This window comes from Echiichthys vipera (assembly GCF_963691815.1).
Source record: "Echiichthys vipera genome assembly, chromosome: 1".
Taxonomy (NCBI): domain Eukaryota; kingdom Metazoa; phylum Chordata; class Actinopteri; order Perciformes; family Trachinidae; genus Echiichthys; species Echiichthys vipera.
The window spans coordinates 6,088,836-6,225,411 of NC_139826.1; the positions used below are offsets into that span (position 1 = coordinate 6,088,836).

Genomic DNA, 136,576 nt, shown 5'->3' on the forward strand with positions numbered 1-136,576 from the left:
AGGGGTGCCCAGGGTCAAGGGCAAGGGGAGAGGCTGACCCCTTGCTACGGGGAGAAGTGAACGAACGAAAAGTGAACTTTTTAGTCGATACAGGAGCAACACATTCGACTCTGATACAACCTCAGTTCGGTCAACAGCTCTCCAAATATTCCATAGACCTGGTGGGATTTGGAGGACAGCCAATGCCACTCCCTTTCACAGAACCCCTCCCCACTAAAATAGCTGGTTACCAGTTTCATCAAAGCTATGTATATTCGCCACAATGCCCAATCTCACTGCTAGGAAGAGACGTCCTAGTCAGATTAAAAGCATCTATCCTATGTGGCCCACAAGGGATGCAAGTTCATTTCCCTAATGGAGTAAAAATAGACTGTTCAGAGACAATTACTTCAAGATGTAACATTGGACAATGGATCCTAGGGGAAGATCCTGATCAGCAGCAACAGTCGTCCAACGTTTACTGGGCTCAATTGAAAGAGGACCCAGACCCTCAAATTACCAATGTTTTGAAACTGCATCAACAATGGACACCGTGGATTCACTCAGTGCACCCATATGAACCGGTCCCTGACGTTCCCCACTGTACTTTTCTCTATGACCGCACCCAAACTGAAGAAGTGTATGAGGAAAGAGTTAGGGAAGTAGAGGGTTCCCCTTGGACACTGACTTCGGACTGTATATATCAGAATCAGAAAACCTTTAATGTCCCGCAGACGAGGAAATTCTTTTGTCACAGCACCAACAGAATATTACAAAATAAGATAAAAAATAGCAAAAATAAGCAATAAAGTTAAATTTTAAAAAGGTAAGAAATAGAAATAGACATATATACATATTCACATGACATGGTGCAGTTGTTCTTGTTTTGTTTGTTTTGTAGTAATATAATATGGAGTGAATAAATAGAAGTAAATAAGACCAAATAGTGCAAAAACAGAAGTGACCAAAGTTCATAGTACATATGTATCAAAGAAAGGAGTAGTAGCACAAGTCCTGCTCACTGCAGAGCAGGCAGAGTGGTACAACATGGGTGACACTGCAGCACCCCATATTAGCTTAGCATTAGGAGCAGGATGTCAAGCTAAAGATTTAGGGCCCATGGTAAAAACAACATCTCAGTTACAGGACTGGGAACAAACCACAATCCCTGCAGTCACATACTCTAAAGAAGGACCGGTGTACAAGAACACTCATCACATCACCTCACAATCAGTATTAGAGAAAAAGGTAATCCAGGCATCCACTCAAAATTTTGACCAGGCATAGTGTAATAGCGTTAATCTCATCATCCGTTTTTACTCTTTCGGGCTCTCGACTGAGAAAAGTAGAGGACGGCTTAAATGCAAATATAATGTACACACACAAAGGAGTTAATGCAGCGAGCTGTTTAGCAGTTCCAGATGACGAAAACCCACATGACTGCATTCCACTGACAACGCAAGCCATTATAGTGAGACCCGACTTGCATGCAAAATCACAGGATCGACCAGACATTGACTTGTATGTATACGGCTGCTGTTTCAGAAAAGATAATGGAGGACTAAACGCAGCATGGGCAGTGGTTATCAAAGATCAGGGAAAGTTTGAGACACTAAGTACAGGAGAGGTGACAGAAAAACCGTCAGCTCAGCGAGAGGAAGTGATGGCAGTGACAGCAGCTTGTAAGCATGGTGAGGGAAAGAGAGTGAACATATACGATAGATAGATAGATAGATAGATAGATAGATAGATAGATAGATAGATAGATAGACAGATAGACAGATAGATAGATAGATAGATAGATAGATAGATAGATAGATAGACAGATAGATAGGTAGACAGATAGACAGATAGATAGATAGGTAGATAGATAGATAGGTAGATAGATAGATAGACAGATAGACAGACAGACAGATAGATAGATAGATAGATAACTTTATTTATCCCCGAGGGGAAATGAGGTCATCGTAGCAGCGGTACAAAGCAATCAGAAGTACTAAAAATAAGATAAAATATAAAATACAAAATATGAACAACAACAAAATAAAATAAAAGTACAGTATCGCAGATAAACACTATATTACAATGTGCTATGTGGATTTTAATGTGCAAGAGAGAAAAAAGGTGCATTTCAGTGATAGTTCACTTTGAGTAGTGCAAGTTTATTCCCTGAGCGTTGCTCAGCGTTGATGGCAACTACAGGTCTATCATGATTAGACTGCTTGCCTATGGCATGTTTACCCCTTACGAGTTGCTTACAGGTCGCACCATCCCCGGACCAAGACACCAGGAACCGCTGCAGTAAAAGTGCAGGACAGTGACAAGTGGATTCACCTTTCAAGGTGTAGACAGGGGGAGGAGCCCAAAAGGTCCTTAGATCAAGTCAGAACAGATCTAACCGAACAGGGTTAAGGGACTTCTGTAAATACATATAATCTATTATTGACTCACATACACCATTAGTAAAAACACCACAGTATATAGAGTGAAAAAAAAAAGAGAGAGCACAAAAACAAACATTGTGTGTGTGGACACTTAGTTTGTTTTTTGTAATATTCATTATTTTAGTGGCAATCTATCTCATATGTGCATGGTTTGATAATTGTTAGAGTTATGGAACTTGGCAGGCCACGTCCGTGGCATCACTTTAGACATCCAGGATTTTGCGGTCTCGGAGGAATGATCACTCTGGTGAGTGATCAACAGGGGGAATTGAAGAATTAAAAATCAATGTGTGAAGTATAGTAATCATGTGTTAGCATGTGTATTAGTAATGATTAATAAGAAGTGTGATAAGTGTGATTATTAGGTATGATCATTTAAAGTGTGATAGTGATTATAAGTTCAAGCTCAAACTTTTCTGTTCCTAGCATAGCACATAAACTTTTGATTCAATCTGTATCTGCTTTCTCTGCACAGGAACAAGTCAAGGTCACAAAGACAAAGAACTAGTCAGCGCTCGAACAGGAATCTGGCAGATAGCGGAAGAGTTAGGAGAATTGCTGTCCGTGTTTTGTATCCTTCACAGATAAAGAAGAAGACTCCTGTGGACACAGAGGGAACCCCTACGCCTGAGAGTCGAGATGGAGGTGTCCTGACGGCTGTTTCAAAAATACACACATTCACGCACAAGCGCACACATAACCACGCCTTTGTAACAAGTTTATATGCTGGAGTAGTTAGAATAGATATCAGAACTTCTTGCCTCTGATCACGGGTACTGTGTGCTCACAGTTACTCTAGATAGAGAATAGAACATTTCTCCAGACGTCTGTAGAATCTGATGTTCTTCTGCTAATAAATGCCTGCTGGCGCACTCAACTACCAACGACTCTGCTGACTCCAGAAAGCCTCCTGTAGAATTTGAATTACGCAATATATAACTCTGTTAGGTCCTTTTGATTTGTGTGAAATTCTGAAAAGTATTGTGTAAAATTCCTACACCATCCATGAATGATTTCACACTCATCAATTGCAAAAACTCGATAAATGTACAGGTGGTTTGTGATGCCAAGCTGTTGCTTTTAAACGTGGTGGCCAGGGGGGGGCGACGATACACGATTATTTTATATTTCAAAACAGCTCGGCTCCAGCCCCCCGCGACCCTGACATTGAATGAATAAATGAATGTGTTGGCGCGCGGCTGCAGCAAGATGCACTGCAGAGCCAAAGTCATCTCCTCGGTTGGTGGCTACCCTGGATAAATTGCATTAAATCAAACAACGTATCAGATGATTAACATCTTGGTATGGTTCTTCTAGGTGACAAAGGTATCCTCTAACGGTATACCTAATAACCCCGCTGGCAAACCCCGCTACAGAGCAAGAGCGCCGGTGTTGTGCCGTATTCAGCACCCCTGCCGTGAAATGCACCCCCTTTGATATTCTGGATCAGAAGGCTGTTGTTTCCACCTATAGGAGTAGTTTATATACAGCTAACCCACAACGGCCAGAACATTGGTTACTTACAGTCTTTAAACAATTTTTAAGAGTTTAAAATCACAAACTTGGATAATAGCGAACACAAAACAACACTTTGTTGTCTGTTCTGTGGAAATATACTGCAGCCATAATTACAAAATTAATGAAATTGATCTTTTAAGTAAGTTGAATGTATTTGACTAAGAGTTTCCTAAATATTATCCAAGCTTTTCTTGCAATTCATAGGTTCAAAAGTGTGTGCTTTTAATTGGGTTACCTGTATATAAGATACTCCTATAGGTGGAAACAACAGCCTTCTGATCCAGGATATCACCTATAATGCAAGGGGGTGCATTTCACGGCAGGGGTGCTGAGTACGGCACAACACCTGTCCAACACTGCGCACAAGCGTCTCAGTGGAGCGCTGCCTCGGGTTGACTGCCTCAGTTATTCTTTTGCACACAGCAGTTTTTATGGGCCCCTTTTATTCCACTCTTAAGACTGCCAAAAAGCAGATCTTTATTTTGCTCCATCCCGGATGTCAGGATGCCGATCTGTGTGTTGGAAAAGTTTATTTTCTAACAATGGTTTCGTCTCTCCATGTTTGACCTCAGTGGGCGAGGCCTCCGAACCAGGAATATGTAAGGGGCGTAACGTGTTAATGACGATCGAATTAAGCCGCAGCATTTATCAAGGCCCGCTCATTCGTACGCTGAGATTGGTCAGATACAAATGTTTCATAAATCACACGTGGGTCCTGTCATAAGACCAATTCTGCGCTCAGATCTGCACACGTTTTCCCGCAAGATTGATAAATGAGGCCCAATGTGTTCACTTCATTTACTATTTAATTGCAACAATATCACGTGAACATACCAGGTCAACTTAAAACTGTTAAAGTCCAAATGCAAAGAGGAGAGGAAGGGAGGGAGAAGAAAAGAGAAATCATATTTTTTAAAATAGATTAATAAAATGTATCTTGCTTTAAGATGAACTTTCATAATTAATCCATCAGTGGTTAACGCTGAGGCCTCAAACCAGCAAAGTCATTGACAAGTTCATCTGGGTCCAGTGATCTTACGACAGCAGGGTAAACAGCCATTAACATAAGGTGTGTTAGCCTGTCATCCCATAGTAGGGATGGGCGTATCGATCCTGTGGTATCGATATATCGATACTCACACGCTACTCATTTGGCATCGATCTCCTTAAACAAATATCAATATCAAATAACAAATAAGAATTGGGGGTGCATGCATCAATTTCAACTGTTTTGGATAGCTTACTTAAATTACTATGAACTGGGCACCCCCGTACCTGGCGGTGCATTGAGCTGGCCCGTGTCACATGACAAGGAAGCTCTATGAGCAGCCAGCCCGGCCGACGCACACACACACACACACACACACTGTTTGTCACACAGCCATCAGCCAGCATGAATACGGGGCTCGGGGAAACAAAATGAGAAGTGTCGGCTATGGCAGACAGAAAACGAATTGTGTGGTGTTATTTTTCGGCAGTTGACAAAGTTACGGCAAGGTGCCTAGTGTGTGACAAAAAAGTTTCACACAGCAGCAATACTACTAACTTATTCACATTTGAAGACCACACATCCTGAGAGCCACAGTGAGCTTGAGAAAAGCTAGCTGCAGAGAATGTCCAGTCTCCTGCACCACCCGCTCTCCGGCAAAAGACCCTGCGAGAGAGTTTGCAAAAAGGCAAAGTTTATCCAGGTACATACAGCACTGTTACCGTTGCCAGCGTAGTGATAAAGACAATGCTTGTGTTGTCTGTTCCCGAATCCTTAAATATTATGATCACAATCTAATTTTTACAGAACACACTTCAGGTGAAGAGGATAATTATATACAGTAAACAGTTGTTGATTAAGTAATTATGCAAAATGTATAGCCTATGAGTGAACATGCATATATTTTCATAAGTCTGAACACCTGATTAAGCCAGGTATATAATCCTTATTTTATTATGGTTATATATTATTATTAATGATTATTTTACAGTTTATTGTAAAGCCCTAATATCTAATCAAATCCTTAATATTGTATATAGAAAATACATTTAATCTTCCCTATTGTGATGTGAAAACTGTATCCTTTTCAGATGAGTCTCAAAGAGCCAGAGAGATCACAAGGAGCCTAGCCCAAATGATCGTGAAAGACTTGCAACCCATTTCAATGGTAGAGGATCAAGGTTTCCGTCATTTTATGAAGGTGGTGGATCCCCAATACCAGATCCCTAGTCGGAAATCCATGATCACAGGTGAAATTCCCAAACTGTATGAGGAAGCACAAAAAACACTGAAAGACTCCATACAGTCAGCAAGCAGTCTGGTTTTAACAAGCGATATGTGGACTCCAAGAACCACTGAAGCTTATTTGACTCTGTCAGGACATTTTATTGACAAGGACTGGCAGATGCAGTCTTGCAATCTTGCAACAATCCATGTAGCTGTGCAGCACACAGCAGACAATATATCTGAACTCCTCACAAAAATAACTGATGAATGGGGCATCACCAGTAAGGTTCATGCAGTTATTACTGACAATGGAGCCAATATGGTCTCTGCTGTGCGTAAAACTTGCTGGAAACATATTCCTTGTTTTTCTCACACACTGAACCTCATTGTGAAAGATTCCATTAAGGCAGACACAAGTCTTGAGTCCATCCTGGAGAAATGCGGTGCTATTGTTCGGTTCTTCCACCACAGCACCAGAGCAACTGACAAACTAAAAGAAGTACAAAGCCAGTTGCACTTGCCACAGCAAAGACTAATCCAAGCAGTGGATACTCGATGGAACTCAGCATTGTACATGCTTGACAGACTGTATGAGCAACAACAAGCTGTCACAACAGCACTTTGTCTTCTTGGGAGAAACAACATGTGCCTAAATGATGGAGAATGGTCCCACATTCGCCAGGCCACTGAAGTCCTCAGGCCTTTTGAAGAGGCCACTAAGGAGGTTTCAGCAGAGCAGTACGTAACTATTTCCAAAGTCATACCTCTGGTCTCTCTTCTTCAACAAGTAACCTCATCTGCTGGGCAGAGGAACAACACTCTGGCTTCACAGCTTGCAGCACAATGCAAGCGAGGTTTTCAAAACATTGAGCACAACCACACTCTTGCAGTCAGCACCTTTTTGGACATGAGGTTCAAAAACATTGTCTTCTGTGATCCTGGCAATGTGGAAACAATTAAATCACGGATCATCACTGAGATGCAAGCCCTGGCCTGCCCTGAAAGACCGGCAACCAGCCGTGAAGCCTCTGCTTCTCCATCAACTGACTCTATGAGAACAGCCTTGTCAGTGACACAAGGGCCACCTGCTGCAAACACTGAGAGGAGTGACACACAGTGTTCAACGTCCAAGGGATTATGGCAGGAGTTTGATAATCGGGTTGTGGCTTTAAAGAGCAATCGCACAGCAAACACAGATGCATATATCGAAATGCGAAGATACATGGAAGAAAAAGTGATCCCAAGGAGTGAGGACCCTTTGCTTTGGTGGAAAACAAATGAAAGCACATTTCCACTGCTGAGCAAAGTAGCAAAAAGATACCTTGGAACTGTTGCAACCTCTGTTCCAGCAGAGAGACTCTTTTCCAAGGCTGGAGAAACAATCAGCCAGAAGCGTAATCGGCTTAAAGCTGAAAATGTTAATATGATACTGTCGTGGAAATTTTCTGCTCTTGGTGAAGAATGAAATAACGAATTCTTGCCGGCCGACAAAGTTTATTTTCTTTGCAAAGAAAAGGTCAATCGACATGTGAGCAGTTCGAATGAGGAAAGACAAGTGAGCAAAAGAAACGTTGAACATTTATACCTGACGAAAGCCCACCCCTTGAATGTGTATTACATCCTTTGTCTTACTGTGGGGTTGACCAGCCCAGACATCCTGCCGTATAATTAACAGGTCTGATCAACACAGTTTCAGAATACACAAGGGTTGAATACATCATGAGACAGTGAGCTGTTGACTCTCTCTGAAACGTGAAATGCAATTACAAGGTCTAGTCTTTAAAATACACAAATGGGTAGAAAAGAAAAAGGGATCTGATATCTTGGGGCGAAAACCTTCTGTTCTGCTGTCTGAAAGGCTTCTCAAGGAAGAAGGAATATTCAAATTTACCATTACAGATACTTTTCCTTAACACCAATCTAAAACTTGAGTAAAGTATGGGTACCCATGTACTGAGGCTTAGTCATTGCTGCAGCGTTTTTTTTTTTTTTTTTACTAAGTGAGGATAAGTGCAAATGTACATGTTTTTGTTCATGTTTAATTTATGTTTATATTATTTATTTTACATTTTGTTTTATTATACTATTGCACATAATACATTGGGCAAAATGGCCAGTATTTTGACATGTGATTTGCTTTAAGTGTAAAAATGTTTTGACTCAAAGTGAGGAAAGTGCAAATGTACATGTTTTTGTTCATGTTTAATTTATTTTAATTTATGTTTATATTATTTATTTTACTTTTTGTTTTATTATACTATTGCACATAATACATTGGGCAAAATGGCCAGTATTTTGACATGTGATTTGCTTTAAGTGTAAAAATGTTTTGACTCAAAGTGAGGAAAGTGCAAATGTACATGTTTTTTGTTCATGTTTAATTTATTTTCATATATATTTATATTATTTATTTTACTTTTTGTTTTATTATGTATTGCACATAATAAATTTGGGTTAAATGGCCAGTATTTTGTCATGTGATTTGCTTTAAGTGTAATAATATTTTGACTGAAAGCAGCGCCGTAAGTATCGGTATCGATATCGGCAATACTGACTGGTATCGGATCGATAGCAATTTTTGCGGTATCGCCCACCACTACCCCATAGTGGTCCGCAGGTAGGGTTTGACTCGTTATGAAACAGAGAAGAATCTTCCTTTTATGCGGTGGAAACCGGAATTGTTGCTGCAGTTTTATGACCTCTGAAAAGCGACAGACATGGTGTTGAGTTGTCAGAGCCAACATGATGTTTTTCTGCTCCTCCACGTCCTTCATCTCAATTGTCCAAGTCTGATCCAGCTATTTCAATCTGAGAAATTGGTGGGGACTCAGACTCGGATTCAATTCGAGAAGTCGGTGTGGACGAGTTCTCAGCCTCCATGCATGTAGTCTCCGTCTTCCTGTTAGCATCTGCATCCCCGGCGCAGGTGCTAGAGTGGCTAACAGCCCCGTTAACAGCCTGAATCCCACCTTCACTACCTGGTCTTCCTCCCTCCAAAATATAACTGAATCTCTGTGAGCAAAAAAATCTGTTTTCTTTTCTTCAACTGACTACATTTACTATCAACATTTTTCAAGAATCAAGAAGCTTTATTTATCCCAAGTTTCAATACAAAGATGGGAAAGGATCAGAGTAATAATAAGCTAACATAAATCAAATCAAAATAAAGATAACATTGAATAAATCAAACAATTAACTAAATGTGAAAGAGTGCAACAGACATTGTGGTTAGACGTAGGTTTATACAATATACAACAATACGCAACGTTCAGTTTAGCAGCATATTGAAATGAAATAAGTACAAACTAAATAAGTGATAAGGAGCGATAAGTGATAACAGTGGTAAAAGTGTAGCAGCATTTCTTACTGAACTAAGTTACAGTAAAACTAAATAAAGTGATGCAGTGATGATAGAAAGTGACATTTGCTCAGGACACAGTGTCTCCACATTGATTGGACACAAAATGTGAAAAGGTAAAAAAAATCCCTTAAATTACCGTACTTGAGTAAATGTACTTAGCTCACTCCCATCACTGTTAAGTTGTTAAGTTAGCCTCATAGGTTAGCCTACATGCTACACTCACTCCCATCACTGTTAAGTTGTTAAGTTAGTCTCATAGGTTAGCCTACATGCTACACTCATTCCCATCACTGTTAAGTTGTTAAGTTAGCCTCATAGGTTAGCCTACATGCTACACTCATTCACATCACTGTTAAGTTGTTAAGTTAGCCTCATAGGTTAGCCTACATGCTACACTCATTCCCATCACTGTTAAGTTAAGTTAGCCTCATAGGTTAGCCTACATGCTACACTCATTCCCATCACTGTTGAGTTGTTAAGTTAGCCTCATAGGTTAGCCTACATGCTACACTCATTCACATCACTGTTAAGTTGTTAAGTTAGCCTCATAGGTTAGCCTACATGCTACACTCATTCACATCACTGTTAAGTTGTTAAGTTAGCCTCATAGGTTAGCCTACTTGCTACACTCATTCTCATCACTGTTAAGTTGTTAAGTTAGCCTCAAAGGTTAGCCTATATGCTACAGTTTGAATGAAGCCGACTGAAGTAATGCGTCTGTTATCCTGTGGAGGGCAGTAATGCGCTCAGAAGCGTTTAAACTGACACAGGGACAGAAGAAGAGGGTGTACACACTGTACTGTGCTCCAGAACAAGTTGAGTCAGGTCTGCACACGTAATGACAGCCAGGTAGACATAACTAAAGCTACAATATACAGCTCTTCCTGTACCCGCTGACCACTCGCATTGTCCGCCAGGTTCGTTCCTGCGTACTCACCGCTGTAGCAGCAAACTGCGGACCATGGGACGGAAAGTGACCCTCGCTACTTGCTCTTTGAATCAGTGGGCTTTGGACTTTGAAGGCAACCTGGAAAGAATACTGCAGAGTAAGTCGGAGTATTACTGCCCGACACTGGAGTCTGTGGAGCTATTCCCGCGGTAGCCGGTGGAGGTTTCTGGTTCTATTAATGTCAGAATGCAAAACCTACTGTTCAAAGACATAGCAGATACTCCAGGGCTGTTACCTTGGTGCAAAACGTCGTGATACAGTAGATGACTGCGGTGTAAAGTGTGTCAGGATATTTCAGCCACTCAGGAACAATAGGAAATGCTTTACACAAGTGTTTTTAATCAGAAAAAGATCCATTTTCTATCCAAAGTTCTCAGTTTGCATAGTCTCATGGTGAAACTTAAACCGATCCCCAGTGTTGATCATAGATCTTCTGTCCTGATATAGTAAGGTGACCAGATTTCGGAAAAGAAAATCGGGGGCATTTTCAGCGCGGTGGTCAAAATTAAAATGTTATCATTATGAAATAAATAACAGGGGCAATTTCATGTTAATGTAGTTTAATATCAGTGTGTATTTTTAATGTGTATTAAAGCAAATGAGCAGCAAATAAGAAGTTTCAGTAGTCCCAGTAGAAGTAGTTTGGTAGTAGTATAATTAAATAGCCACCTCTGTTAAGGCTGCATGAGTTGTTTATTCTAACATATGTCTGCAGCATTTGACAAAGCTGTAAAAAACCGAGATAAAACAAAAACAACAACAAAGCAGATTCTTAGCTCATTCAAATTTTTTTTATTGAAAAGCTCTTTAGTTTTTGGTCCTAAATGTCCAGATCCATGCAGGTCCAAGCAGGTCAACCACAGTCCTCTCCCGTAGCCTCAGCCTCCGAGACCTGGATGGAAAAACAGCAGAGGAGAACATGAGCAAAATTGAAGAACAGATGCAATAGTGAGAAGTTTATTTCTTAACAAAGCAATAACATCAGATTTGATAACATACTTTTATAATTTAGTCTCCTTTCTTTCCTTATCTGCTCAATGTAATTGCCTGTTTAAATTGCTATATCAGAGGTTCTTAAACCTTTCAGACCACATACCACTATGTGACAAACCAAATTTCCAAAGTGCCAATTTTTTAACCCAATTTTTTTAATGCCTTCATTTATTAAGTGCACTCACAAATGTCACTTCTTAAGGGGACAGACCGGATATTACATTTACAGTTCCAGTAATTATCAGTTCAATTAAATTAAATAGGCTTTATTGGCATGACATTTTACATGTGTTGCCAAAGCAAAATCAGAACAATAATAACAATAATACTATTCAACAGAACAAAATAACTAAATAGACGGCTGTGGCTTGGTGGAAGAGTGGGTCGTCCTCTGTTCGAGAGATTGGTGGTTCAATCCCCATCTCCCCCTGGTCCACATGTTGAAGTGTCCTTGGGCAAGACACTGAACCCCGAATTGCTCCCCGTGCTGCGCATGGGTGTGTAAATTTGGTGTGAATGGTTAGATCAGATTAGATGGTATGTAGATGTCCTCTGCCATCAGTGTGAATGTCTGTGTGAATGGGTGAATGTGACAGACACTGTGAAGCGCCTTGAGTAGTCAGAAGACTAGAAAGGTGCTATATACTGTAAGTACAAGTCCATTTACCATTAGTCCATTTACAAAAAAGATACAATACATACATACATAACATAGATATAACAATTATACAAGTTAATATAAATGTATAGGTAGCATAGCATTAACAGATTACAGAAGCAAACCTACTGAAGATACAATAAAATAAAGAGATGAAATACAATGATGAGATGTTAATAGTTGGTAAAACACAAATAGGGATAATAAAGATATATAGAAGTAAAATGAAAATAAATAAATAAAAGAAGATGGTGGCAGTAGAGTATTGTAAGTACAAGTATACTTATAAATGTCTATCTGACTCTTTATCTATGTCCCACTGGTTGTCTCTTTTGTTGTGGCAGGAAGGGACATATTTAGCGGCCAACACCCCACATTTTTCTTTTCCCCTAGAATGAGGTGTCATTTCTGTCAAACCCCTTTATCTCTGTCTCTCACTCTTGCTCATTCCCTTTTTCACTGTCTCATTTCCTCCATCTCTCTCTCTCTCTCTCTCTCTCTCTCTCTCTCTCTCTCTCTCTCTCTCTCTCTCTCTCTCTCCTTTGCCTCACCTGACTTGCATATTTCTCAGAAGAATGTATTTTCCTCTGGATAGCTCTGTCGTTGGCCAGGATCTCCATGAATTTCTCACAAGGGAGATTGATGTTTGTCTTCACAATAAGCATGGCCTTAATCGAAGGTACAGTGAATCTGTTTCTGCTGTCTGCCCATATGTCATTCATTTGGGAGAACACCCTCTCTACTGGTGCATTACTTCCAGGTAAGCACATGACAACGGACACTAAGGGCGCACTCACACTGTCCTTCCGTACCGGGCCCAAACAGGTTTTACGGGGAAAAGCCTAGTTCGTTTGACCAGTGTGAGTGCAACCGCTCCGCGCCTAGCTGCGGCCAGCTGGCTGACCCCGGCCCGTTTGAGAGAGGTGGGCTTTTGTAAAGCGTGTTTGAACATATACGAGCACGAGCTTGCGCACGTGTACGAGCACGAGAACAAGGCCTACGACGGCTCTGATGTCATTTTATGTGCGCCTGTTCGGACATAGAAAAAAAAAAGAAAGACGGACCATGCGCGGACATTTCACAACAACAATGGTGGCGAAAGGTTCCCGTCGATGTCATGTGGAGGTGGAGTGTTTACTGCAGATTTGGGTGGATGAAAATATATAAAAACAGTTGTACAAGACGCTCAAAAACTCTGGAAAGATTTGTAAACAAAGCGACGCATCGTGATGGCGTCATTTTATGTGCGCCTGTTTGGACATATAAAAAAAAAAAAAAAGACGGACCATGCGCGGACATTTAAAACAATGGCAAGTACCCTAAAGCCCGGGGCACGGTACGGGCGGACAGTAATAATAAAATAATAATTCATTTATTTTATATAGCGCTTTTCAGAGACCCAAAGTCGCTTACAGAGTAGGACATATAATATACAGACGATAAACAACAGGAGACAAGGATGACAAGGATGACAGGGAAGCAAGGCGAAGGGGGCATGGGGGAATGGTGATACAGACAAATAGCCAGAAACAGGTACAACAATAGGGGTGGGGGGATGGATTGAAGAGCAGTGGGGGGGGGGGGTCAAGGGGAGGGGCTGAATGGGTGAGGAGAGCGGAAGGAGGGTGGGGGGGGGGGGAGGCCGGGAGTGAATGTAGTTATGGGTAGGGGAGGTTGTAGGCTTGTGAGAAAAGGAAGGTTTTTAGACGGGATTTAAATGTTGTGAGTGATGGAGAGTCGCGGATGGGCTGGGGGAGAGAGTTCCAGAGTCGGGGTGCAGTTCTAGAGAAAGCTCTGTGTCCGAAGGTTTTGAGTTTGGAAGGTGGCATGGTCAGAGTTAGGGAGGAGGAGGATCGGAGGGCTCGGGAGGGGCGGTGGGGGTTAAGGAGGTCAGAGAGGTAGGGTGGTGCCGGATGGTGGAGAGCTTTGAAGGTGAGGAGGAGTATTTTGAAGTTGATGCGTTGTTTGATCGGGAGCCAGTGGAGGGTGTAGAGAATGGGGGTGATGTGTTCACGGGAGCGGGTGTGAGTGAGGAGGCGAGCAGCAGAGTTCTGGACCATTTGGAGTCTATGGAGGGAATGGGAGGTGATGCCAGTGAGGAGGGAATTGCAGTAGTCGAGACGTGAGGAGATGAAGGCGTGGATGAGGGATTCAGCGGCAGGGGGGGAGAGGCAGTGTCCGATTTTGGCGATGCAGCGGAGGTGGAAGTAGGAGGTCTTGACGATGGAGCGGACGTGGTGATCAAAGGAGAGCGTGGGGTCCAGGATAACACCAAGGTTGCGTGCAAGGGGGGAGGGAGAAATGATTGAGCTGTCAATGGTAAGTGAGATGGGTCCGGTTTTGTTTAAAGTGGATTTGGTGCCAATGAGGAGGAGTTCTGTTTTTTCGCTGTTGAGTTTGAGGAAGTTCTGGGACAGCCATGTTTTTATTGCAGAAATGCAGGTTTCAATGTGGTTGAGTGGAAGATTTTGGGTGGGTTTGGTGCGGATGTAGATCTGGGTGTCGTCAGCATAGCAGTGGAAATCGAGGTTGAATGAGCGGATGAGGTGACCAAGGGGGAATAGGTAGCAGATGAAGAGAAGGGGGCCAAGGACTGAGCCTTGAGGGACCCCCTGCGAAACAGGAGAGAGGGTGGATGTGTGGCCGGAGAGGGAGACGAACTGTTGCCTGTTGGTGAGGTAGGAGGTGAGCCAGTCGGGATGGGATGGAGTTGGTGGAGGAGTTGCCAACAGTGGCAGTCAGGGAGCTGTTGATTTGGGAGATTTTATTGTTAAAGGCGAGGAGGAAAGAGTTGCAGATGTCGGGTGACGAGGGAGGGTTGTGGTCTGGGGGTTGGAGCAGTTTGTTGACGGTGGAGAACAGGATGCGGGGGTTCCTGTTGGTGCTGTTGATGAGGGTGGAGAAGTGGGCGGATTTGGCAGCGTGGAGAGCATCACGGTAGGAGGAGATGTGGTGTTTGTAGGCTTCAGCGTGAACGGTGAGGTGGGTTCGTTTGAGGAGTCGTTCGATTTGTCGGCCGGTCTGTTTCATGGTGCGGAGTTCGGGGGTGTACCAGGGGGCAGAGCGGGTGAATGAGACAGAGGACGTTTTCCAGGGGGCAAGGGAGTCAAGTGAGTCAGAAAGGATGGAGTTGAGCATGGTGGCGTAGTCATCAGGGGAAGAGGGGGCAGAGTCGGGGGGGGAGGCAGAGGATATGAGCTGGGAGAGGGAGAGTGGATTGACTGATTTGATGTTACGGTAGTAGATGGCACGCTTTTTGGGATTGTGGGGGGAGGGTAGAGGGGCGGAGAAGATGATGCAAAGGTGATCAGAGAGGGGAAAGGGGAGGGGATGTGGGTTAGAGACGGGGAGGGAGGCAGAGCAGATGATGTCGAGGATGTGGCCTTTGGTGTGGGTGGGGAAGTCAACATGTTGGGTTAGGTGGAAACAGTCAAGAAGAGAGAGGAAGTCAGATGTCAGTGGGGCGTTGGGCTGATCGATGTGGATGTTCAGGTCACCGGTAAGTAGGAGGCGGGGAGAGAGGGAGGACGCAATAGTGAGGAGGTCGGACAGATCAGAGAGAAAAGATGGGTGTGGCTTCGGGGACGGTAGATTAGAACAGCAGTGATAGAGTTGGGAAGGGAGAAGGCAAGGTGTTCGAAGGATGAGATAGATGGGAGGTTGAGATTGAGTTCAGTGATGGTCAGGGATTGTTTATGGAGAACGGCAACGCCTCCCCCTCTGCCGGAAAGGCGGGGTTTGGCGATGTAGCTGTAGTTGGGAGGAGTGGCTTGGTTGAGAGCGTAGTAATCCAGCGGCTGTTGCCAGGTTTCACAGAGGAGGAGTAGATCGAGGTTATTGTCCAGTAACAGTTCAGATATAACAGGTGATTTGTTGGAGAGGGAGCGACAGTTCAGTAGCGCAAGGGAGATGGATGGAGGAGCGGGGGAGGGGGAGCGGAGGTTGTTGAGGTTGGCAGTTCGGGAAGTGTGAAGTAGCAGAGGTGAAGATCCAGGGTGTAGATGGGTCAGTAATGGTGAAAGGAGGCAGGTAGGATGTTGGCAGTGGCTAGCATCTGGGTAGCTAGAAGCTGGTAGGCAGTGAGTTGTGTGGGCGCAGCAGTAAACCAGGGGTTGAAGTCGGTGGAATGGGTGGTGTTGGTTGGCCCGGACCGTTCCCGGTCCGGGCATTGCCGTGTCAGCAGTTAGCCAGGCGAGCTGATGGAGAATGGGGATTCCCCCCAGGTTTGCCTGCTTGGTGGTGGTAAGCTAGGCAGACAGCTAGGCTACCGCTGACGAGCAGGAAGGGAGTGGGGGATCCCCCCCTGAACGCCGGCAAGATAGCTACACAGCTGAGCTAATGTTTTTAGCGGGGCACTCAGCTAGGCTGCGTCGGACGGACTGGCAGGGAGTTTGGCTAATGTTATTAGCAGCAGACGTAGCGGGACGGTCACAGGTTGCCACATACACCACCACAAGCACACGACTTACTCACCCCGGTCCAGAGCAGGCGGTCCACACAGACAGGGAGACACAGGCTGACGAAGTGAAGGCGAGACAGATAAATCCAGAGGCGGAGCTAGCTAGCCGGCTAGCACAGCTGATAGTCCGGGAGCGTAGGAGCGGGTGAGGGAAACGAGCGGAGCCAGGTCCAGGGTGAGCGAGCGAGCCGCACACTCGGAGACACGGGGAGATCCAGTGGAGGAGAAGCGGATAGGTCCAGTGGTGGAGGATGTTTAGCCGGCTGGCAGTTAGCTAGCTGGCTAACACAGCTGGTAGTCCGGGAGTGGGGGGAAGCAAGCAGAACTGCGGGGAGGCGAGATGAGGTGAGAGACGCTGGCGGTTGGACGGCTAAACTGACACTGAGACGAGGGGATAAAAATAAACCAAAGAAAGAAGAGACAGATAGACACGAAAAACATTGGACGGAGACAGGGATAGAAGCGGCAGTCAACAAGCCAGACGCCAGCAGTGCTCTAAACCGGACGAAACATCTTGCGAGAACGAGAACGAGGATCAGTGTGACTGAGCCCTAATCTAGCCAGGTTAGTGTGTGGGATGTCTGACTGACTGAGTGGTGTCTCAGATCCCTTCCATTCACTGAGTGATTCCCCTTTTAGGAATTCTTGCAGGGCAGAAACCTCATCAGACAAATCATCTTCGTTGATGGACAAATTGGGGCATTTTTCCTGCAGTGTGGCTGTTGCCCTCTGGATCTCTTCACGCTGAGGTTTCTTTTTTAGAAGGAGACAGTGTAAGTTATTCAAGTTGTCTGCATGCTTTCCCCAAGCTTGCAAGTAGCTCACAGCCGTTGTAAAAAAGAATTTGAAATTTTGAGAACGTTTTCTTGAGTGATTTCTGCATTTTCTACAAGTTCCCTCAAAAGTCCTCTGGCCAGCACTGGAATGAAGCCGTCATCACATCTTGCTGTCAGTTTTACCTCCAAATCTTTCAGGACTGCAGCTGACTCCACAGCACAACGGTCCTGGCCTTCAAGCTTCCTAATCGTGTCACTGAATATAGTCAGGTTTCCATGGGCAAAGGTCAGCAGCAGTTCAGTCAGTTGATATTCAAACATTCTTTTCAAGACAACAGGGCATTTTTCTTCAGAAAGGAAAAATGCTTTCAGCGGTGCATACATTTTCAGCACTCTCTCAAGAGCAGGCAGCAGAGCACATTGTTGTGTCCCAAGATATTGTGATACTCTTGGCCAACAAACTCACAAAAGCTATTCAGTCTTTCCTTTTCTCTAACAATGAAAATATGAAAATATTTTTGTGAGCAGGTACTCGACATCAATGGGAACAAGATCCAAAGCTGTTCTGGTTGCATTATGGATAATGTGAGCAGGACAACCAAGGCCAATCACCTCCCGGTGCAGACAAAAAGTAACACCCAGATTCCTTACTGTGGTGCTGGAGGACAACACAACATCATCCAGATTAACAATGTCTTTAGCTATTGAGTTTCGGAGGCCTTTGGGGCCAAGTACAATGACCTCAGTTTTATCTGAGTTTAACATCAGAAAATTGCAGGTCATCCAGATTTTTATTTCCTTAATGCACATTTGAAGTTTATCTAACTGATGGGTTTCATCTGGTTTGATCGGCAAATATAATTGGGTATCATCAGCATAACAATGAAAGTTTATGGAGTGCTTCCTTATAATATTTCCTAAGGGAAGCATATATAAGGTGAATAGAATAGGTCCAAGGACAGAACTCTGTGGGTATCCGTGGCTAACTTTAGTGTAAATGGAGGATTTGTCATTAACATGTACAAACTGAGATCTATCTGATAAATAAGACTTAAACAAGCTTAATGTACAAACAGACAAGTCTAGTTCAAGCTCACAAAATAAATGGGTTCATACTACACAACTTACCTTAACACGGTCGCCTTCCTCTGTCTTCTGCTCTTCACCCAGAAAAAGGAAACAATTTTGCCGCGTTGTCTGTTTCCGGGTACCGCGACGTAACGTCAGGACATTAGTTTAACTGGCTACCGTAATAACTGGAGTTTGCGTCTGCCCGCAAATTTTTTTTTCTCCCATTCAAATCGGGTAAATTTTTTTTGGGGACAGTTTTAACCGGGTACAGGACGGCCTAATCGGGGACTGTCCTCGGGGTTACCTTGAATTATGCTTTGTTCAAGCCCACTCCGAATATGGATACGAATAGTTCATATGGTAAACAGATACAGATAATGCTCCCTCATCCCTACTGTTTTGGCTCTTTAAAAACGCAGGAGGACTTACCGGGGGTAGAAATCTTTGTGTTCCCGAGTCCATGCCCGAGTGCAAAGCATGAAGCAACACGAAAAACTACAAAAAAACAATAGAAAAAAATATTTGACACAATGCACAAAAAGTGTAAGCAGAAGAGGTGTGTCGCTGCTGGAGCCTTACACTGGGCTCTACGGAGACGGGACCTAAGCTGCCAGAGATGTTTCTCTACAGCTCTTTTTAGCCGCGCACCCTCCTTCTCCTTCCCAACACTCGATTTTGGTAGGGTCGAAAATTATGCCAGCATACATTTTTTTTAGATAGTTATGAGCCCTTTGATTGGTATTCACAAAACATTTTTGAAGCTGGTCTCCTCTTCCCCGCACGTATAGGACTGAATGGGCGAATGCGCTTCTGGGCACAGGGCAGCTAACCTGACTATCACCAGAGCCGTTCTCTGGTGTTCTTTTAAAAAATAAATATTCTCTTGATTGGACAACACGGATGAAACAGCAGCATCCATGTTGACGCCTGCTTCCTCGATGTGAGCCACCACAGACGTTTCTCTGCTACATCACATCGATAAAACCCCGCCTGGCGGTGCTGATTGGCCTGACCATATTTTGCAGACCCTGAAGTCACTTTCCTATGGAGCGAATCCAGATGGTTGAGTGGAGCTAGGCGGAGCGAAATTCATCTGGCGAGAGTCAGGTTACAGGGCAGCCCCACAAGCGAGTGTTGCAGAACCGTGCTTGGCCACTAAGCCCATGCGGGGCACACACACACACAAACATACTCATACGATGTGGAAATAAAAAAATCAACACTTCATATTTAAAAATCCCTAGACTATCGTGATCAAAACTATTGATCTGAAGCTCTATGCTGACGCTGTCCTGTAAGTAGTTTGATGATAATGTAGATCTTAATACTGTCGGATAATCAGCCAACACCACATAAACACCTGTTACCTTGTGTGAGAGATTCTTAAAGGTTTTCATATTTCGAAATCATCAGAGTAGAGTAGAAGTGAAAGCTGACCTCCTCCCTCAATCTAGCCGTGAAAGGCTGTGGTCTAACCAAGCCCCCACTAGGCAGAGAGTCGTCCTCCAGTCGAGAGATCGGCGGTTCGATCCCCAGCTCCCCCGGTCCGCATGTAGAAGTGTCCTTGACACACTCACCAGATACTCACTCACCCAAATTGCTCCCTGTGCTGCGCATGGGTGTGTAAATAAGGTGTGCATGGTAAAATAGAATAGAATAGAATGACTTTAATGATCCCAGTGTGAATTGGAGAGGGTGGAGAGGATGATCCATGATGGATAACAGTTTTTTCAGTGTCCTCCTCTCCACCACAGCCCCCAGAGTGTCCTGTCTGCAGCCAATCACAGAGCCAGCCTTCCTGATCACTTTGTTGAGTCTGTTGGTGTCGCTGGCTCCAATGCTGCTTCCCCAACAAACCACAGCAAAGAAAAGTACACTGGCCACCACAGACTGATAAAAGATCTCCAACATCTTGCTGCACACGTTGAAGGATCTCAGCTTCCTCAGGAAGTAAAGTCTGCTCATCCCCTTCTTGTAAACCGCTTCAGTGTTAGATCTCCAGTCCAGTCTGTGGTTGATGGTAACACCCAGGTGTTTGTAATCCTCCACCGCCTCCACATCCTTTCCCAGAATGCACAGATGTTGAAAAGTCATGTTCCTCTTCTTCCTGAAATCTATCACCATCTCTCTGGTCTTGCTGATGTTCATCCGCAGGTGATTCTGTCCAGTCCACTTCACAAAGTTGTCTAGCAGTGCCCTGTACTCCTCCTCCTGTCCCTCACTTATACACCCAACAACAGCCGATTCGTCAGAAAACTTTTGCAGGTGACACGACTCAGTGTTGTATTGAAAGTCAGTGGTGTATAAGGTGAACAGGAAAGGACAGAACAGTACAGTCCCCTGTGGAGCTCCTGTATCACTAACCACCACATCAGACAGAACACTGCCCATACGGACAAACTGTGGCCTGCCTGTCAGGTAGTCAGTAATCCAGGAGATCATTGTGTCGTCTACTCCCATCACCCGCAGCTTCTCCCCCAGTAGCAGTGGCTGAATGGTGTTAAAAGCACTGGAGAAATCAAAGAATGTGATTCTCACAGTACCTCCTCCACCATCCAGGTGCAAATGGGCTCGTTGCAGCAGGTAGATGACAGTGTCATCAACTCCCAAGTGGGGCTGGTAAGCAAATTGCAGAGGGTCTAGCAGGGCTCTCACCTGCGGCATCAGGTTGACCAAAACTAGTCTCTCCAGCACCTTCATGACGTAAGATGTGAGGGCCACTGGTCGATAGTCATTGAGGTCTGATGGTGTCGACTTCTTTGGAACAGGAATTAGGCAGGAAGTCTTCCAGAGCACTGGTATTCTCTCCTGACCAAGGCTCAGGTTGTAGAGGTGTTGTAGTACAGGAGACAGCTGGCGGGCACATGTCTTCAGGATCCTGGGGCTGATACCGTCAGGGCCTGCAGCCTTATGCTGGTGGAGTCTCTCCAGCTGTCTCCTAACCTGGCCTGCAGTCACAGTCATGCAGGGGAGGCTGCTGGTGTCTTCAGTGGAGGACGTGGAGGAGGAGGTGAAGATGGAGGAGGAGGAGGCAGAGGAGGAGGTGGAGGAGGAGGAGAGGTGCTGTAAAGGAGAGCTCACAGCAGGGGATTGAGGGGGGAGGGGAGGAAGCATTTGGGGCAGTGAGGGTGTGTGGGGGTCTGGAGGTGTCATGGAGACGACAGAAGGCTGTGAGCTGAACCTATTGAAGAATCTGTTCAGCTCGTTTGCCCTCTCCAGGCTGCCTGATGACTGTCTGCCGCTCACCTTACACCCAGTGATCTGCTTCATACCAGTCCACACATCCCTCACATTGTTCTGCTGGAGTTGGGCCTCCAGCTTCCTCCTGTAGGCGTCTTTACAGGTCCTCAGCATACCCCTGAGTTCATGCTGCACTTTCCTCAGTTCTTCCCTGTCTCCAGACCTGAACGCCCTCTTCTTCTTGTTAAGAAGAGATTTCAGGTCATTGGTGATCCACAGCTTATTATTAGAGAAGCAGCTCACAGTCCGGGTTGGCATGGTGGTGTATTCACAGAACCTGATGTATTCTGTGATGCAGTCGGTCATGCTGTCCAGATCCTCTCCATGTGGCTCAACAAGTGCATCCCTGTCTGTCGACTCAAAGCAGTCCTGTAGTGCGACAGCGGCCTCCTGAGTCCACCTCCTAACGCTCCTAGTGTGGACAGGCTGCCACTGCACAAGGGGAATATACTTAGGGGTCAGCAGAACCAGGTTGTGGTCAGATCTTTCGAGAGGGGGGAGGGCTGTGGGACTGTCTCTGGTGGGGCAGGGAAAAGTGGTTGAAGATGAATGAATGAATGTTTGTGAGAGTGAGTAAGTGAGTAAGAGAAGGAGAGCCACCATGGGCTTAGGGATACTGCAGCACTCGCCTGTTTGTGTGGCTGTGCTGTGCCCAGAAGCACATTCGGCCATTCACTCCCATGCATGCGGGGAAGAGATTTTTTTCTGGGATACCCTTCTAATTATCTTGAGAATTGAGAAAATAGGGGAAAAATTTATATGGCCATAATTTTAGACCCTACCAAAATCAAGTGATGGGCAGAAGAGCGGTGGTGAAACACCTGGCAGCTTAGGTCCCGTCTCCGTAGAGCCCAGTGCAAGGCTTCGGCAGATACACAACTCTTCTGCTCACACACACTGCACATTAAACCATGCCATTATACCATGAAAATATAATTTTTCGAGATTTTCAATAGAACTCTATGGGTACATATTGGTGATATTTACTTGATTAACAATAAGTTTATTGAGAATACTTAATCTCATAATCTGAATGTGAGTCAATTGGTTCTCTGTGTAAGTTCTCTGTGTTTTTTAAATGAATTAAACATATTCATTTTTATAAATTTTTCTTTATTCATTTTCTTTATCAAATATTTCATTTGATAGTCACGCTTTTGATCCAATTACCCTAGAGTACCTACATAACTCATATGAATGATGCCATCACTGAAATATGTCAATTTCCCTGAACACTAACTAAAAAGTGGTAGTCATTTTCATCCACATCATACAGTCCTAATACCTTTTTTATTTTTATTTATTTATTTGTGTTTGATGTTTAATTTCTAGATTGTGGGAGGAAATCGGAGCGCCCGGAGTAAACCACAAAGGGGGAAAAGCGAACTCCACACAGAGAGTTCTGGCCAATCAGAACCTGCCTGTGAGTCATTAGTGTGCACCACTAATGATGTCCAGAAAAAAAAGAAATAAAAGAAGAAGAAGAATATGAAGATATAGAGGAAAAGAGGGAAATAGAGAAGGAATGTAGAGGAGTGATGTGTCGACATTGAAGGTCGGCCATTAAGGCCTCCTGGGCAGCAGCTTCATGCGCTCCTAGCGACGGATTTATATGCCTGGTGTGCGCAGGGGCATATTTGGGCTTGTTGCATTCCAAGTGCTGCTTGGTGGCCCTTGTGTGAGCTTTGCTGTATCTGGAGAATGATTGGGATGGGACAATGGGTGGGTAGGTTGGCTCCAGATGGCTCCATCATACTGGTTTCTTTGTGGCTCAGCTGCAGCTCGTTGAAATTCTTGGTTCCTCTGGAAAGTGCCGCCATCTTGTTCAGCCAATTCCTTTGATATTTTCACCTCTTCTCTCAGACTCATTGTGGCAGCCTGCTTCTTCTTACTGACTGCCAATCTGTCCGTCACAATTTCTTTTAGTAATATTCCCCTACTCCCCTTTGGTGTCTGGCGGGAAATTCATGTAGCCCTGCTCTGGTGGTTGGTTTGTGGAGGCAGGTGCTCGAAGGCCGCTCACCTTCACATGGCTAATTGGGTCCAGGATCTCCAGAGGGTCACACAAACCTGACGTTAGACATAGCGTAGATGTGTGCAGTAAGCCATCATGGAGACTTTCAAAAGGGAGCACTTTCTTGGCATTCTCCAGGATGTAGAATGACTTCACGTTCCTCAGGGCACGCTCTAAGGAACTGACTTGGTTGGAAAGCTTCAGGGTACGATCCTGAAGTTGTCTGTTTTCCACTTCTAAGACATTGACCTTGTGTTGGACAGTGGAGGCGGTCCTCATGCCTTTGCTGCCCATTTCCTCTGCCTCAAACATCTTCCTTAACAGTTCCCTCTTCTCCTCCAAAAGCTTCTCATTTTCCTCTGTCACTGTGTGGATTCGCCCCTTCTCCTTCTGTGAGAGGCAGGAGGCCAGCACCAGGTTGTTCTGCAGTTTCTGGATGATGCTGTCCCTCTGTGCAATTTCTTTGAGAAAGACCAGCTTGGCCTGACGGAGCTTGTTCTTGTGCTGACTCTGTTTTTCGTTGTACTTCCTGATGTGTGTGTCTAGTTGGAGGAGAACTTGCTGCAGTTCCCACTGCAGTCTGTCACACTCCTGCTGACTGGCCATCAAGTCCTTCTGCAGTTCATGGCTTGAATTCTGGCTGGCTCTCACCTCCTCTCTGGCCTTGCTTATCTCAGCCTCCAGGATGGCAAGACGCGTCTCCTGCTGTTGGACACGGTAACTGAGCTCTGCACTGAGGTCTACTTCCAGCTGTTTCCTCCAGTCCTTCTCCTCAATCAGACGAGCTTTTAGCAGAGCCAAGCTCTCCTGGTTGCTGTCCCTTAGGTGCAGTCTTAAGTAGTACTCAGTGTCATTGAACTCTTCTCCATTCTTTAACAATTTTTCTTGGACATCATGCTTCTTCAGCTCTGCCTCAAGGCCTTTGATCCTCCCTAGCAATACCTCCAGTTCACCCTCATGCCGATGCCTCTCCTCCTTGCTGGAATTCTGTGCCTCCCGTAGCAGTGCTTCCAGCTCCTTGTTCCTAATTTCCAGCTCTTCCTGTTCCTTGCGTAGTTGCCGTTGCAGCTCCCTCATCTGTACAAGCCCGTCTTCCATCACCTGATGACACCCTTCATGGATGTGATTCTTTTCTTGGGTTGACGAGTCAGACAGATTGTTTTGTGGTTCATTGCTAATGCTCTCGTCCTTTCCATCCTCTTTTATAACATATGGGTCTGCACTATTTATGGTCAGCTGGTCGAGGAGATTTTTCTTCTCAGATTCTATGACACGGCTTTGCTCCTCCCCCATCGCTAGCCGCATATGCTCCTGGTGGTGGACTTCTCTTAAGTTCCCATTAAGGCTCTGGCTTTCCAGTCTCCTCTCAGCAGCCTCCAGCCTTTTCAGTAGTGTGGCCCTCTCGACCAGCAAGTAAGCCACCTGCTCAATGGGACTGCTCAAGCCCATCTCCCCGAGGTCCTCCTGAGCCAACATCTCCGCCAGGTCCTTGCTCTGACTCTCTTGTTGTTGTCTGATATGGTGAAGCTCTTGTCGCAAGTGTTCATTGTCTTTCTCATAGTTTGAAGTCAGACTCTCACGCTCTTCCAGTAGCCCATGAATATGTGCTACATAGCTCTCCATCTCCTTCATCTCACTGGCTTGCTGGGTACGTAAAGTCTGCATCTCTTGGGTGGCTGACTGAAGCTTTGCCTCCCTGGTGAGGAGCTGCTGCCACAGGTGTTGCTGCCGTTCCTCCACACTGGCCCCTAAAGGCAAACCATCCTCCTGAAGCCGCATGGAAATCTGGTCCAACTCTGTCCGCACCTCTTTATGATCCATGTTCATACACGTGCTTGCAGCTAAAAGAGGCTTTCTTGTGTTATTATTCCACTATGAACTCTCCAGTTACAATAGAAGTCCCACACGTCCTAGAGGTAATCCCTGGTAAGATGAATTGTAGCTGTTTTGGTTTAAATGAATCCTGATATAGTTCCTGTATACAAACTTCTGTCTCAGTAGAGTTGACCCTTCAAATTGAGATGCATTGTCTGATTGTCGACTGATTGAGTGCTGAGGACAACCGTGCTTAAGAGAATTGGCTTCTATCGGAATTCTGATGAGTTGCACAAGATCAAGGCAGCTGATGACATCATGACATTCTATGTGACACACACACCCCAACATTCCACAGCACCCCGCCTCCTCCACCCCCCATGGTTACTGTTGCTAGGCCGTTCAAATTCTTTGTGCCCTGTTGGATTGATACTTTTAAACATAAACATCTTAATGTGCCCCAGTTGTGTTACATTGCAAAGAATATCAAGCCCAGTTCAGACCAAAGATTTGCAACAAGATGAGTTGAAACTCGCAACTACTTTTCAGGTCTGCCACGGCCACCCGGTTAAGTTAGCGTAAACGCCAAGTACTGTTTGATCAGACATGTGTTTAGATGATACAGACTGATTTCAAAGTTCATCATGTCAAATCTCTAGGAAGAGTTTGTTAAAGTATGACACGTGCAAAAGTTGAAAAATGGCCATACAATTCAAAATGGCCGACTTCCTGTTACGTTTAGGATATCGCTCCAACATTTTTCCAACATTTTACCAAACATCCAATGTTGACGTCCATGGGACCTCCGTGTAAGGGATATTTATGGATCAAATGTGGTCTTTCGTGGACGTCTTTTCAATATTAAATATGAACTAATTTTAGACTACTTCTAAAAAAATAATAATAATAACATGCCCTTAAGTGTCTTGGCCAAGGACACAATGATCATTATACAAGGCAGGGCAGGGATCGAACATGGAATTGCATTTCCAAATTTAAAAAAAACAGATAAATACAAAAATAAATTTATGTATAAATAAATAACTTGATTATTCAAAATAAACATGTTCAAGAAAAGTAGAATATGTCGTATGTTGTAGAATAACAAAAAAATGTACATTTCCCGCACCTGTCATAGAAGTCCAAATGATGTCCAAAAAATGTTCCCAGTTCAAAGGTCAAATGATGAACATCAATATGATGGACGTAATTTGGACGTCGAATAGATGACCAGAATTGGTCATGGATACTCGATGTCTGCGCCTGCAGCACAGTGCTTCCATCACATCCAATTGAAGCAGCTACATGGGCCACAGAGGCCGCGCACACCCGCACAGGCTACGCAGCGGACAAAGCTGAGTAAGAATGAGTACAATCTGTATATGATTAAGATACATACCTCATTGTACCAGTGTGCAATGAGAAGCAGCACAGTTTCAAAACCTGTTGAACTTACTGAACTTTGAAGTTTATTTCAGGCTGACTTTCAACAGCAAATCACACATGTCACAACAGTCTGAAAGAGGTGTAGGCTGAAGCTCTTGCTTATAATCATTTTTCAACAAATCATGTTTGAAAATAATAATAGGAAAATACATATAATATATAGGCACACATACATATACATCTTTTTTTAATAACTCTTACATAAGATTAAGACCATTTGTAAATAAAAATAAACACGTCTTACATAACGATCGCGTATACAAGTGAAGTTGCACAATTACAGTCAAAACAAACAGCTTATGCTTTACTTTTTTTTACTACTTACTTTCTGCTCAACCATTTTCATATTGTTTCAGTATATTATCTTTAAACAGTTTTAAAAGCTTACTAAGTGTACTACATGTCTTTTATTCCTCAGGACAGCTGTTCCATAGATTTACTCCTTTAACTGACATACAGGGATATTTTGCATTGGTCCTTACTAAACATTTATTGAACATACAATTTCCTCTTTATTCATGTGGGTATCCTCTTATCGAAAACAATTCTTGGATACTCTCTGGCAATAGGTTTTTTTTTGCCTTGTACATATTTGTAATGCTTTTAGTTGGACTAGGTCTTTAAATCTTAGAGCCTTTAAATCAATAAAAAGGCTTTGTTGCTTCTCTGTAGGTGGTTTTCTTTGGGATTCTTATGGCTCTCTTTTGAAGCATAAAGATTGAATGGGTATTTGTTTTGAATGTATTTCCCCATACTTCCACACAGTAAGTAATGTATGGGAGCACAAGGGAACAATGTGGCACCCTACTTCTCCATATATTTTAACTGTTAGAGACTAGATCTGGTGAACATATCGAACATTTAGCAACAAAAGAGTCAGATATTTCCCTCAGGAGCTGGGGGAGACCAAAAACAGAGCTAAAAGCAGAGTGAAAATTAGACGTACGGCACACGACAAATGATGTTGTTCCATCTTTGTTGTGTTTAAATAATAAACTGCTAACAGGTTTACTGAAACAACAATAAAAGCTAGAATATAGGCCTATCAGTGGCGTCAATTCAGCCGAAGCTAAGGTATGGCAAGTCTACTAGTCACATGATTTAACTGCAGTATCAATCAACAATGCAATACAATACATGCCCAGCAAATAATCATAAATAAGTGACAAGTCTGCTATGTAGCTTATCTGTGTGGTTAGGAAAATGTGAACCTTTTCAGATACAGTCTCACTCACATCCCACTTACTTAACTACGGACACAAACACTTAACTACGCACGTCAATCAATCAATTCAGTCATGGATAGCAAGTGGCAGGGTTAGAGAGCAGTAATAGCCTTTCTGACAAACACAAGTCACTCATTGTGTTCACTTCATTTACTATGTAATTGCAACAATATCACGTGAACAAACCAGGTCAACTTAAAACTGTTAAAGTCCAAATGCAAAGAGGAGAGGGAGGGAGGGAGAAGAAAAGAGAAATCATATTTTTTTTAATAGATTAATAAGATTTATCTTGCCTTAAGATGAACTTTCATAATTAATCCATCAGTGGTTAACGCTGAGGCCTCAAACCGGCAAAGTCATTGACAAGTTCATCTGGGTCCAGTGATCTTACGACAGCCATTAACATAAGGTGTGTTAGCCTGTCATCCTCATAGTGGTCTGCAGGTAGGGTTTGACTCGTTATGAAACAGAGAAGAATCTTTCGTTTTATGCGGTGGAAACCGGAATTGTTGCTGCAGTTTTATGACCTCTGAAAAGCGACAGACATGGTGTTGAGTTGTCAGAGCCAACATGATGTTTTTCTGCTCCTCCACGTCCTTCATCTCAATTGTCCAAGTCTGATCCAGCTATTTCAATCTGAGAAATTGGTGGGGACTCAGACTCAAAGATTCAATTCGAGAAGTCATTGTGGACGAGTTCTCAGCCTCGATGCATGTAGTCTCCGTCTTCCTGTTAGCATCTGCATCCCCGGCGCAGGTGCTGGAGTGGCTAACAGTCCCGTTAACAGCCTGAATCCCACCTTCACTACCTGGTCTTCCTCCCTCCAACATTGGACCCATCACATGCCTTTTTAATTGATAAAAAAAGATTCTAAAGTCCTTTGCTTCCTTTTCATTTTAGTTAATTAGCTTAGCAAATAAAAATCTGCTAATTGACAAAGAGTAATTCCATAATTTATTTATTTTTTTAAAGAAAATTTACATTTTCCCCTGGAGCCAAAGTGTGGCTGCTGCCATATCTTGCCATACCCGATTGACGCCCCAGAGGCCTATCAAAAAAATGAAATATAACTGAATCTCTGTGAGCAAGTTTTCTTTTCTTCAACTGACTACATTTACTATCAACATTTTTCAAGTTTTAAGATTCAAGAAGCTTTATTTATCCAGAGGGAAATGATTGTGCACCAGTTTCAATACAAAGATGGGAAAGGATCAGAGTAACAATAAGCTAACATAAATCAAATCAAAATAAAGATAACATTGAATAAATCAAACAATTAACTAAATGTGAAAGAGTGCAACAGACATTGTGGTTAGACGTAGGTTTATACAATATACAACAATACGCAGCGTTCAGTTTAGCAGCAGATTGAAATAAGATAAGTACAAACTGAATAAGTGATAAGGAGCGATAAGTGCTAACAGCGGTAAAAGTGTAGCAGCATTTCTGACTGAACTGAGTTACAGTACAACTAAATAAAGTGATGCAGTGATGATAGAAAGTGACATTTGCTCAGGACACAGTGGCCCTAATTTATCAAACAAACGTATGGCAGAAAAACGTGCGTACGGCCATTTTCTGGCGACGGCATTTATCAATTTGGAGGTGAGCGGGAGCTACGATCAAATCTCACGTCTGGTCTGAGGTCGTGTACGCAAATTTGAGCCTGTGTATTTGCGGTGCAGCACAGCAAAATCTGGCTGAAAATAATGAACAAACCTCAGCTGTCGTTAAGCATAAGCAGTCACATATTAAGAACAGATAAAAACGATTCTTAAAACGAATGAAAAAAATATAAAAATTGTGGTTGGAGCAATTGATTGTACTCATGTGCGTCTGAAGGCACCATCCATGAATGATTACGCATTCATCAACCGCCAAAACTACCACTCGATAAAAGAAATGTACAGGTGATTTGTGATGCCAAGCTGTCGCTTTTAAACGTGGTGGCCTGGTGGTCGGGCACACACACGATTCTTCTAAATATCAAAACAGCTCGGCTCCAGCCCTCCACGACCCCGACATTGAATGAATGAATGAATGTGTTGGCGCGAGGCTGCAGCAAGACGCACTGCAGAGCCAAAGTCATCTCCTCGGTTCGTGGCTACCTTCGATAAATTGCATTAAATCAAAAAAGGTATCAGATGATTAACATCTTGGTATGGTTCTTCTAGGTGACAAAGGTATTGTAGGAATTTTACACAATACTTTTCAGAATTTCACACAAATGAAAAGGACCTAACAGAGTTATATATTGCGTAATTCAAATTCTACAGGAGGCTTTCTGGAGTCAGCAGAGTCGTTGGTAGTTGAGTGCACCAGCAGGCATTTATTAGCAGAAGAACATCAGATTCTACAGACGTCTGGAGAAATGTTCTATTCTCTATCTAGAGTAACTGTGAGCACACAGTACCCGTGATCAGAGGCAAGAAGTTCTGATATCTATTCTAACTACTCCAGCATATAAACTTGTTACAAAGGCGTGGTTATGTGTCTGCTTGTGCGTGCATATGTGTATTTCAGAAGTAGCAGTCCTCCAGCCTCCATCTTCCTCCCTGCGCGTAGGAGTAGCCTCTGTATAGCAGGAGTCTTCTTCTTTATCTGTGAAGAAAGCACAACACGTACAGCAATTTCCCTAATCTCAACTAACTTTGCCAGGTGCATATTTGCAACATGGCTAGTTCATTGTCTGTGTGACCTTGACCGACTTACTGTTCCTGTGCTTTTGAAGAAAGCAGAAAAAGATTGAGTCAAAAGTTTGTATGCTTTTCTGTAAGAAGAAAAGCTTGAGCTTGGACTAATAATTAATAATCATTACTAATACACACGTTAACATATGATTATTAATTCTTCAATCATTGATTATCCCACTCTTAATCATCATTACTAGTACACATGCTGACACATGATTATTAATTGAATCATTACTAATACACACACTAACACATGATTTTAATTCTTCAGTATCCTCTAACGGTATACCTAATAACCCCGCTGGCAAACCCCGCTACAGAGCAAGAGCGCCGGTGTTGTGCCGTATTCAGCACCCCTGCCGTGAAATGCACCCCCTTGCATTATAGGTGATATTCTGGATCAGAAGGCTGTTGTTTCCACCTATAGGAGTAGTTTATATACAGGTAACCCACAACGGTCAGAACATTGGTTACTTACAGTCTTTAAACTATTCTAAAGAGGTTAAAATCACAAACTTGGATAATAGCGAACACAAAACAACACCTTCTGTATGTTCTGTGGAAATATACTGCAGCCATAATTACAAAATGAATGAAATGGATCTTTTGAGTAAGTTGAATGTATTTGACTTAGAGTTTCCTAAATATTATCCAAGCTTTTCTTGCAATTCATATGTTCAAAGGTGTGTGCTTTTAATTGGGTTACACCTGTCCATGTTATTCTTTTCCATACAGCGTTTTTATGGGCCCCTTTTATTCCACTCTTAAGACAAAAAGCACATCTTTATTTTGCTCCATCTCGGATGTCAGGATGTCGATCTGTGTGTGGGAAAAGTTTATTTTCTAACCTGCATTTCTCCTCACCGTGTTTGACCTCAGTGGGCGAGGCCTCCGAACCAGGAATATTTAAGGGCGTAACATGTTAATGATGAATTCAGCCGCCGCATTTATCAAGGCCCGCTCATTCGTACGCTGAGATTGGCCAGATAAGAATGTTTCATAAATCACACGTGGGTCCTTTCCTACGACCAATTCTACGCTCAGATCTGCGCCCATTTTCACGCAAGATTGATAAATGAGGCCCAGTGTCTCCACATTGATCGGACACTAAATGTGAAAAGGTAAAAAAAAAAGTTTCCCCTTAAAGTACCGTACTTGAGTAAATGTACTTAGCTCACTCCCATCACTGTTAAGTTGTTAAGCTAGCCTCATAGGTTAGCCTTCATGCTACACTCACTCCCATCACTGTTAAGTTGTTAAGTTAGCCTCATAGGTTAGCCTACATGCTACACTCATTCCCATCACTGTTGCGTTGTTAAGTTAGCCTCATTGGTTAGCCTACATGCTACACTCATTCCCATCACTGTTAATTTGTTAAGTTAGCCTCATAGGTTAGCCTACATGCTACACTCATTCCCATCACTGTTAATTTGTTAAGTTAGCCTCATAGGTTAGCCTACATGCTACACTCACTCCCATCAGTGTTGCGTTGTTAAGTTAGCCTCATTGGTTAGCCTACATGCTACACTCATTCCCATCACTGTTAAGTTGTTTAGTTGGCCTCATAGGTTAGCCTACATGCTACACTCATTCACATCACTGTTAAGTTGTTAAGTTAGCCTCATAGGTTAGCCTACATGCTACACTCACTCCCATCACTGTTAATTTGTTTAGTTAGCCTCATAGGTTAGCCTACATGCTACACTCATTCCCATCACTGTTGAGTTGTTAAGTTAGCCTAATAGGTTAGCCTACATGCTACACTCATTCACATCACTGTTAAGTTGTTAAGTTAGCCTCATAGGTTAGTCTACATGCTACACTCATTCCTATCACTGTTAAGTTGTTAAGTTAGCCTCATAGGTTAGCCTACATGCTACACTCATTCACATCACTGTTAAGTTGTTAAGTTAGCCTCATAGGTTAGCCTACTTGCTACACTCATTCTCATCACTGTTAAGTTGTTAAGTTAGCCTCATAGGTTAGCCTACTTGCTACACTCATTCTCATCACTGTTAAGTTGTTAAGTTAGCCTCATAGGTTAGCCTACACGCTACAGTTTGAATAAAGCCGAGTTAAGTAATGCGTCTGTTATCCTGTGGAGGGCAGTAATGCGCTCAGAAGCGTTTAAACTGACACAGGGACAGAAGAAGAGGGTGTACACACTGTACTGTGCTCCAGAACAAGTTGAGTCAGGTCTGCACACCTAATGACAGCCAGGTAGACATAACTAAAGCTACAATATACAGCTCTTCCTGTACCCGCTGACCACTCGCATTGTCCGCCAGGTTCGTTCCTGCGTACTCACCGCTGTAGCAGCAAACTGCGGACCATGGGACGGAAAGTGACCCTCGCTACTTGCTCTTTGAATCAGTGGGCTTTGGACTTTGAAGGCAACCTGGAAAGAATACTGCAGAGTAAGTCGGAGTATTACTGCCGGACACTGGAGTCTGTGGAGCTATTCCCGCGGTAACCGGTGGAGGTTTCTGGTTCTATTAATGTCAGAATGCAAAACCTACTGTTCAAAGACATAGCAGATACTCCAGGGCTGTTACCTTAGTGCAAAACGTTGTGATACAGTAGATGACTGCGGTGTAAAGTGTGTCAGGATATTTCAGCCACTCAGGAACATGAGGAAATGCTTTACACAAGTGTTTTTAATCAGAAAAAGATCCATTTTCTATCCAAAGTTCTCAGTTTGCATAGTCTCAAGATGAAACTTAAACCGATCCCCAGTGTTGATCATAGATCTTCTATCCTGATATAGGTGATCTTGTTATCGCCATACAGCATGTTTTCTAGTAATTCTATGAATAAAGATATAGGAAACTTTCTAAAGACTGTTTTCGTGCTCTCCTGTGGGAATTAAATACTTTACATACATTTAAATACTAAATACTTTTTTAGTGTAAAACTAGAGAGCATCTTGGGATGGATCACAGTATCTTAATATATAATTTATCATGATTCTATTCCATTGAAAGACGATAAATCATCATATCATCATTATTATTATTATTATCATCGCCCAGCCCTAATAGAACCTGACAACTGTTTACACATAATTCATTTAACAGCTATAGACACAGTGTCTGACCTCTGAACGAGCATGCCTTCCTCACCAGGTTCTGCAAACCTTCCAGTCCTTTACACCATACAATAATAATAATAATAATAATGCTCTATTTATATAGATAGGGGCAGGCACAGTAATGAGCACTGATATTTACATATCTCTGAAAACACGCCGGATTATAACAAAGCTGCTAATTAGCATCCGTAGTAAGTAGCTAAAGAAATAATAAAATATAAAAAATAAGAAGAAGCATCAAATGAATAGATAAAATACTAATAGAAGAGACACGACACAAAGCACAATACATTACATACTCAGTAGGACACCAGACTTTAAAGCAGACGCTCCGACTCAGTATGCAACTGTTGTACCTTTATTTGCCTGTCTGCAAAAACCCAATAAAGACATTTTGGGGGGACAAAAAGGACACCAGACCCAGACAGGATATAGCAATGGGGTAAAAAGTAACGTTGAATTAGTTCAAGTCCAGTTAGTGGTCGCACTTTTTTAGATTTGATTCTTGTAAAGGGGAAGACTATTCCCTACAATAAACACCACATTCATCTCAAACGCAGTGCGCCTGTGGGGGATCTCACAGTCTCCTCTGTCCCCTGGTGCTCATACCTCCCCGAGTCCTTTTCCTTATGAATTCATTTAGCGGTGGTGGAGCCAGACCATGAAGACTTTTATACACAAAACAAGCAAATCTAGAAATTTTGAAATTATGGAAACTTGTGTTTTTTAAGAGTTTTGCAGATATGGAAGGGGAAGGTTTTTTTTTGTAGAGAGAGTCTATTGGTTTGAGTGCTGTCGTACATGCCAGCGACCAGCTTGTTAAGCAGTAGTCAGTATAACAGAAGATCATACAATGTAAAAACGTCAAAGCTGCACCGCTGCTTAATGAATTCCTGATCTGTTTGTATTTGACAGAGTAAGACACTTTTTTGAGGTGTTTCCTGAATGAGGGTATCCAGTCTAGAATAACTCCCATGTATCTAAACTCGCTTACCACAGCGAGCTCCTCGCCTCCCCAGAAAGACATCAGAATTAATATATATATATATATATATTAATAATCAATATTTAGCAGGCTTTTAGTAAAACACATACAGACACTTTTTTTTTTAACATTTAAAGAAAGACATGGATCAGTGAGCCAGTCCTGAACATGAGCCTTTTGTCATTTGTGCTGTCGAACTCACAAAATCAGTCATGTCATGTTGATGCACCCATAAACTCGACTTCTCTACATACTCAGGATTAAACTTCAAGACATTTCTGCCTTTGCTGCTTCCATTGGGACCTATTTTCTTTCTGGATTATTTCACACATCCCCTGACTGTGGAAGGACATTAGCGAATCACTGAAAACAATATGTCAATACACACAAAACCAACAATAATCGATGCAAAGATAACAATAATCCTGCCTGTCGTCTGTCTGTTTGTCTGTGTGTGTGTTTCTTTGCAGGTATTGAGATTGCTAAAAGTCGTGGCGCCAAATACAGACTGGGCCCTGAGCTGGAGATATGGTATGATGGAAAAGGCATTCATTAGGTTTCACACTGACATGAGTGTATTCACATATTAAAATGTCAGAGTATAATTATCTTCATCCAAACTATAATCTTTAGAGCTTCTGGACTAAGCAATAAAAGCAGATGTTTTATAAGGTGCTAGCACTGCCAGAGGTTGACTTCACTGACGTCTCATCTCTAATTCACTGTATTTTGCAGTGGTTATGGCTGTGCAGACCACTTCTATGAGTCGGACACGTTGCTCCACAGCTTTCAGGTCCTGAGGAAGCTTCTAGAATCTCCTGTCACCCAGGACATCATCTGTGATGTGGGCATGTGAGTATCACCTTCAAACCGTCAGACCAGTCCAAAAGTCCTGTGGCGTTGAATTGTTGAGGAATTTTCACCTGCTGATGGCGTAATTGTCATTAGTACCAACTGTGCACAGTGTATGCAGCTTCAGGGCTCCAAGAACTGATATACATTAGTAAGAGATCTTATGGAAATGTGGTAAACACCAAAAGCCGAAGTGAAAATTGCACATGAATACCCCCTCATGTGGTAATTTCCACTAGGAAGCTCGTAGAATACTTTTTTCCAAGAGTTGCTGAGATGAGATAACCTTTGACCTTTTCAACTTGGCGGAGTGAAAGGGTCTACTTAACTACAACAACACTGTTTTTGAGCTGATGGGAAGAGTATGTGCTTCAGATAACTGTAGACCAAGCGTATGTAGCTAAAACAGAAATATGAGCTATTTTTCCTTTAAAAAGTCTTCTATTCATGATCTATAAAAAATACAGTATATTATTTACCGTTAATAAACCCTCTTCTTGCTGTAGCTGATGAATTAGGCAGTTTGAAATGGTTTTCTCCAAGTATGAGATCAGGATCTGTAGGTCTGCCATGTTTTATACAGCTACGACAACAAACGCACTTGTAGTTTCCAGTTCACAAGTGGAAAGGAACATCGTTTCCATAGCACGCAAAGGCAGCAATAGAATAAGTTACTTGCTCATTCATTCAAATGAAAGTCTAATTTTATCATCTTTGTTTTTATAGCTTATAATTTATCACACTCAGACATGCATATTTAATTACACTGGCCATCAAACTGTGAGTAACCTCCTGAATGAACATTACTTTAGTAAAACCAACCTTGTTGTGTACCTTTCTTGGTGATAGAAATAACTGCTTAATAGGCTTTAGAAGGAAGCCATAACACAGTCACTATTCGGGGCTGAGAGGATCGTTCCGAACGTTGGATGTCCTTCACATTTGCAGCCAAACAGGACAATTTTGTTTTAGCTGAGAAAGCTCAATTGTGTAGCTGGAAGTCTGTTTTGTGACACATTGTGTTCCCCTCAGGCCCATCATGCATCATAATGTACGCTACAACTGTCGGGTCCTGTTCCTCAACAGGTATGTCAGCACACAAGTCCAGTCACATATATGACATGTTTTTTTTCCTATCTATGCATTTATAAAACTTGACTGGCCAAGTCAAAATATACTGGACATGTACATATTTATCCCTGAGCATTTGTCATCCATTTTGTAGAACGATACTGCTGATCAGACCTAAAATGCAGATGGCCAACCACGGGAACTACCGAGAGATGCGATGGTTCTCTCCTTGGAACCAGTTAAGGTTGGTCATCTACTACAGACTGTGTGGCACAGATAATTGAATATCTGTCCCTCCTTTTTGAGAACACTTATTCTTGATATATGAAAAACATTAGCAAAGTATTATATTTTTTCATTACTTTCATTTGCAATGAACTTTATACTTGATGAGCAGATCTGTTCATGGGTGGTTAGACTGGTTACCCATAAACACATTTACCTCAAAGCTTTGGTCATGTTTAGCATGAGCATCCGGCTTTATAACAAGATATATATGACAGAAACTATGGAAAGAGGTCCCCTTTACTCTTTGAGGGTATAATGGGGGCAATAGTGATATGTTTGACAGGTAGTTGATGTGCAGGGACTACTATGTATAAACCACTATATGCTGTGAGTAGTTAGTGACATGAAGAGTAAGCTGTTTGTTTTTGATGTGTTAAAACAACTCTGTTCTTGTAAATAAGCTTACTCGGTATCGTTTCTAATATAGTACCTCAGTGTTAGCAGGATTCTCAGCTGATGATGGCAACACTGGATGAAACTGCCGTGACATCATCTTCAATGCAACACTCGCTGAATCCATTTATCGGAAACCAAACTGTGACGTCTGCACTTTTGTATGGCTCAGTGTACAGCGTAGTTTTGAGCGCTGCCATTGTAAAAAAATCTGCGTCATGTGTTATTTAAAAATTGTGTTTGCTATTGACACTAGTTGGGCTATTTAAAAATGGTGGGTTTTTGCAGGAAGTCACAGCTATATATAGGAGTTGCTGAAAGGTGTTTTTTTTTTTTCACTTGTGTAGAACCTAGAACAGTTTCCCCATTATGGTAGTCGTTAAGCTATGTTAGGTTAGGCCAAAACTTTGACTCAGTTTGGTTTACCACTGGTAGTGAGAGTACTTGTCTTTGTTTTTTCAAGGCACGTGGAAGAGTATTTCCTGCCCAGAATGATCCAGGAGGTAACAGGGCAGGTAAAAAACAAACCATCATTATCTGTGTTTAGCAAAGATTAGCCAAATCTTTGCAAAGAGAGGCCCAGTGTTTTTTAGGCCTCATTACAGAAAGTGATGTCTGAAATCCTATCTCATCTCAGGACAGGATGACATTTAGGACTTTCAGAATCAGAATCAGAAATACTTTAATAATTCCAGGGGGGGAAATTGTTTTTGTTTCACACTCCAGCTATGCAGTATAAACAACATATTTAACAACAACATGAATATAAACCAGTATATATATATATATATATATATATATATATAACTTTATATTACAATGGTAATGTATGTACAGATCAAAAGTACTGTAAACACGTGCAAAGTACCATACAATGTGCAAAGAACAGATTGTTTATGGTTGAGTCCAAATTACAGAGAGAAAATTACTTTTGGTATTACAGAAACTTGTTTCCTAATGCATTTAGGAAAATATCCCATTTTTAAATATTTATTATTTATAGAACTGTTGTTAGGACAGATCTGTAAAGGTGAATCATTTCTTTAGTTATAAATAACTACCAAAAATTGCAGCAGCACTGTTGTTAGGTCTGTATGCTAATGACAAGCTGGGTACCCAACATAACCTCAGTAAACTCTCTCCTTTACTCTTAGCTACTGTTATCAAAACGGTATGGTAATTAATATGTAGCTAAAAGCTTAATGTAAGACTACCAATGTTAGCCAGGTTTTCTTTCTCCTTATTTCTATTAAAGATGGAGATGACATGAATTATTGCCAGCCTCGGAAGATTGAGGCTAACTCTTCTTGATGTAGAATACGTTTGTTAGCTAGCTAGCTAACGTTTCACTAACTTTTGCTATCAGTAAAGTTGCTACATTCTTGCCAGGCAATGTGCATGATCAGCTGTTATTGGAGCACAGAGCAAAAATGAAGCGGGACTTAAGAAGGGTCTACGTGGAAGAAAACGCCCCAAAAGGTTCTCTTGTCATTACAGCTAGCTTGCTACGCTGTGACACGTAAGCGAGCAGCTGTTAGGATTTCTTAAGTTAAGTTAAAATAAGAGTTCTGAGATAAGATAGGACACAGCCATGAGTTTAGAACTGCTTCTCTAAAAGGAATATAAATGTTTCTGTAATGAGGCCCTTGTTTCTTTGTGTTCATCAGGATACCGTCCCATTCGGTGACTGCGTGCTGTCCACAAAGGACACCTGCATTGGCACCGAGTTATGCCATGAGCTGTGGAGCCCCAGAAGGTAGAACAACAGAGGATTGTAAAAGGATTGCATAGTCGCAGTTTTCCGTTTACCATCTGAAAAATTCCTTGACTGCTCCTTTTTTTTTTTCAGCCCTCATATACAGATGGGCCTGGATGGGGTTGAAATCTTTACTAATTCATCGGCCAGTCACCATGAGCTCCGCAAAGCTGAGCAAAGAGTTAACCTGGTCAAGTCAGCCACCACAAAGGTTGATTCATATAAAAACATGGACACTTTGTGATTATGCTGGGTAGAAACATACAGTGTATTGTACTAGACTATATGTATAGAACGCATATACTGCTATTGAAAAACTACCAGACAAATTAGCTCGGCACCTTAACAAGACACTTTATGTAGGTTTTTCTTTTAATTTGTCACCCACATTTACATACACAGACAATGCAAAGCAGAGGGCAGTGTTGTACCACAAAAGCAGAACATATTACCACCATAAAATCCTGTGCTATCAGCACTTTGAGTGTGGAATAGATTGACTAAAATCAGTACTGCATTCAGTGTATTGTTGGTGTTGTTCCAGAGTGGAGGTATCTACCTATATGCCAACCAGAGGGGCTGTGACGGGGACCGTGTCTACTATGATGGTTGTGCCATGGTGGCCATCAACGGAGACATCGTGGCTCAGGGAGCACAGTTCTCGCTTAATGATGTGGTATGTATGGACATGTAAAGAACCAGATCCGTCTCAAAACCAACCTGCAAATAAGTCTTTATGTAGTAGAAAATCATAAATGATAGGTGTGAGGTGACATTATTGTAGGTGTTTACAGGTATGTTGGGTAAGAGCAGCAGGGCAGGCAGACCGCATTCCTGAGTCACAAGAGAGAGCGCGGGTGTGTGTGCGCGGGTGTGCGTGCGTGCAAAATGCAGTTGTACAGACAGCAACATAAATAAATAAAAATGTCACAAACTGACCGGGAAAAGATTGAACATTGAGTGTGTGTGTGTGTGTGTTGTAGGACGTGATCACAGCCACTCTTGACCTTGAGGATGTGCGTAGCTACAGAGGAGAAGTGTGCCAGCCAGTCATGGTGAGACAACACCACACTCACATTTTTGTAATGTACACATATTTCCTACCATCCCCTCTAAAGCTCACTAATGACCAGGTTGTATCAGGTGAAAATATATACTGTGGTTTATTTCAAGATAGCTCCAAAACTACTCACAATTCCATCAGGCTCAGCTCGACTTTGTGTTAACTGCTGATTAGCAAACGTCAGCATGCTAAACAAAGGTATTGCACATGGCAAACATCTTACCTGCTGCTATATATTAGCATGTCAACATGCTGACATTAGCATGCAGCCTCACAGAGGTGCTGTGTGGCTGTATCAGGGAGAGTTAACTTCACTGAACAAAACACCATTTTCACAAGTTTAAATAAAAGATCTATGATGTTTTCTATGCACACAAAAGGCTTCACTCTCTCTCACACACACATTTAAAAAAAAAAATCTGTGTTAGTGAGCACTTCTTACCAAGATAATCCATCTACTTGACAGGTGTGGCAGATGCTGATTAAACACCATGAAAATTAGGTGTGCAGTTTTAATTTTAAAAAAATGAATGTAATAGGCACTCTGAGCAGTTGGAGTTCCTATGACAAGGGCAGTGGTTCTCAACCTTTTTCTGTCAAGGACCCCTTATTCAGGGGTGTCAAAGTGATCCAGTAAAGGGCCGCTGTGGCTGCAGGTTTTCATTCCAACCAAGCAAAAACACACCTGACTCGAGTCATGCAATCACCTGAATTGTCAAATGTTGATTTGTTGGATCAGGTGTGTTCTACATCACTCTTTACCAAAGTGCCAGACGCCATCAGAGGTGAACATTTTCTCACTCAAGTCAGTCACGATGCCAGGCTGCAGTCAGGTCAAGACCCCACTGAAGACGAGAAGCAGCAGATGAGCTCCCCTGAGACGGCTTTGCACAATTTGTGCAGAAATCAGTTGTGCAAACCAATCGTTGCATCAGCTGTCCGGGTGGCTGATCTCAGACGATCCTGCAGGTGCAGTGGTTGAGTGCTTACACATGGTCTGAGGTTATGAGGCCAGTTGAATGTGCTGTCTCCGAAATTAGGTTAGAGATGGCTTATGTTAGAGAAGTGAACATTCGATTCACAGGCAACAGCACTGGTGGACATTCCTGCAGTCAGCATGACAACTGCGCGCACCATCAAAACCTGTGACATCAGTGACATTGTGCTGCACATTTTAGAGTGGCCTTTTATTGTGAGCAGCCTAAAGCGTGTGCACTTATCATGCTGTGTTATCAGCATCTTGATATGCCACACCTGTAGGGCTACACAATAAATATTTTTTTTCAAGATATCAACTTGCACAATAAAAGTTGTGAGAGACATTCAGGGATCTTTTAGTTGAAAGAGAGTATCAGTATAAAACTGCACTTTAAAATGTAGCTTTTATTCTTTTTTTAAATCATGCTTCAGTTCAGTGTTTTTTTAATTCATCAAACAATTTGCTGTATTGTAGCAGTTTACTGAAAGCAGCCGGGAAGTGGAACGGAGTCAGTTTCAATATCTGTTTTATTTATCACAAGTAATATCGTCATTACAATATTTAACAACGTTATCACATATTTTCCTTCTAACCTGCAGCCCTACACACCTATCAGGTGGATGGATTATTTTATCCATCCATCCATTTTCATCATTTAGCAAAGGAGAAATACTTACTAAGAAAAGCCTTTAGTGTGCATAGAAAATGTCTTGGATCTTTTATTTTGACTCTTGAAAAAAGGGAGCAAAACCAAAAGTGTTGCTTTTCATATTTTTGTAATCTAAAATATAGCATTTAGCATAAACAATGCTACTATGGTTACCTTATTTTTTAACATACTTTAGGTTGCATACAGATTTAGAATAGTGGTTAAACTGGTGATAGATAGATATTTGCCCTCCAATCAGAAGCTTCATTTAACTGTGGTAGCTTGGTGTCTCATTGGTTAACTAAGTAACTAAATCGAAACAAACCCCTTTTTATATTTAGGTAGGAAGAAACCAATTTCAGTAGTAAGTAAGTGATTTACTGAATTTGTTCTGTGGCTCCATGATCTCCCATGTGAACATGTTTGAAGGTAATTGTAACATGCTGTATGTGAGGTGTGGCTGTGTTTACAGTTGAGTGCAAATACTGTATGTCTTTATTGACCTTGGGTGTATGTCACATATTAGAGCTAATGAGACTGGAACAGAGGCTGCTCTGGGGTATGCTCTCATAATGAGGTCCCTCTGTCTTTACAGACCTGTGAGCAAGTCTCCTTGTCTTGAGACACAAATCTCATTTCAAGTCCTGAAACACAATTTCGAAGGATAAGTTAGGGTCGTATCAACTACTCGACAAATCATCCAAATACTGCTCTAATGTACAAAATACTGCAAGCATTTCAATAGAATGAAGGACCAGTTTAACTATTCAAATGAACATTACAAACAATATTAACGTTAACGTTATCAGAACTGGCACTGAAACACTCGAACAAAGTCCACGGCCCATGATATAGCTAGTCACTAATCGCTAATACTAATCAATATGTTTATACTAACAAACTAGGTGAAAGGTGTCGTTCATAGTGACGAACCCACTGAGGATAATCACCCAACTCTGCAGTTTCCCTTAGCTCATGAGAGCCTTTAAGCATTGTTTTGGTTTTATGGTCTGCAACTGTAATGTTTTCAGTCTCACGGCTCTCATTAACCTGATTTCCAGCAGCCGGGAGCTGCTTTTAATGATAAACCCCCTGTACTCTACCTGCTCAGCAGTAAAAAGCAGACGGACAGAGTTAGAGACTACAGTATCTCTGTCAGGTACGTCCGGCCGTACTACTGTTCAGACCGATTTCCAGCGCGCCAGATCCTGGGCAGGCCAATCACAACTGTTTATTTAAAGTAAAATTCCAGCGTAAAATCATCCCATGATCTTTTCCGACACTTTCACACATCAAATAAGCCATTGGGAAAGTTTTTTTCGTGTATGAACTACTAATGGAGATATCCCGGAGTGTCGCCAACAGCCAGATGTGGCTAACACTGATTAGCTCAGGGCATTAAGGAGCCCATTGGTGCTTTGTTTTATGTTTCAGGACTCTTCTCATGCTGCTGTTGATCCGTATTAGTGGTTAAAAAAGACGTTTGAATGCCTTCACCGTACTGCCCTTATGTTACTGTATTGCCTATTTCTCACCTGAAAAATATTTTAGTGTACTCTGTAGCTGTAACTGGAGAAAGTTTGTAACTCAGCTGATATTTTTTTCCTGCTTCAAAATGGACATGGCACTATTTTAACTTGCATGTGTCACATGTGGCGTTTTTATCTGTTTCACCGTTGATTTCATTCATCATTGGTCTCACTGATGCTTTTATTGCTTTAAACTAAATGCTATTAACCAGTAGAGACCAAAAGCGAGCTAAACCAGAGTGAATATTGGACTTGTATTCATCAGGTGGACACAAACAACACTCCAAATGAGTGATCATGTTAGTCTGTGGATGGATGGCACCTGTTTGGTTTCACGTCACCACAAAAACGTTATAAGATAATAATACATCAGATGTCAAGGTACAGCCTGTTCTGCTTCTCCCAAGTGACAAAAAATAGATAAGAATGGTATTGAGGAATGGCATTTTAGTCCCTTTTAGCTCATTGTTCTGGTCTTCCAGCCCAAAAGAGAGTTAGTGTTGGGCGCTTGAAGCACAACTCCAAATTAACTATTGCTTTGTGTCTACTTGTCTACAACTGTTAACCAGAAAGTGTGTCCTTTATTGGACAGATGTCCTAACCCGTCGTCCGACAGTTTTAAGAGATTGCTGGGGATGAAAACACCCTCTCCATTTCCCCGATCACTGTTTGATAGTTTTGTTTGTTTCACTTTGTCTTTTCATGTCTCCTCACTCTTACACACTCTGTTGTAGGAAAGTGAACCCAAACCTTGCCACAGGGTCAAAGTTGACTTCTCTTTATCCAGTGGTGATGATATCTACCTCCCTACTCACCAACCAGTACCATGGCACTTTCATACACCAGAGGAAGAGATCAGGTACAAATACTTACGTTTCATGTACAATTTTTTTTTCTGACCCACTGTCATTTAACAGCTTGCTGTACTAGCAGTCCAGAAATCCATTGAAGAGCAGTTGTCACCAGATGTTCAGTCTCCCACCTTAACACACATCCTGGAATATTCTCTCTGATTACTTCCATAGACTGTATTAAAAATGGACGTAGCGTCTCTGTCGAGGTCCATTTTCTCAACTTGATCCAATCGTCATCGCCTACGGGAGTCTCCATCTTGTCAGGCTTTGACGCCACCTCATTTCCTCTTACCAAAAAAGGGCATGTATGTGACGTTGGGGGGAGGGAGATACATCCATCTGGCTGACGTTTACCTCAGAGGAGAAGTGAGGGCCAGAGGCTAGCTGTCACTCGAGAGGCCACGCCCCTAATTATTCATAAACTTTAAGCTCCATAAAATAAAAACTAGCCTGGTACAAAAAAACTTCACCCCCCTCAGTGTTGTTATGGAGATATGACCTAAACATACAGACTAGAATGTTCTTTTGTACCAGGTCTTAAACAGGTGTAATGATACTGTGAAAACGGCCTGTTTATCATGGGGGTTAATGAGAAACTGCTCTATTATGAAACCTGCCCCTAGTGGACATTCAGAGAACTGCAGTTTTTGGCACTTCCTGATTGGATCAACCAGGAAGTCTCTGTGGTGGGGGCTTGTTAATTTACATATTCTATATACTGTTAACAAAACTGCTTTCTACTTTTAAAACAGTTATATTTAACATATTTATTAAAGTGTTTTCATAGTATATTTTTACACATTTGTCATAGTATATTTTGCAGGTTTTTGTAATATTTCCAGTGTTGGGACTGTAACTGTAGGCTTGTACGGTTTGTACTGTATCATTAATTTTAAATGTTTACGTTTAACTAAATTCCGGTTACTGAAAGGCTTGTTACTTTACTATCTCTGCCATCCGTCAGTCATAAGCGAGGGGATCTTGCGTTCAGCCGTGTGTTTGTGTGTCAGTGTCTGCTGCTCTCTCACACTACTCAACCCATCAGCCTCCTTGTCTGGGCTGAACTCATCCAGCTACACTTGTTACCTATTGCAAGTGCAATAAAACCTTTGAAAGCAAAAAGTGAATATTTTATCAATGCACCTGTGTAACAAGCATACACATGTAGAAAACAATATTTCAGTCTGCTCTGTCCACAGTATTTTATTTACTACGGCTGTTTTACTCTGCAAATAGAGAACTGTGTAATGAGCAGAAATAAACACTGGCTATATGTAGTTCAACTGTTAATCTTAGTTTGACACGTACTGTTTCCTAAAATATGACAGACCAACCCCTCCTCCCTCTGTCACTGTGTATCTGCACACACACACACAGCTCTTCGGACCGCATTGTGTACCTGATTGAGGACACTGACTGTGTTATTCAGTTTTAATAAAACTTGACTTTGATGTCAGGTATATGATTTATTTTATTGACATTTTAGTTGAGTTTCCAGTGAGATATGAGAGTTTTTTAAAGTGACTTTTGTTGTAAACTTTACTGTTTACTGCTGCTTGGACATAGTTATACTTAAGCTTAAATAAAATGAATTCAAATCCTGTTTTAAATGTATTCTTTGCAAAAGTATTCTTATTTTAAAAAGCAATTATTTAGCATTTAAAAAGAAACAATAAGAATATTGATAAGGAGTTATCAATAAAATCTAAATAATTCCAGCTGAGATAAAACAACAGGACTGAAATGAAAACTAGGCACATTACCAATGACAGCATTTCAAAGCAGCATTTAAAAAGTTACTAAAAAGTTACTTATCACATTCATTCTTTTTGCTGGAAGTAATCAGTAAAGTAATTTAGTTACTTTTTTAATAATGTAACTAGTAACTAAATTACTGAATCTTTATATTCTGTTAGTTCTTGACTCTTGCGGTACTTTGCTTTCATGTTAATTGCATGCACCAAACATGAGGTCAAATCCTTTCTAAGTGAAAACCTTGGCAATAAAATGTGTTCTGTTTCTGTTGTTCAGTCTTGGGCCGGCCTGCTGGCTGTGGGACTACCTGAGGAGAAGTAGACAGGTGAGGAAGAACACACACACACACACACACACACACACACACACACACACACACACACACACACACACACACACACACACACACACACACACACACACACACACACACACACACACAAACACACAAAGAAAAGGATGCTTCTGTATGTAATTGTGTGTTTCCCATTTGGATTATGAGGCTATCTTAAGATTCTGACGTGTGTGCGATGGTTCTGATCCGTGTCCCAGGCTGGTTTTCTGTTGCCTCTGAGCGGAGGAGTCGACAGCTCCTCCACCGCCTGTATCGTCCACTCAATGTGTGTGCTGCTCTGCCAGGCTATAGAGGACGGCAGTGAGTATCATTCAGTTTGCTTTCGTTTCACTTTATTGTAAACACACAAAGATAAGGCTGGTAATATTCTAGATTTTCCATACTCTCAACAAATCTCACGTTCAGACCCAAACCAACTGTGTCGAGCCAGTATCATGTGTGTATCAAAGCCTGATATATATTGATCTTCTCGTACACACCGTCCTGCTATCACAAATACTCAATGGAGCACCACATGTGGATCAATCCGCTGGTGAAAATAGTCCCCAACAACTGCACTGTAAAACTAGTGTAAGCAGCTGTTTCAATTATATATATATGGTTGGTTGCATGCCGTCCTGCTCCTGTCTCCTCCTGTTCTTCCCTCTATAACAAACCAGAAGATTCAAAAAGTCTTCTTTTCTTTTGCCCTCCCTCTCTTCTGTCTCTCTATCTCTATCAGACAGCCAGGTGTTGGAGGATGTTCGCAGAGTGGTAGGGGATGACTCCTACCGTCCTCAGCACCCAAGGGAGCTGTGTGGTCACATTTTCACCACCTGCTACATGGCCAGTGAAAATTCCTCAGAGGACACATGCAGCAGGGCCAAACAACTGGCCAGTCAGATCGGCAGGTAGGCAGGATTCAACCTCAGGGGCTTCGGTTTCAATGGGAAATTTGCAGATGTGAATGTACAATCAGTGTTGATGGGAAATGTAGTTAATTGAAGAAATATTCATATCGTAAATACATTTGTAAAATGTCAAATTAAATGTTTAATAAATTGAGAAAGCTGATATTTCCTGCTCATGGTGCCATGCAGGCCATTTCTTAGCTTTTTTAGTCTAATAAATAAGCAAAACAAATTTACAAAACCTCCAGAAAATAAGTATTCTTTCTCCTAAACAGAAAATTAGAAAACACTTCATTCAACTTGATAGCATAACAAACCAATCAATCTTACCAGATGAAGGTAGTTTGTTCTCCTTTCTTAGTGACAAACGAGGATCGGGGCATCCGTCCGTACCGGCAAAAAGCCGAACGGCCTGTACTCACCGATCCTTCTCAAAGGAAAGCTTGTCGCAGCCTCTGGAGGGCGAACAATACGCAACTCTGATCTAGAGATCAAGAGGCTACAAGCGACGAGCCGAATGTATAGCTAAAGCTAATGATACCGCAATAAGCATTAACCTGCAAAGTGAGAAGATGAATAGGAAGTGAGCTCGTGGATGACACCGGAACTTATACCCGAGTCGGGGGTCATCCAAGGTCACAAGTGACTTTGTTGATATTAATACTCGACCTGCGCATGCGCGAGACAGAAGATATTCAGTGTTAAGCACTGCCTCAGGCGGTCAGTAAGGATGAAATAGAACTATGTTTTCCAAAGCTGTCTCTCTCTGTTGTGTCAGCTTTCAGCGAAGCAGCTGCAGCTCGTTAAGAGCTCTCACTCCATCGGAAAAAATCACAAAAAAATTCCCTGTTGGTCTTGGTTGTCTTTTGCAGTTTACAGTTCCTAAATAAAGGCATGATACCCTTTTGAAATAGTCACTTTCTTTTGTTTTCCAGCCTGAAATGATAATACATAAAAAATAAAAAAAATACAGTATGATTTACACATTTTGCCTTATAACATTCAAGTGATTTTTTTTTTTCAAATTTTCTGGAAATTAATAATAAAAGAAAAACTAGAAAAGCAGGGTTGGAAAAGTGACACACTGTACTGCAAGCGGGGTGACTGTCAACACACTTACAGCGCTTTAAATTTTTAAGGTGGAGTGTTTTCTTTAATGTTACTTGTACATACGCTGACATTGGGAATCATACGGCCACCTTAAATCAAACTGAAACTATTGGAGAGAGAGCCCATTCAGAGTGGTACGTTGTAATGGAAACACGGCGAGTGAACGGCCATTTGAGAGGGCGTGCCCTGAAACTTTCCGAGTGGCCACATTTTACCCTAATGGGTAAAAACATTATAGTGATGCTTTTTATGTTGCTGCCCCTTCTCTCTTTAGACCTCCTATCGGTGTGGAGCATATGAAGGCATCAGGCCGCTAACAACAACATATTTCAATTCTTACAGATTACAACTTCAAGTAAAGGGTCAGTGCTTTCACCAATGCAAGAGGCTTTGTGACTGAATTGACCTTTGAACCAGAGTTAACTTAGTCGGGAGATTAAACAAATAACAGCTACTACAGGAAATGTTCAGTTCAGAGTCGTGTGGATGAACATTGAATTATAATAGTAGAGTATATTGTTCTTTTCTGTAGAGCTCTTGTCCTTTTGAGTTGCTTTGAAATCAAAACCTTTTCATCTTTTGCCATGTATCTCTTGGTTTGCAGCACACACATGAATATAAACATAGATATGGCAGTGAAAGGCATTCTGGGTATCTTCTCAGCGGTTACTGGAAGGTGGCCTCAGTTTCGCGCCAACGGAGGAAGTCACAGAGAAAACCTGGCTCTGCAGAATGTACAGGTGAGACACAGTCACACTCTATCTGTGTCTCTGCTTGTGTCACCGTGACAGCCTCTCTGCCACTCCTCTCCTTTTGTCTTTATTCTTTTTCTTTATCACTTATTACTTGACATTTCACATGTGTGTTCCCAGGCTCGAGTCAGGATGGTCCTGGCCTACCTGTTTGCCCAGCTGAGTCTGTGGGCTCGGGGGAAGCCAGGTGGACTACTGGTGCTGGGCTCAGCCAACGTTGATGAGAGGTATTACTGGAGCTACTGCCTAAGACACAGACATTTGATATTTCATGTCCTTTTAAATTAAATTCCAGGGTTTTTTATTTCTTTATTTCACACCAGACCACAGCAATCACACAAAGCAAACTCCAAACACCAACATACCAATACAGCAACAGCACAGCTAGAAAAACATCAACACATCTAGCTGGTTAGCTTGGTTCCAGGCTTCAAACTCTTTATATAAGGATGTTCTGCGAATGAATGAAGAAAATCACTTCCAGAACTGCAGCCGTTTAAAAAGTGGGAGGTGTTGAGCTGTGTTCACTAAAAACAAAAACTGTATAATTCACTTGAAAAACAGCTGCCACATACAGTGCCTATAGAAAGTCTTGATACATTAAGTACATTTTTTTCAAAATTTCTGAAAATGAATAAAAAAATAAAAACTAGGATAGCAGTGTTGGTAAAGTGATGGGTCCCTTTAGAATAACCATTATAAACATTCTCAGGTTTAACCAATCACCTTCCAAATTACACACCAAGTTAATTTGCCTCCACCTGACATCAACTGTGGTGTTTTTGATTTTACATCAGAATAAAATCAACTGTTCCTTGAGGATTTCACTCCTAGTAGAGCATGGTAACAAATAATTCACCATGGTTGGAAAGATGCTTTCAAAAGAGCTCCAGGATAAAGTTGTGGATAGGCACAAGTTAGGAGAAGGATCTTAAAAGATTTCCAAGGCTTTAACTCTCCCTCTGAGGAACGTTCAGAGTATTGTCCAGAAGTGAAGGCATATGGATCCACCCAGACCTGGCCTAGATCGGGCCGCCCTACCAAACTGGATGACCGAGCCAGGAAAAGATTGATCAGGGAAGCTACCAAGAGGCCCATGGTGACCTTGAAGGAGTTACAAGTCTTAGAATAAATTCCTGTGTAAAATCATCCCAGGCTCTTTTTTCGGCGAATACACTCATCAAAGAAGCCTTCGAGACAATTTTTCATGCACGGAGAACAAACAGAGAAATCCGGGACAGACGCCAATTGTCGCTAACAGCCCATTGTGGCTAAAACTAATTAGCTCGGGGTAGTACGGTGAAGGCAATAAAACATCTTTTTTTAACCACTAATACTGCTGAAAATAACAGCAAACCTCTGCAGCAGCATGAGAAGAGTCCTTACACATAAAACAAAGCACCAATGGGCTCCTTCCTTTGGGATTGACTTTGGTAATCCACTTGAATGGACTTTACTATGAGAGGAGCTGGTACAGGGGCCAGTAGGTAAGTCTTTAAAACACTCTTAATAAACTCTGGGTTCTGGGTAGGGACTCTTCTCAGAGTTATTTTGAGAAGTATTAGTGGTTAAAAAAGATGTTTGAATGTGTTCACCTTAATGCCCCAAGCTAATCACTGTTAGCCGCATTTGTTTTTTCAGAAAATTTTGAAAAAAAATATTTCACATGAATGTTGAAAGGCAAAATGTGTAAATTACACTGGAAAAATACATATTTTTACATACTATCATTTCAGGCTGTAAAACAAAAAGTAACTATTTCAAAGGGGTATCATAACTTTCTATAAACACTGTACATTGTAAGTGTAGCTAATGCAGTGTAAATGTTCTTTTTCTTTGTGGAGAATAATTGCAGCCTAACCTTTCTCCCATGAAACAACATTTTCTCATCAGTCTGACGGGATATTTCACAAAGTATGACTGCTCCAGCGCTGACATCAATCCAATAGGAGGCATCAGCAAGACAGACCTGAAGAGCTTCCTGCTTTACTGTGTTGAGCAGTTCCAGCTCACCTCTCTAAAAGGGTAAGGTTGCATGACTGTCCCGTGATGTTAGCATTGAGATCCCAGACACCAAACAGGGGGACATTAAAAGGCTCAAGCTGAAATCCTTTCCTGATTTTAATCTTTATACTAAAGTCAAAACCTTCAGAGGTAGAAGTATCACTATAAGGATCACTATGGGAAATCTGTCAAAACACCATCAGCATCATTATGGGTCTTGGCTAGGATTTGTTTAAGTATATTTGACTTATAAACAATTGGTGTTGATACATGTTACACATTTAAGCTGACATTTATATAATATCTATATATATATATATATATATAAATAACATCTATGTACTGTATGTTTAGGTTTCTTGCACCAGTCATTGTTTCATAATAACTAGTATAGTCATACTCTATAAGACAACTACAAACAGCATCTTGTGTGGTTTTGGTTTCCTCTGCAGCATTCTGTCTGCTCCACCCACAGCTGAACTGGAGCCCCTGACAGATGGACAGGTGTCGCAAACAGACGAGGTATAGGACATATGTGTGTAGACTTTTTAAAAAGAATTGCAGTGAAAAAGAACCGATCATCTTAGCAGCTAGCCTCACTCGTGGGAAATATCAGTAACTTATTTCACATTTTCCTAAATCAGTTTGTGAGTTGGAATATTGTTTTAACTTAAACATTGACACTTAAAGTGTAATTCCGGCGTAAAATCATCCCATGGTCTTTTTTGGCCCTTACATACATCAAATAAGCCTGCGAGACTATTCTTTTCGGGTAGGATCTATTAACAGAGAAATCCTGGAGAGTCGCTAACAGCCAGATGTGGCTAACACTGAAACACTATGGTGAGGCCATTAAAAGGGCTTTTTGAACCACTGATACTGCTGACTAATGGGCTCCTTCTTTTAGGATTGACTTTGGTAATTGACTTGAATAAACATTACTATGAGAGGAGCTGGTACAGGGGCCAGTAGGTAAGTCTTTAAAACACTCTTTTAATAAACTCTGGGTTCACTAACTACGTTGTTGGTGCTTCAGTTAATGTGTCAGGTATCTTATAATGCTACTGCAGAAGTTTGGTGTTATTTTGAGCAGTATTAGTGGTTAAAAAAAAAAACGTTTTAATGCCTTCACCTTAATACCCCAAGCTAATCAGTGGTGGCAACGTCCGGCTGTTAGCAACTCTCTGTGATTTCGCCGTTAATAATTGTTACACAAAACAAAACTGTCTCGATGGCTTATCTAATGTATGTAATTGCCGAAAAATGACCATGGGATGATTTTACGGTGGAATTACACTTTAAGCACCACTTAAATCCTGGGTATCCCCTCAAATACTGAAGAATTTCTACCTCTGCATGCATGCATTATTGAGATCGCCCTGATGGGGAACTTCACTGCCTGGTACAGAAACAGTACTTCACTGGAATATGACTCAGTTACTCTTCACACTGGATCATAGGCCGGAATCTGTTTTATTTATTGTCTCCCTTTCCTTATTTTCTTCCATCTTTCTCTAACCAACACACCCCTCTCTCCTCAGGCAGACATGGGGATGACCTACGCTGAGTTATCTGTGATTGGAAGACTGAGGAAGATCTCCAAGTGCGGCCCCTTTAGCATGTTCTGTAAACTCATTCACATGTGGAAGGACGCACTCTCACCCACAGAGGTCAGTTAGCTCCTTTGCAGTGTGGCACATTATTGTGCTTGTATGCTAAGGAGAGTGTCAGCCTCTATTAGAGGATGATGTGTCTATTTTTGAAGCAAGTCAACCATAGAAAAATGCAGAGCAGGCACTTTGAGGCCAAGTGTGTTTGCCATATGTGTAACCTTCCTGAACTTTCTGATCTTAAGAGTTAGTAAAGCAGAAGAGACTCACTTGTACCAAGAATAATAATAAATAATAAATTCAACTTCTTTCTACATGAACAGGATTCAATCAAACAACACAGATTTTTCTCAAACCAGTCAGTCATAGAAAAGTCAGCTTAGTTGACTAATTTTCTATGGAGATATTAAAGAGTTTAGCCCATTTATAAAGGTATACTGGTATACTAAACATTGCTCAGTAGTTTTTTTAATGATACACCATTGTTATAAAATGGCTTAAAACAATATTTAAAAAGAATGACTACCGTACATAGTGGATCCATTATGTTAATATGGACAGACTGCTGGTTTTAAAACAGTGACCGTGTTCCTTATAAAGAGCTCTGCACTTTAGCTGCTTGAGCTAACCTTAACATTTCAAAGAGTACCAGGAGGAAAAATTCCAAATCAGTCGGTCCTACCAACAACTCACTGTAACATTTCGACTGTTAGACTCTATCATGGTGACATAATCTGGCCACAGACAGACATATACACCACTTCTGTGTATCACTGTCGTGGCTGGTGAATATTGTGCACTTAGCAGATACCACCAAGATATTTACCTAAAAATGACAGTGTATCACCATCTTTCTTCAGGTGGCCCAGAAGGTGAAGCACTTCTTTCGGATGTACTCAATGAATCGCCACAAGATGACCACGGTGACCCCATCTTACCATGCTGAGAGCTACAGCCCTGATGACAACCGCTTTGACCTCCGACCTTTCCTCTATAACACACGCTGGACCTGGCAGTTCAGGTGCATCGACAGCCAGGTAGAAATAAGACAAGAACTTCACTTCACTCATGTTAGAATTTGAGCTAAAAGCAGAAAAGGACGATAATGTCGACATGCAGGAATGAACTGTGTGTAAGGATAATAAGGACTTTTATCGTAGGCTAAAGAGTTAACATCTTTATGAAGTTGTTTCCGTGTTTCTTTTCAGTTCCCACAGGTGTCCCAGATGGCAGCAAACAACCCAAAGCAAGAACCTGAGGTCCTCAATGCCCAGTGAAAATCCATCACAACAATCAAAAAGATCAACTATTACAAAAACTTTATAGAACCTTTGTTCGACCTCAGCCCTTGTCACAAGTGTATTATTCCCAAACATTGCTAAGACGCTTGGGGTCATTTGAAGTCACTCCAAATGTGGACTGCTGTAATGGCAAAATATCAAACTTTAACCTGGTTGGTAACTTTCTGTTTCTATGTTTTTTTTTTTATATTTGCTGAAAACTGTCACAATATCCCGACAGAATATCTATGAAAAAGTCATGATTCTCTACCTCTCTGTGTGTGCTCCTAATGTCATGATTCTCTACCTCTCTGTGTGTGCTCCTAATGTCATCTGCTAGATCCACTGTAACTGACCATCAAACAATCAGAGCGGAGGAGTCCCTGATGCAGTGTCAGTGACTGCTCGTGAACTCTGATCAGACTGTGAAACAAGGTAACGCTGATCAAATATGAATCAATATTCCCTTATCGTATTGCATATTTCAACTGTAAAGTGTTTTCAGTAACATATTTAGTACAGCTATAAACTTATAATGTTTATCCAGCCTGTCGGCCGGTGAGCGGGGCTTGGTTTTGACTAGACCTGGTCACAAACATTCTCATGTTTCTTAAAACACGTTATGTGAGAGATATTCAATACAGTAACAGACTTTTGATTCATATTAGAACAGTGCTGCCTAGTTTTACAGTTTGATCGGAGGTCAAAGCAGTCATTGATGCTGCATCAGAGAGTGGTTGGAAATCCCTTCAATCTCAGGGTACATACAGTACATTTGAGTATAGTGTGGAACTATTGTTGTAGAAAACTATTCAAAGTGATTGGAACAGGCTCTTGGAGGAATAGATTGTTATCTATGACTCACTTCACATGACTTCTGACTCAACCACAAAGTCAGGTGTTTGTTTTATTCCTGGAAGATTCTTCAGTAATGCTCAGTTACTAGAACAATGGCAGATTAAATTAAATCTGTTAAAGACCCTTTCCACCAGTGCCTGGGACACTCATGTTATTGGATTACAGGCTTGTATTTGGAGTCTAATGTTAGTAGTTGGTTAGATAGACAATCTGTGGGAAACACATTTAATTGGTTTTCACGTGTTGTTTCTACATGTTGGACATTTAATGACAACATTAAATAGTCTGGGTGGAACATGTATTGGAGAAAGCAATCGCACCAATCATCAATCGAGTCGAGAAAACTAATATGCTAATTGAATCAGTGGTCAGCTGACAGCATAGTGTGACACGTGATGTACAGTAGGTGCCTTATTAAGATGTTTCATCCTTAGTTCTGTTTTTGGATATTTTCCACTTTCCACTTTCTACATACAAGTGTCTTTTTTATCTTATCCACGGCTCTTCAGTCTGTTTACTGCCAGGGGCCTGTAGGACTGCAGCGCCACACTGGAGGCATGTTGGGCTCCTGGCTGTGGAAGTAAATCCAAATTATGAATAGAAAATAGTAAGTCAAGCATATTACATTTAAAGTCAGAATTATGATAATGCATGTAAATGTTGATGTCAGATTTATGATGCTAAATACAAATAAAGGGGTGGGGAAAGTCAAAATGAATACTTTAATGGTGCAAAGAAGGTTATTGGATCATTCAATTAGACAATAACTTAAAAAAACAACTAATTTTGACGATTCATTGTTCATGTCATTAATTGAGGGGAACAAACAGTTCCTTGGTTTAACTAGATTTTACAGTCTGACAATGTAATTTTTTGGGGGTTGGACTGTTTGTCAGATTAAATCAGCAATTTGAAAATGTCTGGCAATTTGTGCTACACTTCATGGTTTTCTGACGATTTACGGAACAAACAGTGAATTGATATAAAACAGTTATTGGCAGTTAAATCAAATATCCACTGTCATTAGTTGTAGCTTTACTTCAAAGTTAAAATTCTGGGCCACCAAGTTTCAAAAATTAGGTTTTCTTAAATAAAATTATGAACTACTATGAAATAGGGCCTAATCGCCTAAAACAATGTTACCTTGGAGGTAAAGTTAAAGATAAGTATTGCCACATCACATCACCAGTACGGGAAAACTAAAAATAAATATGAAGACATTGTATTGCTGCAGAGATGACAGAAACTCATCTGATCGCTGTGTAGGAGGCGCAATGCATCATCTCGCCATTGTTAGACAATCTTTGCCCAGCAGGTTGAGCCTGTTCGGACCTGGTATTAAATCCGTCCTGAGATCAGATCACAGGTGGACAGCTCTCAGTGCGTCTGTTCACATCTGGCAGCAGAACGCGTCTTCAGTGTCCACTTGTGATCTGACTCCACTTCCCCGCTCTGTATGCAAATAAACACGTACATAATTCCCATTAACATATAGATAACCTACATATTTGAATTAAATATTGTTCTTTGTTTTTTTAATGTTGTGTGTGAATTTCCGTCGTTACCCTCACATAAATCACTATTATTCAAATGTGAGAGGACTTATGAAAAAGCCATTTCCTACAGTTTGTCTGTGTGCCAAACTTTTCTCTTACAGACGACGGTTTGTATGTAATATGTTTGGATTTTGGGGTAATGATGTCTACCTGCGGTGATTTGTGCAGGAGAGCAGAAAGAAAGACTTTTTTTAAAAGTCTTGTCAAGTTAAGTTACTGCAGATGAAGCCCTAACATTACCTGATTTTGCTGCTTACAATAAAAGCATTGGAAGAACAAAATTACAAGGGTCTTTTATTGTGAAGAATTTATACGAAATAAATGTGTCTATCCACTTTAAAACTGCTCCGTCTTGTCAAGAGAGCTGGATAAGTGCAGGCGAACAGACACATCGCCAACAGTCTGGTAATAACATCCAGAACACACGAGTCACTCTCAGTGGTTTCTGTCTCATCTCATCTTCAGCCTCTTATCAGGGGTCGGGTCGCGGGGGCAGCAGCTTTAGCAGGGACCCCAAACTTCCCTTTCCCGGGCCACATTGACCAGCTCTAACTGGGGGCTCCTGAGGCGTTCCCAGGCCAGTGTGGAGATATAATCTCTCCACCTGGTCCTGGGTCTTCCCCGAGGCCTCCTCCCAGCTGGACGTGCCTGGAACACCTCCCTAGGGAGGCGCCCAGGGTTCATCCTAACCAGATGATCCTGAACCACCTCAACTGGCTCCTTTCAACCTAAAGGAGCAGAGGCTCTACTCCGAGTTCCTCACGGATGGCTGAACTTTTCACCCTGTCTTTAAGGGAGACTCCAGCCACCCTCCTGAGAAAACCCATTTTGGCCGCTTGTACCCACGACCTCGTTCTTTCGGTCATGACCCAGCTTTCATGACCATGTGTGTTGTTTCATTCATTACCAGACATCATCAAATGAATATTAGCTCCTGTGAGCTATGTTAAATATCCCTATGTTAATTATTATTTTCATTTGCAAGATTATGGTTAGAAAATATCAATTGACCCTGTGATTACTTTGTTTACACAGACAGACAAAAGTGAAAAGACTCATTGAGTCAAAGCTGAGACAGACAAGGTGAGGAGACTGAGGGAAAAAAAGAGAGAAGGTGATGAAGATGAGAGAGATAAAGCAGGTAGTGTTCACTGTGGCCAGGATAAACGGGATAAACATCACGTCGCTGCTGTTCAACATACAAAGAGAGACTTCATTAGCACTGACTAAAAGTAATAAAATAAAGGTGTATATACCTTTACCGAACTATTTTTAATACACTTTGGCAGGAGAGACAGAGAGTCCCAGAGAAAATGAACAGGCAGTGAGTACAGGGGGTGAATCTCCCTTTACTTTAATCGAACATGGCCGACATTCATCTTCAGCTGTTTCCTGATCCTTTAGCCCTTTTGTATTTCCAGATTGTAATGTGGATCATTCATCTCATCTCATCTCATCTTCAACCGCATATCCGGGGTCGGGTCGCGGGGGCAGCAGCTTTAACAGGGGACCCCAAACTTCCCTTTCCCGGGCCACATTAACCAGCTCTAACTAGGGATCCCGAGGCGTTCCCAGGCCAGTGTGGAGATATAATCTCTCAACCTAGTCCTGGGTCTTTCCCTCCCAGCTGGACGTGCCTGGAACACCTCCCTAGGGAGGCGCCCAGGGTTCATCCTTACTAGATGATCCTGAACCACCTCAACTGGCTCCTTTCAACGCAAAGGAGCAGCGGCTCTACTCTGAGTTCCTCACGGATTGGCTGAACTTTTCACCCTCTCTCTAAGGGAGACTCCAGCCACCTTCCTGAGAAAACCCATTTCGGCCGCTTGTACCCGCGACCTCGTTCTTTCAGTCATGACCCAGCTTTCATGACCACAGGTGAGGGTAGGAACAAAGATTGACCGGTAGATCCAGAGCTTTGCCTTCCTCAGCTCTCTTTTCATCACAACGGTGCGGTAGAGCGACTACAACACCGCCCCCGCTGCTCCGCCAAACTCACGCTCCATCATCCCCTCACTCGTGAACATGATCCCGAGATCCTTGAACTTCTTCACTTGGGGTAAGGACTCATTCCCTACCTAGAGAAAGCAATCCACCGGTTTCCTGCGGAGAGCCATGGCCTCAGATAAACATGTGCTGATCCTCATCCCAGTGTGGATCATTCAGTGCAACATATAACCTGATTCTCTCTGATTCTCTGTACCCATGGGGGGGGCGTGCTCCCGAAGCCCATTGGCACGACCAGTTTTACCCACAGTTTACTCATCTGTGCGCACAGATTTTTCTTTTTTTCTGACTGACACCAGGGGGGCTCCGTAGGCTTCCATACCTGAGCAGCAGCAGCTCTCACACAGAAGTTTGAGCCAAAGTTGTCTTCTTACTGCTCGCTTGCTTCTGTAGCAGCCTTGTTCATCGGAGGATCTGTCCTCTCGTGTCCCCGTCGCATATCTTCCCGCGCCGGTGTACCGCCGCAGACTGCAGCACGTGCGGTGTACTGTAGGTGGAGTTAGTTTTTAAAGGCAGTGTAAAGTGATACTGGAGGACAGGGGGGAGCGAGGGAGGAGCGGAGCAGAGGGGTGACTTCCTAAAAGCGCGTTCCCCTGCCCTCTGCCTTAGTCCCGTCGTGCCGTTTGAAACTATGGAACTTTGAGTCGTCACTGGCTGTTAAACTCTTCACTCCGACACCTTCCACACTTCTACTCTCTCTTTCACGGCGGAGGAGCGGCCACAGAAGGACTCGTACATTTCCTGGATGGAAACGGACAGTCTGCTGACCGGGAGTGTGAACGGAGTCTCCGGTGACTATGGCTCCTCGTCGGGCGCAGAGCACGGAGGGGCCCGGGGCAGTAGACGGATGTCGTACACCGTGGCCGGGGAGTCGTGTAGTGTCGAGAGGGGCACAGGTGAGCGAGTGAGTGGGGGTGTGTTGTGACACTCTGGCGTTTCCTCACTTTGTTATTTACATACCAATGGTGGAAACTATTCAGAGCCTTCAATACAAATAGCAATGCAACAATGTAAAAGTCCACCATTACAAACAAACGTCCTACTAGGCCTATTCAAAACTGCACTCATGTAAAAGTAGGCTACATTAGGATTAGAGACATATCCTAAATAAAACACCCATACAGTAGGGCCCTGTGAGCTGTGAGCCCATAACTACACCCCCACCCTGTCACCCTCAACTGAACAGGAATAGATTTGTATAGCAGTGTGCATCATGTAAACATCATTTAAACACGTTATAATAATAACTATTTTTTGGCAAGGCAAGTTTGTTTGTATAGCACAATTCAACAACAAGGCAATTCAAAGTGCTTCACATAAAACACTAAAAGCATTGGGAGGAATAAACATACATTTAAAACATATAAAAGGTCAATTAAAACATAAAACCGTTACAGAAGTTACAGTGCAGTCAACTGAAAAGTAGCAGTAAACAGAAAAGTCTTCAGTCTGGATTTAAAAGAACTAAGGGCGCACTCACACTGTCCATCCGTACCGTGCCCCGTGCTTTAGGGTACTTGTCCCCCCCTCCAGGCCCGTTTGTACTCACACTACCTGGGCCTCGGCAAATGCTTCTTGCTGCATATACGTCATCACGCCGTAACACATCACACTCACTGATTGCCGTCATCCTGATGCGTCGCTTTGTTTACAAATCTTTCCATAGATCTCAGAGTTTTTGTGCATCTTGTCGACTGAATATTTTCATCTGATCAAAGCTGCAGTAAACACTCCACCTCCGCATCACACCAACGTGAACCTTTCGCTGCCATTGTTTTAAATGTCCGAGCATGGTCCCTCCTTCTTTTTTCTATGTCCCAACAGGCGCACAGAAAATGACGTCAGAACCGCCGTAGGCCACGTGCTCGTTCATGTGCAAACGGGCTTTACAAAAGCCCACCTCTCCCAAACGGGCCGTGGCCACACTGGTCAAACGAACTAGACTTTAGCCATGAAACGTGCTTGGGCACGGTACGGATGGACAGTGTGAGTGCACCCTAAGAGTTGCAGCAGACCTCGTACTAGGCCCTTCTATTAGATTAGGTAATTAATTAGATAATAATGCATCATTTATTGGTGCAAAGTCACAAACAAATCTGCTCATAATCAGATAACCACAGACCATGAACAGCAACATGAGCCAAGAGCTTTTGGGGCCCCTGGGGGTCTGCAGCTTTGGGTCAGGTAAGCCTCGCCCCGTTGGAATTTCAGCCATGCCCGTGCCCTTGTCTGTGTTGTATTTTTATATTGGATTGTTATTACTGACGCATCCACATGTAGGTGTCATTGTATTATTGGTGGTAGAGCTAATTGTAACTTGTTACTTCAGTTTCCTGTTCTGAGCTGTCAGGAGTGGAGGCCGCTGCGTGGTCCTCTGCTGCTGTAGTCCGTCCGCTTCAAGGTTTCACATGTTGAGTGTTTAAAGATGCTCTTCTCCAGCAGTGTATGAGACACTCAAACCGCCAACAATCTTTTCACATTCAGTCACTTATATTTTCACTCTTTTTTTGGTGTTAACAACACCTGAACTTCTTGACCACATCCGCATGACTTTATGCACTAAGTTGCTGCCATACGGTGCAGCTGTACTAAGCAGAGACTGCTTATGTATAGGGCCCAGAATTTGGTGCTACACCCCTGGTTGTAACTAATTTGGCCACTGACTATGTAGTTTTAGTAACTAACAGCTATCTTAATCTGTTTAGTATTTTTTATTATCTAATTAATGGGATTGTTATACAGTAATGCCCATCACATCTTCTAATGTCTGATTAAGTCCCAACAACATTCCAACCCTCTAAGAGTACAAACTTAAGAGTATCACAGTGTAGTTGGCAGATTTGGAAGGTGAGTTGGCTTCCTCTGTGTCGTGCATGACATCAGGTGTCCAATCAGGGCATCAAATTCAAATGTCAGAGCAGAATGAATTACTTTAAGTGGCATTAAACAATTTGCACCAATTTTCTCTACCAGCTGAAAGGCCGAACAGACTTGTTGCTGTAGAGCAGGGGTGTAATAGTGGAAGAGCAGATGATTGTAAGAAAAGCACAATTATTCCACGAGAAAAATACAGTAGATAGGCCAATATATGTAACATTTTTAATATGGTTAATATTTTTAATAAATATATTTAAGATTGGCCTACATTGATTTCCTGTAGCTTTGATCGGTTTAATTCCGCTTACTTTGATGCATGACATAGAAGTTATGTGTAAATGAAGTGAGTCTTCCCCTTTGTTAGGCTCATTAAAGCTAATAGAACTGAAGCAGCAGTGATGAGACCTGTGACTTGGGGTATTGTGGATGAAATTTTTCACTGTCCCGCATTTAATGTTTAGAGACTCGGTTCATATGGAATTCTTTGAGTGGTATATGACATGTCCATAGGTGACTTTCATAGGGATGGTCGCTGATAGTACAATCCCAAGAAGAAACCCAAAATGAGTAGCTATTTTATGGCCCTTTGCTGCATATAGCCCCCTCTCTCGCTCTCCAAAAAAAAGGAGCCAAATAATAATAATGCTACTGTGGTAGACAGCTAATCATGTTTAATGTGGGTCTATATAAAAGGGGTGGGGAGCTCTGGAAACCTCACATTTGATTTGAATTGAATTATATAGAACTGAATTGATTCCAAGGGTTTCAATGCGATCATAAAACTATGATCAATGCATCTGGATGCTTTAAAATGTTTGAGTTCTACACAGGATTTATTTTTTCCCTCCCTGTGTGACTACTTGCTACATAGCACATTTGATGATGATCCATATTTGAAACAAACAGATGAATTTACTTCCATCATCTTTTATTTATACCATAGTTGTAACAAATGGAAAATTAGGTCACCTTTACGATTTATTTTTCCAGCATTGAAAAGAACCAACAAGAAAAGAAACAAGACTGAGCCTGTAGCAACATCAGTTTTAGATTAACTTAATAACATCAAATGTACGTATTCATCTGCAGAGGCACATGCTCAGCCATCTTCACCCAAACTAAAGAAGTAGCCGAGCTTAGAATGAAAACAAGACACACATGGTTACAAGAAAAGGTCTTTACATGCAGCTTGTGAGCAAATAAGAATGAAGGAGAATCCCAACTTAAAGAAATACTTCACCCACTTGCATCAAGCTTTGCATTGATAGAAACCCAGTCATATTTTTGAATGGTTGTGCATCATTCCCTCATTTTCCCCTGAGACGGGAGAGAGCCGTATCAACTTCTAACACTTCCTGCTTTAAATGAAGCAAAAATCACCATTGTGCGTCATTTAAAGCAGGAAGTGTTAGAGAGACGGGCACTGGTAAAACTACAAGCGCTAGCTCATCATGTTTTACAGATCAGTGGGTGGGAGTTCACTTACCGAAACGAATATCCAACATCTTACTCGGAAGCTAAGCTAAGCTAAGCTAACAGGCGCTGGAGAAAGCTGGTGAAGAAACGACATTTGGCAGAAGTCTGATATGGAAGAAGGGGTATCAAAGATCTGGTGCTCAAATTAGATGTTCATGGCTACCTTTACGAGACGCAATATAGCCACGAGCGGCTAAAGCTGATGAAGGTACAGGGAGGCGTCTACCGCGGCGAGAGTTGTTGTTTTCCATCCAAACATGCCATCAAGTCATTTTCTGCATTTACTCCGTCAAGAAGGCACCAGATTCGAAATGTATGTTGCATTTCGACTACATATATGACCCACTTTCAATACAGAATAATGTTTCCACAGGTGAAGTATTTCTTTAATGTAATGCTTTTTGTGTCGTGAAGAGGTCTCTAATAAATTCTTAAATTTCTTAAAGTTAGTTTCATAGTACATAGTTTCATGCCTAAATGAAAGAACTGAGAAACTGAGAGAACACCGGGCCTCATGCACATTTACATATGGTCACACTCAGAGAAAATTTAAATTACGAGAAAACTGGTGAATGCAGCAAGTTCTCCTCAATAACTCGTACAAACAGATCCATATAATCTACGTTCTTGCATGAGACCCACTATTCTTACTGCTGTTTTTAAGCAGTGAGCAATAGGGCTGCCCCCAATTTTCTTGGTCGACCAGTGGTCGTCATTTAGAGCGATTAATCGACTAATCGACGTATATATCGCCCCCAAGTATTGCCTCAGAGACTAAATCAGCAAGGAGACTGTCTGAACGGGCCGCCATGGGAAGGTAGCTAGGTTAACGTTACTTTCATGTTTAAGGTGGTAGGTCGTGTTCGTCTAACGTTACTGACATGTTTAAGGTGGTAGGTCATGTTCGTCTAACGTTACTTACATGTTTAAGATGGTAGGTCATCTTCGTCGTGGACAAGTGATGGACAAAGTTTTCTTTCAAAGTTTGCATGTGACCTTCTTGGGGTCATCCTTGTTCTTTTCAAAGTGATCCCATATTTCAGACGTCTTTCCCGACATGATTGCTATTAATTATTAACTGTCTAACCACGATGTCAAAGGGACCTGTTGTCTTAAAAAAAACTAAAAAATACTGACAGTGAGTGAGTGTCACAAATTTCTGTATCCGGCCCGTCAAATTAAAATCCCTCCAGCCTGTTGGGCCAGCTGCCAATCACATAGATTTTTACTTAATTTTGACAAAACACGGCTCAAAATGTTTTTTTTTATTTTTTTTTCGTGCGACCAATGGACTAATGAAATTTTGGTCAGCTAATAAGTTTTTTGCTCAACCAGTGCTTCGTCGACTATTTGGGGGCAGCCCTAGTGGGCAGCAAGCCTTTCCTGCCTTGTCTGAATAACGTAATTAAAGAAAGTGTATGTGACTATTAAATACATTAATAAAAGCCATTTTATCTTAGCACTAAAACTTCTTAGTTAGAGTAATTTCTTCAAACCTATTCCCAAAGCCTCTGAGACCCACTTTTACTAAGGAGTGGGAGGGACTCCTGAGAGAAGACTAAAGGGTTGACCTCGCTGCTATGGATGACATCATGTTCATCCCTACTATGCCCACAGTGATTGGCTGAGAGGGAATGAGTCCCTTAGAGTGAATTTATGATAGAAACACTTCAATGGGGAAGTGAATGAACTGCAGCACTATGTGAGGTCTGCACAGGACATTTATCGTCTGGAGCAGAATCCTCCTGACCGACAGCTGAGAGACGCCAAAGACCGTCTGAGCTGCAGCGCTGCACTTTTCCTGAGAGTTGTACCAACTTTAATCTGAAGTGATATTGGTCTACCACGTTCATAATGCCATCTCCATTAAGGTGATACCTTTTTAAAAAGCTCACTATCATTTAATCTCCAAAATGTTGACTGCATTTACTCTTAGTTCTTACATTTTTATGGGTTTAAGAGCTACTTTTAGCACTAAAATGCTTTATGATTTACACTTCTTTTAAAAAGTTAGGAGTCCTAAAAATTAGGTGTAAAAGGGGCCTTATTTACTCCTAAATCAGAAAGCTAGGACCTGCTCTCAGCCTTAAGATGTTTTTTTAAAAATGGCCCCAGCAGTTAAAGTTACTCTGTGAAACAGTCTTTTTTAAGCTATTTCTGTTATATAATATATTGTTGGCCACTTTCATTCATCAGGAAAATATGAATAGATAAAATTGATATTTTTTTTTTAGTGTAGTATTATTTCTGGATAATAGTGTCAGTGGTGTTGAAAGTCAGGTAGAGGAGTGTTTCATTACTGCTGCTGTAACTCAGAAGTGCAGTTCACACTTGTTAGTCCACTTTGGTGTGTGTGTGTGTGCGTGTGTGCGTGTGTGTGCATGTGTTTTAGCCGTTTGAAGTGTTGCCCTGTCAGTGGCACCCACCTCCAACATGATACATCCTGCTGCAAAGCACTGAGTCAGCAGCACTACATGTGTGTGTGTGGCCAGAACTGAGTCATCATGTCTGTTTTGTGACTGCTGGTCGGAAAAGTAACAGTCATTAAACATAGTCACCTGACCGCTGTGGAACGAACAGGCCTTTGCTGTGATAGCCCTGAACCTCTGACAGTTTCTATTCAGTGCTGCTGCTCTACTTTAAACAACTGCATTCTGCTCTCACACACATTCAACCTCCCCATCATTTGCACTTTTTGCATCACATAATCCAATTCAGAGCCACTGTTAAATGAGGTCAAATCAGATCCAAGCATGGACTTAATATATGAATGTTAAACTCAAATATGACGTTCAATTCATTCCAAGGAAAGGTGCTCACTCAGCACAAATGCTTGGAAACTGCTTCCTGCTTATAACACAGACATCCGTGTCAGTAATAGTCCAAAACCTGAATATTCATTGATGCATAAATATTAGGCATTTATGATTGAAATGGGACTAAAATGATTATTTGATGAAATTATTGGTAATCAATGTCCTGCTCATGAAGTAAGCACATGTTTGACAAATCCTTGCAGTTCCAAAATATATTGCACTTAATAGTTTAAATTGTGGTAACTTATATTTTATTTTGATATTAGCACCTTGTACATTGCAGTACAGGTTCAATGTAATTTTACACTTTAACCTATCAGCGATTTTTCTCCAAGTATCCAATCTTTTCAGGGCAACAGATTTCAGTAATAATCCATTTGTAGAGATAGCAGTAGATGATGTTTCAATTGTAACATACTGGTATAGTTGTTATTATTAGCAGAACATTTTAGTGGCATGCATGCCAACTTTGATACAATACCAGTTTAAAAAAAAATGATACTTGATACCCATGTTGATACCACGGTAACAATAGCAATAGCAATAACAAGTCCAAGGCAAACAAAACAGGCTCATTTCAGGATCTTTTTTTATTAACAACCACCTCACAGCGCTGCCACAGAAAGTCACTGAACACACATCACAACAACACATATAACAATGTGATTGTTTGATTGAAAATCTGATTGTAGACAACCTTAGTGGCGGTACAGTTGTGATTATTTTAAATACTCTGTTTTGTGTTTTGTAGGACACCGTACCACTGTCAGTGGTTGGGTTGATAATCAGGTGTTTTTGTTATTCACATATTTAGAGAAAGAGAACTTGTGAGTAATACAGCGGGACAAGAGACTGTCTCAGTGTTGTAGATGAGTCTGATAGTCTGTACTGTGGAGGTTTCCCTGGCTGGACATGTAAACTAAGCTAGTGGACTCCAAATCTGCACCAACTTAAAACTAGCAGGCTCTCTAATCACCTGCAACCTGCTGAGCTCTAAGACCCGTAAGTCAAACTTGCAGAGAAAGTATTTTCCTTAATTATTGTCTTTTTATTGACTCTTTTAAAATGTTTTAAGTTCTCCAAATGTTTTATGTAAAGCATTCTTCATTGCCTTGTTGCTAAAATGTGCTATATAAACTTGCCCCACCTTGCAGGTGTTAAATTAGATTTAAAAAAGTCCCAGTTTCACTTTTATTGAAAATACCAGGGCTGCCCCTGACCAAGGATTTACTTGGTTGACCAGTGATTATTGGACTTATCGACGCAATATAATCATTATTTTACAAGTGAGCACAGCCGCGCGCTATAAGTCTGCCGCCTGTTAATGACACCACAAATCATTTCAGATTCTAATTCTGAATGTGTCAGAAAAATCAGCAAGGAGACTGTGGGAACATGGGCAGGTAGCTAGGCTAACGTTACTTACATATTTAAGGTGGTAGGTCATGTTCGTCTAACGTTACTTACATGTTTAAGGTGGTAGGTCATGTTCGTCTAACGTTACTTACATGTTTAAGGTGGTAGGTCATGTTCGTCTAACATTACTTATATGTTTAAGGTGGTAGGTCATGTTCGTCTAACTTTACTGACATGTTTAAGGTGGGAGGTCATGTTCGTCTAACAGTCCTTACATGTTTAAGGTGGTAGGTCATGTTCGTCTAACGTTACTGACATGTTTAAGGTGGTAGGTCGTGTTCGTCTAATGTTACTTACATGTTTATGGTGGTAGGTCATGTTCGTCTAACGTTACTTACATGTTTAAGGTGGTAGGTCATGTTCGTCTAACGTTACTTACATGTTTAAGGTGGTAGGCCATGTTCGTCTAACGTTACTTACATGTTTAAGGTGGTAGGCCATGTTCGTCTAACGTTACTTACATGTTTAAGGCGGTAGGTCATGTTCGTCTAACGTTCCATACATGTTTAAGATGGTAGGTCATGTTCGTCTAACGTTACTTACATGTTTAAGGTGGTAGGTCGTGTTCGTCTAACAGTCCTTACATGTTTAAGGTGGTAGGTCATGTTCGTCTAACGTTACTTACATGTTTAAGGTGGTAGGTCGTGTTCGTCTAATGTTACTTACATGTTTATGGTGGTAGGTCATGTTCGTCTAACGTTACTTACATGTTTAAGATGGTAGGTCATGTTCGTCTAACGTTACTTACATGTTTAAGGTGGTAGGTCGTGTTCGTCTAACAGTCCTTACATGTTTAAGATGGTAGGTCATGTTCGTCTAACGTTACTTACATGTTTAAGGTGGTAGGTCATGTTCGTCTAACGTTCCATACATGTTTAAGATGGTAGGTCATGTTCGTCTAACGTTACTTACATGTTTAAGGTGGTAGGTCATGTTTGTCGTGGAGGAGGGAGAGGAGAAGTTTGCATGTGACCTTCTTGGGGTCATCCTTGTTCTTTTCAAAGTGATCCCATATTTCAGACGTTTTTCCCTACATGTGGGCCATTCATTATCAACTGTTTAACCGTTATGTAGAAGGGACCTGCTATATTAAAAAAAAAACACTGACAGTGAGTGAGTGTCACGATTTCCTGTATCTGGCCCTTCAAATTAAAAGCCCTCCAGCCTTTTAGGCCAGCTGCCTGTCACAGTCTCGGCTCCAAATGTTTTTTTGTTCTGCAACCAATGGACTAATGATTTTTTGGTCGTCCAGTACTTTGTCGACTATTTGGGTGCAGCCCTAGAAACTACTAAGGTCATTTAGTAATTTAAAGGCACCGGGACTCAAGGTTGAACTGATCTGAAAGTCAAGGTCACCATGACCACACAAAAAGCATTTTTTGCAGAATTTAAGAATTCCTACATTCATTATGATAACATTTAAAATAAACATTTAACAGGATAAAATGATAAAAATAGTGAATTGCAACTTGTTTGGAGGAGGCCTACAACTGCAAGGGGGTTATTCTACTTTTATCTGTAGTTTAATTTGTGAGTCCCTGTACTTCATAGAAATATATACTGTACTTGCCCTCATAAAGATGAAGTCTTCTCGTGCCACCCTGAGCACAAACTTTTCTTTTTAGCATCACTACCGGTGAAGCTGTATGACCAGCTAAATCATCCGTATGTTGTTTCTTCTGTCCAACACTTTTGAAGAGGAAAATTTCAGTCTCTAGTATCCACTAATATAGGTCTGAGCTTACAGTTCTTGGTTTATTTACATTCATAATATTACGCCCGATGTCAGCTGGGATCGGCTCCAGCACCCCCCGCGACCCCGACCCCGGGATAAGCGGTTGAAGATGAATGAATGAATAGTATGATATTCTATTCAGTCTTATTATTATAGAATGATCACAGTTTTTTATATGTGTGTGACGTTGGTGTCTCTGTGTTTGAGTAGAGATAAGCCACACCTTTAGCATAGTACTCTGTGTCCCTGTTCCTGTTTTTACCTATTTTGCCTCAAGAAAGATATAACCTTCAAACGAGCTCCCAATCCAACCTGTTCTATGGACAACAACGTCTCAGACGGTTTCTGTTGTCTGGTTTAGTCAGAGAACATGTTCTGTTCTCCAGGAGCCGTATTATGCTCCACTTAGTGAAGATACTCATGGGGATTCAGGCCAATGAAGATCCCAGCACACAGCGCTCTACTAAAATATGTAAAGATCTTTGTTAATTCTACTCGTGAGCCAAAAGAACTGTTCCGATGGTTCTGCTACTCACACTTGTCTCACTGTCCACAGGTGATGAGGACCTCTACATCCAACAAGCTGTTGTATTTATCGAGGATGCCATACAGGTGAGTCAAATAACTTCCCATAATGATTTCTCTCTTGGTAAATAAGAAGAGCTGAATGAACATATCATATTGTGGGTAGGGTTGGACCTCGGAGACTTCTTTCTTATGTCTCATCCTCCTTCATGAATTTGCCATACTGGGAGGTGTCTTCGTTAAGAAATGATGTGTAAAATATACATAGTAAGCTTGGTGAACTCTGATCACAACCCTAATATTTGAGCTTTATGTGAAATGTCTGTTTCAGTCAGAAAAGTTAGTCCCTTCCCTCAACCTAGAGATTAGCAAAGTGTCCTCACCTTGACTGCAATCTCTTCTTCCCCTTGTTTGTTTGCTTTCAGTACCGGTCCATCAACCACCGGGTGGATGCACGCTCTCTCCGCCTGTATCGATGGTACTACTCGAAGTTATGTCAGTGGTAAGTTCACAACTGCTCAGGCCAGGTCATCTATGAATAAAACTGCAAAACTGTATACATTTTTGTAGAAGTGTTAGGGCAACATCTGCAAGGAAAGAAACTGGGGAGTTGCTTATTTTTGCCAATAGGCCTTTTTCACAGACAATGTGAAATGCGATTTATAATCGTCATTGTTGATGAAATGAAACATCATGAACCATTAGTTGTATTTATTAAGCCCACTAGATGGAGCTCTTTATTTATTTATTTTTTTAAAGAAAAGGGCTCAACGAATGGTAATTCAGTTCAACATAGAATAATCTTATACTTCACAATAAGTATATTATAATATATTATAATAAATAATACTTAATAATAATAAACGAATGATTCGGTCCACAGCAGTTGTAGTTAGTTTGAGTTTATTGGGATCCCCATTAGCTGCAGCAAATGCTGTCGCTATTCTTCCTGGGGTACGACACATGCATACAATTATACAATACGCAATAATGCATCATTGTAACAAAAAAAATTAATTTAAAAAACAAAAACAAAAAACCAAATCACTCTGCACAGACAGCACAGTTCTTCTCCTAATGTAAATTATATAAATGGCCCTTCAGTCACCATTTCACTTAAAGATTCAAAATTATGTATTTCTCAGTCTTGCATCTGTATTATATTATTATAAATTAAAGTATGTTATACAGTATATTAAACTATTAACCGCGTTATAATTTAAATTACATATTATGATAAAATCATACCATAGCAATAATCTTACTATATACCATACCAATATTACTGTCACTATGACAAAATCATACCATCACTATACCATGATATAATCATACTATACACCATATTAATATTAATACCAATAACACCATTACTATCAATACTACTGTAACTATCAATACCAATATCAATAATAACAACATTACCACCAGTAATTGCAATAATACTAATTTTACTATTATACATAAGGTAAAGAGTATTCTACATTTGAAGTTGAATGGAATACAAGGCAATAATTGAGTTTTTTCAGAACATACCTGGTGTATGACTAGTGTCTGGTGCAATTTGGTGGTTAGCAGCAGCAACACACATGCTAAAGTTAAGATTTTTGATGCTAGCATTACTTGTGTGAGAGGAGCTGCTGTGCTCCATGCTGCCTGCTAGTGGTCTGGGAAACAGTTATTTTTATTACCTGTAAGAGCTAAATTTGCATAGCCGCTGTTAGCAATATCACTGCTGATAGCTGCCATTTCAGTCCTGTTTGCTTCACCAGGTTCTCCATTTGTAAATGAGCTTTAGAGGTGGATTCTGTTACCTTTGGACAGATGCAGGCTAGCTCTTTACCCCCACTTTCACTCTTTATGCTAAGCTAAGCTAACTGTCTCTCGGATCTAGGCTTACATTTAGCACAATGTCATGACAGTGGTATGAAAAGGGGAATAAACATATTTCCATAAAATGTTGAACTGTTCCTTTCCACAGTGACGCATAATGATACAGCGTAAATGTGTCAACACTTTATTGAGCAACATATAACTTTAGACAGCACCATCTGGTAAGCCTCATTAACACACTGAGTTGGAGGAATGATCTTTAGTTTCAATTTTCTCATATTTCTACCATGCCTGCAATCACTTTTCCATCCACTCACCCTTCTTTCTCTGTTTCAGGGGCTTGGGCCTAACCATTGCAGTGGTGTTGTTACTGGCATTCGTAGAGCGCCCGTCCTCCCTATCCATCTCGTCAGACCCCCGGCATCGCTCTCCGCCATGGGAGCCTCCCTGCGGCCTCACTGAAAGCATTGAGATGGTCTGCCTCATCATCTTCACTCTTGATCTTGCTGTTAAGGTAAGCACAGCGAAGGTGGAAAACATTTGCTCCCAGTACGTTGATAGCTGTCTGGTTAAAAACGGGTTTCAACATGGATTTTGTCACATGTGATGTTTCCAGATAACCTTGCAAATCTCACGTTTGAAAGTTATTACTTTCTCATTTATCTGTTGGAACCACAGCTTCCCTCTGTCTGTTTTGTCCCCAGAGCTACTTGATTGGCTGGGAGGAATTCAGAAAGAGCAAATGGCTGATCGGATACACAGTTGTCATTACAGTGTCCGTCATCGACTGGGTGTTGTCTGTCAGCATGGTGTGTGATGAGGTGAGGCTCACAGCTGATACAATTCTCCTCGTACAACTGTTAAACCGGGTCACTAAATTAATTTCTGACTGAAATCGAAACAGTTCTACATGATGCTCTTAAAACCAGGGAAAAGGCACTTAAAACTTTCCATAGAACTAAAAACCTTGAAGATTTTATCTCACATAAACAAGCTAGAAATAAGACTCAATGACTTATCAGAGATGCATAATCAACTTACTATAAGACTGATTTAATAATATAAAGTTGTTAAAGTTAAAGGAACTGGGAGCCGCTAAGATAAACACCAATACGCCAAGAAGCACAGGACTAAAAATTAAGGGTGACCTAAATTTTAATTTAAAAAAATGTTGCCAACCATTTTAACACCTACTTCACTTCCAAAGCAGAACAGCTGCTCTCAAATCTGCCTCCTTCCTCTGTGTTATTTAGCTTTGATAGGGTTAAATCTTTCTATAATAAACTTGGAGCCCTACCCAACTAATTTTCCCTACAAAAGGTTGAGGTAGGGGAGATAGAAAAAAGGCCCTTACAGCTAGACTGCTCTAAGGGTCCCAGGTTAGATGGGTTATCCCCTCGATTCTTGCGAGGTGCTACTGTACAAATAGCTCCTTTATCTCCCATATTTTTAACATGTCTGTAGAATGTGGTGTTTTCCCCATTGACCTCTAGAGGGCCACGGTGGTTCCTTTTTTAAAAACGGAAACAGCCATGACCCTGGTAACTACAGACCGGTCTCTGTTTTGTGCACAGTTTTCTCACAAAATTTCTTGAATAAAAACAACTTAAACAAATGTTTAAACTCCAATCCAGATTCAGGAAGTCACATTCTACCGAATCCTCTGTTGACCATGTGCCATACTCAGTGCAGTTAGTTAAGCAGTTTTTGTAGTGGAAAAAATTATTTACAGTACTGTTGAAGTGCATGTTGTGGTAAGGTATGTTGTGCGCTCTGTTCAACTTGCCAAGTTCAAACTCCAGAGGTTTTGACTTCAAACTTGACATATTCTATGTTGAGAAAGGCCTTTGCCAAATGACCTGGAGACAGTTAATAAACAAAAATGTGTATTATTTATCAGATAAAGTCTCTCATCTCATCTCATCTTCATCCGCTTATCCGGAGTCGGGTCGCGGGGGCAGCAGCTTTAGCAGGGGACCCCAAACTTCCCTTTCCTGGGCCACATTAACCAGCTCTAACTGGGGGATCCCGAGACGTTCCCAGGCCAGTGTGGAGATATAATCTCTCCACCTAGTCCTGGGTCTTCCCCGAGGCCTCCTCCCAGCTGGCCGTGCCTGGAACACCTCCCTAGGGAGGCGCCCAGGGGGCATCCTTACCAGATGACCGAACCACCTCAACTGGCTCCTTTCAACGCTAAGGAGCAGCGGCTCTACTCCGAGTTCCTCACGGATGGCTGAACTTCTCACCCTATCTCTAAGGGAGACTCCAGCCACCCTCCTGAGAAAACCCATTTCGGCCGCTTGTACTCGCGACCTCGTTCTTTCGGTCATGACCCAACTTTCATGACCATAGGTGAGGGTAGGAACGAAGATTGACCGGTAGATCGAGAGCTTTGCCTTCCGGCTCAGCTCTCTTTTCGTCACAGCGGTGCGGTAGAGCGACTGCAACACCGCCCCCGCTGCTCCGATTCTCCGGCCAAACTCACGCTCCATCGTCCCCTCACTCGTGAACATGATCCCGAGGTACTTGAACTCCTTCACTTGGGGTAAGGACTCATTCCCTACCTGGAGTAAGCAATCCACCGGTTTCCTGCTAAGAGCCATGGCCTCAGATTTAGAGATGCTGATCCTCATCCCAGCCGTTTCACACTCGGCTGCGAACCGAGCCAGTGAGTGCTGAAGGTCACTGACCGACGATGCCATCAGGACCACATCATCTGCGAAAAGCAGAGACGAGATCCTCAGCCCACCGAACTGCAACCCCTCCCCACCACGACTACGCCTTGAAATCCTGTCCATGAAAATCACGAACAGGATTGGTGACAAAGCGCACCCCTGGCGGAGGCCAACCCCCACCGGAAACGAATCCGACTTACTCCCGAGGATCCGGACACAGCTCTCACTTTGGGTGTACAGAGATTGGATGGCCCACAGAAGTGACTCCCTCACCCCATACTCCCGCAGCACCTCCCACAGTATCTCCCTAGGAACCCGGTCATATGCCTTCTCCAGATCCACAAAACACATGTAGACTGGATGAGCATACTCCCAGGCCCCCTCCAGGATCCTTGCGAGAATGAAGAGCTGGTCCGTTGTTCCACGTCCAGGACGGAATCCACATTGTTCCTCTTCAATCTGAGGTTCGACTATAGGACGAACCCTCCTTTCCAGCACCTTGGAGTAGACTTTACCAGGGAGGCTGAGTAGTGTGATACTTCTGTAATTGGCACACACCCTCTGGTCCCCCTTTTTAAAAAGAGGAACCACCACCCCGGTCTGCCACTCCCTTGGCACTGTCCCAGACTTCCACGCAATGTTGAAGAGGCGTGTCAACCAAGACAGCCCCTCCCAACCCAAAGTTTTCAGCATTTCTGGACGAATCTCATCAACCCCTGGGGCTTTGCCACTGTGGAGTTGTTTGACTACCTCAGTGACTTCCGCCAGGGATATTGACAATGATTCCCCATCAGCCTCCAGCTCTGCCTCTACAAAAGAGGGCGTGTTAGTCGGATTAAGGAGTTCCTCAAAGTGCGCCCGAAAGTCCTTCTCCATGGCTTCTCCGAACTCCTCCCACACCCGCTGCTTTGCCTCTGACACAGCAGAGGCTGCAGCCCTTCTGGCCTGTCGGTACCTTGCAACTGCCTCCGGAGTCTTCTGGGATAGCATATCCCGGAAGGCCTCCTTCTTCAGTCGGACAGCTTCCCTGACCACCGGTGTCCACCACGGTGTTCGAGGGTTACCGCCCCTTGAGGCACCTAAGACCTTGAGGCCACAGCTCACCGCTGCAGCTTCAGCAATTGAAGCTTTGAACATTGCCCACTCCGGTTCAATGCCCCCAACCTCCACAGGGATGCCAGAAAAGCTCTGCCGGAGGTGTGAGTTGAAGATCTCTCGGACAGGGGCCTCCTCCAGACGTTCCCAGTTCACCCGCACTACTCGTTTGGGTTTACCTGGTCTGTCCAGAATCTTCCCCCATCCTCTGATCCAACTCATCACCAGATGGTGATCAGTTGACAGCTCTGCCCCTCTCTTCACCCGAGTGTCCAAAACATGCGGCCTCAGATCAAATGATACGATCACAAAATCGATCATCGACCTTTGGCCTAGGGTGCTCTGGTACCACGTACACTTATGAGCATCCTTATGTTCGAACATGGTGTTAGTTATAGATAATCCGTGACTAGCACAGAAGTCTAATAACTGACGACCACTCAGATTTAGATCAGGGAGGCCGTTCCTCCCAATCACGCCTCTCCAGGTGTCTCCATCATTGCCCACGTGGGCGTTGAAGTCTCCCAGCAGAACTATTGAGTCCCCTACTGGAGCCCCATGCAGGACTCCATTCAGGGTCTCCAAGAAGGCCGAATACTCTGAACTGCTGTTTGGTGCATATGCACAAACAACAGTCAGAGTTTTCCCCCCTACCACCCGCAGGCGTAAGGAGGCGACCCTCTCGTCCACCGGGGTGAACTCCAACACCGCGGCGCTCAGCCGGGGGTTTGTGAGTATCCCCACACCCGCCCGGCGCCTCACACCCTGGGCAACTCCAGATAAGAATAGTGTCCAACCCCTATCCAGGAGAACGGTTCCAGAACCGAGACTGTGTGTGGAGGTAAGCCCCACCAGATCTAACTGGTAGCGCTCCACCTCCCGCACAAGCTCCGGCTCCTTCCCCGACAGAGAGGTGACATTCCACGTCCCAAGAGCCAGCTTCTGCTGCCCGTGTCTGGTCCGTCGAGGCCCCTCACCTTCACTGCCACCCGTGCAGCAGCGCACCCGACCCAAGTGGTTCCTCCTGCGAGTGGTGGGCCCACAGGATGGAGAGGAGGGAGGTGCCACGTCACTTTTTCGGGCTGTGCCCGGCCGGGCTCCGTGGCAAACCCGGCCACCAGGCGCTCGCCGGCGAGCCCTCCGTCTGGGCCTGGCTCCAGACGGGGGCCCCGGGCTTCCTCCGGGCAGGGTCTCTCTTCCTCTTTGTTGTTTGTCCATTGAGTCTTTGTGAACCATTCTTAGTCCGGCCCCTCGCCTGAGACCAGTGAATAACTCATTTATTTTATTTTTATTTATTTATTATTTTATTCATTCTTTGCTGTTAAGCAACCTTGCATATGACAATTGTTCTTTGGCAAACAGTAGTTTACGATTGGTACAACGTGGCAAATCAATTTTTCATGGAATTGCCTTTTTTCAACCTTTGGATTTTAGCTGTCCTTGCTCATCGTTGACAGGAGGGAAATCCAGTGGCAGCAGCACCGCACAGATCAGGTGTATGAAGGGGCGTTTCAAAGATCTGCTGACCTTTTTTTTTTAAACAAGCTCTATTTTGTGTTGTTTTTTTGTGCACTCTCGCACCTTAGTAAATGCAGTCTGTAAGTTGACTGACACTGGCCCACTGAATTGAAATTAATCATCATCACCGTGCATTAAAAAAAAAACATTTTCTCTGTTAATTTAGAAACTTCGAGTACGGCGACTCCTCCGGCCATTCTTCCTCCTGCAGAACTCTTCCCTGATGAAAAAGACACTGAAGTGCATCAAGAGGACTCTGCCAGAGATCGCCAGGTGTCTGACTCCTTTACACTGGCAGGGTTATCTACGATCTGTTCATTTGAAGCTGAACTAGGTTAAAAGCAAGAAAAAGAAAAACAAATGTATTGCTTGTCATTAACAGAACACCTCCAGTCTGGAGGATTGTTTGGAGGCTGTGATTGGTGCCATGGATTTGCTATAGTTAGTTTAGGAACAAATATTAAATACAATGTTACAAATGACAGATAAGCAAGACTCAGATAGACTCTCCTGGTTAAATCATCAGGACAAAAGATGAGCAGTCTGGATCAGTTCACTTCTAGATGGTGATTATGTTCTTCTGTGCAGTGTCATCCTGCTGTTGGCGCTCCACCTCTGCCTCTTCACCATGATCGGCATGCTGCTGTTCGCAAAGAGTGAGGTGAGTTCTGATCTTTGCAGTCACTCCCTGTCAAATACACATTACTGGCACTGTGCGTGTGTGCGTGTGTCCGGACATGTTCCAGGCTGTGATGGCAACTAAACAACCACAGGTTAAGCCCAGTTCAGACCAAAGATTCGAGTTGAAACTTGCAACGTTCTGTGGCGGCTGCTTACTATAGAGGAAGATAAACAAAAAGAAGCCTTTGAAAGTGGACTTTTAATGGACTGGTTGGCTGACTGAGAGCGGATAGTTTTTTTTTTTTCTGTGACCTTGTCAGACCAACTAGCCCCTTTTCCAGAAACTTGACCAGTGTCCTCTCAATGGCAGCAGAGCTAGGCTGCTTAAACGGCCTTGGTCCAGCTGGAGCTGCTGCGCCAGGCTACTTTGAAGTGTGACCGCCTGTGAGTGTGAGTGATCGTGACGGGGGGAGAATCTCCGCAGCTGCCGCTGCTCGTTGGGGAAAGAAACCGCAGAGTGACAAAACAGAGTCACCAAACACAACGCTAGTCGTTTTTAACAAAGACAAAGTCTCTGGGGATCGGTAAAGTCTCCGGATCAGTTCAGAACAACGGAATGAAAAACTTTGATAATGTGCTGATTCGCTCATTTAGCTGTCAATCAAAAAAGGATTCCCCCCTCAAAGCTCATCCAATCATCATGCAGAAGCCGAGCGTCCAGGTCAGCCCACTGTCCCATAGACCCCCAGATACGCTGAGCGTCCGATGGGTGGGACAAAGCCCAGCATTTATCCAATGAGCGTCTAGTTTGGCTGCAGTGGAACAACCCACTCTACGCTTCCCCATTGAAGTCAGTAGAAGCTGAGCGTCCGACTGTGTAAAGCACTGTGGCGCTGTGGATGAATGAGGAGGAAGTTGCGGCGGTTACCTGTAATAAGTAGCTGATTTGCAGTAATATATTAAAGGCTGTGTAGAGTGAACAACATAATATCTCTCCTAGTCTCTGTTCATCCCTGTCCCTGTGTGTTTTTGTTCAGGATCCACAGATGAACGGGGAGTGGGAGTTACATTTCAGAAACCTGCCTAATTCCCTAACCTCTCTGCTGGTACTGCTCACCACAGCCAACAACCCAGACGGTACACAATCACTGACACAATAAACATAATATGTTGTTGATTTTACTGCTGATTATTCATGGAACTCTTCAACATTTCTTCTGTCCCGTCGCAGTGATGATCCCTGCCTACTCCCTAAACAGAGCCTACTCCATTTTCTTTGTCACCTTCAGTGTGATTGGTAAGTAGTAATAACAATAATAATAATAATAACTGCATTTGTATAGCACCTTTAAAAACAGCAGTTTACAAAGTGCTTTGACAGCACAAATCAAAATACAATTATTGTTGTTATTATTATTGTCTGTGCCAGTGTTGCTTTTAAAGTGTCTGAGGAATTTGTTTTGCTTCCTGGCAGGAACCTACTGTTTGATGAACTTACTGACAGCCATCATCTATAACCAGTTCAGGGGGTATTTACTGGTGAGTCACACACACAGGATGACATCATGCTGCAAGGAGCATTTCATCATTATGGGAGTTATGCTACAGTTACACTATCCACACAATCCACTTATATGCCAACCACTACAAGCACAGTCTGTTTTCTCCAGCTATACAAACAACATATTTAACAACAACAATATTTATACAGATAACATATTTGTAAAAACAGAATATATATATATATAACTATATATTATATATAATATCAAAATTACAATGGTAATATGTACGGATCAAAAGTACTGTGATAACGGGCAAAGTACCGTAAAAATGTGCAAAGAACAGATTGTTTATGATTGAGTCCGTATTACAGAGAGGAGGTGACAGACTCTCCTAGGGATGCATTGTATAGTTTAATGACCACAGGCAGGAAAGATTTCCTGTGGCGCTCTCTGGTGCATCTGGGTGCGAGGAGTCTTCTGTTGAAGGTACTCCTCTGCTCGGCCAGTGTGAAGTAGAGAGGGTGGGAGACATTGTCCAGTATAGACCAAAGCCTGGACAGCGTCCTCATCTCTGCCACGGTCGTCAGGGTGTCCAGCTCCTCCCCCACGACATCACCGGTCCTCCTGATCAGTTTGTTCAGTCTGTTGGTGTCTGCCTCTGCGTTTCTAGACCAGTTCATCTTATTAAAAGTACACTCCCAGGTACTTATACATGCAACTTTTCGCGCAAGCACACTATACAAGTTTAAAAACCCTCAAAACAAATGAACAAACTATGTTCCTTTTGGCACTTTGAGTAGAAGCCTTTGTGAAAAAGTAATTAATTGTCGTAGTGGCCGATGTTGACTGCTGTCCTGTGTCGCATCTCAGCGCAACCGTCTCAGCGCAACCGTCTCAGCGCGTCAAATACCGGCGCGCTCTGAGACGTGGCCACAACTTTCCATGCACTCCCGCTATGTTCTTTTTCGTGTGCTTCTGTGTCGCTCCTCTCATAACAGCCCGCTTCGCGCCTGTTGTTGTTCTTGCAATCGTTCCATTGGTTAAATCACCACCACAATCTCTCTTTCTACTTTGTAAAACAAAAGGTTGACAGAGAAAATCAGCATCGAAAAGAGTAGCATGAAAAGAAAATACTCAAAAAACAAGACCTCAGACCTGTGCTTTTAAGATAAATATACCGAGATATAATACCGTTACCGTCTATGCTTCGAATTATACCGTGTGTAAGCCCTACCACAAACATACACATATTGTGTGGCCATCGTCTCATAATCCGTACATGATTATATGCAGCAGACATCATTAATGTGGAGCTGTGGCATGAGGGTGTGTTTTATTTTTACTAAACAAATCAGGATTGCTGTTAAAGGTGAGCGATCTGGCACATGCTAACGCTCTGAAGGAGCACTGACGGGAGGAAGGGTTAGTTTGGGTGTCGACTTTAAACATCAACAATCACTGACTCCACCTTTAACTACTCACAGCTGTAAGAGCAGGTGTGTCAACGGGAAAACCCAAACCTCAGCAGTATGCCACAGCATACGCCCAACATTGAGTAATGATTTGGGGCTTGACCTAAATTGAGAGAATATCACTGGCCTGCTTTAACATATTGAGCATTAGCATTCACACTTATTCATTCAAAGATGGAGGTTTGGAGGAAAGAGGATTCACAAGAGAAAATAAATGGTTGAAACTGAAGCATCAAGGGTAGAGAAATCCTTCTAGTCAAACTGCTGGATGCTACATAATCAAACCAACAGCATCTTTTCAGTAGACCCTCATAACTACATGGCCTGTACTTGTGTATACTACTGTATAAAACTCAGAAGAAGAAAAAAGGGCCACCTGCTCCTCTGAGAAAGCGTGTAAACAGGCTGCTGAGTTGTGACTGCCACCTGCTGGAATATAGGAGGAGGTCTAACTGGATCATAACATTCTGACAAAGTACATCCATCCAGTCTGTGCAGTAATGATCGAGTGGTAGAGTCACATCATCGGAGTGACATCCATACACCTACCTCACCACGAGTCGGTCACAGCTGTCAATCATGATGTTTTCCCCTGTTTTTATAGCATCAGAGAACTAATTAAAACAGAACTTAAAACAAAAACAAACACTTGAACAAACATAAATGTGATAAAACCATCTACACTGACAGAAACCATCTTTGGGAAAAATGTATTTGAGATGTAGTTTGTGTTTTTAGTTTGGCCAGGGGGCAATCCAGGTGGTTTATATACAGCCTATGGTTCTGACTGTTGCTCAGACCTACACGTTCTTAATATCCATTTTCTCGTGTCACTCTCAGAAAAAAAGATATAAGCAGATTATTTATGAACTCTTATCATGCTATCCTCCCTCAACACTTAAGACAGAGTGCACAGTCAGCGAATCTTTCTTTTCCTGTCTTGTTCCAGCTGTCGGTCCAAACGTCCATCATCAGGAGACGTCTGGGGATCAGAGCTGCTTTCCAAGTCCTCAGCTGCCAGGGAGCCCACCAGGCTGCTGAGTAAGAGACACACATTTTGTTTGAGTTCAAAAAGTTGTGTATTTGGCTGCTTCCTGCGGAGCAGAAGTGTCAGTCCAGTTTACAGTAAACAGGCTCCCGTGGTGGTGGTGGTGGTGGTGTCTGTTTGCGCCTATGTGCCCTGTGATGGACTGGCGTCCTGTCCAGGTTGTATCCCGCCTCTTGCCCAATCTCAGCTGGGATCGGCTCCAGCCCCCTGCAATCCCGATAGGGACAAGCGGTTGAAGATGATGGATGGATGACATTTAGAATATTTATGTTTACATCTTTGTAAAGGTCTATACAACAAACAGAAAAAAATAAAGAGAGTTGTGTTGTTTTCTCTGTCAGGGAGCATGTGCGTGTTGATGTGGTGCTGAAGGTGATGTCCAGGGTCCAGATGAAGAGCTACTACAGAGCCGCCATCACTACGGTCAGAGCAGACACCACACACTGACACACACACACACACACACACACACACACACACACACACACACACACACACACACACACACACACACACACACACACACACACACACACATACACACACTGAAACACGTACACAAAATAGATAGATACTAGCTGGGGAATATATGCTGTATTTCCACTGCATGCTATTGCATGGCTGAATTCACTCTTTTTTGGTTTTCAAACCTGTGGATCTGGTACTTTTTGTCAGTACCAGCTCTTTAATGTCCCAAACGAGCTACGCTGATACCGAAAGGTGGGGTTAAACACTGCAGACCACTTATTGGTCAGAGAGAATTCTGCACAACATCCAGTAAAAAGCCATTAATTTTATATTCCCAAGCTTCCATCGGTAGGAAATTTTTTTTTGTCACTGGACCCAGATTTTTAAAACATGGAAGCTTGCAAAACTACTGCGTAAACTACGTTGTACAATTAAAGAACTGCAGACGTTCCTTTGTCTGGTTGTCATTTGGCAGTGAATGTCACGTTAAAGATGACGTCACGGTGGTTTCATGTGGTGTCGCAACGGCAAGTTGGACAGGATCCTTCCTTCACTGTGGGGGTATCTGCAGTGGACAACAATAGAAGAGTTGAACCATGCAGTGGACATAAGACATTTAGCTGCTGAAGAGAGAATAGATTAGATGCTTGATTTATCCCCTGGGGGAAAATTGGCAAAAATGAGAATGTGCATATATATCAGAATTTTTCCCCAGTGTATTGTAAGCCCGGTGGCCAACCGGGCCTAAGGGTGTTTTCACATATAGTCCTCTTTAAACAAACCAAACTCAGTCCTCTTTAAGTGGATCCAAAAGTAGACCAACAGAAAAGAGACTCACTTCTCGCTTTCACATTGTTACTTCACATGAGAGAGATCTGATGATCTGATGATCTGACGATCTGACTGATCTGAGATCGTTTAGAGGGCTGAAAGGGACCCAGTGTGAAAACACCCTATATGTAGTAGGGCTCTATAGAATGTGTTATACCCCTTTGTATTCTAAAATTCACAATTTCTTCCATGATTCCACAGAAACCACTTAGCACTACCTTAATGCTGCCATCAGTCTGACGATGTCCCGCGCCTACCAACTTTTCTGGGGGAATCCCTGATATATGTGTATACAGTATAGCATAACAATATAGCATAAATCTGACCATACATTAGAACACATTAAGATGCATCCCCTGGTTTTTCCCCTTGACTTGTTTTTTCAGGAGGTGCAGCAGTATGCAGATGCGGGCGACATGGACCGAGAGCAGTTCAGGACGATATTTGATGAATTGGATAAAGATCGCATTACGGAGGTACAGCTGTGCCCACAGGCTCTGCTGCACCCAAGATTCAACATTACATTACTTTTCACTTTGACATCTGTTGCTGTCTCTGACTGTGTGTGTCTGTGTGTGTGTGTGTGTCTGTGTGTGTGTGTGTGTGTGTGTGTGTGTGTGTGTGTGTGTGTGTGTGTGTGTGTGTGTGTGTGTGTGTGTGTGTGTGTGTGTGTGTGTGTGTGTGTGTGTGTGTGTGTGTGTGTGTGTGTGTGTGTGTGTGTGTCTCTCTCTCTCTCTAATTCTAGCACCCTCCCTTGCCCCACTACAACTCTCCAGTCCTGCAGAGATTCCAGGTGGTCTTCAGTCACTACTACCTCACCATACTTGGCAACGTGGTGGCTTTGGCCAATGTCATTAGCATATGTGTAAGTTACACACACACACACACACACACTCATATACTATACTATACTCATACACCCTCACCTGATCAAGCTGTCCACCATACGGCACTATTCCCTATTTGTGTGTTTCAGACCGTCCTGGTGTTGAATTCTGAGAAGTCCACAGCAGAGAGAGACAACTTCATCATGGAGGTGATTGTTTTGTTAGATGACCCCCGACCTCTCCTCTAGCACCAGCATCAGGTCAAAATGATACCTTAGCCAGAAACAGACTGTGAATTGAATCCTGATGTTTTTGGTGACCCATCAGGTCAAACATTTTTTTACCAAAAAAAAAAAATCGAAACCTGATGAAGTGATTGAAGTTAAATTTCCAATATAACTGTGTTCATTTTTGACATGAATATCATGAAGGATTGACACCAATTGTGTTGTCGAATGTTGTAAAAGAAGGGAGTGCTTCTTTCATGACCTCTTCTCTAGATCTTTGTTAAAGGGAAATACTTGCGTAAAATGATCTCAGGGTCTATTTCGGCAAATACAGTGACAGAGACAATTTCACATTAGGAGTCTCTAAAAACAGTAAAATCATCAGTTGGTCATTTGTTTCATCCAATGTGTTTTAGTGGGGTAAAACAAACATTTGCAGCTTTGTTAAACTTGTTCAAATTTACTTCATAAATAAAGTGACTTGACTCTCCCACTGTCCCAACTGTCAGATCATCAACCTGTGCTTCATCCTGTATTACCTGTTTGAAATGTGCGTGAAGATCTTTGCCTTCGGCTGGAAGGGGTACCTGTCCTACAAGAACAACATCTTTGACGGCTTCCTCACCATCCTGCTCCTGGTACCATCCGCTTATTATTCTCATATTTCATATAATACATCTGCAGTGGTAGAAGAACTAGTACTCTGATATTTCACTGAAGTAAATGTTTAAAAATACTCGAGTAAAAGTCCTGAAAATCTTACTCAATTAAGTATCAATTGCTGTAAGTACCAAAAGTAATTTCTCAGAATAATATATATTATAATACTGGATTGGAATTATTGATGCATTAATGTGTTCATCACTTGATTGTGCAGCTGGTAAAGGATCATTTTACTTACTTACTGCTGGGTAGCTTTATCTGTAGTTAATCAATTATATTTCGTATCAATGTATTAATAATCTGAATCTGCCGAGTAACTCTTAACTAATGTCATGGTAACACCGTCTGCATAAACTCAAAATCATAGCAAAGACGCAAACACATTTGCATAACAAGACACATGTTGGCTGTTGGTCGACAAACAATACTCCACATGAGTGATCGTGCTGCTCTGTAACTGCTGGATGTGTAAATAAGCAACTGTCTCCATGGCAACTTAAAAGGAGCCGGTAATTCAACTTGTTTTTGCTGCATCAGTGGCCAAAGAAAGTGTTATTACAGGTTTAATTAATTAAATTGTGTCATGAACATTTGATTTGTAACTATAGTTAGCCATTTTGAATTCCATCCCTGATCTTGTGTGTTTTTTCTCCATCAGGCTCTACAGATCACTATATACATCACCTACAGGCTTCCTAATTCTCACTGGTAGGTTTGTATTTCCTTCCACTCATTTTAAGGTGAATGTTTGTATGTATGTTTATTCTGCAATGATGATTCACATCTAAGTCACATCAATATATCAAAATGGACTCAATTTCTACATTTAGAATAGAATAAAATGCCTTTATTGTCAATGAAATCTGCTGTGCTTCTCCTGAAAATATATCATTGCACATTAATATTTTGCACATTCAGTCATTGACAGTTTAGAAAATATGATTCCAGTTTTAGCCCTGTGGTGTGGAATGTTGGTGAAGGTGGGTCAACAGTGTTTTGTGGAGCTCAGTTCAGTGATGGCTCTGGTGTAGAAGCTGTTTTCAGCCTGGAAGTGGGAGACTTTAATGCCCTGTAGCACCCTTCAGATGGTAATGGAGGTGACTTACATCCTTCAGAATACTGCTGCTTCTGAAGGTATCTTCCAGTGAGGGCAGGAGAAGCACAGTTATGTTGGCTTTATAAGACTGTGGACAGCTCGTCACTCTGTAGAGCACCGGTAGAAGTATCCTTAAGTATCTTAACAGATTGGTAGAGAGGAAGTAAACAAAGCCAAACTGAGTATTCACCTTTGACCTGACTAGGACAGACAGACAAAACAGGGCACATGTACAAAGAAAAATCCATGTGAGAGAAAATATACACCAAAATAATCAGCTTAGAACATAGGCAAATAGCAATAGTCCCTAAAACTACAAATATTAAATGTAAACCTTTCCCTGACACTGGAGCACAGAACATTTCATTTCCCCTATCTCTACAATGAGCATTAGAAACAAACTGCCATTATACATCTTCGGATCAAACATAATTCAGATTTTAAAGTTCCCCTTCACTCAAAATGATGTTTTGGATGCTTCACTGTGCAGAATGATGTCCGCGTAGAGTTTGACACAAAAAGGCTGTTTTCACATGTATCTGCTGAAAGTGGAAAGGTTCTTCGTGCTGATTGAAATCCACTTTAAGGGATGGACCTACGAGCGTGATTTGTGACATCCTGGTATAATTTTCAACTTTTACAAGTGTGATGTAGAAACTCGAACCCACCAATGCGTATACACGGAGAATGGACTTCGCAGTGAAGTAGGAGACATGTTGTGTTCAGCAGGAAAACTTTAGAAATGAACAAAGATTGCATCATAGATTCTAGAATTTTTAATGAGGCGAAAGGAGTAGATGTCTTTTTAAGGATTTTAATGTGGAAATTATACTTTTTACACACATTATTCCTCAAAAGAGAGTATTTGTATAGGTCTAAATGCATGTCTGGAGGGGGGAGATCTTTAAAGATAAATTCAAAGACACACTGTTTAACTATTTAACCAAACTTACGGACATTTAGAGTGTTTTCATATTAGACAGGATGGATTGTCATGGTCACTGACTACAAATTAATCTTACTGGAGAACACCTTTTCAAGTGGACAAAGATTAACTTATGTGCTTGTACAGTATACAGGGTCCACACTAATCAAACAAACTGGACTTTGGGTATCCTGATCTGAGCTGTGATCTCTAATGTGAAAGCCTCCTTATAAAGACATGTCCGGCACTCTGACCTTTAAATGTGCATTTGCCATTTTTTGTTTGTATTCAGGAATGAATACAAACTTTGAGCCTGCTTATGAAAGGCTCAAAATGCTGTTACACATACTATATACTGAAGCTGCAGGACAGCCTCTTTAAGAACTGTTGACATGTCTCTGTGTGTGTGTGTGTGTGTGTGTGTGTGTGTGTGTGTGTGTGTGTGTGTGTGTGTGTGTGTGTGTGTGTGTGTGTGTGTGTGTGTGTGTGTGTGTGTGTGTGTGTGTGTGTGTGTGTGTGTGTGTGTGTGTGTGTGTGTGTGTGTGTGTGTGTGTGTGCGTGCGTGCGTGCGTGCGTGCGTGCGTGCGTGCGTGCGTGTGTGTGTGCGTGTGTGTTACAGGGACCATGGTGTACTGTCTCTGTGGGAGATGGTTCGTTTGATCAACATGTTGATTGTGTTCCGCTTCCTGCGCATCATCCCAAACATCAAGGTACAGCACAGGCAGTGACAAGAACTTCTTTGATAAAAAAACGGTCCGACAACTAGTGGTGGAATATAACTAAGTACATTATATGTACTTTACTGGAGTTCAATTATATGATACTTTTATTTCTAATCCGTCACATTTTGGAAGCAAATATTGTGCCTCTTAGTCCGCTACATTTATTTGACACTTGTAGTAATTAGTGGCTTCTACATAAAAAAGACATATGTATACAATATGATGCAGTCATATCTGTAGTAGACAAAGTATCTAAAATTAAAATGCTCTTACATGTATTTGTCAGTGATAAAAATGAAATATTATTATATTCTACAGTAATATAACACATTATAAATATTCTGCATAATGAGTAGTTTATAATTAAAGTGTGTTGTCCTGGTAATATTTCTGTACTTTTCATTAAGTAACATTTCGAACTCAGGACTTTTACTTGTAAAAAGATATCCTATTCGCACTTATGTGTATGTGAAACAGTATGTGGTATGAGTATTGTAACCGGTGCACAGATTATCATCATCTCTTACTGCACACATCTTCATCTACAGACACTGCAGCCTGATCACAAACACTTAAGTTCCTTTTTACTATTCTTTCATGCATTCATCTTTTATCTTGTTGTTCAGCTCATGGCTTTGGTCGCAAGTACCCTGTTGGACCTGGTGAAAAACCTCCGAGCCTTTGCTGGAATACTGCTGGTGAGTGACGTCAGCATACTTCAATCAACCAGCTGATCTGCACTTAACAATAGGACAAACAATATTAACTTTTCTGTCAATTGAGTCCCATCACAGGCACATTTTTGAAATGTTAATTAATGGCCTCTACCTACTAGTGTATGTGAAGACCATTTTATCAGTGGCCATGTTTTTCTTTTAAATTGGCAGCATGACATCATCGTCTTTGGCTTTTTCAAACTCTGGATACTGTAAAAACAAAACACACATACAGTATGTTTGGTCCTCCTGCTTATAGAAGCCTGCTTACCACAGTTCCAGAATGCAAGTGGAGTAAGCCTAACATGTCTTCTTCACGCACTCGTGCAGGTGGTCTACTATGTGTTTGCTGTGTTTGGGATCTGGCTGTTTGAGGGATCCATTAAACCTCCTCCAGAGATGAGGTATGAGTCATCTGATACACATGATAGAATTAGTTCTCTTTTTACAGCTAAACGGTAAAACTAAAATATGTTTCTGAAAACAAAGAAATGTGTGTGTGTGTGTGTCCCAGAATGTCCAATATCACCATGGAGAACATCACCTCTAATTTCAGCATAGAGTGTGGCACCTATGAGCAGCTGGAATACTGGCCAAATAACTTTGATGACTTTGGTGTGAGTAACAAGAACAGTCACATCTTCATTGTTTCAGTTATTTATGTTTCACTCTCCATTTTAGCAAGACCTTTCACTTATAATGTACAGAGAATGACATTTGATGATGATGAGTTACTGCTGTCAGTGATGGTTTGCACGTAATTTACTGTGTGGGTGTGTGTGTGTCTCTCTCTCTCTCTCTCTCTCTCTCTCTCTATCTCAGGCATCCATCATTTTGCTGTATAATGTCATGGTAGTCAATAACTGGCAGGCCTTCATGGAAGCATACAGCAGACACACCTCTGAGTAAGAAAGACTTAATTCTACATGCACAGCAGCTGATGCTGGGGATGATGTTTATGTGTCATTTTTTCCCAGGTGGTCCAAGATCTACTTTGTGTGTTGGTGGCTCACCTCCTCCGTCATGTGGGTCAACTTGTTTGTGGCGCTCATCTTAGAGGTCAGTTCACTCGGACGGATACATTCATTCATAACACGATGACAGAAAAAGACTTCAGACATAGCTCCAGTCAGCAGTTATAGGCTGTTCTGTCAGTGCACAAGGTACAGTACCAGTCAAAAGTTTGGACATGCCTTCCCATTCAAGTGTGTCAGAAAGCGTGTCCAAACATTTATCTGGTACTGTATATTCAACTGCAAGTAACCATGGAAGCAGTACTACTTCTATATTCAAGGTGTGTACTGTTCCACGGTGTACATAAACTGTACTCACTCCCTGCGCCCTGTTCAGGGAGTGTAAGTTAAGGGGACTTCTCTTTGAACTTCCCGAGCAAAGTGATGAACAGGTGTTCAGTTCTTCGCAAGTTCCCCTTGAACTGAGCATTGTTTTCAATCCACTCTGCAGGGACTTACTAGGCGATCTGACTGTGCCCACAGACTGACTACAGACAAAGTTAAAACTCGAAGGGCACTTAGAGAGCACAGACCCCCGACACAGTTTACATGCGGTTTAAAAACCTGATTATAATCGGGTTAAGGGCTTACTCCGGTTTCTCAAACACCATGTAAACACCGAACCCCAGGTAAAAATGGAGTTCTCATACCCCGGTTAACAGACCTAGAGAACTCCTTCAGTTCCCCGAATATTCATGCATGTAAACGCTTTACCTGGAGTCATATCGGGTTTCTCGTCTGTTCAAGTGCCATTGCTTATAACTCCCCCTTCCCACTCCACGGCGGTGGCTTTTGACCCAGAAATAAAATAAACCAGGAAGCAACAGCGCCAAAAACAATGTGAAAAAATGATAACAAAATAGCATTACCTTTAAACAGAGGGAGGACTTCACCATGGTAGTAACATTACTACCAAGAAAACACGTTTCTGTTGTAATTCTGTCCAAAGGTCGGCCATTTTCCCCCCTCTTGTGATTTTGACAAAGGTGAACTGGAAAAAAAGCCGTATTCAGTCCAGCTGTATGTTGCCGGCGAGCCACCTACTGTGCCGGAGGAAGAGTTACTGCGTCATTTTTCCATTCAGCCCCCCTCTCATGTATACGTGGGGAACTTCAATAATCCAATTATTCCCTTACCCGGGGTCAGACCATTTTTGTGTTACTGATGTGGACATCGGAAAAGGATTGTTGGTTTATGTGAAAATCTAAAATAATGCCAGCCTGATTGTTTTTTTATAGAAACTACATTTGAAACGTTCTTACTGCATAAATGCTCTTGTTTTCTAACAGAACTTCATCTATAAGTGGGACCGTAGTCACAGCTGCTCTGTTACGGATGTGGAGAGGATCAGATATGAAACGTCCGTTCAGCTCATGTTCAGGTAGGTTGGTGTGTTGAAAGTCAGATAACTAAAAAATCTGATGTCATAGCTAACTCTCTGTCCACTCATTCCTCTTTCCTCCATGACCTGTCCCTCTTTCTCTGCAGAGAGCAGATCCAGGAGCCAACTGAAGAGGAGTTACTATGTCAACTACACAAACACCCACACTTACACCTACACTGGGGACACGAACACACACACACAGAGCAACAGCACCTACATGCAGTAACGGGTCAAGTGACTGCTACTAAATGAGTTTATTATGTGGTAGACGCACTGAGAGGTCAATATTAACATTCTACTACTATTGTTTGTATTTATTTACTACTGAAACAAGTAGGCAGCACATGTTCTTATTAACTGTCATAATATTAATGAAACACTGTGAGCTGCAGTTGCAGTTGTGCACAGATGTGAGAAGGCAGAGGCTCTCTGGGGGCACACGTCATGTCATTGGTTGAGTTGAACATGAGTGGGTGGAGCTAAAGAACCAAAAGTTGTGTGCCAATTCCATACTGAAATACTTTACAGTATCTATTTTATGCAATGATTGCACAAGAAATGATTTAAACTGACTACAAAAAGCAGATTTTGAATAAGGAAACTGCACATAGAGAAAGTACGGTATTGTCCCGAATATAAGATGACGTTTTTTTTTCCTGGAAATCCGCCTGAAAAAGTGGGGTTGTTTTATTATCAGGGACTTCTGATATTCGTGACAATACGCTATTTTATTTTGTGTTTGCTAAGTTGTAGCACCAACGTCTATAAGCCCAGTTCCACTAGATGGAAAATAGCTGAGTTCACACATGCGATTTTTTAGGGGTACCTTATATATGAGGAGCTCTTTTCCAAAACGCTATAAATCCATTTTAATGGTTTTCAGGAAAATGACATTTTTTTACCTAGACCCACACATTTGGTTAATATTCAATGTATCTTGTCAAAATGGTTTTATGGCTCAGTCTGAACATGTTGAACGGACGGACAAAACAAAAAACTCTCCCGCTTCAGAGGGCCGCAATGTTGGATCGCATAAAACGCTCACTGAATTCTGATTGGTCGAGAGGACGTATCGCATTTAGGCTAAAAATAGGTTTGGCGCTTGTTTGGAAAGGGACTGCATCTTGCGGACCATTTTAAACAAGGAAACATAGCGATTTGGCATGAAACATTGATGAAGCAGTGAAAAGGTTCTGTAAACAGCAAAGTGGCTTAAACTCATTTTTTTTAAATTTGGCTTTTATCTCGTTTTGGAAAAGAGCTCTTCATATATATTAAGCACCACCACCCCCATAGCTTTAAACAGCAGAATGCTCATTTTACTTGTCACTGCTCATACATAATTACAATTTCCCCTCTCTCAGGATAAAAGTGAGGTGAAAAATGTAGGAAGAAAAGATGTCATTTTGTGTCTTAAAAAGTGTTAACCTGACACAAAATAACAAAGTTGCATGCATTTTATATACCGTCATGAGATCATGTTGAATAATTTGCCACATTCAGGGGAGGGTCAGAGGAGAGTCCAGGCTTAATATACTGAACTGCCCTCATTAGAACCGCCGTTGAGAGCCTCCAGTGCACCTTCTCTCACTTATCACTTAAACCACTAAAAGTTAGGATTATTGTTTGAAATGTGAGGTTTTGCAGTGCAGTTGACTACCGTATAAATCCCAGAAGGATATATTGTCTCATCACAATCTGGTATATGACTTAGCAAAGAATGCATGTATGTATATATGTAGGTAAATGTTCTCCTGATGTAAATTAGAGTCATTTTTACGGTGCTTGTTTACAAAAAATAAGCAGACTTTATCCGTCAGCAGATGCTGTTATCCCAGCAGTAAAAAACATAAAAAAGAAAAGTGGAAACTCAGAAGTAAAGTGGCTTCACCGACTTTTAAAAAAAAACACAGCATGCTCCCAGTGACTTCAGCCCTTTTCACACAGGGAACCTACAAAATGTGTGCAATGTGGAACACATTTGAGTTGACAGCAGTGAGAGAACATTTTAAGTGTTGTGCACATACATGAGGGCAGCAGCCGTCCCCTCCTCTGCTGCTGCCACCTTCCTCAGGGCTCAGCTGCTGAGACTGTGATGGTGTGAAAGTGCAAAGCTGTGTTCACATTAATCGAGGGGAAAACAAGCCTCTTGTTCTGTACAGGATTCTTGGGAAAAGTGGGAGAGTCTGTGAGTGACTAGTTTCTATTTGCACGTTTTAGAATCTATCCTGACCTGTTCTGATAACTTGGATGTGTGTAGTCCAAGGCTCACTGTGGGATCATGCAACCACAGGAATCACAGCAAGGAAATAGTAATAAAAGTATTAGTAAAAATGGTAAGAGTACCCTGAATTATGCACCCCATCACCAGCAGTGAAAGACATCAAACAAACACCTCGGGTCAACATCGGCCAAGTCAAGTCTTTTCCGTGGGACTTTTTTGCTCCACACTTGTGTAACGCAGTCTGAGGGAGTTTCTGGGGAGGATGTTTGTTGAGATTGTTTCTCACTCTGCAAGAAAAACAATCACCAGGAACCAGGAAACAGCTTTAGCTGGGAACACTAACGTTATGAAACACGATCAGCACATACATGTGCCAGGTTTTTATTTCCATTCATGTGACTGCAGCGTGCGTGCGTGCGTACACACACACACACACACACACACACACACACACACACACACACACACACACACACACACACACACACACACACACACACCTGCTTAATGTTAGAAGCAAAAAAAAACAAGCTCCATGGTGGAACTGAATGCAGTGTTTCATACTTAAGTGTTTTTGAACATATCTATATTTTATCGACTGAGAACATGCAGGGTTGTGTATCTTTTAATGTGTTTTATATCCATACCTGGGACACCAATATGTCACATTTCCAGAACATTTAGGGTGTGACAGGGGCATATATTCTGGGACTATGTGTGGTGCTGGTGAGACTGGATGGAGTTTCAAAAGCTCCGTAAATATGAACAGTTTTTGCAGAGTGGTTTCTCTCATAAAGCCAGTGTATTCAGAGCCTTCATACAGTTAGAATGTAGTATTTGTAGAAATTAAATATTTTATTGAAATGCCTATACATTGGATGTATAGGGACGTTGTAATGCACTATTCCGATATTTGAATTAACTTGAGATACAGCTTGTTATTCATTCTTCATTTTGTGACCTGTTATAACCGTGTATAAAAACTTCTCCCAACAGATTTTAAATAAATATTTTGTAAAAATTCAGCCTTAATTTGTGAACACTTAACTTAGGGATATTAACTTTTCAGTTTTAATTGACCAGTTGGCTATTATGTGCGGGCATTCATTCTGTCTGACACATTACACACACCAGTTCACAGTTGGTGCCAATGAACTGCTCTTTCTCTCACCTGGGCCCGTATTCAATCAAACATCTTAAGGTTAAAAGTAAAACCTAACTTCAGGATTTAGGGATCATTCTTAAGAAAAGGGGACGTGTCTGTCCTTACTTTAGAAATCCTACATCTTTGGTCAATGCGCTTTTATTTCACAAAGTGTTTTAGCGCCTAAAAGCAGTTCCTCCTGAGTCACTCACACAGAGCAATCACAAACAATGCTTCAATGGCTGCAATCGGCCTCATAGTTGTCTGAACATTTAAGAAAACTTTAACGCCAATCTGAGTGCCACATTTATTTTGTCATTTGCAGTTCCCCCCAACCCAAATGTTCCTTTAATAACGTTTTTCCTTTTTTGTGATAGAAGTAAAAGTTCTTGAGTCCAATCTCGGATTATGTGACATCTCTCACTATCATTCTGATAATAACAAAGCTTCTTATATGGATACCTGATAATTGTTACAGAGCTGCCAGACATGAGAGAGGACACTCTTAGGGATGGAGTCCCTCTAGTTTGAAAATCAGATATTTGGAGAATATGGGCCCTGGCCTCAAAGATTCTTATCTTTTCTATCGAATGTCTGAAAGTTTGCACATTTGCACGTTCCCCGTGTCTGCGTCAGTTTTCTCCGGTTCTCCAGCTTCCTTCCACTGTTCAAGGACATGCAGGTGTAATTGGTCACTCTAAATAGCCTGTAGGTGTGAATGGTTGTCTATGCGTCATGTTGATTGTAGTGATGCTAGTAGATTGTTCCAAAGAGATGGTCCTCTGTATTTACATGTATACTGGCTAAGAGATGTCCGACAAATTGGGAGATGAAAGTCCTGCAAATGTCTTGTATTGCATGAGTGAATTTCTGTTGACAGCTTTAAAAAAGTGCTGGACAAGTCTTGGGTCGTAGCCTACATAATATATAGTACATACATAAACACACAGGTCTGATATGTTAATATGTTCACATTAGAAAATTATAAAAGTTTTTGATTTCTGAAGAGAGGAGCAGATGAATCACATCCTTAAGCAAAACTAATCACTCACAATTTTCTCTCTACTTAAAATGCCAATTTACGTCATAGTCCTCTTGCACACATATTCAATATGCCGCTTTCATGCTAAATTTTCATCCACTATGTCACCAAGGAATTATGTTGAATGATATTTTAGCCATTCAATTGCGTCACATCACATGGAGGGTGTTGTGTGTATATAGCCATAGCGAGGTCAAAGGTCATGCAGAGCAGCTACCTTGCAGATGGAGCGATATCTACTGACTGAAAGCCACTCAGCATCACTTAAGAATAATGTCAGGGATGCTGACGGGGAAAACACAGAGGATTGGACCCAAATGCAGACACGGAACTCAAGTCAGTTTCAACAGATTTAATGAACTTACATGACCCAAAGGGTGCACAGAAAACAAAGGGAAAACACGGGAAGGACTGGGAAAAACTGGTATCGGGGAACGAGCACAGGAGGGAGACAGGCAACTGGAGCAACAAAACACTGGGAACAGTCACAGGTCGACAGGGAAACGGTTAAACACAAGGAACAATCCAGGTCGACACGGAGACGGGCAACTAGGGCAACAAAACTCTAGGAACAGTCACAGGTCAACAGGGAGACGGGCAACTAGAGCAACAAAACTCTAGGAACAGTCAAAGGTCGACAGGGAGACAGGCAACAAAACACTAGGAACAGTCACAGGTCGACGGGCAACTGGAACAAAACACTAGGAACAGTCACAGGTCGACAGGGAGACGGGCAACTGGAGCAACAAAACATTAGGAACAGTCACAGGTCGACAGGGAAACAGGCAAAAAACACAAGGAACAGTCACAGGGAGACGGGCAACTGGAGCAACAAAACATTAGGAACAGTCACAGGTCGACAGGGAAACGGGCAAAAAACACAAGGAACAGTCACAGGTCGACAGGGAGACGGGCAACTGGAGCAACAAAACACTAGGAACAGTCACAGGTCGACAGGGAAACGGGCAAAAAACACAAGGAACAGTCACAGGTCGACAGGGAGACGGGCAACTGGAGCAACAAAACACCAGGAACAGTCACAGGTCGACAGGGAAACGGGAAAAAACACGAGGAACAGTCACAAATAGGTCCACAGATGAGTGAGAGGAAAAACATCGACACAAGGATGAAGCCAGCCCTGCTACACGTTTACCGCTCCTGCTACTGAGACATCTGGAGTTACTGCAATAGCGATCCGCCCCCAATGAGACTCAGGACCGGCTTAATATACAGGGAGGCAGGTGATTAGTGCCAACAAGAAACACCTGGATCAACCTGCCCGGAAAACAAAGAGGAGAGCACGTACAGGACAACACCGACAGAGGAAGACAAAAACACAGAGACTAAAAAGGGGAGGAGGGCGGCCCTGATGGAATCATGACAAAAAAGTCATTAAGAATCCAAATATTGGGAAAACTACATATGAGTTTAGATCCAAGAATGTATGATTATCTAACAGAGCACTGGTTTCCAAACGATCTGGGAACAAATGTGGAGGGGAGCTAAAGCTGACACAAACAGTGCTTTCATGCTGACTGTACAGTACGGACAGATTTGTGCTAAGGAAGAAAATATGATACTCATTAAGCAAACACGTCAGAGCCAAAGTCAAGTAGATTTAACAAAGTGTGTCATGTTCTTCAGTTTGGTGCCTGTGTGGTAGAGCCTTGTGTGTCTCGATGTCCAAAACCTGGGATCACTTTTTTTTAAAACAGTATGGTGAAATGACAAAAGGAGTATGTTTCCCACTGTACTGAAGTAAGCATGAAAGAAACATTCATTGTTGCCCTTTCAAATACAGTTTCAATCCAAACAATCCCAACCCGAGGTCCGCTTACAAGCTTTTTCCAGAGCCCTCTTGTATCAACCAATTTGATGTATTATAATTTATATAATTACATTTCTTTTTAACCGAACGCTTGGTTTGAACATGTTTCTATACAAGCACCTGTCCTCCATAATGAGGCAAAGGAAGGCTGCAATTCTGGAGAGATTTGGAGAAACTTCTATTGGGCTGCCTGTTGTAATGTATTCAGCCTTTAAATGCTTGAACTCGAGACACAGTGTCATGCTTTAAGACACTTTATCAGGGTGAAGGTTTAAATGCGGCTCTTCTATTTAAAGGGCCCATATTGTGCTCATTCGGGTTCATACTTGTATTTTGGGTTTCTACTAGAACACGTGTGCTTTAATATCATGAGATGTGATATTGCCTAGAATAAATATTTGAGAAGGCTCATCAGCTATGTGACTTTTACACAGTCTTTGGAAGGGCAGACTTATTGTTCATAATTTGACAGAATATCTGCTGTGTCTATACCAACCAGTGTTCTCTAATTTTTTGACAAAATAAAGGTTTTGGTTGAAGTACCTTGGTCAGTTTCCAAAACATGCTAGTACAAAAGCATTTCCTTATTCATAAGACAGTTCTTCACTTACTTCTTTCATTTCTATGTGATTTAATACTTCTGAAAAAGGCTGGAAGCTACAGTCTCCGCTCTGTGACAAAGTCACAAGAGGGACTCTTGCTGTCAGGTCCCCAACGTCAGACTTGAAAAGGGCAAAGAGCTTCTTTTCAGGATGCTGCTCCTGCAGCCTGGACTGACTTGGGTCCAGGGGAGCTGGTCTCTTTAAAGCTTTTTAAAAGTAGATGGAAGGATTTGGAGGAAGTTCTCTCAGGTTGGAGATGCTTTGACTGAGCTCTTTACCCTCTGGGATCGAGGAAACCATGTTTTTGGTTTAATCATGATGTGATTTTAAATAGTTTTTTATGTTTTTATGTCTGAAACTTTGTGTAATGTGCTGCTGCTGTCTTGGTCCAGGACACACGTGTAAAGGAGAGTTTTAATCTCAATGAGGTTTTTTTTCCTGGTTAAATAAATTCTAAATAAATAAAATAAAAATAAAAAACTACTAAAAGAAAAAAAGGACAAGAAAAGATGGAGTAGTGGCCTGGCTGTGTGTGTGTTCATCACCATAGATCATTATACACTTATTTATGTAAACACACACTAAAGTGTAACAAAGTAAAGGCCCAACTCTTCACTGTATAGAACCTCGCTCACGCGCGCACCTGCGTCAGTCATGGAGACAGCACGGTGACGTTTTACCGAGGTGATGTAAAGGCTGCACACCTGTCCAAAGTCTCTTTCACACTTGGACTTGACACGAGTTGACCTGTGAAAATATCGAAATCTTGGCGATCGCCTGGAAACGACAACAAACTGTTGGAAAAGCTCTCAAGCTGCTGGAGAAATGACTTCTACTGGATCCGCTGTGGAGGAGGAGCCGCTGCCCCGACGGTGGAGCGTTTCCTCTGGAGGTAAGCCACCATACTTTATATTATCACGTATTATATTATATTATATTATATTATATTATATTATATTATTATGTCAATCGTTAAAGGGAGTTTCAGGACAATGTGTACGTAAATAACGTGGTAAATAATGATGGTAAATTGTTGAATATAAAGATAAAGAGAGCTTTAGTCGGCCTGATAAAACACATATTTTGGTGTTACTTGATGTTTTTTGCTTATATAATAATAATGATATGGTATGAACGTGAGTGTGGCGGGACAGCTGAGGAACGTGTCAACAATTGTATAGTGATTTGAAAACACTCTTATTTTGGTTTGAGGGCATCACTTTTTACAAATATGTCGTCCAAAAATGAGGAAAAAGATGGCGAACGGGCCATATTTCAAATAATGCCCCAAAAGAAGTTTGTGTCGTGCGCCATGGAGACGATGGAACTGTGAGCCGCCTGCGTCACTGCGTCAGGACGCGCAGGTGTAAACCAAGCAGGGCGCGTTCCTGTGTGTGGACACTTGTTCCACATGTTTTCCTCATGGATCCTCCTCAGAAAGCACCAACAGATTCTGCTCTGAGCCTGAATGAAGGGGAGGAAGTGAACTCCAGTGTGTGACACTTATTGGGCTCCTCATTCATCACTCACAGCGTGTTTCACATGTACCAGAGAGAATTATTCATGTCTGCTGCCAGAACATTGATCAATGCTTTGCTACTTCATGGTGTATTTCATTAGGAAGAGCAGAGATGAAATGCAGGTCCAGTCCACTGTCTCACATGTGTGTGTAGTTATTTGGAAGAAGCCCTGTTGTTAACTGCGTGTGATCTAGTGATGAAGGCACCTGCGTTATGTAGTTGTGCATGTCTTTGCACACCAAACTTCCAGTGTTTTTCATCTCAGTGTTGTTCACAAACTATGGGGACTGTTGGAGGCAGCATCCTGTTAAAACTCACTGAATTATACCATTTAGATATCATTATATCTTATTCAACGAGGCACACTGCTGGAGGTTGCTTTACTAAATTAAAATCAAAAGATCTCATCACTTCAACGTTCACTGATAAACAGAGCAATGGCATAATGGAATTCACGCCCAAATCCTGTTCCACAGCAGAATAAGATGTTTGATCACAGTACTTTGTGATTTAAGTCTGTTGATGTAGTACAAGAGCTCAAGAATCATCTTTGGGAGGATGGTCGTGGTGTTGGGTGGGTCCAAGAACACAGGACTTTGACCCGGGGGAACGCTGTCTGTGTCCTGGAAGTATTAAACCAAACCACACCATTCAAGTCATTTTGGTGCCTTAACTTAACCGTCACCTTGTTTTGCATAAACTTGATTAGTCACGGTCACGTGCAGGTCAACGTTTCACTGCCTTGAATAAAATGTAATATTTTGTAAGATATTGTAAGAATTGTCGTGCATCATTTTTCATAAGCTGCCATACTGATCAGAATACGTCATCCAGAGTCTGTGAGTATCCTTTTCTGAACCCAGGTCCAAAATAAAGCTGCAGAGGTGTGCGTTACCTCCCTTTTCCTATTAAATCATTTTGAACCATGGCTGCGGTCTTACATAGAAATAACATTTTCATTATTTTCTCTCATTTAATGGCCTAATAAATACAGTTGCTCTTTGAACCAGATGAAAACAAATAGTTTTATTCTCCTAAAACTTGTAGATAAACCATGATTACATGAGAGTGTATACATCGAGCACATCACTCATTCTGTCATAATGTTTGAAGAAACAGCAGCAGACCTGCACAATATGTGATATTACTTTTAGAGGGGCCAGTTGGTGGCTTTTCTACAAAGTGCTTGTAATGCATCTGGTCAAAGGATTGATGAGGTCTTTAAGCCTCCTGATTAACTCTGTTTTAAGGAAGTGAGGAAGGTGACTTATTTTAATAAATGCTTCTTCCTCAGGTGGTTCCTTTTGGCCTTTGAGAACTGAACGCCCTGATGCTGAGAGACGTCCCAATGACCCAGTCCTGCCTGATTACGAGGACGTCATTGGGATGGATGATGTGGACGGGCTTCAAGAGGCAGAGCCTCATGGAGGTAATGCTGAAGGTGAGCAGCAGTTCCCACCACCGCACTTTGGCGCTGAGGAACAACAACAAGGTCCTGCTGTTCCTTTTCCTCTTTCCTACCGTGTTCCCTACCCTGTTTCCTACCCTGTTCCTTACCCTGTTCCCTACCCTGTTTCCTACCCAGTTCCCTACCCTTTTTCCTACCCTGTTCCCTACCCTGTTTCCTACCCTGTTCCCTACCCTTTTTCCTACCCTGTTCCCAACCCTGTTTCCTACCCTGTTCCCTATGCTCCTTATGCTTATCCATATGCTCCCTTTGCATATCCTAATGCTCCTTATACATACCCTCATGCTTACCCTCCCCCTCCTGCTGCCCCTGCTGCCCCTCCTGCTGCTCCGGCTTTCCCTCCTGCTGCCCCTGCTGACCCTCCTGCTGCTCCGGCTTTCCCTCCTGCTGACCCTTCTGCTGACCCTACTGCTGCTCCTGCTGACCCTGATCCTGACCCTTTTGATAATTCTATGTTTGTTGGATTTGTTGACGCTATTCTTGACCACTATAATAACGGGCTCTTTGATGAGGATTCTGAGATAGATGTCGTTGGACTTCACGTCCCTGAACTGGATGTTGAGCACATTTCGTCAAACTTCCCAGAAGATTCTTCTGAAGATCAGGTGGTTCCTAACTGCTTCACAGGAAGTTGCAGGGAAGAAAGCGACGGGGAAGAAAGTGACGAGGAAGAAAGCGGCGGGGAAGACAGTGACGAGGAAGAGAGCGACGGGGAGGAGCCTGCTGCGAAGAGGCCGAGGTGGTCTGATGATAGCAACTCGGATTGACTGCGATGAATGGGCTGTCCATCCTCCTTGAAACATCGAAGTCCACACATGCCCTTTATCACTTCCAAATCACAGCAGGACCGGTGATTCCCATGGTTACCTTAGTGTATGGCAAGGTTGTGATCACCCTAGTTAGCGTCTTGCACTGGGGCCATTTTGTAGCATCTCCTAATTCTTGCACATTGGATCGATCAACCTTCTTTCATTCTGAGGGTCGGCACCCGGCAATGCCCCAGAAGGCCCCAGGAAGCCCTTGCGTCTTGCAGGGCTGTCGACACCCCATGCATGTAGCCTTTGCGTCTGGCAGGGCTAAGGTAGAACAAGTAGCCTTTGCGTCTGGCGGGGCTAAGGTGGAACAAGTAGCCTTTGCGTCTGGCAGGGCTAAGGTAGAACAAGTAGCCTTTGCGTCTGGCAGGGCTAAGGTAAAACAAGTAGCCTTTGCGTCTGGCGGGGCTAAGGTAAAACAAGTAGCCTTTGCGTCTGGCGGGGCTAACGTAGAACAAGCAGCCTTTGCGTCTGGCGGGGCTTAGGTAGAACAAGTAGCCTTTGCGTCTGGCAGGGCTATGGTAGAACAAGTAGCCTTTGCGTCTGGCGGGGCTAAGGTAGAACACGTAGCCTTTGCGTCTGGCAGGGCCTAGGTATAAAAGTAGTCTTTGCGTCTTGCAGGGCTAAGGTATAAAAGTAGCCTTGGTCTCTGGCAGGGCTAAGGTAGAACAAGTAGCCTTTGCGTCTGGCAGGGCTAAGGTATAAAAGTAGCCTTTGCGTCTGGCAGGGCTAAGGTATAAAAGTAGCCTTTGCGTCTGGCAGGGCTAAGGTATAAAAGTAGCCTTTGCGTCTGGCAGGGCAAAGGTAGAACAAGTAGCCTTTGCTTCTGGCAGGGCTAAGGTAGAAATCATTGCCTTTGCATCTGGCATTGATCATGTGTTCAAATGAACCCAATATTCTTTCTCTCTGCACCAGTGACTTCGAATAGTTGATCACAGTCTGCCCAGCGGGGATTAGCTTGAATCATCCACATGTCACGCCCCCCCAGTGAAGCTGAAAGCCCTGTGAGACAGTCCTCTCCAGATCAACACCAAAGATATCACTTAAAATGACGACACTGACAGAAGAATAAGCTGGGAAATGCTGCAGAAATAAAGAGAAGAAAAAGAACTTTACCATCACACCACCTTCAATTCACAATTAACTGGCAATCCACAGGAACCCAACAACAAACAGAACATCCAATATGAGCAAACCTCATGTAACCAAATAACCCAGGCCTTGTACCAAAGAAAGCTTCCCAAAGGCAGTTTAGATACAGTCTGACAAACATAAAAAGTCGACGCACACTTACCATTCATACCGTGCCCCAGCACGAGTCACAGATAAAGTCTTGTTTGTTTGAGCACTGTGAGTACAACATTTCTGTGTCTAAGCACGGTACACTTCCTGGCCAAGGCCCGGTTGAGAGAGGTGGGCTTTAGTAAAGCATGACTGCACATGCACATGCATGATCACAGGCATTGACAGCAGCCCTGATGTCTGTATGCGCCCTTTGGATGCCTCCTTAACTTCTTCTTCCACAGGTTAATAATGCAGTAGCTCTGAGATCGAAGAGATGCTGATGGTATGCCACTAGTGGTACAGTGGACATCTTCAACGTCTATCATATCTTTGCAGGTAGAAAAGGTCATATGTCCCAATGACAGCAAGCGCTTACTCATTTAAAGTAGCCTATTCATGGTGAATAATGATTTATATGTATGCCTAGTTAATCTACCGCAACGTGGAGTTTAAAATGATGTAATGTCTGATCGTGTCTGCTATAAAACATGCCAAAATGAATACAAGTGAGATTTAGGTTAACAGTTTAGTTTGCTCTCATGTTGTTAGATTCATAATTCTGTTATGGATTAGTAAGCCTGGACACGATGGCTAGGCTAACAATAGCTATGTGGCTAAGGCTAGCTCTAATATTACCTTTGGGTACATTGGCAAGGATGTATGAAATTACTTTATCATGGTTGTCACTGGCCTACCAGCGTCACGTGCCATTAGGAAACAGTATGTGCTGATGGAACACAAGCAGTATACCACTCAGACATCAGCATGAGCCACGAGAGATCGGTATATGCTGCTGTACTGAGCTGCGTACCACTCCAGACATCAGCATGAGCCACGAGAGATCGGTATATGCTGCTGTTCTGAGCTGAGTACCACTCCAGACATCAGCATGAGCCACGAGAGATCGGTATATGCTGCTGTACTGAGCTGCGTACCACTCCAGATATCAGCATGAGCCACGAGAGATTGGTAAATGCTGCTGTACTGAGCTGCGTTCCACTCCAGACATCAGCATGAGCCGCTGTACCACTAGTGGAAAACATCCACTTTTTGATCTCGGAGTCACTCTTAACGAGGCCAAAAAGGCCAAAAAAGGTATAGTAACTCTATCAAATACTATATTCAATAATTCAAAGATTATTTGTCTTCTAACCATTTCTTTCTCATTTTACCCGTATCATACTGCATCACCTGACCCGCTGTTCCACTGTGGACAAAATAAGTAAGTCTGAGCTTCTGACTAAGAAAGAAAGTGACTTAGAAGAGTGTAGAATGTAAAGACAAAGTGAGAAATGTAGTCTGTCCGTGAAGTATGCTTATCCATATTTATTCAAATATTGTTTTACTAACCATTCTCTGTCATACACTATCATTCTACTCCACCACCTGAGCCGCTGCTGTTCACTGTGGACAAAAAGGGGAAGTTAGACTTTGTGACTTGAAGTCAAAATGATCCACTACATAATACTCCTGTTGGACTTTATATTAATATGAACTATTTTGTTATTCACTGGACTAAAAACCCTTCTGACTAAAATCACCTTGAATAAGCAAAGACAAAGACTGAGAAACCTGCTTCTCTAAGTGATATCATTGATTCAATCAATAAAATATAGTTTGTCTTACTAACCTTTATTTCTCTTTTTCTTCTCTTACTCCACCTCCTGAACTGCTGCTGTTCCCTGTCGACTACAAGGTGGGTATGAATTTCTGATGTATGTAGAAATAAATAATGCATCTTATTGTTACTGTTATTATCTGTTATAGTTGATGTTATTTCCCCACACAGGTGCTCCAACGTCCACACAGGAACCAACAAAGGAGGAAGACCCAGACTCTGTGTTCCTGCAGTTCATCCAGGGTTACCTTGATGTCCAAGAAGAAATGTGTCCATCCCACCCACAGGACCAGTCTTAGAGCAGACAGTTGTCTAATGTTACTCATTCTATTGTAATTTAAATCATTTGGATCCATTTATTTCAGAGACTCAACGTTCCTGCAGAACATCCAGGGTTACCTTAACAAGAGAGCTGGAGAGAAGCAGCCGTCTGGGTTTCAGTCAAATTAGTAAGTAGACACGAAGAGCTAACATAGGCTGATGGTTTCTTCTTTCAAAACATATTTCCTGCTCCTGTGCTTAAATCCTTTATACTTGTGACTTGGTTAAATTAGAGATGATTGAGTCTACAGACGTGCATTTAACAGTCCATGAGTATACCTGAAACCATCATGATACAAAGAGCTCCAACAGTCGGATTTCTTGTTTCAGAGCAGGACTCCTCTTGTGTCTGTGGAAATCCTGGGGCCCTTGGGACAAAGACGGCATCACTGCGTCACACTGAGTCATCTCATTTCTCGTTCTGAACTGGTTTGGTGTTGCATTCAATAAAACAGGACATCCAAAGTGAAGCTTCATATTGTTTGTGAGTTGTCTTTTAACTACAGTGATATTTGGCTGAGTTGCAGCTTTTTTAAGGGGGAGTCAGTTGCAGGTGACATCAAATGCATCGTGTCTTAAAGGGACTTGAACAAACACCTCTTTCAACAAGCAGGTACACTGAGTCGTCTGGATTACTTTGTAGAACATTCATTCATTCATTCATTCATCTTCAACCGCTTGTTCCTGTCGGGGTCACGGGGGGTGGAGCTGATCCCAGCTGACATCAGGGAGGCGGGGTCCACCCTGGACAGGACGCCAGTCTATCACAGGGCACATAGAGACGAACAGAGACAGACAACCATTCACACCTACTGGTGATTTTAGAGTCATCAATGAACCGAACACCTGCACGTCTTTGGACTGTGGGAGGAAACTGGAGAACCCAGAGAGAACAGACCTTTTTAAATGGGTCCATGTACAAATTTAATATTTCCTCATATCCAGCAGTTCTGAGAAACCATCAAAGATCAGGGAAGTAAGAAGATGATCACATTGGACGGGTTGGAAACACTTTAGAGAGGGGTAAAGAAGCGCACTGACACTAAAAAAGATTAGAAAGTCAGAACACACATGCACACAACACAAATCTGTGCAGGAAGGCTAACAGATACTAATGTATGGTTTTGATGCATTAGTCACTGGTGTCTTTAACACTGACTCCTGGATATTAAATGTTAATCTGCAGTTTTCTGTGGTGGTTTCTTATGAAAGTGGAATGAAGTAGTGCATCACATGGCATGGTTAAGCTACGTCTGAATATTGGGATGCTTTCTATGACAGGGATTCATAAGTGGTACTGGGCTATTAGACTCATTTGAGTAAGACATCTTTTCATCAATACAATTTAAATTTCCATTTCCGTTGATGTAACATTACTTAAATCATCCAGGATCTTTGTTTCCAAATGCTTGAAGATGTTCAGTGGAGCTGTTACACTCAAACCATCTCTCCTGGGGGGAATTCCCACGGGAATATCCTTCAGGGTAGGATCCAAGAAGGCACACATCGCAAAAGGCTCCGCACACCACTTCTGTGTTAGTTCCTGCTACAGTAGGTGTCTCCAGGACCACATTTTACCATGGTGACACACACACACACACACACACACAAAGGGAAATTAACATCGGTGTTGCTGTCATGGTTGGTAATAATTAAAATAGATAATTAAATATTATTCTTGGGGGTGTCACTGTAGAAATGCTCAGGGGTGGAACTTCTGGTGAGATAGCAGAAGTAGCAGTAAGCTAGTTGGTCCCAGTGGCTAACCATGGTGGCTAACTGCCAACAGCAAAGTCATGTGCCTTTGAATGTACTGCTTTGTATTTTGAACTGATATCTAAAAGGGAGCGTTAACCTTTTAACATGTCAAAGTCACACAATAACACAAAGAAAGGACCTGATGGAGGCAGTGGAATTTATTGATCTCATGAACAATGTAGGGACTTTAGGATTAATTGGATCAAAAGTGTGACTATCAAATGAAATATTTGAAGAAAAATTACTAAAAATGAATAACTTTAATTTATTAAAACTTCACACAGAGAACCTATTAAATGAAGGGCCTTGACTCACGTTCAGATTATGAGATTGAGTATTTTCAATAAACTTATCGTTAATCAAGTAAATATTAGTTATCACCAATAATTATCAAAGATAATAATAAAAATTACTCTAGTTAAACCAGAGTTCCTCGGGGCACCACCCTCATAGACGGAGTGACAACTAATATAAAAGTCTCATTAAATATATTAAACTACTAATTAAGGGCTGAACACCGATAAATGTAATAGTTTAATCAGTTGAAGGATTTAAAAGTTATTTTCTTGCTGGCTCATTCATCTTTGTGTAATATTAAATAAACAGACATATGGTAAACAAACATTTATTAACAAATTAATAAATGCAACAAACCAAACACAATAAACCAACTGAAGCTAACAGCTAGTGTGTGTGTGTGTGTGTGTGAAACAAGAGAGGTAGGGGGCTTGGACCCCTGCAGAAAAGGTGTGAACATTAAGTTACACAAAGGCCAGCAGGCTGAAGACCTCAGAAGTTAGAGTCAGGTTATACCAAAGTCACAGTTTTATGCTTAGCCGTTCATTCAGTCCTAGAACATGTAGTAATGCCCAGTTGGTGATTAGTTACCAGTCCATGAGATGGGAGAAGTTATGTAGCTTGATGCCAGTGGCTGGTCCTTTGTGAAGGAAGCTGGTTGAAGAAAGGTTCTTGTCTTGGTTGTTGCTCTTAAACAAAAGAGGACTCAGATCGCTCTTTGTTCTACTTAGTTGAGTTGATAACTGGTTGGTGATCCTACACCATACAGGCCATGTTCAGGGCCGAGGGACAGCGGGTCCCTGGATCCAGCAGGAGAGTGTTGAGTTGAGTGTGGAGATTGGAAGGAAGAGTTGCGCACAGACAGAGAGAGAGAGAGAGAAAGAGGAAAGAGCCCAGGAGGAGACGACCCCCCTGCCTGAAGACATCCATACCCTACCAGACACAAACACCACCCCCACCTGCCCTGCTGCTGACCACAAGAGTGAGCCCCCCATCTCTGAACAGGCCCAGGACCCCCAGCTGACCTCCATCATCACTGACATGAAGGTGAAGTTCAGTGAGCTAGAGAGAGTACTGGTCCAGCTGAGAGAACTAACCAGCCATCAGCTGAGCCAGGAGGAGGCCTACAACCTCAACAGGGAGCTGAGCAGACTGAGACAGGACAGAGAACTGAACCAGGCCACGCTAAACACCCTGAGGTCTGAGATCAGAGAAATACAGCAGCACCAGGCAAACCACGTGGCAGCACTGAGCGCCCTGACAGAGGAGGTGAAGGAGCTGAGACAGGAAAGAGAGCCGCAGGAGAGAACTGGCATCTCTGTCACAGAAACACCAGGAGACAGACAGAGTCACCCCAGACCTATCGGGACAGCAGGACTCACAGCAAGACCACAACCAGGACCCTGGGAGCCCCACCCAGAGACACCTCGACAGAGAGACCCCACCCACCCAGAGACAACAGGACAGAGAGGCTCCACCCACCCAGAGATACCTGGACAGAGAGGCTCCACCCACCCAGAGATACCTGGACAGAGAGACCCCACTCACCCAGAGACACCAGGACAGAGACTCTATCCACCCAGCAGCTCCCCCCCAGCCAACTGGTGGAATCCACCCGTCCGCCCAGACCAGCACAGCAGCCAGACATAGCCATCCTAATTGACTCCAATGGAAAATTCTTAAATGAAAAAAAACTTTTCCCCAACCACCAAGTGGCCAAACTCTGGTGCCCAACCAGCCAACATGCCATGGAGATGCTCTCAGAGGAGTGTCTGGGTTCTCCCAGTCACATCATCATCCACACCGGCACCAACGAGCTGAGGACGCAGCAGGAGAGAGTGTCAGAGTCACTCAAAGGAATAATAGAGAGAGCCTCCAACACGTTTCCCAACAGTAGAGTGGTGGTATCAACCCTGCTGCCCATGAAAGACTTCCACCCTGATACCATCCACAGGATCAACAGCAGCGTCTCCAGAGACTGCGTCCTGAGGCCGAATGTCCAGCTGGCCCACCCCCCCACCCTGGACATCAGCTGCCTTCATGACCACGTCCATCTGTTAAAAAACACAGTTCCAATCTTCGCCCGTACACTGAAGGACGTCGCTCTCAACCGAGACCAGTCCGCCCCCCACACAAGGAACAGGTCGGTCCGCAGCACCCCAAGACTGCCAACCAGACCATCCAGACCACCCACACAGAGACCTCACCATCTTCATACCCCTACATCACGACCACACCAGGAGAGCTACGGACCCCCTCACACCAGACCAGGGCCCCTCCTGCCCCCAGGAGCCCCATCCCGGCACCGTCACCAGGGGCCACACCCTGCCCCACTGAGCTATGCTCAGGTGGTGAGGAGAGCAGCAGACCCCCCACTTACCCTCCCAACCTCCAACCTCACCCCCACACCTCCACACAGCCAGCTGAGAGACATCCAACACATGCTCAGCCTGCTCTGCTCCCACCTGATTAATCAAACGCAGTAGACAACCCTAGAGTGTTTAACCACATATTTACTAAATTATAGATGTTAAAGGGTAATATATATATATATATATATATAATTATAATATTATTAGGTCTATTGACAATAAGGATTGGAAGTTTGTCTCATTTTACCACAGAAAGCGACATGTTGAGTTTAATACCTAATGATATCGAAGTCATTTGTTATCTCATGTTGGAACATCCAGGGTCTGAGGTCTTCTGCTTTTGGCCTTAAGAGCAGGACCCCAGACTTTAAGAAAGAGTTGAAAAACGCAGATATCATTGTTTTGCAGGAGACTTGGAATAGAGGAGACATGCCCACTGGTTGTCCTTTAGGATACAGAGAAATAATATTCCCATCAACCAAACTGAGAAGTGTAAGCCAAGGCAGAGATTCAGGAGGGATGTTGATCTGGTACAAGACAAACCTCACCCACTCAGTTGAATTGCTCAAAAAAGGAGATTTCTCAATTTGGATCAAAATAAAAAAGAGGTGGTCTCCACAGACAGAGACATATTCATGTGTACAGCCTATATCCCCCCATCAGAGTCCCCTTACTATAATGAAAACAGCTTCTCCATCCTTGAAGATGAGATCAGCTTCTACCAGACAAAAGGAAATGTGCTGTGGTGATCTTAATGCCAGAACAGGCCCATAATCAGATCTAATCAACGCACAAGGAGACAGACATATACCTGGCCAGATCAACATGCCCTCTCCTTCGCACAAAAACAGGAACAACTTCGACAAAACAGTCAACAGAAATGGGCAGCAACTGCTGCAGTTGTGTTGCACGCTGGGTCTGTACATCGTCAACGGTCGGCTTCGAGGGGACTCCTTTGGTCTCTACACTCACAGCTCTCCTCTTGGCAACAGCACTGTGGACTACAGTATTACAGACCTGGAGCCTTTCAGTGTAAGAGCATTCACCGTCAGCCCCCTCACACCCTTCTCCGATCACAGCAAAATAACCCTATACCTTAGGAAGACACCAACTGACCCCCATGTAGCAGAGCCCGGTAAACTCAACCCCTCCAAACAACCCTATAGATGGACGAGTAATAGTAAGGATGACTACCACAGAGCCATCGGTCATCCAGCAGTCCAATCCCAATTAGATTATTTTATCACCACCTCCTATCCCCACAGCACTGACGGCCTGAACCAGGCTGTGCGGGATATTAACTCCATATTTGACAGCACAGCATTGCTCTCCAATCTAAAACAATCTGAGTATCAAAGTTCAAACTCAGCTAACGAAAAGTGGTTTGACTCTGACTGCAGGTGTCTGAGAAAAACACTCAGAAAATTATCCAATGAGAAACACAGACAACCTGACGATCATGAGCTCCGCCTCCAGTACTGGGAAACATTGAAATCCTATAGAAAAACACTGAGAGCTAAAAAGGAGCAGCATTAACAGCGTCAGCTTGAAGAAATTGAGGAGTCCATTGACTCAAACAATTTTTTGGAAAAAATGGCATTCATTCAACAAATCAAATAAGGAAGAATTGGCTATTCAAAACGGGGACATATGGAAGAAACATTTTGAAAATCTATACAGTGCAATCACACTGGATTCAGACCAAAATCATCTGCTCAACAAATTAGAAAACCTTGAATCAATCATTAAAGACAACCAAAATCCTTTAGATTATGAGATGAATGAAGGGGAACTGCTGGCTAAGATCCAGAACCTGAAGCCCAGGAAAGCAAGTGGCCCTGATGGCATCTTAAATGAAATGTTCCAGTTTAGCAGCCAGAAAATCAAGACTGCCAAGTTAAAATTATTCAATCACATCCTCAACGTTGGACATTTTCCTGACACCTGGAGCCAAGGGCTCATCACTCCAATATTCAAAAGTGGAGACAAATATGATCCAAACAATTACAGAGGCATATGTGTCAGCAGCAACCTGGGGAAGTTATTCTGCAGCATCTTAAACAGTCGACTGCAAAACTTCCTCAGGGAGCACAAAGTCCTGAACAAGAGTCAGATTGGTTTCACACCACAACACAGAACCACTGACCACATCCACACCCTGCACAGCCTCATCCAGAAACACGTCCACCACAACAACAACACCATCTTCTCTTGTTTTGTAGATTTCAAGAAAGCATTTGACTCAATTTGGCATCATGGCCTGTTTCTGAAATTACTAGAAAAAGGTATTGGAGGAAAAATCTACGACATTATCAAGACAATGTATATAAATAATAAATGTGCTGTCAAAATTGGAACTAGGGAAACAGACTTCTTCCCCCAAAGTAGGGGAGTGAAGCAGGGCTGCAGTCTGAGCCCCACCCTGTTTAACATTTACATAGACGAACCGGCCAAATCCCTGGAAGAGATCCCTGGTCTCACCAGTTTGTAGATGACCCAATACTGCTCGCTCCATCAGAGGAGGCTGTACAAAAGCAGCTAGATCACCTGCAAAAGTTCTGTCAGACCTGGGCCCTGACCGTAAACATGAAGACCAAAGTCATGGTCTTTCAGAAATAACGCAAGAGTCAGAAACACCCCCACAGGTTCCACCTGGACTCTACGGACATAGAATACACACACAGCTACACATATCTAGGACTAAATATCACATCGACGGGAAATTTCAATCTGGCCATTAAAGAATTTTTTTTATTTTATTTTTATTTGTAATCTACTGCTGTGCTCCTGCATAGCATCACACTCTAAAGGCTTTGGATGCTGCTGGACAACTTTTCCACTGTTTATATCATAATCATGACTTTTTATCTCATAATCATGACTTTTTATCTCATAATCATGACTTTTTATCTCATAATCATGACTTTTTATCTCATAATCCTGACTTTTTATCTCATAATTTAGACTTTTTATTTCATAATTTAGACTTTTTATCTCATAATCATGACTTTTTATCTCATAATCATGACTTTTTATCTCATAATCATGACTTTTTATCTCATAATCATGTCTTTTTATCTCATAATCATGACTTTTTATCTCATTATTTAGTCTTTTTATCTCATAATCATGTCTTTTTACCTCATAATCATGACTTTTTATCTCATAATCATGACTTTTTATCTCATTATCATGACTTTTTATCTAATAATCATGACTTTTTATCTCATAATCATGACTTTTTATCTCATTATTTAGACTTTTTATCTCATAATTTAGACTTTTTATCTCATTATTTAGACTTTTTATCGAATAATCATGACTTTTCATCTCATAATTTAGACTTTTTTTCTCATAATTTAGACTTTTTATTTCATAATTTAGACTTTTTATCTCATAATCATGACTTTTTATCTCATAATCATGACTTTTTATCTCATAATCATGTCTTTTTATCTCATAATCATGACTTTTTATCTCATTATTTAGTCTTTTTATCTCATAATCATGTCTTTTTACCTCATAATCATGACTTTTTATCTCATAATCATGACTTTTTATCTCATAATCATGACTTTTTATCTCATAATCATCACTTTTTATCTCATAATTTAGACTTTTTATCTCATAATCCTGACTTTTCATCTCATAATTTAGACTTTTTTTCTCATAATTTAGACTTTTTATTTCATAATTTAGACTTTTTATCTCATAATCATGACTTTTTATCTCATAATCATGACTTTTTATCTCATAATCATGTCTTTTTATCTCATAATCATGACTTTTTATCTCATAATCATCACTTTTTATCTCATAATCATCACTTTTTATCTCATAATCATCACTTTTTATCTCATAATCATGACTTTTTATCTCATTATTTAGACTTTTTATCCCATAATCATGACTTTTTATCTCATAATCATGACTTTTTATCTAATAATCCTGACTTTTCATCTCATAATTTAGACTTTTTTATCTCATAATCATGACTTTTTATCTCATTATTTAGACTTTTTATCTCATTATATGAGACTTTTTATCTCATAATCATGACTTTTTATCTAATTATTTAGACTTTTTATCTCATAATGCTGACTTTTCATCTCATAATTTAGACTTTTTTTCTCATAATTTAGACTTTTTATTTCATAATTTAGACTTTTTATCTCATAATCATGACTTTTTATCTCATTATTTAGACTTTTTATCTCATAATCCTGACTTTTCATCTCATTATTTAGACTTTTTATCTCATAATCATGACTTTTTATCTCATAATCATGACCTTTTACCTCATAATCATGACTTTTTATCTCATAATCATGACTTTTTATCTCATAATCATGACTTTTTATCTCATAATCATGTCTTTTTATCTCATAATCATGACTTTTTATCTCATTATTTAGTCTTTTTATCTCATAATCATGTCTTTTTACCTCATAATCATGACTTTTTATCTCATAATCATGACTTTTTATCTCATAATCATGACTTTTTATCTCATAATCATGTCTTTTTATCTCATAATCATGACTTTTTATCTCATAATCATCACTTTTTATCTCATAATCATCACTTTTTATCTCATAATCATCACTTTTTATCTCATAATCATGACTTTTTATCTCATTATTTAGACTTTTTATCCCATAATCATGACTTTTTATCTCATAATCATGACTTTTTATCTAATAATCCTGACTTTTCATCTCATAATTTAGACTTTTTTATCTCATAATTTAGACTTTTTATCTCATAATCCTGACTTTTCATCTCATAATTTAGACTTTTTTTCTCATAATTTAGACTTTTTATTTCATAATTTAGACTTTTTATCTCATAATCATGACTTTTTATCTCATAATCATGACTTTTTATCTCATAATCATGTCTTTTTATCTCATAATCATGACTTTTTATCTCATAATCATCACTTTTTATCTCATAATCATCACTTTTTATCTCATAATCATCACTTTTTATCTCATAATCATGACTTTTTATCTCATTATTTAGACTTTTTATCCCATAATCATGACTTTTTATCTCATAATCATGACTTTTTATCTAATAATCCTGACTTTTCATCTCATAATTTAGACTTTTTTATCTCATAATCATGACTTTTTATCTCATTATTTAGACTTTTTATCTCATTATATGAGACTTTTTATCTCATAATCATGACTTTTTATCTAATTATTTAGACTTTTTATCTCATAATGCTGACTTTTCATCTCATAATTTAGACTTTTTTTCTCATAATTTAGACTTTTTATTTCATAATTTAGACTTTTTATCTCATAATCATGACTTTTTATCTCATTATTTAGACTTTTTATCTCATAATCCTGACTTTTCATCTCATTATTTAGACTTTTTATCTCATAATCATGACTTTTTATCTCATAATCATGACCTTTTACCTCATAATCATGACTTTTTATCTCATAATCATGACTTTTTATCTCATAATTTAGACTTTTTATCTCATAATCCTGACTTTTCATCTCATAATTTAGACTTTTTATCTCATAATTTAGACTTTTTATCTCATTATTTAGACTTTTAATCTCATAATCATGACTTTTATCTCATAATTTAGACTTTTTATCTCATTATTTAGACTTTTTATCTCATAATCATGACTTTTCATCTCATAATCATGACTTTTTATCTCATAATCATGACTTTTTATTTCATAATCATGACCTTTTACCTCATAATCATGTCTTTTTATCTCATAATCATGACTTTTTATCTCATAATTTAGACTTTTTATCTCATAATCCTGACTTTTCATCTCATAATTTAGACTTTTTATCTCATAATTTAGACTTTTTATCTCATTATTTAGACTTTTTATCTCATAATCCTGACTTTTCATCTCATAATTTAGACTTTTTTTCTCATAATTTAGACTTTTTATCTCATTATTTAGACTTTTTATCTCATAATCCTGACTTTTCATCTCATAATTTAGACTTTTTTTCTCATAATTTAGACTTTTTATTTCATAATTTAGACTTTTTATCTCATAATCCTGACTTTTCATCTCATAATTTAGACTTTTTTTTCTCATAATTTAGGCTTTTTATTTCATAATTTAGACTTTTTATCTCATAATCATGACTTTTTATCTCATAATCATGTCTTTTTATCTCATAATCATGACTTTTTATCTCATTATTTAGTCTTTTTATCTCATAATCATGACTTTTTATCTCATAAGCATGACTTTTTATCTCATAATCATCACTTTTTATCTCATAATCATGACTTTTTATCTCATAAAAATCACTTTTTATCTCATAATCTTGACTTTTCATCTCATAATTTAGACTTTTTATCTCATAATCATGACTTTTTATCTCATAATCATGACTTTTTATCTTATAATCATGACCTTTTACCTCATAATCATGACTTTTTATCTCATAATCATGACTTTTTATCTCATAATTTAGACTTTTTATCTCATAATCGTGACTTTTCATCTCATAATGTAGACTTTTTATCTCATAATCATGACTTTTTATCTAATTATTTAGACTTTTTATCTCATAATGCTGACTTTTCATCTCATAATTTAGACTTATTATCTCATAATTTAGACTTTTTATCTCATTATATGAGACTTTTTATCTCATAATCATGACTTTTTATCTCATTATTTAGACTTTTTATCTCATAATCCTGACTTTTCATCTCATAATTTAGACTTTTTATCTCATAATCATGACTTTTTATCTCATAATCATGACTTTTTATCTCATAATCATCACTTTTTATCTCATAATCATGACTTTTTATCTCATAATCATCACTTTTTTATCTCATAATCTTGACTTTTCATCTCATAATCATGACTTTTTATCTCATTATTTAGACTTTTTATCTCATAATCCTGACTTTTCATCTCATTATTTAGACTTTTTATCTCATAATCCTAACTTTTCATCTCATAATTTAGACTTTTTATCTCATAATTTAGACTTTTTATCTCATAATCATGACTTTTTATCTCATAATCATGACTTTTTATCTCATAATCATGTCTTTTTATCTCATAATCATGACTTTTTATCTCATTATTTAGTCTTTTTATCTCATAATCATGACTTTTTATCTCATAATCATGACTTTTTATCTCATAATCATCACTTTTTATCTCATAATCATGACTTTTTATCTCATAATCATCACTTTTTATCTCATAATCTTGACTTTTCATCTCATAATTTAGACTTTTTATCTCATAATCATGACTTTTTATCTCATAATCATGACTTTTTATCTCATAATCATGACCTTTTACCTCATAATCATGACTTTTTATCTCATAATCATGACTTTTTATCTCATAATTTAGACTTTTTATCTCATAATCCTGACTTTTCATCTCAAAATTTAGACTTTTTATCTCATAATTTAGACTTTTTATCTCATTATTTAGACTTTTTATCTCATAATCCTGACTTTTCATCTCATAATTTAGACTTATTATCTCATAATTTAGACTTTTTATCTCATTATATGAGACTTTTTATCTCATAATCATGACTTTTTATCTCATAATTTAGACTTTTTATCTCATAATTTAGACTTTTTATCTCATAATCCTGACTTTTCATCTCATAATTTAGACTTTTTATCTCATAATTTAGACTTTTTATTTCATAATCATGACTTTTTATCTCATAATCATGACCTTTTACCTCATAATCATGACTTTTTATCTCATAATCATGACTTTTTATCTCATAATTTAGACTTTTTATCTCATAATCCTGACTTTTCATCTCAAAATTTAGACTTTTTATCTCATAATTTAGACTTTTTATCTCATTATTTAGACTTTTTATCTCATAATCCTGACTTTTCATCTCATAATTTAGACTTATCTCATAATTTAGACTTTTTATCTCATTATATGAGACTTTTTATCTCATAATCATGACTTTTTATCTCATAATTTAGACTTTTTATCTCATAATTTAGACTTTTTATCTCATAATCCTGACTTTTCATCTCATAATTTAGACTTTTTATCTCATAATTTAGACTTTTTATCTCATAATTTAGACTTTTTATTTCATAATCATGACTTTTTATCTCATAATCATGACCTTTTACCTCATAATCATGACTTTTTTTTCTCATAATCATGACTTTTTATCTCATAATCATGACCTTTTACCTCATAATAATGACTTTTTATCTCATAATCATGACTTTTTATCTCATAATCATGACCTTTTACCTCATAATCATGACTTTTTATCTCATAATTATGACTTTTTATCTCATAATCATGACTTTTTATCTCATTATTTAGACTTTTTATCTCATAATCATGACTTTTTATCTCATTATTTAGACTTTTTATCTCATAATCATGACTTTTATCTCATAATTTAGACTTTTTATCTCATTATTTAGACTTTTTATCTCATAATCCTGACTTTTCATCTCATAATTTAGACTTTTTATCTCACAATTTAGTCTTTTTATCTCATTATTTAGACTTTTTATCTCATAATCATGACTTTTTATCTCATTATTTAGACTTTTTATCTCATAATCATGACTTTTATCTCATAATTTAGACTTTTTATCTCATTATTTAGACTTTTTATCTCATAATCCTGACTTTTCATCTCATAATTTAGACTTTTATCTCATAATTTAGACTTTTTATCTCATAATCATGACTTTTTATCTCATAATCATGACTTTTTATCTCATAATCATGACCTTTTACCTCATAATCATGACTTTTTATCTCATAATCATGACTTTTTATCTCATAATCGTGACTTTTTATCTCATTATCATGACCTTTTACCTCATAATCATGACTTTTTATCTCATAATTATGACTTTTTATCTCATAATCATCACTTTTTATCTCATAATCATCACTTTTTATCTCATAATCATGACTTTTTATCTCATTATTTAGACTTTTTATCTCATAATTTAGACTTTTCATCTCAGAATTCAGACTTTTTATCTCAGAATTTAGACTTTTTATCTCATAATCATGACTTTTTATCTCATAATCATGGCTTTTCATCTCATAATCATGACCTTTTATCTCATAATCATGACTTTTCATCTCATAATTTAGACTTTTTATCTCATAATCGTGACTTTTCATCTCATAATGTAGACTTTTTATCTCATAATCATGACTTTTTATCTAATTATTTAGACTTTTTATCTCATAATGCTGACTTTTCATCTCATAATTTAGACTTATTATCTCATAATTTAGACTTTTTATCTTATTATATGAGACTTTTTATCTCATAATCATGACTTTTTATCTCATTATTTAGACTTTTTATCTCATAATCCTGACTTTTCATCTCATAATTTAGACTTTTTATCTCATAATCATGACTTTTTATCTCATAATCATGACTTTTTATCTCATAATCATCACTTTTTATCTCATAATCATGACTTTTTATCTCATAATCATCACTTTTTATCTCATAATCTTGACTTTTCATCTCATAATTTAGACTTTTTATCTCATAATCATGACTTTTTATCTCATAATCATGACTTTTTATCTCATAATCATGACCTTTTACCTCATAATCATGACTTTTTATCTCATAATCATGACTTTTTATCTCATAATTTAGACTTTTTATCTCATAATCCTGACTTTTTATCTCATAATTTAGAGTTTTTATCTCATAATCCTGACTTTTCATCTCAAAATTTAGACTTTTTATCTCATAATTTAGACTTTTTATCTCATTATTTAGACTTTTTATCTCATAATCCTGACTTTTCATCTCATAATTTAGACTTTTTATCTCATAATTTAGACTTTTTATTTCATAATCATGACTTTTTATCTCATAATCATGACCTTTTACCTCATAATCATGACTTTTTTTTCTCATAATCATGACTTTTTATCTCATAATCATGACTTTTTATCTCATAATCATGACCTTTTACCTCATAATCATGACTTTTTATCTCATAATCATGACTTTTTATCTCATAATTTAGACTTTTTATCTCATAATCCTGACTTTTCATCTCAAAATTTAGACTTTTTATCTCATAATTTAGACTTTTTATCTCATTATTTAGACTTTTTATCTCATAATCCTGACTTTTCATCTCATAATTTAGACTTATTATCTCATAATTTAGACTTTTTATCTCATTATATGAGACTTTTTATCTCATAATCATGACTTTTTATCTCATAATTTAGACTTTTTATCTCATAATTTAGACTTTTTATCTCATAATCCTGACTTTTCATCTCATAATTTAGACTTTTTATCTCATAATTTAGACTTTTTATTTCATAATCATGACTTTTTATCTCATAATCATGACCTTTTACCTCATAATCATGACTTTTTTTTCTCATAATCATGACTTTTTATCTCATAATCATGACCTTTTACCTCATAATAATGACTTTTTATCTCATAATCATGACTTTTTATCTCATAATCATGACCTTTTACCTCATAATCATGCCTTTTTATCTCATAATTATGACTTTTTATCTCATAATCATGACTTTTTATCTCATTATTTAGACTTTTTATCTCATAATCATGACTTTTTATCTCATTATTTAGACTTTTTATCTCATAATCATGACTTTTATCTCATAATTTAGACTTTTTATCTCATTATTTAGACTTTTTATCTCATAATCCTGACTTTTCATCTCATAATTTAGACTTTTTATCTCATAATTTAGACTTTTTATCTCATAATCATGACTTTTTATCTCATAATCATGACTTTTTATCTCATAATCATGACCTTTTACCTCATAATCATGACTTTTTATCTCATAATCATGACTTTTTATCTAATAATCGTGACTTTTTATCTCATAATCATGACCTTTTACCTCATAATCATGACTTTTTATCTCATAATTATGACTTTTTATCTCATAATCATCACTTTTTATCTCATAATCATCACTTTTTATCTCATAATTATGACTTTTTATCTCATTATTTAGACTTTTTATCTCATAATTTAGACTTTTCATCTCAGAATTCAGACTTTTTATCTCAGAATTTAGACTTTTTATCTCATAATCATGACTTTTTATCTCATAATCATGGCTTTTCATCTCATAATCATGACCTTTTATCTCATAATCATGACTTTTCATCTCATAATCATGACTTTTTATCTCATAATCATGACTTTTTATCTCATAATTATGACTTTTTATCTCATAATTTCGACGTTTTATCTCATAATTATGACTTCTTATCTCATAATAACTTTTTATCTCATAATTTCGACTTGCTATCTCATAATTACAAATATTTTTTTCAATATCATAATTTCAGCTTTTTTTTTTTAAATCTCATAATAAGGATTCACCATGGTGATATTTCTTCTTTCTGTTGTGGAAACAGGCTTCCATTGATGTGTCTATGGAGATGACACTGTAATCTGCTGCTCTGCTCCTACACAGTATCACACTCAAAAGGCTTTGGGTGCTGGACAACATTTCTCTCATGAGCTGACATTGGTTTTGAATTCTGACAAAACAAAAGTCATGATGTTCACAACCTTCAATCTGTTATCCAGTTCCAGCTCAATGTGATTGAGTCTTCATCTTCTTATAAATATCACAGTGGCAGCCTATCTGCCACTTTTGCAGGACATAAAAGTGTCTGTACTCGTGCTTGTCATAAGGCAATGGACTCCAAAACAGATCCAAGAAGGACACAGTCGAAGCCGATGTAAAACAGGGAAAAAATGCTTCGATTTATTATCCACAAATAATCCACATTGAACAAAAGCAAAATCCAGTCCATCACCTCAAACTAACTGACAGAAAAGAGTTTCTTAGGCCTAGAATGACGTTAGCTACGGTCAGAAAAGTGTAGCTCCTGTCCTGCCCTGATCACTAAATAACAACCCCCGACCAGCGCACACATGGCTAATTTACTACAGATCTCAACAGTACACTGTGCTTTACGGCAGCATCAACTTTTGGTAGCAAGCCAAAATAAGAGCATAATAAAATCATAACTACTAACAGGCGTTAATTACATAAAAAATAGAACAAATATCACTTATGATTAGCCACAATAAATTAACGCAAAATATATATTTACTGATTAGGCACAAAGTGTAAACATAAGCCTAATGTTATGCATGGCTCTAACAATCTGGCCCCTAATTGTTCTTGTGAGCCACAAAACAATTATGTTTTACATATTCTAAGAGCCATATAACAGACTCAAACACGAAAAAAGAGAAGTAATGTCCATATACATAGGCTGGTCTTCTTATCCCGCTAGGAACTCTTTTAAGCAGCTGTGTGCGTGAAACAAAAAAAAAAAAAAGGGGGGGGGGGGGGGCGGAGGTTTCAAGCACATAACTCGCCATTGGAGATCAACCTTTACCGTTGACTTTTAAGTGACAATGTAGAAGGGGCGCTACATTTCACTTTCAAGGTCACAGGCCCTAGAAGAACGGTTGTGCTGCTTCATCTCACTCATCCACAATAAGGACAATGTTGTTTTCACTGATATTCCTTTTAGTATGGGACCATTTTTGTCTTTCTTGTAAGTCCGGTAGATACTCCTTGGTCCAGCGTCTCCAAAACAAATCCGCTAAGTATTGGATCTGGCGCCATCTGCGTCTGGAGTAAACGTCGTTTCTGTAAAATATTCCAGGAGGCAGTGGGGTTATGGCCTTCATCAACAGCAGATGATTCGGGGTCAAAGCCTCCAGGTCATTTGGATCGTTTGAGACTCTGGTGATAGGACGGCTATTTATAATAGCCTCATCCTCACAAAGCAGAGTGTGCAGCCCCTCCTCATCAAGTGTTTGCTGCTTCACAATTGAGTTGAGCACTTTCCTTATTGTTCTTATCTGCCGCTCCCACACTCCTCCGAAATGGGACGCAGCCGGTGGGTTGAACATACATGAGACGCCTTTACTCTGCAATGTGTCTTGAATCTTTGCATTATTCAAAGCCAGTACTGCCTCTCGCAGCTCACGCTCCGAGCCCAAAAAGTTTGTTCCATTGTCGGAACGCATCAGCTGGACCTGACCTCTCCTAGCGATGAACCTGCGCAGTGCGTGAATGCAGGAGTCAGTGTCCAAAGAACTTGTTACCTCGATGTGCACACTCTCACTGTCAGACAGGTAAAAACCACGCCATACCTTTGTTCATGGTCCTACCTCTTTTTATCTCAAAGGGCCGAAATAGTCCACGCCAACGCTTGTAAATGGCGGCTCATCAGGTACAAGTCTGTCACTGGGAAGGTCTGCCATAACTTGACTTTCTCTTTTTCCATGCTGACGTCTGCAGGTAACACACTGTGACAGGACATGGCGGATGGCTGCATGGGATCTTGTAATCCCATACTTCGGCCGTACCTTTGACAAGACATGATTTCTGCCGCTGTGACCAAGTTCCTCATGAGCAGATCTGAGAATGAGAGAGGTTATATGCAGGTCTTTGGCAAGGATTGCAGGATGTTTAGACTCCTCCGGCATGGGTGACTTATTCAGCCTGCCCCCGACTCTTAGTATGCCATCTTGTATGATGAGGGCTGCCTTTTGGCACTGCTTTTCCTTCCTGAAGCATGGCCATGCCCTTACAAAATCTTTCTCTTTGACTGAAGCGTACTACTTCCAACTCTGCCCTTGCAACATCGCTTACAGAAAGGGGGACAAAGGGAAGTGAAGCTTTTATGCTTTTCATTTGTTTGTTCAAATCCAACCTTTGCATTTCTTCGTCCAGCTTTTACAGCTTTCGAAGATGCTGTCAAATCCTCTCTCTTTTGAGACAGTAGCTTTAGTGTTGACTTCAACCTAAGGACCCACACAACACTTCTTTTAAGGCGACACCAGCTTCAGTAGTAATGAATAAGTTGGGAAGTGGTGTTTGTGCTCTGCTCGGCACTAAGTGCATAAACCGAAGCTTCTTTGACCACCGGGTCATCGCTGAGAGGCTGACATATGTTGTGTGGCATTTTAGGCCACTCAGACTCCGGTTTTGTTATGAAGTCTGGACCCATGATCCAAGTTTTTGCCTTCAGAAAATCATCTACAGCAGGCTTTCTGGATGCATGGTCCACAGGGTTGTCTGAAGTATTCACGTATCTCCACTTAGAGACCTTTGACCTTTCTCTGATTGGCGCAACCTGATTGGCTACGAATTTGCGGTATCTTGTTGTCTCATTTTTGAGATACTGAATGACCAGCATGTTGTCTGTCCAAAAGACAGACTCCTCCAGACTCTGATCCAATTCCACTCTCCTCATTGTATTCCTCTTAGCCGCCATAGACGCAGTAGTAAGCTCAAGTTGAGGTATAGTAACCGGTTTCAACGGCGTAACCCTGGCTTTGCCAATGATGAAGGCACTGTGTGTCTGGTTCTGATGATTTTTGCAGACCATGTATGTTCCATAGCCTTTCTCACTCGCGTCAGCAAAGTGATGGAGTTGAGCTGAAGCAGTTTCACCAAAGTTGCTCGGCTTAATACATCTATTCACCTCAAAACTAGCCAGATGATATAAGCTTGTCACCCACTGATGCCACTGTAGAGCCAGAGCCTCTGGCATGCTGTCGTCCCATGCATGTTTGATTCTGAATAGTTCCTGCAGAATCTGCTTCACTGGAAGCATGAGTGGAGCCAAAATCCCAAGTGGATCATAAATAGTGCTCACCATTGAAAGCACTCCTTTTCTTGTCAGTGGTTTGTTCTGAACTGAGACTCTGAACTTAAGCATGTCAGACTCCAGGCACCACTGAGCCCCCAGAGCTCTTTCAATAGGGAGTGGCTCCTTTTCCAAGTCAAGCTCCTTTACCTCTTTGGCCCTATCATCCTCATGTACAGACACAAGCACTGCTCTTCTGTTGGAAATCCACTTTGTGAGACGAAAACCTCCAACAGCACATGGGCGCCGGAGCTCCTGAATGAGATCAACTGCCTGTTTCTCACTGCCAACCGACTTAAGGCAGTCGTCCACGTAAAAGTTTGTTAAGACAATTTTCCTTGAATCTGCTCTGAATGCTGCATGGTTGTCCTCAGCACACTTTCGTAGCGCAAAACTCACACAGCTGGGTGATGAGGCTGCGCCGAATAAGTGCACGACCATCCGGTATTCCTTCAGCTCCTGACTGAGGTCTCCTTGAGGCCACCACAAAAACCTCAGCATATCAGTGTCTTCAGCCGGCTAACCTGACCTGACAAAACATGCCTTCAATATCAGCCATGAAAGCAACTGACTCTTGCCTGAATCTTGTCAGCACACCAATGAGGGAACTTGTAAGATCTGGCCCAGGCAACAGCTGGGCGTTTAAGGATGTACCTTGATACATGGCCGCACAGCCGAACACCACCCTTAACCTGTGCTTTGTTTGGTGGTAGACTCCATGATGTGGTATAAACCATATCCTGGTGGCATCTTTGCAGGTTTCTCCTCTGGGAACTTCCTCAGCATAGCCTTTCTCAAATGTTTCTCTCATGAACTTTGTGTTATCCTGATAAAAATCCTGATTTCTTGGTGATTTCCGTTTTAGGCTCTCAGCCCTCTGCACTGCAATAGCATGGTTGTTTGGGAATGTCACATCCTTTTTCTTTAAGGGAAGACTGATGCTGTAAGGGCCTTCGTCCAGGTTTACTGATTGTGATGCAGAGTCCATGAACTGTCTGTCTTCACTAGACATTTCCAACTTCTCTGTCAGATGATGCTCAGGGAAGTCAAACTGTATTTGCTGCTGAGTGAGCTCTGCCAGCTTCGCCACTGAGATCCTATTTATTGTTACCTGTGGCTACTCGGTGTCGTCTTTGCTGGTAATTCCTGCTCCTAACAGGGGACCATTGATTGTCCAGCCTAAAACTGTTTTTAGAGCATAAGGGCCGCCGTCCTCACTGTGGATAACCTTCCAAGGCTCAAGCGCTTTTCGTACGTTTGTGCTTGAGCTTAACTTCTTGCAAATGAGGCCACTTGTCCACATCGCTCTGTTGTGGAATGTTCTCTTTTTTTACAGGAATCTCAGCTTGTGAGAAGACTTGTGGAAGCTTCAAAAAGTTGTGCTCATCCAAACCGCCGACCTCAAACCCCATGACAATATGTGTACTGATTGTCTCCTCTTTTCCAATGGTGCGGAGCAAAATGTTGGCCTTTTTTCCTGTTACCTTTAGGTCCCTCATCAACCCCTATGAGCAGAAAGTTCCAGTACTGCCTGGGTCTAAGGATGCGTATAACTCAACTGTTCTGTTGCCCCTCAAACATCAAACTTTCACTGGAACGATTGAGAGTGAACCGGCCGAAACCCGGGCCCAGTGCAACCACATGTTTCACTATCTGTTGTGGGGTAGGCATTGGAGACTGATGACTCAGCATTCCTGCTTTCGTCAGCAGAGGGAGCTGACTCACCTTTGTTGAAGTGCAGGACAGTGGGGTGTTTATTCAATTCAACATGTTGAGAACATGTTTGACAGGTAAGTCTTTGTTGACAGCCTATGCTTAAGTGACCCTGTAAAAGGCATCCGAAGCACGAACCTTTGGATTTAGGGAAATACAACTTTTCCTTGTGAGGCTTCTGTTTGATGAGCTTACAAAACTCCAGGTTATGTCCAGCTTTGTGACAAAAAAGACATAGTTTTCCAGTTTGGTGAGCAGTATTTTCCATATCCTTATGTCCTTTGCGCCTTGGTACAGGGGTTACATCTGTTGCAAAAGTGTCTTTCCTTTCCTTAAATCTTGGAGGTATCAGATGGTAAAAAAAGGTTATCCTCTAACAGAATACCTAATAGCCCCGCTGGCAAAGCCCGCTACAGAGCAGGAGCGCAGGTTCAACAGTGAGCACACGGTTCACAGGGGAGCGCTGTTTCGGGTTGACTGCCTCCGTTATTGTTTTTCATACAGCGTTCTTTATGGGCCCCTTTTATTCCACTCTTAAGACAAAAAGCACATCTTTATTCCATCTTGGATGTCAGAATGCCGATCTGTGTGTCGGAAAAGTGTCTTTGCTAACCAATGTTTCGTCTCTCCATATTTGACCTCATAGGGCCAGGCCTCAAACCAGGAATATTTAAGGGCGTAACATGTTAAAGACGATCGAATTCAGCCGCCGCATTTATCAAGGCCCGCTCATTCGTACGCTGAGATTGGTCAGATAAGAATGTTTCATAAATCAAAGGTGTGTCCTGTCTTAGGACCAATTCTGCGCTCAGATCTGCGCACGTTGATAAATGAGGGCCAATGTCTTGATGTTTCACTCTTTCTAGCCAACTTTCCACTTTCTCCACAAAATTCTTCAAGGGAATGGCTTTTGGCTCATACCGCTGTGTCTGATCATGAAGAACCTCCGTGTCATTCAAATAGTTTTTAACTGCTTTATTGGCGTCACAGAACGCACAGTACTTATCTGTGAAATCAGCTGCTATTGTCGCATTCACTTCTTTGAAATTGCCATCGTCCTCCAATAGAGAATCGATTTCTTTCATTGTTTAGTTAGCTTAGTCAACATAGCTTTCCTTGTTCCTTTAAGCTGTTTGAGCTTCTCTTCAAACGCTTTGGCAGTTGGTTTTGATACCCACTTAGTTTCAACTGGCTCCATATTAACTGCTTTGCCACAAACTCTTCAATGCAATGAATCCTAGCTCTTCAATCGCTTAGCTGACATATTAACAGAGTATTTTCCTTCTTCTAGAAAGCACGTGCGTCCCTTAAATACAAGTGATTCTTAGGTTTGATATGATTGGCCGTCCAAAATCAGTGGGGAGTCCGTTATTCTGTGTTGAATCCGTTAAATCCTGTTTAGTATCCCTGCCGCGCGCACAAAACCATTATGGTACGTCGTGGTTGGCTGAATAATCCCTCTTCTTGCGGAGCGATTTTTCTGATTTATATAGTGGCAGCCTATCTGCCACTTTTGCAGGACATAAAGGTTTCTGTACTCGTGCTTGTCAAAAGGCAATGAACTCCAAACAGATCCAAGGAGGACACAATAAATGAACCAAAAATATATACTTACTAATGAGGCACAAAGTGTAAACATAAGCCTAATGTTATGCATGGCTCTAACAAATACTATGATTCTTGATGGATTATTCTCTCTCTTTAAAGACACATTCAGAAAAGTGTGGAGAAGCTGAAGCTCAGACTGGGTTTTTATTTCAGAAATGAATCTTTGATGCAAAGAGGAAACTTGCTGCTGCTGCCTTTATGTCTATGGTTGACTGTGGTGATGTGTTATACAGTAGATATGCATGTGTGCTCTAAGTGTCTTCACTCCTTAGATACTGTTTATACCATGGAGCATGGAGGATCATTCCACACATCCAGACACTCACTCACCACTGCTCCGTGGATGCTCGGGCTGCTGGGCCTTCATTGTTCGTCTGTGCACTGAATCACTGACTTTCCTTATTCATAAGACAGTTCTTCACTTGCTTCTTTCATTTCTATGTGATTTCATACTTCTGAAAAAGGCTGGAAGATACAGTCTCCGCTCTGTGACAAAGTCACAAGAGTGACTCTTGCTGTCAGGTCCCCAACGTCAGACTTGAAAAGGGCAAAGAGCTTCTTTTCAGGATGCTGCTCCTGCAGCCTGGACTGACTTGGGTCCAGGGGAGCTGGTCTCTTTAAAGCTTTTTAAAAGTAGATGGAAGGATTTGGAGGAAGTTCTCTCAGGTTGGAGATGCTTTGACTGAGCTCTTTGCCCTCTGGGATCGAGGAAACCATGTTTTTGGTTTAATCATGCTGTGATTTTAAATCGTTTTTTATGTTTGTATGTCTGAAACTTTGTGTAATGTGCTGCTGCTGTCTTGGTCCAGGACACGCGTGTAAAGGAGAGTTTTAATCTCAATGAGGTTTTTTTTCCTGGTTAAATAAATTCTAAATAAATAAAATAAAAATAAAAAACTACTAAAAGAAAGAAGGACAAGAAAAGATGGAGTAATGGCCTGGCTGTGTGTGTTCATCACCATAGATCATTATACACTTATTTATGGAAACACACACTAAAGTGTAACAAAGTAAAGGCCCAACTCTTCACTGTATAGAACCTCGCTCACGCGCGCACCTGCGTCAGTCATGGAGACAGCACGGTGACGTTTTACCGAGGTGATGTAAAGGCTGCACTCCTGTCCAAAGTCTGTTTCACACTTGGACTTGACACGAGTTGACCTGTGAAAATATCGAAATCTTGGCGATCGCCTGGAAACGACAACAAACTGTTGGAAAAGCTCAGAAGCTGCTGGAGAAATGACTTCTACTGGATCCGCTGTGGAGGAGGAGCCGCTGCCCCGACGGTGGAGCGTTTCCTCTGGAGGTGAGCCACTAAACATTATATGATATTATCACATATTATATTATATTATATTATATTATATTATATTATATTATCACATATTATATTGTATTATTATGTCAATCGTTAAAGGGAGTTTCAGGACAATGTGTACGTAAATAACGTGGTAAATAATGATGGTAAATTGTAAATTGTTGAATATAAAGATAAATTGAGCTTTAGTCGGCCTGATAAAACACATATTTTGGTGATACTTGATGTTTTTTGCTTATAAAATAATAATGATATGGTAAGAACGTGCTGAGTGTGGCGGGACAGCTGAGGAATGTGTCAACAATTGTATAGTGATTTGAAAACACTCTTATTTTGGTTTGAGGGCATCACTTTTTACAAATATGTCGTCCAAAAATGAGGAAAAAGATGGCGACCGGGCCATATTTCAAATAATGCCCCAAAAGAAGTTTGTGTCGTGCGCCATGGAGACGATGGAACTGTGAGCCGCCTGCGTCACTGCGTCAGGACGCGCAGGTGTAAACCAAGCAGGGCGCGTTCCTGTGTGTGGACACTTGTTCCACATGTTTTCCTCATGGATCCTCCTCAGAAAGCACCAACAGATTCTGCTCTGAGCCTGAATGAAGGGGAGGAAGTGAACTCCAGTGTGTGACAGTTATTGGGCTCCTCATTCATCACTCACAGCGTGTTTCACATGTACCAGAGATAATTATTCATGTCTGCTGCCAGAACATTGATCAATGCTTTGCTACTTCATGGTGTATTTCATTAGGAAGAGCAGAGATGAAATGCAGGTCCAGTCCACTGTCTCACATGTGTGTGTAGTTATTTGGAAGAAGCCCTGTTGTTAACTGCGTGTGATCTAGTGATGAAGGCACCTGCGTTATGTAATTGTGCATGTCTTTGCACACAAACTTCCAGTGTTTTTCATCTCAGTGTTGTTCACAAACTATGGGGACTGTTGGAGGCAACGTCCTGTTAAAAACTCATCATACCCTAGATATTATTATATCTTATTCAACGAGGCACACAGCTGGAGGTTGCTTTACTAAATTAAAATAAAAAAATCTCATCACTTCAACGTTCACTGATAAACAGAGCAATGGCATAATGGAATTCACGCCCAAATCCTGTTCCACAGCAGAATAAGATGTTTGATCACAGTACTTTGTGATTTAAGTCTGTTGATGTAGTACAAGAGCTCAAGAATCCTCTTTGGGAGGATGGTCGTGGTGTTGGGTGGGTCCAAGAACACAGTACTTTGACCCGGGGGAACGCTGTCTGTGTCCTGGAAGTATTAAACCAAACCACACCATTCAAGTCATTTTGGTGCCTTAACTTAACCGTCACCTTGTTTTGCATAAACTTGATTAGTCACGGTCACGTACAGGTCAACGTTTCACTGCCTTGAATAAAATGTAATATTTTGTAAGATATTATGCGAATTGTCGTGCATCATTTTTCATAACCTGTCATACTGAACAGAATACGTCATCCAGAGTCTGTGAGTATCCTTTTTTGAATCCAGGTCCTAAATAAAGCTGCAGAGGTGTGCGTTACCTCCCTTTTCCTATTAAATCATTTTGAACCATGGCTGCGGTCTTACATAGAAATAACATTTTCATTATTTGCTCTCATTTAATGGCCTTATAAATACAGTTGCTCTTTGAACCAGATGGAAACAAATAGTTTTATTCTCCTAAAACTTGTAGATAAACCATGATAACATGAGAGCATAAACATCGAGCACATCACTCATTCTGTCATAATGTTTAAAGAAACAGCAGCAGACCTGCACAATATTTGATATTCCTTTTAGAGAGGCCAGTTGGTGGCTTTTCTACAAAGTGCTTGTAATGCGTCTGGTCAAAGGATTGATTAGGTCTTTAAGCCTCCTGATTAACTCTGTTTTAAGGAAGTGAGGAAGGTGACTTATTTTAATAAATGCTTCTTCCTCAGGTGGTTCCTTTTGGCCTTTGAGAACTGAACGCCCTGATGCTGAGAGACATCCCAATGACCCAGTCCTGCCTGATTACGAGGACGTTGTTGGGATGGATGATGTGGACGGGCTTCAAGAGGCAGAGCCTCATGGAGGTAATGCTGAAGGTGAGCAGCAGTTCCCACCACCGCACTTTGGCGCTGAGGAACAACAACAAGGTCCTGCTGTTGCTTTTCCTCTTTCCTACTATGTTCCCTACCCCGTTTTCTACCCTGTTCCCTACCCCGTTTTCTACCCTGTTCCCCACCCTGTTTCCTACCCTGTTTCCCACCCTGATAACTACCCTGTTCCCTATGCTCCTCTACATCCTGTTCCTTATGCTCCTTATGCTTATCCATATGCTCCCTTTGCACATCCTAATGCTCCTTATACGTACCCTCATGCTTTCTCTCCTCCTCCTGCTTCTCCTGCTGATCCTCGAGCGGCTCCGGCTTTCCCTCCTGCTTTCCCTCATGCTTTCCCTGCTGATGCTTCTGCTTTCCCTCCTCCTCCTGCTGCTCCGGCTTTCCCTCCTGCTGCTCGGGCTTTCCCTCCTGATGACCCTGGCCCTGACCCTTTTGACAATTCTGTGTTTGTTGGATTTGTTGACGCTATTCTTGACCACCATAATAACGGCCTCTTGGATGAGGATTCTGAGATAGATGTCGTTGGACTTCACGTCCCTGAACTGGACGTTGAGCACATTTCGTCAAGCTCCGTGGAAGATTCTTCCGAAGAGCTCCAAGAGCAGGTGGTTATTAGCTGCTTCACAAGAAGATGCAGGGAAGAAAGCCATGGGGAAGAAAGTGACGGGGAAGAAAGCGACGAGGAAGAAAGTGACGAGGAAGAAAGCGGCGCAGAAGAAAGTGACGAGGAAGAGAGCGACGGGGAGGAGCCTGCTGCGAAGAGGCCGAGGTGGTCTGATGATAGCAATTCGTATTGACTGCGATGAATAGGCTGTCATCCTCCTTGAAACATCGAAGTCCACACATGCCCTTTATCACTTCCAAATCACAGCAGGACCGGTGATTCCCATGGTTACCTTAGTGTATGCCAAGGTTGTCATCACCCCAGTTGGCGTCTTGCACTGGGACCATTTTGTAGCATCTCCTAATTCTTGCACGGTGGATCGATCAACCTTCTTTCATTCTGAGAGTCGGCATCCGGCGATGCCCCTGAAGGCCCCAGGAAGCCCTTGCGTCTGGCAGGGCTGTTGACACCTCATAAATGAGCATTTGCGTCTGGCAGGGTTAAGGGAGAACAAGTAGCCTTTGCGTCTGGCGGGGCTAAGGTAGAACAAGTAGCCTTTGCGTCTGGCGGGGCTAAGGTAGAACAAGTAGCCTTTGCGTCTGGCGGGGCTAAGGTGGAACAAGTAGCCTTTGCGTCTGGCAGGGCTTAGGTAGAACAAGTAGCCTTTGCGTCTGGCAGGGCTAAGGTAGAAAAAGTAGCCGTTGCGTCTGGCGGGGCTAAGGTGGAACAAGTAGCCTTTGCGTCTGGCAGGGCTAAGGTAAAACAAGTTGCCTTTGCGTCTGGCGGGGCATAGGTAGAACAAGCAGCCTTTGCGTCTGGCGGGGCTTAGGTATAAAAGTAGTCTTTGCGTCTGGCAGGGCTATGGTATATAAGTAGCCTCTGCGTCTGGCAGGGCTAAGGTATATAAGTAGCCTCTGCGTCTGGCAGGGCTAAGGTATAAAAGTAGCCTTTGCGTCTGGCAGGGCTAAGGTATAAAAGTAGCCTTTGCGTCTGGCAGGGCTAAGGTATAAAAGTAGTCGTTGCGTCTGGCAGGGCTAAGGTAGAACAAGTAGCCTTTGCGGCTGGCAGGGCAAAGGTAGAACAAGTAGCCTTTGCTTCTGGCAGGGCTAAGGTAGAAATCATTGCCTTTGCGTCTGGCATTGATCATGTGTTCAAATGAACCCAATATTCCTTCTCTTTGAACCAGTGACTTCAATAGTTGATCACAGTCTGCACAGCGGGGGTAGCTTGAATCATCCACATGTCATGCCTCCCCAGTAAAGCTGAAAGTCAGTCCTCTCCAGATCAACACCAAAGATATCACTGAAAATGACGACACTCACAGAAGAATTAGCAGGACAAAAGCTCCAAAAATAAACAGAAGAAAAAGAACTTTACTATCACACCACCTTCAATTCACAATTAACTGGCAATGCACAGGACACCAACAACAAACAGAACATCCAATATGAGCAAACCTCATGGAACCAAATAACCCAGGCCATGTACCCAAGAAAGCTTCCCAAAGGCAGTTAAGATACAGTCTGACAAACATAAAAAGTCGACTCACACTTACCATTTATACTGTGCCCAAGCACGAGTCACGGCTAAAGTCTCGTTTGTTTGAGCACTGTGAGTACAACATTTCTCTGTCTAAGCACGGTACACTTCCTGGCCAAGGCCCGGTTGAGAGAGGTGGGCTTTAGTAAAGCATGCACATGCATGATCACAGTCATTGACAGCAGCCTTGATGTCTGTATGCGCCCTTTGGATGCCTCCTGAACGTCTTCCTCCACAGGTTAATAATGCAGTAGCTCTGAGATCAAAAAAGGGGCTGATGGTATGCCCTTAGTGGTACAGTGGTCTATGCCGGTCCCTGGTGTGGTATGTCACTCAGTGCAGCAGCAAATGCTGATCCCTGCAGGTTCATGCCGATCCCAATAGTAGTTTGCCACTTGTCTCTGAAAATGCCGTTTCCTAATTGCAGGTGGCAGTCTGAAGTTTTTTGCCAGTGACAATGACAGTAAAGTAATTTGACACAACTTAGTTTTACTGTAAATACCTCAACGTCTATCATATCTTTGCAGGTAGAAAACAGCATATGTCCCAGTGACAGCAAGCGCTTACTCATTTAGAGTAGCCTATTCATGGTGAATAATGATTTATGTGTATGCCTAGTTAATGTACCACAACGTGCAGTTTAAAATGATGTAATGTCTGATCATGTCTGCTATAAAACATGCCAAAATTAATACAAGTGAGATTTAGGTTAACAGTTTAGTTTGCTCTCATGTTGTTAGATTCATAATTCTGTTATGGATTAGTAAGCCTGGACACGGTGGCTTGGCTAAAGATAGCTATGTGGCTAAGGCTAGCTCTAATATTACCTTTGGGTACATTGGCAAGGATGTATGAAATTACTTTATCATGGTTGTCACTGGCCTACCAGCGTCACGTGCCATTAGGAAACAGTATGTGCTGATGGAACACAAGCAGTATACCACTCAGACATCAGCATGAGCCACGAGAGATCGGTATATGCTGCTGTACTGAGCTGTGTACCACTCCAGATATCAGCATGAGCCACGAGAGATCGGTATATGCTGCTGTACTGAGCTGTGTACCACTCCAGACATCAGCATGAGCCACGAGAGATCGGTATATGCTGCTGTACTGAGCTGTGTACCACTCCAGACATCAGCATGAGCCACGAGAGATCGGTATATGCTGCTGTACTGAGCTGTGTACCACTCCAGACATCAGCATGAGCCACGAGAGATCGGTATATGCTGCTGTACTGAGCTGTGTACCACTCCAGACATCAGCATGAGCCACGAGAGATCGGTATATGCTGCTGTAATGAGCTGCGTACCACTCCAGATATCAGCATGAGCCGCTGTACCACTAGTGGAAAACATCCACTTTTTGATCTCGGAGTCACTCTTAACGAGGCCAAAAAGGCCAAAAAAGGTATAGTAACTCTATCAAATATTATATTCATTATATTCAATAATTCAAAGATCATTTGTCTTCTAACCATTTCTTTCTCATTTTACCCGTATCATACTGCATCACCTGACCCGCTGTTCCACTGTGGACAAAATAAGTAAGTCTGAGCTTCTGACTAAGAAAGAAAGCGACTTAGAAGAGTGTAGAATGTAAAGACAAAGTGAGAAATGTAGTCTGTCCGTGAAGTATGCTTATCCATATTTATTCAAATATTGTTTCACTAACCATTCTCTGTCATACACTATCATTCTACTCCACCACCTGAGCCGCTGCTGTTCACTGTGGACAAAAAGGGGAAGTTAGACTTTGTGACTTGAAGTCAAAATGATCCACTACATAATACTCCTGTTTGACTTTATATTAATATGAACGATTTTGTTATTCACTGGACTAAAAACCCTTCTGACTAAAATCACTTTGAATAAGCAAAGACAAAGACTGAGAAACCTGCTTCTCTAAGTGATATCATTGATTCAATCACTAAAATATAGTTTGTCTTACTAACCTTTATTTCTCTTTTTCTTCTCTTACTCCACCTCCTGAACTGCTGCTGTTCCCTGTCGACTACAAGGTGGGTATGAATTTCTGATGTATGTAGAAATAAATAATGAATCTTATTGTTACTGTTATTATCTGTTATTGTTGATGTTTTCCCCACACAGGTGCTCCAACGTCCACACAGGAACCAACAAAGGAGGAAGACCCAGACTCTGTGTTCCTGCAGATCATCCAGGGTTACCTTGATGTCCAAGAAGAAATGTGTCCATCCCACCCACAGGACCAGTCTTAGAGCAGACAGTTGTCTATTGTTACTCTTTCTATTGTAATTTAAATCATTTGTTTCCATTTATTTCAGAGACTCAACGTTCCTGCAGAACATCCAGGGTTACCTTAACAAGAGAGCTGGAGAGAAGCAGCCGTCTGGGTTTCAGTCAAATTAGTAAGTAGACACGAAGAGCTAACATAGGCTGATGGTTTCTTCTTTCAAAACATATTTCCTGCTCCTGTGCTTAAATCCTTTATACTTGTGACTTGGTTAAATTAGAGATGATTGAGTCTACAGACGTGCATTTAACAGTCCATGAGTATACCTGAAACCATCATGATACAAAGAGCTCCAACAGTCGGATTTCTTGTTTCAGAGCAGGACTCCTCTTGTGTCTGTAGAAATCCTGGGGCCCTTGGGACAAAGACGGCATCACTGCGTCACACTGAGTCATCTCATTTCTTGACTGAACTGGTTTGGTGTTGCATTCAATAAAACAGGACATCCAAAGTGAACCTTCATATTGTTTGTGAGTTGTCTTTTAACTACAGTGATGTTTGGCTGAGTTGCAGCTTTTTTAAGGGGGAGTCAGTTGCAGGTGACATCAAATGTATCGTGTCTTAAAAGGACTTGACAAACACCTCTTTAAACAAGCAGACACACTGAGTCGTCTGGATGACTTTGTAGAACAGACCTTTTTAAATCGCTCCATGTACCGATTCTAATATTTCCTCATATCCAGCAGTTCTGAGAAACCATCAAAGATCAGGGAAGTAAAAAGATGATCACATTGGACGGGTTGTAAACACTTTAGAGAGGGGAAAAGAAGCGCACTGACACTTAAAAAGATTAGAAAGTCAGAACACACATGCACACAACACAAATCTCTGCAGGAAGGTATTGTTTCCAAATGCTTGAAGATGTTCAGTGGAGCTGTTACACTCAAACCATCTCTCCTGGGGGGAATTCCCACGGGAATATCCTTCAGGGTAGGATCCAAGAAGGCACACATCGCAAAAGGCTCCGCACACCACTTCTGTGTTAGTTCCTGCTACAGTAGGTGTCTCCAGGACCACATTTTACCATGGTGACACACACACACACACACACACACACACACACACACACACACACACACACACACACACACACACACACACACACACACACACACACACACACAAAGGCAAATTAACACCAGTGTTGCTGTCATGGTTGGTAATAATTAAAATAGATAATTAAATATTGTTCTTGGGGGTGTCACTGTAGAAATGCTCAGGGGTGGAACTTCTGGTGAGATAGCAGAAGTAGCAGTAAGCTAGTTGGTCCCAGTGGCTAACCATGGTGGCTAACTGCCAACAGCAAAGTCATGTGCCTTTGAATGTACTGCTTTGTATTTTGAACTGATATCTAAAGGGAGCGTTAACCTTTTAACATGTCAAAGTCACACAATAACACAAAGAAATGACCTGATGGAGGCAGTGGAATTTATTGATCTTATGAACACTTTTCATGTACATAGTTGCATTAAACATTTATGCATTAACTTTACTAAATTAATTTGCATTGGTGCAGAAATGTCAAGTTATTTCACTGGTGTTGAAAAAAGTCATTTTGATACAGTAACTTGTGTCATGAGATGTTCGAGGACCAGCTGGGCTTTTAAAACGATGACTGCAGAAAATAAATCAATCAAACTTATATTTATACCCTACCTACAAATATGATTTAGAACCAGCTGCTTGAAAACAAAACTCTGAACATACTCACACGATCGTTCAACATGTGCATTCATGACTGAACAATACTATAAAACTATTAAATGTTTGTACAAATCTTTACTAAAGCTGATGTCATTACTTTGGTAAAGTTCTGAGGAAGAGACGCATAAAATGGCAATTATTTTAACACCATCAAACATCGGGATCCAAATACATGTGAAGTGTCCCAAAGAAGTGTCAGATGTGTGACTGTTTAGTGCACCAATCCAGCAGATTCATGAACATGAAGAAAGCCGAAACACTTGTGAGAATACACACACAGACAAACACTTCAATTCTGTTTTTGTAAAGAGTTCTGGTCATCATTACCATTTCTCTTTCTTGCTTCACTCATCCAATCTGGGATCGCTCCACTGGGAAGTGATTTCAGGAGGCTGGGCCTTATCAAAAACCCTTGCATATGATTAGATAAACCACTTGTCATGTCATCTTTATTAACGTGCTGCTTCGACCACTCACATGGAGACCAACCTGTGACGCTGATGAGAGCAACACAGGGAAAAGCCAAACCCAGTCGGGAGAAGGGCGAAAACATGGTTTCCACCAACAAAAGCCTTCAGAGTCGTTCTCTGGTTCTTTTAAAGAAGAAAGATTCTCTAGATTGGAAACACAGATGAAACAGCAGCATCCATGTTGACGTGTGCTTCCTCGATGTGAGCTGCCATT

General features: G+C 41.4%; 2 protein-coding genes across 3 annotated transcripts; both read left to right on the forward strand.

Annotated features, from left to right (window-relative positions):
* Positions 1-33,129: 33,129 nt before the first annotated feature.
* nadsyn1 (NAD synthetase 1) lies at positions 33,130-56,585 on the forward strand. The gene is made up of 21 exons (XM_083917006.1): positions 33,130-33,274; positions 35,404-35,464; positions 35,669-35,785; positions 36,818-36,871; positions 37,011-37,100; positions 38,001-38,052; positions 39,205-39,293; positions 39,387-39,504; positions 39,838-39,969; positions 40,277-40,348; positions 44,248-44,372; positions 46,399-46,447; positions 46,675-46,777; positions 47,199-47,367; positions 49,082-49,217; positions 49,350-49,456; positions 51,123-51,254; positions 51,686-51,755; positions 52,775-52,903; positions 53,704-53,880; positions 54,052-56,585. Exons 1-21 carry the CDS (start codon positions 33,190-33,192, stop codon positions 54,118-54,120), a joined length of 2,136 nt encoding a protein of 711 aa, XP_083773132.1. The 5' UTR covers positions 33,130-33,189; the 3' UTR covers positions 54,121-56,585.
* Positions 56,586-59,159: 2,574 nt separating this feature from the next.
* Positions 59,160-93,240, forward strand: tpcn2 (two pore segment channel 2). 2 transcript variants are annotated; one of them, XM_083916846.1, is made up of 25 exons: positions 59,160-59,440; positions 69,421-69,476; positions 69,815-69,891; positions 71,559-71,736; positions 71,927-72,043; positions 76,677-76,783; positions 77,099-77,171; positions 78,169-78,268; positions 78,363-78,428; positions 78,606-78,670; positions 81,058-81,149; positions 81,498-81,579; positions 82,842-82,931; positions 83,201-83,320; positions 83,432-83,491; positions 84,019-84,147; positions 84,831-84,880; positions 86,813-86,903; positions 87,542-87,613; positions 87,962-88,035; positions 88,146-88,248; positions 88,454-88,536; positions 88,609-88,690; positions 89,934-90,025; positions 90,133-93,240. In XM_083916846.1, the coding sequence occupies exons 1-25, from the start codon at positions 59,290-59,292 to the stop codon at positions 90,278-90,280; spliced, it is 2,358 nt and encodes a 785-aa protein (XP_083772972.1). In that variant the 5' UTR covers positions 59,160-59,289; the 3' UTR covers positions 90,281-93,240. The 2 variants fall into 2 exon arrangements, with proteins under 2 accessions (XP_083772972.1, XP_083772973.1); XM_083916847.1 differs by having other exon boundaries at positions 88,188-88,248.
* Positions 93,241-136,576: the final 43,336 nt, after the last annotated feature.

Coding starts and splice junctions, on each gene's coding strand:
- nadsyn1 (XM_083917006.1), top strand. CDS start 33,190: ATGGGACGGAAAGTGACCCTCGCTACTTGCTCTTTGAATCAGTGGGCT. Junction 38,053..39,204: donor TCCAGGAGGTAACAGGGCAG/GTAAAAAACAAA, acceptor TGTGTTCATCAG/GATACCGTCCCATTCGGTGA. Junction 53,881..54,051: donor TCAGGTGCATCGACAGCCAG/GTAGAAATAAGA, acceptor GTTTCTTTTCAG/TTCCCACAGGTGTCCCAGAT.
- tpcn2 (XM_083916846.1), top strand. CDS start 59,290: ATGGAAACGGACAGTCTGCTGACCGGGAGTGTGAACGGAGTCTCCGGT. Junction 71,737..71,926: donor CTCTTGATCTTGCTGTTAAG/GTAAGCACAGCG, acceptor TTTTGTCCCCAG/AGCTACTTGATTGGCTGGGA. Junction 81,580..82,841: donor ACAGAGCCGCCATCACTACG/GTCAGAGCAGAC, acceptor TTGTTTTTTCAG/GAGGTGCAGCAGTATGCAGA.